The 144,179-nt window shown below is 33.3% G+C and overlaps 2 protein-coding genes and 1 long non-coding RNA gene across 12 annotated transcripts in view; 1 reads left to right on the top strand and 2 right to left on the bottom strand.

Annotated features, from left to right (window-relative positions):
- Window positions 1–24,401: 24,401 nt before the first annotated feature.
- Window positions 24,402–130,592, top strand: LOC126763138 (gamma-aminobutyric acid receptor subunit beta). Of its 9 annotated transcripts, none has more exons than XM_050480392.1 (11): window positions 24,402–24,589; window positions 33,635–36,226; window positions 60,424–60,521; window positions 61,375–61,442; window positions 80,676–80,902; window positions 87,544–87,626; window positions 92,684–92,821; window positions 99,315–99,452; window positions 108,527–108,811; window positions 118,918–119,432; window positions 119,594–130,592. In XM_050480392.1, exons 2-11 carry the CDS (start codon window positions 36,024–36,026, stop codon window positions 119,756–119,758), a joined length of 1,920 nt encoding a protein of 639 aa, XP_050336349.1. In that variant the 5' UTR covers window positions 24,402–24,589; window positions 33,635–36,023; the 3' UTR covers window positions 119,759–130,592. The 9 variants fall into 9 exon arrangements, with proteins under 9 accessions (XP_050336349.1, XP_050336343.1, XP_050336344.1 ...); XM_050480387.1 differs by lacking the exons at window positions 24,402–24,589; window positions 92,684–92,821 and adding an exon at window positions 30,779–30,880 and having other exon boundaries at window positions 33,635–34,283; window positions 34,792–36,226; XM_050480391.1 differs by lacking the exons at window positions 24,402–24,589; window positions 61,375–61,442; window positions 92,684–92,821 and adding exons at window positions 30,779–30,880; window positions 66,369–66,436 and having other exon boundaries at window positions 118,918–119,120; window positions 119,208–119,432.
- Window positions 130,593–132,247: 1,655 nt separating this feature from the next.
- Window positions 132,248–132,679, bottom strand: LOC126763140 (uncharacterized). Its single transcript, XR_007667568.1, has 2 exons — window positions 132,583–132,679; window positions 132,248–132,529 (listed from the first exon to the last, which is right to left on the bottom strand). It is a non-coding gene; the product is annotated as an uncharacterized LOC126763140 (long non-coding RNA).
- An 8,883-nt stretch (window positions 132,680–141,562) lies between these two features.
- Window positions 141,563–144,179, bottom strand: part of LOC126762724 (glutamate receptor 1) — a 149,320-nt gene continuing 146,703 nt past the window's right edge. For both annotated transcript variants that reach the window (XM_050479684.1, XM_050479686.1), the window contains exon 16: window positions 141,563–144,179. This exon is cut by the window's right edge. The gene's annotated coding sequence lies outside the window, so the exon portion shown is untranslated.

Below are 144,179 nucleotides of genomic sequence, written 5' to 3'. Positions count from 1 at the left end.
CGAGCTTTCGGAAGTTACAGCGCTTACCAAATCTGCTTTGAGCCTGCTGGTCCATTGGGTGTACCAAGCGCTTGACAGACACACTCACAACAACAAAAAAGAAAAAGTCAGCCAGAGCTGAGCGGCAATAAAACATAAACTGAAATGGGGAAATTGGCAACAATAACAATGCAAAACACGTAATGTAATGTACTTTGGCGTGTACGAAAGCGTCGAAAAAAACTTTTTATCTTTTTAGGTCAAATTTGGCTAAAATTTGTGTTCGTAGCGCGTCGACCGACTCTTTTGTGATGCTGTCCTTTTCTATTACAACATTATACTAAAGTACTTGTGCTGAAGCTGTGCATCGCTATGTACAAGTTAACACATAAATACATATGTACAAAATTGTTTTATATATAACTTTACAACTCTGCTCGGTAGTTAAAATAGTTGCTGCTATTTTTGTATTTGTAAGAGTCTCTTTTTGTTGCGCTCCTAGTTCACAATGACCACTTAATTTGTCCTTCGCTGCCGCACATCTACATAAAGACCCACAAAACACACACACACTTAGATAAGCTGTGTGTGCAACGCTAAATACTGTTGGAAAATTGCACACTTTTGCAAGAGAAAATTATTCAGTTGTGAATCAGCGAGGCGCTGCTGTGAAGACATTGGTGGCAGCTGCCAGCGAACAATACTATTCTTTTTGGCGTGTGTATGTATGTGTTATGGTATGTAGCAAGTAGTTTGGTTGAGTTTATGTTGTGCGATGCCAACAAAAAGTAATTAATAAACTTTGTTTGCATAATTGAACCGCAGCTTTTTGAGCGCCTCGCGGTTCGTTTTGGTTCCATTGGCAAGCGGTTGGCGAAAACAGAGCAGTGAATTTGTGGAGGTGCTCCCTATTAACACTAGGAGTACACAAATAAAAAGTAAACTCAATTTTCAACGAAATGATGCACCGTTTGTAAATTTTAAAGAATTGAAATGAGGGGTTTATATATAGATAAGACAAAGAAATGGATACACATACCTATTTGTGACTTAAAAAAAAATGGCAACCAACTAAAAACTTTTTATAAAAATTTGAAGGGAACGTTATAAATTGAAAATCTTTTCGCTTGACTTTGACCCACACAAACGTCATTATACAAGATTTGTAATAAACATACAATGAGCATTCCAATGTAAACAGGACTGAAAAACAAAAAACAGATCAAATGTTTTTTTGGCAAAATCAATTTACTTTATTGAAGATAGTCTCCTTCTGCTTGAATACAGCTTTTTACACCTGCCAAAAGCATGTCGAACGAGTGTTTTAGCTCTTTGGCCGGTATGGCCGCCAATATGCCGGTGCTAGCCTTTTGAATGGCCTCTCCGTCTGCATAACGCTTCCTTTCATGGGCAAATGCATTTTTCCGAAAAGAAAGAAGTCGCCCGGTGCCATATCAGGTGAATATGGGGAGTGGTTAATGGTTAAAATGTGAGTTTTGGTCACATAATCGTCCTTCGAATGTTGGATTCTGAGCAATTTTTGGTCTTCAGTCAATTTGTGCTGAACAAACCGTGCACACACTTTTCGCAAGCCCAAATGTTCGGTCAAATTGCGATAAATCGATGTTCTGGAGATGTTCAATTCCATTTTCATGAGTTTCAATGATGATTTCGGCTTTTTTTTAGATGAATTCAGGCAGTTTCTATGGAATTTCCGTTGATCACGGATTTTGATTGGGCCACATGTTGATCGTTATTTATATCTTCACGACCACTTTGAAAACGTAAAACGTAAAAGTTTTACCAATTTTAAAACAAAATTTATTGTTGGCTCTTTGTTCGAAGCTCATTTTCGCACCGATAACACAAACATACTGACACTTAAAACGCAATAACTTCACTTCCAATCAATGAAATGCCATGAAATTCTCACTGGACTATCGATAAAAATAGCAGATTCTAACGCACCAGTCGACATATAGATGGCTCCACCAGGCGGTCCTGTTTACTTTGGAACCCACCTTGTAATATGTACAAAATATATTTTCAATAATTTTTTTTTTAAATTTTTCTATAAATGCGGGTTGAGAGGGGCTGTCTTTCTTGGCTTCTCTATACTCCAACTTAAAAAATTCTGAAATTATTAGAATCATAAAAGAACTTAATCCAAAAAGGCGCCAGTGCATGATAATATTACCCCAAAAATGCTAATTGAGTTACCAAATGTTGCTATAGACGTGCTCTCTTTGCTCTTCAATGCAATACTGAGTTTCGGATACTGTACAATTTTATGGAAAAAGTCGCAGATTAACTTGATAGATAAACTCGGGAAAGACATAACACAGCCGTGTTCGTACAGACCAATAAGTCTTCTACCCTGCATTTCCAAAATATTTGAAAAAGTGTTACTACCAAAATGTCTCCTTTCCTCCACGAAAATAATATAATACCTACGCACCAATTCGGATTTCATGAAAAACATAGTTCGATAGAGCAAGTAAATAGAATTACTAACGAAACAAGAAAAGCATTTGAGAACAGAGAGTACTGTGCAGCTATATTTCTGGCGGAGCATTTAAGTTCTATCGAAGAATGGCTAGCGAACTGGCCTAAATATGAATGAACAGAAGTGTAAGCATATTACATTTTCGTTAAGACCAAAAATGTGCCGGCAGTAAAAATGAACAATATTTTAGTACCCCAAGCGAACGAAGTAACTTATCTTGGTATTCACCTAGATAGGAGACTTACGTGGAGAGAACATTTATCTAGTAAAATAACTTGCATGAAAATAAGAGCTGCAAATTTAAATTGGCCTTCAAATAAAAACATTAAACTAAGCATAGACAACAAAGTGCTTTTATATAATGCGGTCATAAAACCGATGATGTATGACATGATGTGTGGCATATAACTGTGGGGTATGACCTGTGCAACTAATATTGATATTATAAAAAGGTTCCAATCGAAAATGTTAGGAACAATCACGTGTACTCCATGGTACATGCATAATGAAAATATCCATATCCTTGGTATTCCTATGCTAGAGAAATAAGTAGAGGATAGTATAATGAAATATATAGCTAATGCTTTAGTACATTCCTATGTATGATCAAAAACACCTTCAAAGAAGAGATATGTATGCCTGCGTACTAAATAGCAATTTATAACTAAAACAGTTCAATCACTTGCTTGAGCTTCTCCAGCTTTTAAATATATTTAACATACTACATTATAGCTTATTGTTAGGCTTTAAAAAAACAAAAAGCAGGTTCAATAAATAAAGAAATATTGCAAAAGAAAACTTAAAAGATGTTAGGTAGTTAGGATGGAATAAGGCATTTTGTAATCCACTGAGTTTCTGAACACGGCTAACTTGTTACAACTTGGGATCACAATAGGTCTAATGTGGACTGTCCTAAATTCGGGCGTTCAAGCAACCAACCAATGAATGTTGATGGGATATGATTTGAAATGAAGTTTCGCAATTTTTGCTATGCATTTTGCATTGTTAGATGTAATAAAGTAAGTTCTGTCGATCTCAGGATTTCGTTTTCTAAGCTCCAGCTCCACCAATTATATTCGATGTGTTAGTTAATCGTAGTTAAGGTTTCCGGACGGCTGTAGACTAAAAAAAAATATATATAAATGCCGTTTTGTTGAAGAATGCAAGTTATGTGATATCTAGTAATCTGGTAACCTTCCAGAGTTTAACTCCTAGTAATAATAGTAGAAGAAAATAATATAATTAACAATTCTTTTAGAGAGGACTTTGTAAGCGGAATGAACTTCTACCATCTTTGTTGCAAAAAAAAACAAAAAATACAATAAAATTGGACTAACAACCATAAAAGTTACAAGAACACAGTTCACAGAATTTCAAAATGTATTTGGATTCAAAACCATATTTCTGCTGAACTCGCAGCAAAGTAATGTTTGCGTTAGCTAAGTGAATGCGTGCCAAAGTCAGTCAGCAGTGAATGAATGACGATTATTCCGTTAGTTTCGAGGAAGCCACCACAAACCAGACGGCGCCAGTGTAATTCAACTTGTTTGCAGTGATCATTTTGCGTGTTGCTTTAAAAAAATGTTTTTTTTTTATTAAAGTATTGTAATAAAGTTATAGTTACATTTCATTCATATAGCAACTAGTGAAAAATGTAAATTAACAAGCAATATTTTTTTAAAAAGTAAACTTTGTTTTAAAAATTAAAGATTATAATATTTGTTATTTGCTTAGAAGGTCATGAAACGTTGTTTTTTTGAGTATGTGTTGATTGTGGAATGTTGAGATATAAATCCAAATTTATTAATTGGTATAAGGTATTTTTCTTCAATTATGTTCTGAAGTCTTCTTATAGTTACAGATCCAGGTAGCTTGGAGAAAACAGGCAACAGTGAGATTGGAAGATATGACGAGGACTCATGTGGGATTTTGCCATGTTTTTGTACCATAATGATTTCAGATACCTTCCATGATAATGGACGCATCTGAGATTTAAGCAAGCATTTATTGTCAATGTAATCTTCGTTAATGATATTTTTACTTTTTCTTTATTTGTACTTCTTTATTTGTTGCTGGTTGGATTTCATCTACGTATTTCGATCCATTCAGCTGCGGTAAAGTGCCATAGAACACAAAAAACTAAAGGTTTTAGTTAGTTTCTATGAACGGAGTTTAGAAGAAGTAAGACTTTCGCTTTTTCTTCTTCGCTTTTGGTCCAGGATCTCTTTGGCTTTCTGAGGGGTGTATTCGACAATATTAGTTTTCTTACATTTCTTACAGCTTTCCAAAGGGAAAAACTGTATTTTGTTTGGCGCTAGTTTTCTCTTTTTTTATGAGATCTGAAATGCTTGGTGGATAAAGTATAAAGTTTTTTTTTAATATGAGTACTTTTCCAGGCCGATTCTTCAATAGTTATCGTAAATATATGAACTTCATCTTCTAAAATATCTTGAGTTTATATGTATTTACTTTAAAATCAAAAGTTTTGTCGAGAATAACTTTGTAATACTCCCAAACCGTATGTCTATTAGAAAGATAAGGCGGTATGTCGATTCCTTTTTGATGGTCTTTTAGGATAAGATATACTATATATATATTTTCCATGGTAATGAAGGTCTTGGTATATATCGAGTGATAAAAAAGTCGACCACGTCAAGTAATGTTCTTACGCCGGAAGGCCAGTAAGTCAGCTTACCAGTATACATGGATTCATTCAGATTTTTTTCTATGTTTAAGCAAGCCATTTGCATACGAGGTCATAATTTGAATGGGTTTAATTTTTGTGCCTTATTTTCTATTTTCTGTTGTTCTAGTTGACGTTCGTGGGTGAGTCTATTTTGCTCGTCCAGCTTATTAAGCTTGTTGAGAATTAACGAGAAATTACCGGCAATATCACACATGTTTCGTTTACAGACATTTGTTGTTGAACTTGGTTAGTACCTTTAGTTATGCTGGCAAATGAGGGTTCTGCAGATTGCTAGCTTACATTAGTAACTTCCTTCTGAGGAGCAGTTGAAGCGGTTGTACTTAAGAGTTTTGGTAGATGGTTTTGTTCCTTATTTTTCTCGGTCATGTTTTTAATTTTCAAGTTGTTTTGCCACTTCGTGTGGCATATATACATAGTTCGCAGGGTGATTCTGAATGCAGCTACAGCACTGTGGCGTTAGTTTGGCTGGTTTTGTGCAGGTTAGAGTTGTATGATTTTCGACGCACTTCACACACCTTGGTGGCTTACAACAATAGTTTCCAGTGTGACTGAACGTATGACAGAATTTACACTGCAGCACAATATGAGTGATTAAGGTCTTTTACCATTACGCTTACTTCACTCGCTTGCTTGTCCTCGTACGAGTACCAGGAAATTTGCGATTCGTTTAATTTCCTTGTGAGTTTTCTACAGTCTGAACTATCTGCGTTTATCAGGGAACGCATCAAGATTAAAATTTTCTGATACAATTGGCCGAGTGAGCGTGGATATCGCTGCTTTAAACTATTCTAAATTTTTACTCTGGGGAACCTCCTCACTGCCTTCTCCAAATATTTTTCATTTGAAATTAAGGCGTGTTTCAAGTATACAAAATTAAGAATAATAATACCTCTGCCCTATTTTATAAACCGTTATGTGCAATGTGCGATTTAACTCCAAGTTTACATAACTTCTCTTCTGAAATATTGAAGTGATAATACTTAAAAACTCCTAATTCTACAAAAACGGCGAAATATCGTAAAGTTGTAAGTTGGAAATCAAGTTGCGCAGTCACGAGCTCTTTCCATACTTATTCTTGTTTTGCTGCCAAAAGTGGCTGACGATGTGTTCCGCATCCGAAATGACACAGTAAAGTTTGGTTAAACAAAACGCCCACACTTAACAAGTCTATGCACGCACACACTTAACTCTGCATATTTGTATGAATTTGTGTGCGATTAATATGTAAAGCAGAAGCGTAATATTGCTCTGCGTCTGGGTGTGCTTGCCACTACTTGGTCCACAACGGCCAATGTTGCTGCAGTTTCAATATAAAAGTATGTGTGTGGGTCTCAGATACGTGCTCATATATATATATTATTCATACATGTGCACATACACACACACACATTTATGTATGTCAAATGGTGTAATATGAATTTGCTGTCGTGATGTTTTCTTATCTGTCCGCTTGTTCATCGCATCACCCGCCTTGCTGTCTGGGTTTCTCTGCCACGCGTGTTCTGAGTAACAACAATAACATGGAAAATTAAAAAAAAAGTAAATATCACACTGAATATCTACAACAACATGCAAAACAGCATTAGTGACTTTTCAGCGTACAATGCGAATGAATGTCCAACACCACAGTGTCGCATCGTGCCACTGGGATCGATTGTAAGATCCGTGCGACCAAGGCAGTGTTTTTGGCCAGAAACAGCAAGTTGTACTCTGGGTAGTTAATATATTTGTGTATTAGTAGTGGCACGTCCTTCGTAAATGTTTAATATGAAACAAAGGTTAGGTTCAACGAAGCGCTACAAAACCAATCTTTGTTACCGAGTTGATGTGGGTGTTCGCTTTCTGCTCTGATGGAGACGCCTTTCATAATAAATGCTGCAAAGAGAGCTTGCTTACAACGACGGTGAAACCCACGTCCATTACTATCGATTCGGATATTGGAACACTGATTATTATAAGCTGCATCTGCGAACATGTTTGTGTTCAACTGATTTGTATATTGAAAGCTACCGTTATTTTTAAGTTGGCGAAGTTATCTCCTTAACGAATAATCTCTATTATATATCAGGTAACGTGGGTTGGGTGTCGTTACAAAACTTATTTTTCTTGTATTTTTTCAGATATATTTTTCAAATATTAAACCCAACGTACGCCCTCCATTCCAATGATACTGACCGACTGGGGGCCTTAAACATGAGAAAATAACTAGACACTGATCCATTTAGCAGTTTTATAAAGAATCAGGCATATTCAAAGAAGGCCACTGCGGAAGGAGAATTGATCGGACTCTCCTAGTTTGTTGTACTGTGGACACCTGGGCCTCGCAAGAGCTTTTGGCAGCGCTGGAATCGATCGGAAGAGATCCATTGTACTCGTCGTCTTCAGTAAGGTAATTTCTCCCTAGTTGCGGGTTTTAGTGGATACCAGCTGCAGAAGCTGTATGAAGGAACACGAGGCGGAAAATTTCAACACTCCTTCCTTCCTTTTTGTTTGTACAGCGTTTGTGAAATCAAGACTTAAATACTTGGGAGCACACACTTTTAGATATTCTATCGAGCTGATGGAAATATAAATTAAACGTCTGAGTAAATTTGTTTTGGTCATAAGACGCTTTTCTGATCTATATAATCGAATATAAGTGTTTTGTTTTTTTGTGGCTTCCCAAGCGACTTTCTCCTCTTCCTAAAGTGTGATTGTTCCTAACGTTTCGGCTTTATAGATATGCGCGTTGTCGACATTACAACACTTGAAAATCCTTTTCGCACCTTCGTAGGACTTTTTTTTCAAAAATAGTGTTGAGGAATCTTGACAATCGAGTGTAATACTTTCTGCTACCATAAATTCTGCATAGGTGGGCGTGGAAGCCAAAACACAAAAACAAGAAAAAACAAATTACAAACACAAACAAATCGAGTATTTTCTGCAATGAAAGGTATGTGTCCTTTAGCTCTTTCGTTTTTCGGTTTTCCTTCTCCCCCTGGTTTTTTGATGTTCACTACATTTAAGAATGCTCTTATACCGTTAGTTTCTTGTGAATTTTTTATGCTTCACTTGCAAAATTTAAAAGTTACTTTTGTCGATTTTGGCAAATAAACTCGGCGTGAATATGACATTGCTTGGCGTTGCCGTTTTTTCAACTTATCGCCGGCGCTGTGTGATTCGCGTTTATGGAATTTGAAATGAGCACATGCAGGTTTAATGAATTAGGACGACACCAAATTTAATATGAATGCACCACGGAAAACAAAAACAACAATAATGAACACCTGTGGTCACCGAACAGTTGGGTGTTTGTTTGGCTCTTTTGTGAATAACAAATTTGAAAATTTAAACTATAAGAGTAAATGAATGAGGTGAAATGTATAACGTATTAAAAAAAATGCTTTCTCAGCCATCGACGGTGATAAAAAGCAAAGGTCCACTATGGCTGAAGTGATTTGTTATTCCGGCTTCCTTAGTGGGGGAAGTCTAACAAATATAGAAAAAAACCGGGAAAAATATAAACTTTGGTTGTGACGAAACTATAATATTATTCACAAATATATTCCATGTAAGAATTTAATTTCGAGTCTGCTTGTATGTCCGTTATATGCTATAGTGGTCCGATTTGAACAGGACGTAAATCGTTATGAGGACTAGACCCAGTCTAGACTAATTGCAATCAACATGGAAAATCATTATAAATTAAAAAGTATATGGGTGTACGGTTGATGAAAAGATTTCATAAATTCTCGGCAACAAAGAAAATGTGCCCAACTAATTTCTTTAAAGGGCTATACCAGTGAAACCCATGAAAAATTAGCCGATTTTCGTGAATTTTTTAAAAGGAAGTACGCGATCGAATGTTCCGAAGTTATTTGAAGAAAATAAGGTATATTTTCAGCTATATTTTAAGATCTTTTTTTTAATATTGAAAATCAAGTAAGAAAGGGCTAAGTTCGGGTGCAACCAAATATTTTATACTCTCAAAGCCTGGGAAATACCTTATAATGTAAAACCTCAACCCCAGGATCGGAAACCAAGCAATTTTTATATATACATTCACCATATATGTACATATAACTTATACACTAACCTACATATATATATTCAGAATAAGATTTATTAGAAAAACCAAAATCATTATACATAGTCACTTTACAAAATCAGACGAAAAAATCAACTTTAGGCACTGGGGTCCACATATTCTGTAGCTAGGGTCTTGAACTGTTTTGCTTGGATTTGATTTTGTTTTTAGTGGCATATATAAAGGCATTATTCGTGCAAAGTTTAATCCCATTATATTAATGGCTTCTTGATTTGTGTACTGGAAAGTAAAAGAATCAAGAGGGATTTAAAAAGTGGGCGGTGCCACGCCCATCGTCCAATTTTTACCACGGCCCCTATAAAGCCTCGTCATACTATCGCGGTGGCAAATTATATGCTTCTGCCGCATTTAGTTATTGATTTTTCGCGCTTTTAGTAGTTGTGAACAGTACCGTTATTTGGGGAGTGGGCGGGGTTTTCATCCGATTTCATAAATTTTTACACTATCGGTAGGAACTCTTGTAGTATTCGTGGAGGGCAAATTTAGTTGTTGTATCATTAGTGGCTTAGGAGATATGCACGTTAAACGTATTAGGGGGCGGGGCCACGCCCACTTCCAAAACTTTTTATCCACAGGTGTCCCTTGCTACTGCGATCCTCTGTACCAAATCTTTACATTTTAAGGAAGTGCTTAGTTACGGCACCTTAAATCTTTTTGGTTAATGGTGATTTGTGGGCGTGGTAGTTATCCGATTACGCCCATCTACGAACTCGAAATATTTTTTTGTACTAAAAAACCTGCACACCAGAAGTTTCATACAGTAATCTCAATTAATACACAAGTTACAGCTTGCACGTATTTCGGACGGACAGACGGACGGACAAAAGACAGCGCATCAACCGGATTTCAACCATTAGGAAGGGGCATTCTCGTCATTCTGATTATTTATATATATATATAACCCTATATTTATCTCGTTTAGGTTTAGGTGATACATACAACCGTTAGGGGAACAAAACTATAATACTCAGTAGCAACTGGTTGTAAGAGTATAATAACGGTGTCTTCGGAAGTGCCAAAAAAATGTTCTGCAACTGCTGACACGATTCCGGCCGAATGAGTAGCTGAAACAATGAAATTCATAAAGCTTATTAAAGTTGAAGATATTTCCTATACAATGACCCACGACTTTGAAAATATCAAAAATTAATAAAATGGCGTAGTTCTGAAAATTTTTTAGGTTAAAAATGGTGTTTTTTTTGGCATTTTTCCACGAATCAAAAAGATCATAGGTTATTGTATAGTAAATGTATTTAAGTACACTAAGTTCCAATTTAAAGTCGATCGGTCAAATTTTTCATTGACTTATGATGTCAGCAATTTTGAAAAATGCCGTTTCGAGAAAAACGTGTTTAAAGTTTCAACCTCCTGCGAAATACCTGCGAGCGGTTGCTTTTTAGAACGCTGCCATTCCAAAACAATTCAAGATACGACTTGCCGATTTTAAAGGTAAGGTAAAGGTGAAAGGTAAAGTTCCTTAAAGTCTTAAATTCTTGAAGGAAACTAACCCGAATTCTTCAACCTTGCAGTGGATTGTATATTTCATTATAAGAAATATTGATTTTCTTAATTACCTGCCTCTCTTATTAAAAATATTACATTTTCATACATCAGCCCATAGATTGGTATCAGTCTGTAAATAACCTAAAGGAGTTTCAGCAATGAATCTAAAAAATCTAATTAAATATGAAAGTTTTTCTGTATCGAATATAATAATTCGGCATAATAGAGACCTGTAACAGTGTTCGCAATCTTTAAAGCGGATTCCTTGGGCCTCAACCCTTTCAGCAGAGGCATCTCCTAGTGGATCTTTCATAATCATCTACGATCACGAGACGACGCAGAGTTTCTTTCATATTGCGCTTAAATAACGCCAAGTACTACTATGAATGGATTGTTAAGAGATGAGTAAATACAGCACCATCGCGACTACAGCTTTCCCTTTTCTATTATTAAATCCTGTATTTGACCAACTCACGCTGCCTACTGGCTCAGGTATTTTTATAGCTTGAACAGAATATGTTAAGTTTGCCACTCTGTAAACGGTCAGCGTGATGAGGTAAGTCGGCTTTGCCATGCCCTAACGAACTGGTCCCTCGGTTTTTGAGATATCGATTTCAAATTCTGCACCCATCTTTTTCTCTCCAAGATGCTAATTCTTCGCCAGAATAGCCGATATCAGACCACTATAGCATATAGCTGCCATACAAACAGAATAATTGGAATAAGGGGCTTTTATGAGAGGCTTCTTCCTTTGGCCGAGATATCTACAAGAATTTTCGTTTATTGCCTGAAGTAATGGAGCAATCTCTGAAGAAATTAGTCAGATCATACCACTGTAGCTCATAGCTACCATACAAACTGAACGATCGGACTCAAGTGCTTTTGTGAAAAGCTTTTCATTTGACGAGACATATTCATCAAAATTGGCAGGTGTTATTGTCTAAAGCAAAGGGGTAACCTCAAAAAAATCATTCAGATCGAGTCAAACTGTGCTGTTAAGAATATTTTATATTTGTAAAGTGAAATCAGATCTGATCGGTAAGTCAAAAAGTACTAAGCTTATTTAACAAACTATTTTTGTATTTGCTCTATAGACGAGTGTAGATAATTTTGGAAAATAAAAAATCATAGTAAGTTTTAACCTATCCTAAACGAAAGATAAAGCAGTACATAATATAGCAAAATAGTTTGCGAGTGATCTAAAGTCGGGAAAGGGAAATGCGTGGTTGATTTTTAAGGGTTCAGAATGGTTTATCTGGATCTCCGGTAACACTACCAGCCCTAAAGAAAAAGTTGTATCGTAATGTTTTAGATAAAGAAAAGATTTATAACTTTTGTTTATAGACCTTTTCACTTAACCCCAAAATTTTTGTGAAAAATCACCAATTTTTGGGTTTTTTTTTATTTTTATGTTGTACAAAATTTTATTCCTTCATGAAATTTGGTATAATTTTAAGACAAGAAGATTATTTGCGTTATTGGTAGGTGTGTACTGCCAAAATGTGTAGTAAAGTAAAAAATGCATTACTTCTCCTGCCAAGAAAGTTCATTACCTTGGATTTAAGTACATTTACTGATTTATATTACCTCCATTTAATTTCTAGGTAAAAAAATATATCCTAAAATATAAGTACTGTTTGTGATATTGCATATTAGTAGCACTTAACTAATTAGTTTTAATTTGATAAAATCGCGAGTTTCTGAGCAGTTGCCTCCGGCCTCCACACTAGTCTACAAGCCTATGTATTATACACAGGATTTGCTTGTACAGATTTTTGTAACAGAGGAAGAGTTAATTCCACATCGTGGTCTAAAAATTCAACTTTTACGATATCTTAAAAGTTAACAGAAGAAGGAAAACCAATATAAAATAGAAATTATTCATATTGAAACAAATTTAGCTATAGTTATATAGCTATATGAATAGTTGATAATATTCGACAGCAGAAACTTTGTACATAAACATAATATACACATATATACAGTCGTACAAAATCAACAAAAAACTAAATTCAATTTTTAATGTTGCGTTTTGCATTTTATCTGACAACATTCTTCATACGTGCAGATACTATTATGGTCTCTGTTATTTATCAAATTGATTTTTTTTCCAACCACCCCTTGAATTTTCAGTTTTTTCCCAAAAGGTTTCAACGTAAACCGTCTCTTTATTTTTATTTTAAGCCGTGCCAAAATTATTTTACATTATTTTCATATTTTCCAATAAATTTTTAAGGGAATTTTTTATCTTTTGCAATAGATTTTTTTCTCCAAAGCCAACAAATCTGCAACCTTGAAAAACTGATTTTCTAATACGAAATTTCCCCTATCTTTTTCGTAAAAACATTCTTTAAATGGTTATACTCAAGTAATATTATGCATCAAATTTACCATATGGACATAGTACACCATGTCGTATGAGCAACATATTTTGTATAAATCACTTGCATGAAGGCTAAGGTTTTATATACTACTAGGTCATCCGGCCACGCGTTGCTGTGGTATAAATTTTATACTATTATTCATGTTATAAACTATTCAATATAGTGAAAATTCTATTTACGAATAAAGGCGAAAAAGTTTTTGCCGGTAGAAGAATCCAAGGGATTGAGATTTTATTTTGAATATGTTCGTAGAAATAAATTTCAATGGAAAAAATAACGAATTTAAAGCTGCTTTCTTAATGGTTACCAGCGTTTCTGTCAGTTAATAGAGTTGTCCGCTTAAAAAGGCGTCCATTTAAGAGAGCTTTCACGGAAACCTTTATTTATGAATTGTTTTAACTATCCTATCTTCTAGGTTGGTTCGATCGTTTAGGTAGATTAGGAGTCCATCGCGAACAAACAACGTGATACGTACTTTTTATATATAAAGATAACTGTGTATAACCTTTAGAAGAATTTTTTATGACAAAATCTCTGCGACCTTTTCTGTAGAGTGGAGACTTTTGCATTAAAATGGTATGATAGATAGTACCGTCAAAATTAACCAAAGCGGTCATATACCAAATTATATGTGACTCAGTTCAAAAACTATTCTAGGAGGTCATTTTATCTAATATGTTTTGTAAGATTTCCGAATTATACTCTCACGGTACATTATAGCATTACGAATGAAATTTTTTTGGATTAGAAAAAAGGTCTTAAATTTTTTATCCCAACATTCCTTTTTTAATTTCTAATGAGGATTTTGGGATTAAGAATTCAATATTTTAATGTTAATAATCACAAAAAAAATCTTAAATTTAATAATTGATCTGTTCAATGCACTAGTGAGGCCAGTGCTGGAGTATGGATGAGTAGTCTGGGATCCAATCTATAGTTGTCAAATTGATAAATTGGAGTCAGTACAAAAAAAGTTTAACAGACACTTAAAATATCGTCACAATATGAGTAAAGACTCAAGAGTTGCAATTGATGCACTAGAATCTAGTAATCCCACACTGGCCAATAGAAGAAAATATCTAACTTTCTGCACCGGAGTTAATATCATTAATGGACATTGGGATGTTCCAGAGTTGGTGGAAATATTTGAGTTCGTTGAGTACAAAGTAAACTTGCGAAAGTCAAAAGTTATTGAAGTACCAATAGTTAGATCGAGATACAACACTCGTGCACCGATCTATAGGATCGCGAATGTAATTAATGAGTATGCTGACCGTACGAATGTTTTCGACATGTCTGCAGAAAAAATTAAAAGTGAGGCTAAACGTTTAATTCTTACCTGATATTCTGATAAATAAATAAATAAAGAAGTGATATTGCTTAAGGTTTTCTGATACTGATCTTAACTAATTCTAACATTTGTTATTTTTTTCTTTTCTTCAAAGTATTGTTATTTTTCGAAAATTTCTCTCTTAATACTCAATATGTAAAAGAAAAAAAAAATCTATGTATAATTGCTGAGTGCGTTAATAAATAAATAAATAAATAAATAAATAAGAAAATGTTAATTTTGTATTAAACAGATTGAAATATTGATATGGTATAAAGTTTTTGAATGTGTAAATTAGTCGACCAAAACTCTAGAGTATTGAAGAGGATGGCTCTGTGCGAGCCCTAGTCCATAATAGTAAAACACGAAGTGCGCAATCGCGGAAATATAAAATTTCAAAACACTTTATTTTCTATAATTTTTAATTGCATTATTGTGATAGTAATCAACCCACTACTTGGGATTAAAAATTTAAATACTACACTAGCTAACAGTAATTTTGTGAATGTGACCGCTGTTTCTTGCTAATTTTGGGTTGCTAAATTCGAAAATGATAGTAAAAATTTGCTAAGACGTAGAATTTGTCAAGAGGTGTAGGTGTCAAATGAACACTATTTACTAAAATAGCAAAAACAGCTGTATGTAATTAGAAATTTTTGACTCAAATTCGTAATCAGGATACCTCAAATACATCCTTAGCATATCAGTCGCCAATGTTTTATACAAAAATAGGCGTCATAATATAAGCTTTAACTATCATATAATAAATAATAAGATCTCATTGCATTGTTCCATTTTAAATTCCATGATATTTCTTAAAGAATACAATAAAGAGGAAGACCTCCACTCCGTTGGAAGGACCAAGTGAAGAAGGACCTGGCTTCGCTTGGAATATCCAATTGGCGCCACGTAGCGAAAAGAAGAAACGACTGGCGCGCTGTTGTTAACTCGGCTATAATCGCGTAAGCGGTGTCTACGCCAATTAAGAAGAAGAAGAAGATATTTCTTAATCTTATTCGAGAGAGGTTTTGAGTTGTACACAAATATATAAATGATTAGGACGACTAGATTAGTTGAAACCCGGTTGTGTGACTCTCCGTCCGTCAGTCTTTGTAAGCTGTAACTTGAGTAAAAATTGAGATATCGTATTGAAATTTGATACAGGAATTCTTTGGCAAGAGAGCACGGGTTCGTTGATGAGCGTAATTGAAACGTTACTACGCCCGCAAATGCCACTAAAATAAAACCTATACCATTAAACCATTAAAATACCACTCCTCAGACAAGAATTATTGTAAAAATTATTAAAAGTGCGATAACTCACTGAATAAATGAGCCGGGACGACAAAGAAGAGCTGCATGAGAGCTTTTGTAAAAGTTGACCACTTTGAGCCAATATTAGTATGAAATAAACCATTCCTATCAAATACTGTAAAAATGCTCGAAAATGGACAGCAACCATGCCTCATTTCCGATAGCTTCGAACTTTTGGTTCACTTTATATCTTTACATTGACCGCATCTATCTGTCAATATTCCATAAATCTTAATAATGGTAAGAGTGAATGAAATCATAACGATACTTTTAAATTCATCTTCAACTTTTATAAATACCTGAAGGTGTTCTCCGGGCTTTGATTTTCGCAAGTCGCACGAATATGCAATGTTTGATTACACCCGAACTTAACCTTTCCTTATTTGTTGATTTTAAATTTCAGCAAAGTATAAAGCCAGCCTCATTACCATTGGTTCTGATATTTGATATGAACGCTCTTGAAAAGTGGACTAATTACGAGTTTTGCAGCCATGCAAATTTCTTTTGTGGATCCCGACCAAGAAGAATGACCCTACTGTGCGAAAATTATAATATCTTCGTAATATTGATAATGTATAATTGAAAAGTTTAGAACCAATTACTTCAGTTCTTGCAAAAGCCGTATTTTTACTCTTCCAATTTAAGATATGTACGTAAAATGAGCAAAGTCGTTCTTCAATCCGAGTTGCTGGAAACTCCGCCGAATCGGCTCTTCACGGTCTTCTTGTACAGTTTCAGCCGGCTGTTATATTGTCTTCACTGCGTGCTGATCGCGTTCTTTTTGGTCGAATAATGAATGATAGGTCTCAAGATGGGTGATGGTGTTGCGAAAAGTACGCTCATTAGGCCGAAAATGTTGACCATAAGTTGAGCGAAGCCTGTGAAACACATGCTTTACAGAACGTGAATTTTCTTAATAAAGTCGAACGATTTGTAAACGTTGTTCAGACATAAGTCTTTCCTCGATGAAATGATAAATAATATTGAACAGAAATAACATAACAGCTATGCACGACTCACGCGTGGTCAATCAAAAAGGGCTATTGAAAAAAGTATCACTCTTTATATTTATAATAATAAGTATAATTACTTGCAATTACTAATTTTGGATTGAGAAATACATTATATATATATTTGTATAACATGTGGCTTTAAGACAGCTAAACGTGCGACTGTAGTAAGCATGCGTGATTTCTAACAAAAACTGCTACAGTTCAGCTACTTAAAGAATGTATAAACGAATTAATTTAATTGAAAACGCAATCCAGTAAATTTATTTGGAATTCGCAGCTTTGCGGCTACAATTCACAGTGGAGGACATTGTGTTTGTGCAAACGTGTGCGTGAGCATTTCGCTGTCGTTGCACATTTATGCTTCAATGGCGAATTTAATTGCTGCGGAAAGCAGTTGGCAAGAACATGGTAATCCTGCCACTTTGCAGGTCACCAATGTAGTATATATGTATATATGCTATATATATTTATTAAGAGTACATGGACACATATGAATGTATATCTGCATGTCGGTATGTCCGTGGATGTAAAGTTGAAAATGCATAAAAGCGCAAATATCCATTTGTTGCTGTGGTTGAAGCTCTTTTATGGGCATTTTTGTTGTTTTTTATTCATGTCGCTAACGGTTTCTCCGCCTTACATTACATCTACACATCTTATTCAAACTGCATATACTCGTACATATACATACATATATTTATATATTAGGGTGTCCTTATTTCCATTGTGAGTAATTTTTTGAAAAATGTCCTTTAAGTATAAATTTTTACCCTAAAGTTATACATTAAGGGGCATGACGCATGAAAAATTAGGCGATTTTCGTGATTTTTTTTAAAAGAAAGTACTAGATTGAATGTTTCGACATTCTATGGACGTAATAAAGTATATTTTTAGCTATATAAGAAACATTTTTTTTACAAAAATATTGAAAAACTAGCTAACCCCGCAGCCGTTGTCCTGCGTGAAATTATGTGTTTTGAAATGGAAAAAAGTTGAAATTATATTGTGTCGAAAATGATTTATTTATGATTTTTCTACATTTTTTAATGTAGCGCAGCTTAATAAACATAATTTTTTGATTTCTGTTCTGGTGTCGGAAAACTTTCATGAATTGTAAAAGTAAATATCCTACAAAGCGCTTTATTGCGCTTTATTTGATACTGCTGATCTCATATCGTTTAAGGCCAATAACCGCTATGTTGCTTTCTTTGGTGACGTACTTGCAAACGTATTTGATCGATTTCACCAATCTGCAATATTCAACATTGACATGAGTTTTGAATGTGAATTAGACAAAAGTGGCGAATATGGTACGATCCATGCGTAGTCAACTTCGATGTGTTGTTAACGTCGATATTCACGCCTCTAAATGCTAAATGTTCTGCCATTGTCGTCTGGTGAGCGACGCCGATACAGTGAATATCCATCATTTCCCATTTCCGTTTCCGAAAGAAAAACACATCAGTAGTGTTTCGTGCATTTATTGTCAGACATACAAACCAATGTGGGATTGTAAGGTTCCCAAAGTCCATGAACCATATTGGTTTTCACCACTTCGTATAATTCTGGATCTATCTCTGAATCAGGAATTTCCGCTGAAATGATTTCATCAATTTGATCTGGTGTAATCACCATCCGCATCCAAAGAAGAATGTGTGCGTGCGGCAAACCTCTTTTTTGCTACTCAACCGAAAATATTCAGCATCTAACAGCACCATATATACCATAGGTTGCTTCAAGATAATGACCATCAAACATCGCAGCAATTGTTTAATAAGTCGTGCTGTGATATCGTTACGATCGCTAGCTGATTGACCGCGATCCATAATTCCGCACGTATGTCATCGCATTTTGGGTGTACTTCTTGCCTTTCCTTGGGCTGCCATACGTTGATGGCAAAAAGAACGCCGACCGATATTACGGCGAGCTCTTCGTGGCTTCGCAACAAATTTCAATCTGCAATTGATCACATTGTGTGAAACACACATAAAGTTTTCACTGAATAATTTTCAATAATTTTTCCTTTGGATAGCCGGAATAAAAAAGCAAGCGACCGCAATTGAACGATTCAAATAATTTACAAATCAAAATATTGAAAAACAAAACAAACAAAAATTGAAAAAAATGTGTACGGAAAATGTTACTTTTTGGAATTGTCCAATTTTCCGACTTCTCCTCATGAAAAGTATGAGGTATTTGTTTCTAAACCTTTCCCGATCCACAAAAAACAAACTTTAAAAATTTCATCACGATTGGTTCAACCGTTCTCTTAGTGTTACTAACATACAAACATTCATTTTTATATACATATGTACATACATACATACATATGTACATATGTAACGTTTGTATGGGGAAAAGAAAAGGGCTGTTTTTAGGGGTTTTCCGGAAACTATTCGAATTTTTCTCGCCGTAAAAACCATCTCTGAACTTCAACGAACATTTAAGAAAAAGAATTGGCCAAATTGGTCCAGACGTTATTGAGTTATGCGCGTACATACATTTTTGGTATTCATTTTTATTTATATAGATAACAGAGTTATGTGCTGTCTGCGGAAGTGCCGAAAAAAAAGTGCCTCAACTGCTGGCATGATTCCGGTCGATTGAGTAGCTGAAACAAAAAAATTCAAAATATTTATTAAACTTAAATATATTTTCTACACAATGATATACGATCTTTGGAAAATATCAAAAATTAACAAAATAACGTAATTTTGAAAAAAAAAAATCGTTTTTTTAGGTAAAAAATGGTCGTTTTTTTAATGCCAAATTGACAATTTTCAACCAATCAAAAACATCGTAGTCTATTGTATAGCAAATGTATTCAACTATATCCAGTTTTAATTTGAAGTCGATCGCTCAATTTCTCGCTGAGTTATAATGTCAGCAATTTTGAAAAATGTCGTTTCGAGAAAAACGCGTTTAAAGTTTCACTTATATATTCATTCAAAAACTATTTAAGATACTACCTTGCCGATTTCACAGTATAAATTTGGAAATATAAACTATCGAAAAGCAAAAAAAAAATTTTTTTTAAAAGTGTCCCACTGGTATAGCCCCTTAAATGATTTGAGTATTCATACGAGTGATTTACTCATTCTGGGTTGCTCGGTTGCTCATTCAACATGGTATACTATAAGAATACAGTAGATTTTATGTACAACTCTGACTGCGTATAACTTTTAAAGGAATGTTTATATGAAAAAAATCAATAAAATCTTTTTTGTACAGTGAAAAATTTTGCATAAGAAAATATATAAAAATCCCATATAAAATTGATCGAGAAATTAAAACGATTCAGGTCCAGTTTAAATTGAAAATAAATGGCTTTCTTAGGTAGTATCCTTATTTTTAGGGCAAAAACTGAAACATCAGAGATTGTTTGCCAAGGAACAATGAACTTGGCAAATAACGGACACCCTAATATATATGTATATACCGCTCTAGTAATAGCGCCATTGTCGTTGCCTTTGCTGTTGCCACACTTCCTGCCATTCGTTTCTTTTCATTATTTGCCTTTGTTGCTATTGTTGTAACGTGGACAATTTTTGCTGATTTATGTTAAGTGTAAGAGTTTGAGCGGAGGAAAATGGTTCCCACATGTGTACGCAGTGCACACAATGAAACCACCGTTAGTTAGTTGGTCAGTCGGGCGTGCAGTGAGTTGGTAGGTCAAACAGATGGCTCTGCACTTAGCTCAAACAAACCGAACTGACCTAACGACCGGCTGACCGAGCGTCCACACGAACCAAACAGCCGATTGGCAGCGCGACAATTGGTCCACACAAGGCAGCTTCATCGTCGCTTCCGTTATGCCTTGTCTTCTCTCAGCTCTACCGCCAACTGCCGCTATGGCAGTGGCCATCGTTTGTCGCTGTCATCGGCAGTGTGGCTGCTTTTAATATCCTTTTTCTTCGACTCCTTCGTTTGGCTAGCCACTCTTGATTGTTATCAACCCTTCGCTCGTATAATGGCGCGTATAGTGTTGCACATCGTCACGAAATATAAATATACTCGTATAAGCTCTGTATATAACGAAGCACACTTTTCTTTGGGTTCTAGTGTTGTGCACTCAGTTTTCAGTTGGCTGGTAAACGAGCGGTTCCTTGAGTGCACATAGCAAGTTGTTGTGGCCGCTCTCTTTACGTAGACCTGCGCTAACAACAAATAAATAGCGTGTCTGTAGTTTAGTTGAGATAAGATCTTGAGTAGTTGATGAGTGCGATAGATACAATAAAAGTTAACATGAAAGTGCATTTATGGAGAAAAAAGTCCTTGCTATCATATGTTTTCAAAATTCAAATTGCTGTTTTTTGTAGAACAAAGTAACACCGAAAAGAATATAGCGCCAATACAAAAAATATTGGTAATTGGTTGATACCAATTAATTAAAAGATTTTATGAAAAATTAGAAGTAGAATTTCAATTAGAACATTCCTTCGTAAGCGTTTGTCTTGTTTTTGAATAGCATTAATTCTAATGCGTTTTTAGATTGATTATTTATTATTTTGGTGCTAATTTCAATTTCATTATTTACGGTTATCATCATCGTTATCAATATATAATATTTTTATACTTCAATACCATGTTTTAGCTTCGCCTATATAAGCCTAAACAATAAGGAAAAAGTTGAGAAAAGTATATGATTAGATCATCGTGCATTAGTGGTTATATTCGCGCGTATAATAAATAAAAAATGATGATTTGCAAAAATACATGTACTTTAATAATCGGTGATTCAGTTTTAAAATTTTTGGTTCGCCTTGTCTTCTAGACGATGTACAGGAGGACCTTTGAAAAAAGATCACAGGCGGCAAATTGTCTGCTGTAAATTAACTTAAATTCAAACCAAGAAAAAAATATAATTGTCACATATTATACTATAGGTTTTGAAGGACTAGGCATAAATTTGATTCTTGACAAAATGGCGGCTTCCCTAAAAAACACGGATTTGATTCTGATCGGTTAGTTTGTATGACAGCTATATGGGATATTTATTTCTTTGGAGTATGCAAGATTGTTTTAGTTAATAATCCATGCCGTATTTCGTGGAGAAGTTTCGCCAAATGAAAAAGTTGGCCATAAAACAAGTGCTGTTGCAGCTAAGGTTTGGCTTCCTGAACGTGTACATGATATATTTTACGAATATATGCGTATGTGGAACGTGGCTGTCGCGCGAACTTTCGTTTGTACAAAAAACATCGTGGTGATGATTCGGAGCAGTGTTTGGCACAGTATTCAAGCGTAATAAACCCGACTTTTTGCGTCGATATGTGACAGTGGATTAAACATGGCTCCATCATTTCACTTCGAAGTCCAATCGACAGTCACTCAGATGAACGCGCTCTAAAGCGTGGAAAACGCAACAATCGGCTGACAAGATTATGGCGTCTGATTTTGGGATGTGCATGGAATAGTTTTTATTGACCTCCTTGAAAAGGGAACTATCATTAACAGCGAAATCGCCGAAAAAGGTTTGAAGAAAAATAAAGTACTGCAGCTAGACAATGCAATGTGTCACAAGCCAGTGAAAACGGTGGACCGAATTGGACTTCGAATTGATTTCGGGTTAATCGTGTTCTCTAGATCTGACAACCAATAACAATTTTTTGTTCTCAGATCTCAAAATAAGTTCATTGGGAAGAAATCTGGTCGAATGAAAAGGGAAATGCTGAAACTAAGGCCTATTTTCAAGCAAAGGACAAATCGTACTACAAAAAGGGTATCGAAAAGTTGGAGAGTCGCTATACTTAATTAGTGTACTATATCTACCTTGAAGGAAACTATGTTGCTTGAAAAAGAAACGAATTTTGCAAAAAAAAGTTTTACTTTGTTAGGCCGAGAACTTTCCAATTGATCTGTTATATTCTTTATACGGTCTCTGATGTTTACTTTTTGCTGGTACACATATTATCCCTCGCTCAGGGTACATAAATCCAAATAACTCTTAAAATTGTATTCCTTCGATCATTACACACAAATACACAAGGTGCATTCCAATGTGAACAGGACTTAAAAAAAACAGAACAAATGGTTTCTTTTCGGCAAAATGAATTTATTTTACTAAAAATAGTCTTCTTCTGCTTCAATACGGAAAGTCCAAAAGCATCTCGAACGAGTGTTTTAGCTCGATGGCCAGTATGGCCGCCAGTATGCCGGTGCAAGCCTTTTGAATGGCCTTTACGTCTGCATAACACTTTATTTTCATGGCAAATGCATTTTTCCGAAAAGGAAGAAGTCGCGCGGTGCCATATCAGGTGAATACGGGGGGTGGTTAATAGATAAAATGTGATTTTTGGTCAAATAATCGTCTTTCGAATGATGAATTCTGAGTAATTTTTGGTCGTCAGTCAGTTTGTACTGAACAAACCGTACACACATTTTTCGTAAGACAAAATGTTCAGTAAAAATGCGGTAAAAGTTTTACAAATTTTAAAACAAAATTGAATATTGGCTCGTTGTTCGAAGCTTATTTTCGCACCGATATGCAAACATACTGACACTTCAAACGTAATAACTTCACTTCCAAACATGAAATGTCATGAAATTCTCACTTGACAAGCGATAAAGATAGCGAATTCTAACGCATCAGTCGGCATATAGATGACGCCACCAGGGGCGCTAGATTCAAATAGTTTACTTTGGAACGGACCTTGTATATCTAAGAATATTCCTTGAAAATTCAATTTGATCGCTTCAGCGGGAGAAATTCGGGTCATTCAACCAATATTTAGGCGGAAAATCTATTTTTTTTATTATTTCCATTATTCCTTAACGATTTGCAAATAGGGGATATTTCATTGTCTTTTTGAATATAACAAATATTCTGAAATAGGGAATGGCGTTTAAAAAATTTTCCTCCCTATCTTATGATTGCAGGGCGTCTACCCGCAGGTATTTGTTGCGTTCAAAACATATTCCAGCAAAAATTTGGTTGAAGGTAAAGAGTAAGAAAGGAAACGGTTTCCGAAGCATGCTGGGAATCGATGCGGGTATTTAACTTAGATTGTAAAATTAGGTGCTTGCTAGAAAACTCATCTGTGTAAATTCAAAATTTGAGCAATGAGACGGGAACTTTCTAACAAATGAGAAAAACATGAGTTTAGAAAGGTTTAATTTAAACGTGATTTATAAAGCGTCTAAGCGGTAAAAAAGTTTTAAACTCAGTTTGAATTCAAAAATTTGAAATGGTTGGCAATTCGGTTGTTATCTCAACAACTCAGCTGGTATTTCATATGCCGAACAAAAGTCCAGGAGATAAAATCGCTGACACCAATACAAATAAAGAGTTGTATAGGCAAGCGAGAGAGCACGCTTTTTACGGTAAGGAGACTTACACATATACACACTTATGCAAACACATAACCGAGTATATTGCCGTATGGCATTTGAAATTTTGGCTCCTCTTTACTGCCTACTCTTTGTTGCTATTGTTGTAACGTAGTATATTGTGAGCCGACCAGCATACGACTAGGTACACGAATATGCTCGCCAACCATCGTTATTGCTGCTACGGCAGCAGCTGGACGCACCCTGAATTTTCTTCGTGATGTAAGTTCTGGGGCAGTCGGTCTTTGCATATTCGCTTGTATTACACACTAACGGCTGGTCGTGCGCTCGAATCAAGTGAAGAAAAAAGTTTCATGGAAAAACTTTGGATTTTACTATGAAAATTGATTTTACAATGCAAAAATATGGAAAATTCTAATTGCAATCAAAGCAACAATATACAAATTAGTTAAATTTTCTACTACGGCAATAAAAAAGTAAAGGAATTTGTGTTAAACTACCCGTTTATATAGCTACATATATGCCTACATATATGCGCTGTGCAAAACCATTGATTTGAAATTTAGTTTAAAAGTGTACTTATGATGAAAACCTGTCGAAAATTTATAATAAAATTGGTGTTATTTTGTGGAAAATGGATTAGTGAGGAGAATTAAAAAAAAAATTGAATACAAGTGACCATTCAATATATATGTATTTTGCGATTCAACAGAAATTTAGTAACTGGCGTATCGAACAAAAATTTATGCAAACCCCATATATTAACTCGCAATCGAAGCCTTGGCAGCTTTTGAGAAAAAAATTAATATGTGTTAATGCAAAATTGAAAAAAAAAAACAATTGGTGCTATTCATGGAAATTGGGCGTGTCTTATGCTGCATTGAAATTAAAAATAAGCGTTTAAATATATTTTTTTCAAGAATTTGTTTTAAAAATAGCACTTTAGCGAACTTACTTATACCTGTGTGTGCGTATGTACCAATAAAATTCTATGTATGTGTTCGTATCCAACGGCACACATACTCGTCTATTTTTGCATACGAATTTGTGTACTCCTTGTTGCCTACTCGGCCAGTCAAGCCAGATTTTTGTTGTTGATTTGATTGAAAGCGCATAACAAAGCTTCGATACTATCTTCATGTGTATATATTTATGCATATACATACATACTTTTAGGCACCCAAATGCGTGTATGTATGTGTATAAGTGATAAAGGACAAATTCGACCATATACCGTTGTAAAATGTGAATACGCTGCAGTGCATTGTCGATCGCTTAGGCAAAGCGTTCCAGATTGAGGCTATATGCACACATACATACTTGTACATACCAATACATATGTGTTCATGCATGTAGTACACGTATATGTGTGTGTAGATATTTTCCAAATCACAAAGGCAGCGTACACCTTTGCCAGACAACCATTTTGCACACACAGACAGTCTGCTGCATACGTATCCACAAGCTGTTCGTTTGGCACAAAAAACGCCTTACACTCAACGGGAGCACAAGCAAATCATAGCTCTCCAAATTCACACTCAGCAGGCACTCATTCGGGTCACAGCAGTTGCTTTTCCACTGTCTCCAGCACATTTAGCAAGTGTTTATTTTCTTGCTTATCGCCTTCTCGCCATTCTTTTGTAGTTGTTGTTGTTGTAGTTTTCGGTTGGGTTTTGTTTGCAGATTTATTGTTTTTTGTGTTTTTGTCTACATCGGCGACGACGTTAAATGCTTTCAGAGGTTCATTCAGGTTTATAGACACACGTACGGGCGCGCACTAATACCAGCGCCCATAAAAGGGAAACGTTCGTTAAACTTGTAGGCCGTATTTTATACACTACTGTGCGTGCGTATGTGCGCATTTAAGTATTTGTATTGCTTTGGTTTCCCGTATGTGTATCAAGGAGCGCTTGCTCTTTCACTTGTACGTGTCAGCAAGCAATCGGCTGCCCTAGCTGACGGCCTCTTTGCATTCGGTAGACACAATTTTGCTCCGGCGTGCAATCAAACTCTCAATTGTTTGGAAGCCAGTCAAAGTGAGAAGTAAAGGAGGAATTTTTCGTTTATTGCCTGCTTTATTTTCAACTGCATTGTTTCGTTCTTACTCAACTTGATTTACCAGTAAAGTTTTGTGGTACGCTTTGTAGCGCACAAACCAAGTTCTGTCAGAAATTGAGCTCAAAAGTTGTCAAATTCCTGGCATTAATTTTTTAAATTCTAATTACTTTTTCAATTTTCTTCAAAACTTGAATTTTTCTATATTTTTGGTATAAGAACCAGCGTTCGAAAAAATTGTAATAAAAACGCCTTTTGAGTTAGTTTGTTTTTAAAACCGGATAATTGATTTTGTTTTTTTCATCTTGGTTTTATGTAAAGCGGTTTTCCTTTTATGAATTATCAAGACCCTAATTTTTGGAATTGAGAAGCACAGTCCTCTCTCGACAAACAAAAACCAAACTCTATAAGTCACTCATAATTCCCGTCCTGCTATATGGTGCAGAGGCTTGGACGATGTCAACAACGGATGAGTCGACGTTGCGAGTTTTCGAGAGAAAAGTTCTGCGAAAGATTTATGGTCCTTTGCGCGTTAGCCACGGCGAATACCGCATTCGATGGAACGATGAGCTGTACGAAATATACGACGACATCGACATATGTAGTTCAGCGAATTAAAAGACAGCGGCTACGCTGGCTAGGTCATGTTTGTCCGGATGGACGAAAACACTCCAGCTCTGAAAGTATTCGACGCAGTACCCGCCGGGGGAAGCAGAGGAAGAGGAAGACCTCCACTCCGTTGGAAGGATCAAGTGGAGAAGGACCTGGCTTCGCTTGGAATATCCAATTGGCGCCACGTAGCGAAAAGAAGAAACGACTGGCGCGCTGTTGTTAACTCGGCTATAATCGCTTAAGCGGTGTCTAGGCCAATTAAGAAGAAGAAGAATTTTTGGAATATTGGTTCTCCGTCCTAATTACATAAATCAAGCTTGATATAATGCACCGTGTCAGAAGTCAGTAAACACGATGGCAAAAATATATGAATTGGGCTTTGAATTGCTTCCACGTACATCGTACATTTCAAATCTGCTCCCAGCGACTATTTCTTGTTCTCAAATCTCAAAATATGCTCACTGTGAAGACATTTTGGTCTAGTGACGAGCGGAGCACTGAAACTGAGATCTATCAAAACAAATTCGACGAGAGCGCTGAGGTCGACTGACATAAACAGCTGGTGTAAACACACTGGTTTGCAGATCGCGCTAATTTTTGGCATAATAGTAAAGGACAGTTGCAACAACCAAGAAAAAAATTTTCCTGTCTTCCATGAAAGCCGGAGATGAGAGGGAGAAATGAAAAATTACCGATATTTTCTGGATAGGGTGTACTTTGTAGTTAATTCCAAAGACAGGACTTAAAAAAAAGAACAAATGTTTTTTTCGGCAAAATCAATCTATTTTATTCAAAATAGTCTCCCTCTGCTTCAATACAGCTTTTTGCACGGTCCAAAAGCATGTCGAGCGAGTGTTTTAGCTCGTTGGCCGCCAGTATGCCGGTGCAAGCCTTTTGAATGCGTCTGCATAACCTTTCTACGTCAAATGTAAAACGCCTTCCTTTCATGGTCAAGTGGTTAATGGTTAAAATGTGATTTTTTGTTCAAATAATCGGCCTTCGACTATTGGATACTGAGCAATTTTTGGTCGTCAGTCAATTTTTGCGGAACAAATCGTGCACACACCTTTCGTAAGCCCAAATGTTTCATCAAAATGCGATAAATCGATGTATTGGAGATTTTCAATTCCATTTCCATGAATTTTAATGATGAATTTGGGTTATTTTTGATAAATTCACGCACAGTTTCGATGGAGTTTCCGGTGATCACGGATTTTGATTGCCCACATGTTGACCGTCATTTAAGTCCTCACGACCACTTTGAAAACGTTGAAACCACTCGTGCACTCTGCTACGGGATAGGCAATCATCGCCATAAACTTGTTTCATCAATTGAAACGTTTCGGTAAAAGTTTTACCAATTTTAAAACAAAATGTAATGTTGGCTCTTTGTTCGAAGCTCATTTTCGTACCGATAACACAAACATACTGACACTTCAAACGTAATAACTTCACTTCCAATGTCATGAAATTCTCACTTGACAAGCGATAAAGATAGCAGATTCTAACGCACCAGTCGGCATATAGATGACGCCACCAGGGACGCTAGATTCAAAAAGTCCTATTTACCTTGGAACGCAGCTTGTATACAGAGTTATGTAAAGACGACGAGTTGAATTCCGAGTGACTATTCCATCGGTTTTTGTATGCGATGACTTGTGTCTAAAATAAAATCTATTTCGCCCAGATATATGATACACATTTTTACAATTATTATGGCCTGAAACAAAGCTACATCATTATGACATCGCAGTATATAAAAGCGTTGTTTCCTGCCCCTAAATAAGTATAATGCATATGCCTCACAAGCAATTAAGACTTTCTGTTTCTCCTCCTACAATGTAAAATCGCGTTATAACCGCACCTATCTCCCCCTATAACTATGCTCAAAACTACTAAAAGTACCATAACTCTCTAAATAAATACGAGAAGCATTAAATTTCATATTTAAGATCGTTCGTAAAGGCTTAATTGGAGCGGTTCTAAACATTGATCAATGGACATGGCAGCATCTGCCTTCAGCTGAAAAGTCATCTACTAATTTCAATCAAACTTGGTGCCTAACATCACTTTAATATTCGTTTGTTATGTTGTGAAAATTGGTGATATCGGAAAACTGTGCCTGTTATATGTGTATGGGTATCACATTTGGAAGTTTCATCTGATTATTTCGCCTAACAATAAGCCACCTTACGGATCAGTGAAGTAATTGGAATGAAATTGTATGCAAATAGAGGCGCGAAGGTATGCCGCCTCGCGTCTTAAAATGATCGGAATTGGACGATAACTTGTCAGTCTCTTTCATAAAAATTATATTAATTTTAGTACTTCTGACTGAAATTTTTCCAAAATTATGGTACAGTCTTTGCGACAGATTTTTCCAATTCATATACAATGCTTCCCGATAATAATGTATTGATGTTTAAAATTGGGGCAATACTTACCCGAGCCACCTCATAACAAGAAAACAATTTTTAAAACCGCCGGTTTGCCTTATACAGGAATTTTATACCTTATATGTAAGATGTCTTATAAAAATTAAGCAAACTTAAAAATAATAGGCTATATTATAGTTTATTGCCAAGAATGTTTGCAGTTGATCCTCGAATCACCCTAGCTCCCATATTACATATCGTCATCTGAAATGCAAAATAAAGTAGCATCACTTTTCATAATATGACAAACGAAGGAAAAACGATATAATTGAAACCACTCATATTGAAACTAAATTTGAGTTGTTGATGATATGTTGTTTCGCATTTTAGATGACGATATAATGATATATATGCCGAACATATCAATTTGCGTACATGCACCTAAAATTGTTTTAAATATTTTGTATTGATCATTTTAGTTATTTTGATTTCTTCTGCTTTGATCCTTGAACGTTGCGAGGGTATAAAATATTCGGTGGCTCTGGAACTTAGCATTTTTTTATTTTCTGTCATATGTATAAGCTCGATCGAAAATGTTATACACCATTAAAATAAAGGGAAAGCATGTTACTTAGACCTGACTGTCAGGGGAACGGAAAGTCCTCATTATTTTCACAAGAGTAAAGACTAAATTAAGTGCAGTACCTGCAAATGCTATTGTTTAATTCTTGAAACAGAAAACTAAAAGCATTTCTGGTCGACACAGCCTTTGGGCGACTTTAATTAATCATTCTTCTTCTTCTTTAATGGCGTAGATACCGCTTACGCGGTTATAGTTGAAAATTAATCATTATAATCATAATTACAATAAGACTTATGCACAAGCTTTACTATTTAACTACTTATATAATATATGTGAACATCTGTTCCTTATAAGTAATATATATATATATATATGTATATATATATTATATATATTTATATGCGCATATATGCAATGAGAATTGCTTAAAGAAGACAGTATATATATGCATACACATGATGATATCAATACAACTATTTGACGCTTTCATGCCGTGCACATCTGTTCGACATAGTAAATAGTTCTTCCAATGCCTCAAAGTATGCTACACTTGATGGTCATGCAACGCTATGATGTTGCCATATTTTCAAATGCTCACTTGCATAATTCACTGCGTCATACCTGTCTTCGTTTCGCCTCTTTAACTTCCGAAATCCGTTTTGTGTTAATATATTTGTTTGACACACTAAAGGTGTGCTTGCAAAAGAGATTTACTCACACCTTACAACTGAGTTAACAACAAACACAACAACGCTGAGCAAAACACTGAGCAATTGCAGAGTATTGTAAGAGAGGACAAAAATACTTGTAAATGTGTATGAGAAATTGAGCAAAGAGTATTAAAAGGATATATTAGTAAATGAAACTTTTGCCGCTTACTCAATTTCTCTTGAATAACTGCAGGGCTCTCTTCATCTTCGCGTAAAATACGTGTGAGTACTCACCGTTACCATTGTACTGCCCCAAGTTGTTTTGCACTAGAGTCGATCACACTGGTTGACGATGACGGCGACGACCTCGCCAAGCATATTGTTATAGTGCGCGCTGCTGAGTGTACTACTTGCTGTACGTTACGGTGGAAATCCTGCGCGCAAAAGTATACTTCCAAATTGTGCTGCATTTTTATTAGGGCCTGTGCAAAGGTGGGGGTATTTTTAATACACAACATAAAGATTATATGCAAAAATTTAATATAGGTTTAAAATAATTTAGAAAAAATAAATTGAAAAGTGGTAAAACTGTGGCATATTAAAGTTCCATTTATAAAATAAAAATACAAATTGTTATTTGCTGCTATAAGGCGCGCCCAGATTAATTGGTGTAGAAAACAACAAAAAATCGAGAAAATAAACCGTACTTTCTTGGTATAGCTTTTCAATAGCAAAGATTTTAAATTGTGAAAATAAAATACTACCAATGTGTTGTTGAAAATAAATGTGTGCATAAAATACACGCAAAACCTGAATTTATAAAATAAAATATAATTCGTGGTAATACAAAAAAATGTCGTAAATAAATGTTATTGAAATTAAAGTATTTTGAAGAGAAATAAAGTAAATTTCAAAAAAAAAAAGAAAAAATTTTGTTCAAACGAAAAATTACTAACCTAAAAACTGAGCATTCGGGGAAAATGTTTTAAATAAGAAAAAAACCAAAAAAAGAAAACAATTAGGAAAAATTATATTTAAATAATATTAACTGATAAACTGAGGATTACGAAAAAATTTGTACAATAAGTAAAAGCAAAATTGTGCAAAATTATTATATTCAGAACGAAAACAAACTGATAAAAAAAATCATGAAGTTATACAAAAATTTAAATTTAAAACTGAAAATCAGTGCAAAGAAAAATTATGAAACTATTTTACCGACATCTGTGCTGTTCAATTTTCAATTAAAAACATTAATATCGTTTCGAATTTTAAACTATCTTCAAATAGTTAATTATATTTATATAGAAGGATCAGAAATTGAATATTGTTGTATAGACTTACTAGTTTCTAAAAACAATCTAAAGAGTTAGGAAAAGCAGAAAAACAATGTTGAGAATTCAAGCAGAGATGACAGGCAGATAAAAGGAGCTAGTGGAAAGGATTAACATATTAGCGCTTTTTACTCTTCTTGAATCCATAATATTTATGACACAGATCTCATTTTTAGCTGTGTTTAAATCTGTTTTTGTAGAAACAATATTGTTTTTACAAAATATATTTTTTAATAGAATATTGACCAAAGCAGAACTGATACATATTTCATTGTTTCTTATCAGGGTTGCGAATTATTTTAAGCTAAAAATGTTGTATTGAAACTTAAATTTTTTAATAAAAAATTATTGAAAATTCAAAATAAATAAATTAAATTAAAATGGAAATTAAAGTTTTCAAAGAAAGTCTATGGAAAATTAAACTTTAGAATTTTAAAAATTAAAATTTTATAGTTAGAATGCAATAATAATAAAATAATTCAAAATTGAAAAATTACTAAAAAATTTAAAATTTACTAAAGATTTAATATTTAATTAATTTTTACTAACAAAACTGCTAAAGAATATAGAATCTGATAAACACATGGCGAGCAAATAATTTTTGCAAATTAAATATTATATATATATATTTTAAATATTATTTCAATAATATTTTAAATAGTACTCTATTGTAGTGCCAAACTTCTTTATATACTTACACTAATTTCCTTGTTAATTTTGGGTTGTTAAAGCCGAAAGTGATAGTAAAATTTTCCTAACACGAAGGATTCTTTGGGTTGTAGTCAATGATTGGAGGGGTCAAACCTCAACCAAAATGATAAAAATAGTTATACGTGACGAAAAGTTTTGGAGCTCAAGTTCGTAATCAGGACAACTCAAATTAGTGAAGAGTCATATCCATTGATGATTTTGATGACACATAGCTTAATTTTGTTGCATCGAATGCAGCATGATGGATGATATTTTCTATGCATTGATGTTTTTTTAGATGCAACCATATTTTTATTGGATTATATTACTTATTTTATGCAATGGTTGGCTAAATAATTGTCGTACTAACAACATATTGCTGGTAATAGACTAAAATTTTGGTGATTTGACAGCTCAGTTTTCAATTCTACAAAAAAATTGGAGCGGCAACATGTACAATGTTTTAGTCCCATAGTCCCAGTGTCTGGTTTTTATAAAACTGAAAAGACATTTAGTATTAGGACATATCATCATAAGTTATTCCAAAAAAAAATGGAAGTTAAACAGGAACAATTTGTTGGACATGTCACATAAGCTATCCATATATATATGCATTATAATTGGAAGGCTAGCAGAATTTCTGTAGGTACTACGGAAGGGTTTACAAACACAATAACTTTGTTTATATAAAATGCTTTTCAAATACTTCAGTTCCATCCTAACGTTAAGTTTGGAAAGCTAGTCAGACAGTGAGCAAAGAAAAATAGAATACAAAAACTTAATGAAACGAAAATAATTTAATACCAAATCCGTGCACAGATTTCTAATACAAATTATTTCCGGAAATTTAAGAAAAATTGTAAATTATTCTAAAAAATATTTTAATTCAAGCCTCTCGAACGCTTTGTTTTCATGTAAAGCAATAGTTTTAATATTGAAAACACCGCCTACTCAGAGGTATGGTAGATAGGTACATGCAAGGAAAAAAAATTATAATATCGACAGTCAGATTTTATATATAATTGCTAAACGCTGAGTATAATTATGATCAACTTTATGTTATACTAAAGGTATGGAAATGGAAATTTAGTGATTTTTTCAGTAAAATAACTCTACGAACTAATACTTATATAATAATCAATATGATTTTCTTCTTAAAAACAAATAAGAAAAATACGAAGATTTAACCTAACCAATTTTTTAACATCAAATTTTTTTCTAGCATCTCAAAATGATATTTAGATAACAAAATTACGAAATATTTAAATTCATAAACATGTCATCAATTAGCAAAAATAAGAAAAAGACTGTAGTGAGAAATAAAAAATGTGGACTTCAACAAAAATGTGAAACTTGAAGTGCGCTAAAAATCAAGAGACACCGTGTACCGTGGCGAATGTAGAACTTTTATAAGTACCGAAAAAGAGAAGTAGCAAACAAGCAAATCGAAAGTTGAGTGGTGCAGAGAAGCGGCGCAAGTGAAATAGATATTGAAAATAAATCTGAAATTATAGGAAAATAAAAAACCCAAATAAAAAATAAACAAAAAATAACTACAAATAATATGAGAAAAGTGTAAAATTGTGCAGTTGAATAAAACATAACTGCCACTAAAAAACACATAATTGGACTCAAAATTAGCAGCTCGGTCGAACGAGTTCACAGGCAAATAACTGAAGATGAAATTAACCTGAAAGCACTGCACGCACACGCAACACCTGCAATTATAATAAAACTAAGCGACACCGTTAAGGCGTGGAGTAGCCAAGAAATTTCAGTCCAACAATGCGCAACAACATACAGAAAAGTCTGCGAAAAGAGTAATTAAATGGAAATGAAGCAGGAAAAGTAAACTGGAACTGTGAACCGAGGTATTTGATAAAAATCTGTAGCAAATGCGAAAAGGTGGTCAAACAGAAAGCCAAAAACAAAAACAAAAATAAAACAACTGCAGTCTTTACGCAAAATTGTCGTTGGCGCTTGCGTATACGCAACAACAAACGAATTGTGCGGCGCTAGCCAGCGGGCTGCTAATGTCAAGCCACGCCAGCAAACTTGTGTAACACAAACAACAATTAAAATTCGAAAACAAAGCCTGACTGCGTGTAGTTGCGTTTGTGCTTGTTGCTGTTGTGTTATTAATTTTATTGCTGTACCCTAAAAACGTTTTGACTTAGCACGCACACATTCCGCTGACTGCGCGCAGCGAAGACAATTGGCAGTCGCACGTCTGTGGTGGTCGGAAGACTTGCACACGCGAGTTGTGACTGAAAGCAAAACGAACGTTTAGTTTTGTTTCAGTTTCAGACAACTTTTTCTTTTATATTATTTTTATATTATTTCGTTCTTCTGTAATCTTTTCATGCGACGCGTGGTTAGAAGCGTAAAGCATAACGCACGCCGGCAAAGCACGAATAACAGTAGATAAAAAACACATAGAACAATATGCCAATAAGCACGCACTTAGTAACGAAAATAATACCGTAACAAAATAAAAAATAATAAGTTACAGTGGAAGAAATAGTTGTGGATATATGCGACGAAGGACGCGCTCCAAGAAGCAGCGAATGCATGTGTGTGACATATTTGTAGCTAGCTAGTCAAATAGTTGAACTGTAGCGTTAGAACCTGAACCTTTAGGGAGGACACCAACGCTTGCAGTGACAAACGGAAAGCAAGATAATATTTTACCGAGCACTATTTGCTAGCGAGTACCAAGCGAAGCAATCAGTTATCCTGCCATTAAAATAAATCACGTGCAACAAACATAACAACAGCGGAAGAAGAAGCACCAATATTACTGCTAATACAACGGCCGCAGATTGGCAAATATTTCCTATTTTTGCTGTGTCGCAATCACAAATAGGCAAGCGTTATAGCGTTGGCAAAATACTTTTCCTTTAGTATGCAATATCTTGACGCTGACGACAGTATCGTGAGGGTCTTGCGGCATAATAGAAAAGTAATATAATACGATCGTATCCCCACAGAAATGAACAGATAAAATTGTGCTAAATATTCATAAGCACAGCAGAGCGAGTGCATAAAGCAGACAGCGTCAGGGCGCCAAAAGGAAAGCGATAAAAATAGTAAACGGAAGCTGCCAGCGTCACTGCAGCAAAATAGACCAAATAAAATATATATATATACATACGAGACAACAACAAGACTTGCACATCGACATCATCAATAAAGCTAACTAATACTTGAGCAACAAAGAAACAAACACAAAAGGCCAGAGCACAGCAAGTGGAGCAGCAAAAAATATTATAAAAATTCATAATCAAAGTTATAAAATACAAAACGCCCACAGCAGCAGCAGCAACAAACGTCAACAACAACAAACAATAGCAACAAACGCCAATCACAACAACTCATCCATCATCGGCCAGCGTGTGCGCGTACATGTGTGTGTGTGAGTAATATGCTGTAACAAGTAAGCTCCTCCTCCCTCCACCCCGACATCACAAGCAAACGTCGTCAACATCCACAGCTTTAACTTTATTAATACAAGCAATTGCCATTTCATTCCGTTAGAACGGCAATATCGGGCCCCTCGTTATTGGTTATATTGGTAAATATAGCGTCGTAATACTTCGATTCGCATCAATATGGCCTTTAGCAGCAGTAGTAGTAGTAGTCGGTACGGTATCAGTAGTGGCGGCGCTTACGGCAGTGGCAGCATATCAACGTGGGATAGATGCACAACAGCGTTGCTATTGCCGCGAGCACGTCTCATCACCCTCTGGCTGGCATTCAATTTAGCGCTGATCGTACAGGAGCCAATGAAGAAAATCGCCTCAGTCGATGCAGCGTAAGTACTCACATAAATTTATAACCGTACATACATATGTAAGTATTCACCAACATTTATGTAGTTACGAGTCATATACTGTTATATGTGCGCGCTAAAATAGTTTAATAAGCGTTTATGGGTTAACTACTACTGAGCATTTATAGCATAATTAAGTCCCCGCTGCATACATGCTTTATTAAGTTATGCAATTTTCTAGGAGAAAAGTGTGGACTTAATAATGATTTAAGGGGTCAATAGGGTAATCTGACCTGTTTTTTCACACTTCTTTTCATAGACATTTTTATTCTATAATAGAATTTTTTCACATATAATGAGGTATGTATGTATATCGTGGAGTGTATAAACAAATGTTTTCGGAATTTTTTAATGACATCTGTCGGAGAAATGGATGGGTGAATGAGATGCGTTTTTTCATTGGCGGACGCGATTTCTCATGTTTGGCTCATCTGAAACACAAAAACCCAATTCTTAAAAAGTACGTGAATGGTTATCGTCCCTACTAAATGATACTCATGAGAAAATGTTGATAAATAAAAAAGTAATTAACGTTTTTTTTTTTGTAATTTTTCCCCATATTTTTGCACAAATTTTGTCAATAAATTACAAAAAATTATGAATCTAGTAGCGGCATTGAAAAAAAAATTTAGCAAACAGTTGAGTAGTTCGACCCGAATCATGTCCGACAGTTTAAAAAAGTGTGTGTTTGAGAAAAACGCGTTTAAAGCGCCAGGGGAGCGCTCCGAGCGCTCCACACGACGAGCGGTATTATTACTTTTGGGCATTTTTGAAACTTTCCAATGGTAAAGTGGGTTTCTACATTAATTCTAAGGGTATAAGGGAACAGAAAATGCAAATTTTTGAAAAGAGATTACTCTACTGACCCCTTAATAATAAAAAAGTTAACCATGCTCTGAACAAATGCAGATTTTGAAATCATTAGCAGTATAAGATGAGCTATAATATCGCCACAATTTGATAGCGGCTTAAAAATATAATACCTTGTTTAGTGTTTAAAATAATCAATATTTTGAAAAACCTGTGAAAAAAGTCTAACTAATTAAGATAGAGTTATATCTTCTACGAAACTCTTCCAAGAGCAGTTTACACAGCCGTAATAGTTTTGCGAACTACTTCCTGGACGGGCAATGGAACGTCTGCTCTTCGTAATCGATTGGGGAAGCGGTTTTACCATCTCCAGGTGTTATGCTTTCACTGCCTTTTCTGCTGGAGATGTGATCCCTCCATAATAGCATTATATTCTGGGCATCAATCACCAGATCAGCTCCGAGGGCTCTACAAAAGTATGCTCAGGTCTTGAAACCTTCTGTTAGTCGCCGCATGTTTTCGTAGAATTTTCGAGCATTACTCCTGGTCAGCTTGCCAAACTCTTCGTACTTATGCATTTCGGCCTCTCTTTTTTTGTCTGCAAATGCGTCTCGCTTCCCTCTTCAACTCTTGGTATCTATGCTATCCCGCATCTGTTGTGGTCGATTGTAATGGCAGTCTGTTTTCTATCTCCTGCGATACAGCACTCCTTATCGTACTAGATGTTCTGTTGGCTTTTCCGAAAACCAATGGTTTCGGTTGCAGCTGTACCTTTATGCAGAGTTGCTGATGAGTGCTCTCTGAGAACAGGAGTGCAAGTCGAGCAGAAAATCATTCGGCTGTCTGTTAGGATTGCAGCTTCTCGATGTCGAACCTTGTCCTTGTATTTGTTGACGTGCGTGTTTTGATGCACAGAGGCGGGTGCGTATCTTGGTCTAAGTCAATGTTAGGACCTCGGAGTGTACGCACGTACAAAACACTGGAGGCGAGTCTTCCGTCTATTATAGCATGATCGATGTGGTTGTTGGCTTTTCAATCCGGTGACATGTAGGTAGCTTGATGTATTTTTCAATACTGGAATCTACTACTACAAATAACTATATGTGGTATACCGGAGAAGTCGATCAGCCTCAACCCATTTGGGGACGTTTCATCATGGAGGCTGAATTTAATGACTGTCAGAACAAATATACCTTATTTGCCCACCTTGGTGTTAAAGTCGCCAAGCACGATTTGGACATGGCTCTCATATGTGAGCTCTAAGCACTCATAGAAGGCATCTTTGGTCACATCGTCCTTCTCTTCCGTCGTGGCGTGGGCGCAAATCAACGATATGTTCAAGAACTTCGCTTTGATGCGAATTGTGGCTAGACGTTCATCCACCGGAGCGAATGAGATACTCGGCGACGAAGTCTCTCTCTCACCATGCATCCCACACCGAATTTGCGCTCCTTTATGAGGCCACCCTAGTAAATGCCACCACGTTCTACTCGTTTCAGTACTAGTCCATCCACTTCCTGCACGGCGTTGATGTCAACCATTACTCTTACGAATGCATCTATCAGCTGTGCAGCGGTACCTTCCCAATTAAAGGACCGGACATTCCAAGTGCAAGCCCTTATATCGTAATCTTTAACATGTTTGCAGTGGTTGTCATCAAATGGGGGTGTCTCATCCAAGGCTGTTTTAATACATTCAGTTGGAGTATTTTTTATGTGGCTGGTCACAAACCGAGCGCACAACCCGGGGGAAGGATGATTCGCCTTCTCACTTTGGTTCTCCTTCAAACGTTTTTTGGCGACCCAGAGGATAGTTGAACTAAGACCATAAGTCGTGAGCTGTTTGTGCCATATGTAAAATAATCGTTTCTGGCCACTTCAAAGTAAATGACAATCAGAAAACTTTCCTCATTTGCGTGAATTTTTACACATGGTTCAGTCCTTATTGAAGTAAAGTATCTGCAATATTGAGTTCGTTTCGTAGTGTTAGGGAGATACTTAAGCTTAACGTATCGTCTCTGGCCGTACATTAAAGAAAAAAACGCATTTGTCAGGATTATTAAGCTGTATATTCTCTAATAATGTTTGTTTCAGTGTATGATTGTTAAATTAAAGTTAATACATATTTCATTTTATTATAAATTGATTTAAAAGAAACGGAAAAATCTTAGATTATATCGTGGTATACGTGTCGCGGCGTCGGTTGTTGATTGCTCACCACCCTTTTTCTCGTTGACGTTCTGTACATTCGGTTACAGAACTCACTGCTCTTCTTCTTACTGATGTTTCTAACATTCATTTACAGTAGATATATCAAAACTTTGTGATGTGAATATGAATATATTCCATGCTGATACATAATGCCACATACTGCCGACATAATGCCGGCATGGTGGCAGTCAGTGCCAGCGCTAAAAGCATTTCTAACGCAGTTATTTTTATTATAGTCGCGTTTCATTATAGCTATGGCATTCCTTTGCTTTTGTTCTTGGGTTGTGACTATTTATTTGTTGTTGGTAATAAACAAGTACTGCAGCAGTTGTCATATTAGAACACTTTTACAACTATCAATTAAGCTAACAACTTTATAAAGTGTTAGTAAGAAATAAAAAGTGCACAGTAAATGATGACGTCATTAAAAGCGATAATGGTAGTCTTGATATGATATTTATTATGCGGAATTGTAAATGAAATGTGGATAAATAGATTAATATAATTTGGATTATCGCTATCGAATATAATGATTAGAGAATCAGTAGACCGCCTTTTGAAGGATTTGGTTTCTTTTTGAATGTTTAAATCTTACATGCTTATTTATCGGATGAGAGTACTCAAATTGGCGGAAAATTTTAAAGCACATTTTTCAAATACTTTAAATTTAACTGTAAATATAAGTTTGCAACATTTTCAATACAAATTTAATTCTAATGAAAATTGCTAACCATAAATTTTACGCAAGTTTTTGGAAATTAATTACTTTCTCTGTTTCTTATCCTCCCCACTAGCAAACATTTAGCAAAACATGTGCCATATAACCGCATAAATCTGCTATGTATTTATTATAAAAGTGTCACCTTAAATAATACAAAATGGCGGAAAAGTCACGCTGTTAACAATGAAATAAATTTTTGTTTCTAGTGCTTAATTGTTATTGCTCTTTCTGATGTTTTGACATTTCGCATACAGTTTTTGTATAATAATTTGTATTAATTAATGATTCGCAATGGTGAAATACACATATAGTGATTATGTAAATAAAGGCTTCTAATTAACTTGACAATGGTTTGTGTTTTACATCATTAACATTGTAAATGTGTCCATTAATTTATATTTTTTAGCCTCACTGCTGAATTTATGTACATAAAACACGCGCTTCAGACTTATTTAACTATTTGCGTAATTAAGTTTGAAATCAACGCTCCAAAATACCTCTGCTACAGTAGTTCTTGATTGGATTGTTTATTTTCTGTCCAGCTGTTTTAAGACATTTTATCATTAGTAGGCCGCGTGAATCCACTCAATCGGTTTTTCTCAGCTGCCTCTGGATTGTTTTTGAATTTTCGGCTTGCGTAAAATTTTTTTGGAAATTGCTACCCTTGTGGGAAAGCCAGTATTCGTAATACATAATTGACACGTATCATCGTATTAACAAGAAAATAACGGTTTCTAATGAAATGCATTTTTATCCTTCCATTTCGTGTAGACTAAAAGGAATTCATTTGTTGAAACAGTTGTTTAATATTTCGATGAGTGAAATGCCTATAAAACAGGCATCTGGCGAACATTGTGAGTGGGGAACTAGCTCATAACGTCATTCCTTCAATCTAGCGGTCATACCACGAAATGTATGATTGTCGGCTGCAAATGGTGCATAAAGTTGTCACATTGTAAAGGCGTGGTCTGGCCTTTATTCGCGGTGACAATAGGTTGTCTTCCGAAAATGATTTTGTTCTGTTACATCGTATTGGAATAGTCAAGTACTAATGGACTAGTGTTTTGAAAATATCGAAACATTTCCCACACTCTTTATTCTTGAAATAGTCTTAAGGGATCGTATCAGTCTGAAACTCTCGAGAAATCAATTTTTACATTATCGGATAGTCTCTTATCATCCTCTCAAATCGAAAACCAAATTATTGCGGTTGCTACAGTGTTTCTTGCGGAAAGGAAACAAAATAGAGTGGGGAACACTGCAACTCCAATCTTTAAACGTTTTTTTCTCAGAATGATTAAAAATGGTTTCCATCTCAACGAAAGAGTTTTGAAGATATCTAAATCTAATTTTAATAGAACACTTTTAACGTCACTCGCTATCGCGCTATGGAAGCTTTAATTTTTGTTTTTCAAATCTTTCTATTTTTTTCTACGATAAATTGTCGAAAAGAAGGTCAGAATTCGATACTTTTTTTTTAAACCGCCGCCATTTTGTCAAATTTAAAAAAAAAAAAAACAAACAAACGCTTCCATAGTGCGAAAGCGACTTTCCTACGTATTGATAATCTGTTTGAAACTTTTATTTTAGACCAAAATACGGAAAATTTTTTTACATGTCATTTCAACAATTTATGTAGCTATGATGCACCCAATAAATAAATGTAAAAAAAAATAATTTTATATTCGTCGGGAATGTATATATTTATAAAACAAATTAGACTGATTAGTTTATTTCACACTGAGACGATTTGAAGAAAATAGTTTTAGCTAGGTATTATTTTTCATTTTTTGGGTATTTCGGTGTTGATATTCAAATGCTGCTTCAAAAAAATATTTTAACTTGCCACTAATTTGAAATGAATTAAAATTGTTTAAGGCACACACAAAGCGTGAAAACTGAAACAAAATCTATTATTGTTTTTCATAAATATTTTGAGAGTCTATATCGTTTGAAATACCAAAATACAAATTTTAAAGGATTTCTAAATATTTTGTTAGCTTCAGGATTATAAACTGTAACAGTTTTGTTCGATCAGCTTCAACGGTTTAGTTTTAAAGACGTTTTTCCCCGAAATAGCATTTTTCAAATTTGCTGCAGTGATTAGAGGTTTGTTAAAAAGGTATCGCGTTTTGTATTTCTTAAGAAAGTGTTTATATGTTCATGAATATCTAAGTTGTCCCCCCAAATAGCGTTAGCGTTTTTTCAATCCCCAAAGTACTTAAAAAGTCATTCTTGTGATCTTGTCGGTTCCTCCTTTGATGCAGTTTTCATTTTCTCAATCATAGCGTAGCCTCTTGGGCCTCTTAAATTTTGGGAACAAGAAAAGTCACAGGCTGCTAGGTCTAGGGAATACGGCAGTTGCAGCACCAGTAATCTGTTGTGCATATATTCGCGTGTAAGTAACGAACTGGTGCAAAAGCAAAAGAAAAGAACACGTTTATTCGACCCTCTGAGAACAATTTTTACCACCGACAAACGTGGCTTTTGTCTAAGGTAGTTTCACCAATGTCACAGTCAACAATTGTTTTTCACACAAACTATTATAAGGACTCTTTATTAAATTTTTTGCAATTTATAATAGTCTGTATATAATTAAATTTTGGGTGGGCGAAAAAATATTTTAGGTTCTGTTCAACTTTTTGTTTAAACATCGCCACTTCATGAACTTTTGATTTTTTTCGACCGTAGTTTATTGTAGGGACAGTATCGTCGTCAGCCATAGAGAAGGCAGGAATCACTGCAGAAGTAGAGGACCCTGTTGTGTTTTAGTTCCGCTTAAGACCGCGTGTAAATCGAAAAATATTTAATCTGTTTCCTCAACAATTTTACTGTGTAGTTTTAAGTTAAGAATATACACTTATAATTTTAATATTGTTACAGTTTGTTTGCCATGAAACTGAGTCGTTTGTCTATATATACGTGACCTGGTGCCTCAGGTTTTGAAATTGACCTATCGAAAGTAAGGTCTTGTAAGAAATTGGTTGTATATGTGAAGTGTATTATAACCTCGGATTTTTTAGTTGACACTTTCAAAAATTTCTTTAAGTTAATTTTCTTGGTTCCATGTATTAGAAATTCGAATAATATTATTAGAAAAAGTTGTAATTACTAGTAATTGTATGGTTCAGATTTACAAAAGAACATGTGTATCCATTGATTTCAGTGTTTTCATCAGGGTTATATATATTATAATTTGAATGGAGTGCACTATTGCGTGAACACTTAGTACCAAATTTGACATTAAAATTGTCGAGTGCCCATTAATCAACACTAACCATGAATTAGCGTAGCACGAAAATTTATTAGCATACTTTGTGTCAAAACTGAGTGAGTTTCCAAGAATTTTTTTGCCTCTAAAAACTGAATTGCCAAGAGTGACGTTGCAATTACGGTCACGCACACAGCCACACATATTTATTTGGTATAAATGCTTACATTGTTAATAACTGGCTTTGTGTCTTGCACTGCAATCAGCATTTTAATACTGATTTATTTTTTATTTTTATTGTTTATTTTATTTATGCTCATTTTGCCCCCCACCGAACTCAGCAATCCTTTGAGTGAAGTTAATGCGTTTTCAGTTTAGCTCTTTTGACCTGGCTTTTGTCGCATTATTAGCGCATACACCGTGGCAAGGGACGTGCGTGTGTAAAAGTCACATGACCCAAAGTGGACTCATACATACATATATGTATAGGTATGTGTGTGTGTTGGGACATGCGGCTAGCTTGCGTTTGCAGTTGCTTGGCTGGTCCTGCAGAGCAATTTATGAAATATAAATACGGTTTTATATGTATGTGTACGCATGTAGTCTTATAAATACTTTTCTGCAATGGTCGGCAATTTCATGCTTGAATGAGTTACGGTATGAACCTTATTAAGCCGTTAGCTGGCAAAGCGAGAGACGGAATCAAGCGGCGGCACATTGGACGATATTGAACGATAAAACTGCGAGAATTGCTTGCGGCTGAAATTGTGGTTCGCGAAAGTAATAAATTTTCATATTTAAATTTTTTTGTCTCCTTTCGATACTAAAAATAAATATTTAAATGCCTGAAAATTTATGAGGGCTGCAGCAGAGCAGAGGTGAGATTTTATGGTGGGGATTTTGATTATTTATATTTTATAGACACGAGTACGCTTATTTGCTATTTCGAAATATGGTTGAAGAAGCTTTTTAAAATATTAATGTTTGTATAATGATTTATTAATGAAATCATAATTAAAAAAAATTATTTTACTCAATCATACACGAAAATTATATAACCAGTGCTGCTCAGTAGATTTAAGAAAGTGCCGCTGAGCTTCAGCGGTAGTGGCAATGAGCACAAAAAAAAACAAGAAGTAGCTCTACTGCAGTGGAAGTACACGCAATTAAATCATACATTTGCATGTTTGCACGACAACACAGCCTTTTTTCTTTACTTCTCTTTCTTATTATATATTTTTGTGTTGACCTGTGTATCTGGCGTTCTTCTTGAGTGCCAAAAAAGGAAATACTTGTAAAATGTGTCACATGCTGTTGCCCTGTTGTTTGCTCTTTGCTTCCTTTGGCAGGGCAGTAATTGTCAGTGACACTGCCAATGCAGGCCTCTTAAAGGCCTCATCGTAATCAAAATAAGGCCTATAAAAGCGATGTGGCGGCCATACGGAGAAAAATAAAGTAGCACAAATTTACCATTACTGGATTACGCGATCGCGTGCTACAAAAGGACATCCGCAATGCCCTTACATATTCATTTCTCTATACATGCGCACCACATACTTGCACGAAAAGACCTCAGACTACTTCCGCACATTGTAGAGGAATGTGTCATGCTAAAGAAACATCTCTCATATATAAAAGGTTGTAGTAGATATATTCAAATAATACTATATAATATAACTGAATTGTTGAAACCTACGATATGTTTCCTTAAGTTCTCATTAAAATCTTAAAGGTGCTGGTTTGATTCTGATTTTGTTCAATAATTTATTGTAAATTTGAAGCGCACTTCAAAATACCATATTTACTTTACTGTTTTGCATTTTTTGTTATTTGTCACAAATCACCAGAAGTAGGCTTCTTAATTAAATTTTTTCAATTCTTTTGAAGATCTGGTGAACTTAGGGATATAGTGCAATGTTCATTCTTGCGTAGTTATAAAATGTATCTGAATATTGGCCTAGTTCTAAATATAATATGCTTAATATGCTAAATTCTCTGTTTACATTCCTTTGCTCTTTAATTGGATATATGTATTCCAGATCACAACTTTCGCAATTTAGAACACTTCATCTCAAAAAATCAATGCAGCAGTTCGCCTCGCTTGTTCGCTTTCCCTCTGACAGCCTATAGCATCGCTTCTCCCATGAGCGAGTATCGCTTCAAACTTCGTACCGCTTTTCTCGTCTATTGTAACATCAACGTTCGTGGCATCCATAAATCGAACTTCTTTTGTATGCAGCCTTATTTAAATGGTTCCATGGTTTTTTGTACAATGGTTGATCCATGGGTAATTAAAACAACGCTTACATGACGGTTGGACTCGATGAGTTTCATTGTTTTCTTGATAATTTCGACAATTGATTATTCAGAGTGTGGCTCATCTTTGACTTTATAATTACCGGAATAAAATCGAGGAGCCCAAATTTTGTCATTTAACTATAGTATATCCAATTCAACCCATATTAGACATACATACATACTGCTAAAAGGAAAGGATTTCCTCTGAGTTTCAATTATATATCTCACACATTGAACGATATTTTCTGTTAAAATTTAACTATAGGTACTGGGGTCTATAACTAGATAATGCTAATTTAGAGACGTGTACACAATTTGAATTAAATCGGCTTAAACATTTTCTAGAAATCGTGTCCACCGATTTCAAAGATGGAGTTTTGAGAAAAAAGGAGTTTAAAATTGGTGCGCTAAACCGACGTGACCTGATGGGCGGAGCTTCCGAAGGGTGTATATTTTAGAATTTTACTCGGATCGATTTAAAATTTTAGGAGAATATTTTAAACATATTGCACTATTTAATAGGACAAAAAAAATTGATTTTTTGAAATTTTCCAACCCAATTAACCCCTTAAGTAGTTCAAATCTACCAATGCTTCCGCTTTCGAATTTAAATAGACGTCTTTAAGCTGTGCTTATCAAAAGAGTAAACTTGTTATCGGTATTTTCTCGTATACGGAGGTTAGTACACATAGTCATTACTACATCCTGTTACAATAATCCAAGAACTATAACTCAGGCGCTTTACACCATATACGAAATAGCAGACATACTATACTTCGAAAAAATAAAAAATCAGTTATATTTTTTAGTTTCTCTTCAGTTCTGATCATAACTGCAAAGTCCAATAATTTGACTTTCTAATGCTTGCCATTTGAAATAGCCATCTTAATACTGTTCAGATATCATTCCCCTGTTAATCATATTTTAGTATTTCACCCCATTTCCACTTCCACCTCAGTTTTCTGCGCTCAACTTGTGCGCAACCATAAACTATGTCGCAATTCAGCTTTAATCTACGGCAATATCGATAATGTCAATTGCCTGCTTGCTAATGTACCTTAACCCCATGCGATTTACCACCACAGCTACGGTCATGCTCTTGTAGTTGCGCCTCACATCTTCGCCAGAGCTGAGTGTCTTTGAGCACAAATTGTTATTCCATTTCAAGTATGATTGAAAAATTGAAGTTGCAACTTGACGGCTGCTGCGAACTGTCATCGAGAATCAAGTGTGCTATTTATGTCGATAGCAATATTTCTTTGAGCGGAAGAGGCAGCAACTTGTGTACCATTTTCTTATATTCTTTAGTACGAACTAGCTATATTGCCAAATGCAATATTTAGAAGCATTCAGGTCAAGGATTTAGAAGACTTTTGGTAACTGTAACCTATTGGTGCAGCACATATTTTTGGATACTCTTAATTGTTGATACATATATGGAATAAGTAGCTCTGATACCGAAGTGTCAAGGTGGAAAATTATCATTCAATTCATCAATGAAATATGTTGTATGTTGGTCAAAGGTTTCGGAAGCTAAGTTGAGAAGTTGTTATGCATTCACCTTAAAGTTGGAGCCAACACCAGTAGTCTTAAACTTGTCTATGATGAAAGATTTGTATGGTAAAAATTTCGATTCCAGAAAAGTTTTAGATTTCTTATGAGGTGGTATATTTTATCTAAATAGTCATATCTATATAAAAGTTGCTATATAATTAGATTTCTTACTGACTGATTTGTCAATTATATAGACTGCGTATATATATATAGTATATCGACTCAGTTCGTCACGTTTATAACTTATAAAGGGTATGGATATATACCTACGTTTATTTCTGGTTGTTACGAATTTCGTGGCAAACTTAATACATTGTGGCAAAAAAGCACCAGGAAATTGTTAATTGCATCTTCAACTGATGAAAATCTGAAAAAAGTTAAGAATATAGTGAATGATTTTGGTGGATATTTTGGGTATGAAACGCGTTTGACTCGTCCCGATAAAGTTTAATTTTTTCAAAAAGGGTATGATTGTGACCGAATTTAAAGCCGAAACGCAATGAATACCATCGATAAACCGCCGTATTCATCAGATTTGTCTCCGTGTGAATTTTTCTTCTTCCCCAAACGGAAATTGCCACTCCATGGGACCCGGTTTTATTCGAAGGATAGCATAGAGGATATAAAACAAAATTCGTCGAAGGAGCCCATCCCAAAAAGTGCTTATAAAAAGTGTTTCGAGGCGAGGACTGGAAAAATTGTTGGTATAAATGTATTACATCTGGTGGGGATTACTTTGAAGGCGTCAAAATAAATATTGTCGAATAATTAAATATTTTTCATTCTAGATTATATTGCGTTTAGAAATAAATTAAATAAAAACATATCCCTATTTGTGAAAACTGAACGTTTCTTGTACACGTTTTTATATAATTTCAATAAGTAGTAATACTATTATTATTTTTAAATTTTAAGGAGAGTATTATAGTTTTAATAACGGTTGTTTGTAAGTCCTAAAATAAAAGAGTCAGATATAGGGTTATATATACCAAAGTGATCAGGGTGACGAGTAGAGTTGGGGATTTACTGTTGCAAGCTGTAACTTGAGTAAAAATAAATATTGATGAAACCAATAACGTATTTTTTAAGTTCGAAGATTCGGCCGACTGCCACGCCCACAAAATGGCGGAAACCGAAAACATATAAAGTGTCATAACTAAGCCATAAATAAAGATATTAAAGTGAAATTTGGTACAAAGGATCGCATTAGGGAGGGGCATATTTGGACGTATTTTTTTGGAAAAGTGGGCGTGACCCCGCCCCTACTAAGTTTTTTGTACATATCTCGGAAACTACTATAGCTATGCCAACCAAACTCTACATAGTCGTTTCCTTTAGGCATTTCCATATACAGTTCAAAAATGGAAGAAATCGGATAATAACCACGCCCACCTCCCATACAAAGGTTATGTTGAAAATCAATAAAAATGCGTTAACCGACTAACAAAAAACGTCAGAAATACTAAAACGGAAGGAATTGCAGAAGGAAGTTCATCCATTAGGTATATAATAGCCTTATTTCCAAGTAATTAGGAACCAATGATGATAGCGGAATAAAACTTTAAAAAAATACGGTATTTGAAAAATATGTAAATGACGTATAATGAAATCTCGATTGTCACTTTATCATGCGAGAGTATAAAATGTTCGGTGACACCCGAACTTTTCTAATAAATTTACCAATTAGTTAGTGCATAAACTCTTTAAAACTTACATAATTCTCATTGCTTCCGAACAAATGCAAAGTGCCAATAAGTATCTTCCAAGCTAAACTGTTCATTTCATTGTGCTTTTTGCTATGTAAAAAAATCACTCATACGTCACGGAGCACCTATTGGCTTTGCTTTTACTTACTCACGTACGTGGATACTAGAGTGGGTCGATTTTTTTCTATAGAATAGCATATGCGGGAAATCTTCTATGACTCATTCTGAACAACTTTGGATAAGAGACTACCGGTCTGAAACCGCGATTTTTAAGGCGAAGCTTAAAAAATCTGTATAAATGGTTGTATGGGAGGTATGTGATATAGTTGTACGATCTGATCGACGATTAAATTACATATGGATATCTCAAGAGCTGGCAAACAAATTTTTCCCTAAAAATCTTCAGCTTGAAAATCGCTGGCTCGTAACCGGTTTTAGACCTTTAGTCTCTTAATCAAAGTTGTGCAGCATGATCCGTAAAACTTTTCCCGCATACGTGATTTTTCCATTTTTTTTTTGGCTCCCTGTAAATCAACCCGCTCTAGTGCACACACACACAAAGTCGCTTGACGTAAACAATAAAACAAAACAGCCGTGCAAGTAATTTATAAAGCAAAATCTGGTATCATGCAAACGGAGAGACGGAGAGGGGAAGAGAGAATGGGGTTAAATTGACGTCGAAGATTGTTTGTTCGATTGAAAATCTTTACTGTTTGCCCCACACATGCATTAGTTGGGGCAACAGAGTTAAAATGTGAGAAAGCACGTTTTCTTTTGTGTGTATATATATACACACTACATATTTATTTATACATATATGTCTGTAATATATGTGCATATTTGGTATAGTATGTATAGTTGGGTTGGTGAGCACGAGCTGGGATCGAAACTGAAATCACTTCACTGCGTGACATATGCACAAAATTATAAGTGCGGATGTGTGTATGTTAGCAAGAATAAGTTTTGTTTTGCATGTTTTGATAGTACCCATACTTAAGTGCACTTACACAACGTACTTATTGTATGTATGTGCAAGCACTCGCTTTGTACATATTCACATTACTTGCATGGTAGATAAATACGTACAGAAGTGTGTACTGAAGTGTACTTTATGCAAATGAACGCGCGCGTACTTCCATTCAATCTGATTTTGACTACCATAGTCCATACAAGTGAACATATCTGCATATAACTATATATGTACATGTGCGTATGTATATTGAGTGCTGCAGTTGTGGTGTTGGACCTGAGTTGAGGTCGCGATTGAGTGAAACAGGAATTATGCGAATACTATAATTTATGCAGCACAAGCGCAAACAAGTATGCCTTCATCTGCCACATGTACCTATATAATTTGAAGACTGAACAGCTATAAAGTTTGTTATTCTAAATATAATAGAAGTTATGCACACACACATATATGTATATAACCTTATAATAAGTGCATATGATTTCAGGCAAATCGTTCAACGCTTAGAGGAGAACTTTCTTATTGCGCGAGTGAGTATCGCTGTTGTTCCTTGCTGGCACACCATTTTTCCGAAATTCAAATTCCCATATTCACTTACTTCTTAGAGCTTAGAGCTTAAGGTGCTTCAGTGCTTATTTGACTACTTCCATGTTTGGATACTTTTGAAATTTGGATCGTTGAATCAGAACCAGTTATCAAAATTTTCATGACTGTACCAAACGCGGGCGGTCCGGGAAATACTTTGTTTAGAAAAGACAAAAACAAAAAATTTGGAAGAAGGGCGTTTAATTCGATAACCATTGATGCTACTTTAACCCTTCCTGAAGATCTGCAGAGTAAACCTATTGGACTACTTTAACTGGCTTGTTGTTGTTGTAACGGTTACCTGGTCTCCGTTAGGACGGTAAGGATTAGATAAGTTGTCATCGAGCTTATCCAACGGTAGGCCCAGGAAACTTGCTGTTTCGATGGGGTCGGACTATAGAGAGAGAGGTGTCAGATGTGTAGGGTTAGCAGCGCATGCAAAGAGGTGGTTAGTGTTATGCGGAGACTCGTTGCACGCTGTAAATATGTTTGATATGTCAAGGTCGATTCTAGATAAGTAGGAGTTCAACCAGAACGAAGCTGCGCAAGTGTCTTTCAATTCCCACAATAGCCGGTTTTGCGTTACCGGAATTTACCCGGATTTTATCCGGCCAAGGGCTGTACTTTCGGAGATCTAACCTCATTTATATTGCGTTTAAATGACGTCAAAAACTCCGAGGCAGTAGTCATATGGTAGCACTTATTGTTCGAGGTAAAAAACGAGTCACCATCGTGCCGTCATCTTTATCATATCCCAATATTTCATGCAGCTTACGTTTCATGTATTTTTTTACCTACTAAGAACCATACCACCAAATCTCATGCGCTTTTGATAGACGCTATGGTAAGAATTCACAAAATTGATCCAAGCTACAGGAGACACTTCCTATTTCATACTCTTTTACTTATGTCACGTTATCTTTCATAGTAGCCGATTTCGGAACATCTTGGAAATCGGCAAGCTATCACTTTGAAATTCCTTATAGTAAGTTTTCCGGTCACCACAAGAAGAAAGAGAGTCACCACAAACAATATTCAAGTGCTCATCGATTTGACTGCATAATATCCTTTTCGAAAACAAGTTTCGAATAAGCAACCGAAATCTGATTTTCTAAAATCCGCATGCACGCCCGTTTCCACATTCGGTAAACAAAACTAGGAATTCGTTCGCTCTTCCGTTCTTGACAACGTCAAGTTGTGAGGCCTGAGTGTTTATTGAACACATCTCGTATATACTCTCTGCTATATTTATAAATAGATTTATGGAATTAAACTGTGGCTGGATGCTTAAGCTTATTTGCTTATATATGTATATACGTGCGAAATATGTATATACTTGTATATCAGTCATAGGCAAGCCATTAGTAGGTTTACGTATCGTGAAATACAGATCTACACTAAAGTGATATATTTCAACATCTTTGTTTTGAGTGTATGTGTATATATGTAGGAATTTGTGTATCTATGGCTTTATGTATTTGAGTTGATGTGTTTGCGTTTGCTTTCAACGCTGTCTTTGCCGAATGTCAAGTGGGCGTTGTGGTTCTGCATAATGCGATTGCTCCTTCCAGTGCTACGGAGAGCATTTATATACATCGTTGCTGATATTACTGACAAATATTTACATATTCTGTGAATTTGTCGAAACCGTCAAAGTGAATTATTGTCAATGTTAATGAAAACATTTCGCTTACCATATAATTTGGCCATTAATGTTTGTGTCAGGGAAAGCGTTTAGGTCGGATTTTCCCGCTGTAACTGCATTACATTAAAATAAGTCCACATAAATACATATATTTCTAATATAAGTACGCAAAAGTTTCATTAAATCCGCATACAACATATAGGTTAATGGTTTCATTAAGTTAAGCAATATTTTGCTTCAAGCATAAATTAAATTGGGTCAGAAAAAGTTTTGGCCAATGGATGGCATAGGTCCAGTGGCTATCAAATACATTGCTTGCCAAAAATAGCAGCCATACATTTAGCACAGCTTAACACTTATCAAAACGTAAAAAAGTTGGCTACGACTGCTAGTGCAAGCGATAACATGTGACCAAAAAATTTTATTACACGGAAAAATTTGGCACAAACTCCAGATATGTTTTGCACTTGGTCAAGTTGGTATTGTTTTTCTTGTTTTTATTACCACTGCCGCAAGAAAAGCTGAATTCTTTTTCTGCTAAATTTATATGGAAAATTTTCTTACACAGAAATCATGAAAAATGTTTTGTTGTGAGAACATATTTTATAAATAGCGCCTATGCTTTTAATATAAAAGCAACCACATAAATGGGCAGGTGACACTTTTAAAAAAGTGCCGTATTAAACCCTTTGAAAAAATACAATGGTTTGAATGATGAGGACTACGGGCGCAATGAACAGTACTTCGATTAAGGCTCTGGATTTTGTTATACTTGACATCCGACCAATACACATTCACATCACATTCAAATGAGTTTTGAGGCAAAGCTTACGGCCAGCCAGGTTATGATTTTTGGCCACTGGAGCCTCGACCTAGTTAATGAACTCGGATTAAGCTGGCAGCAGTAGGGAATATTCGGCCAGTGGTTCTGTGATCGACAGTTCCAACGGCTAGGTCAACATATTCACTGATCAAAGATGGAAACACGAAGAGGAGCGGGCTTTTTCTGTAGTAATCCTGACACGGGATGCAGCTTCAACCTAAACGAATACAATTTGGTCTTTCATGCCGTAAGTTACTTTGGGGTAGTATTGATGGCAGAAAAACCAAAACGCTCCTATTTTTAAGCAAAAGGGAGCTTAGCAACATTGTAGGGGTCATAAAATGGCACCTATCCTTAAGGTCCCACATTCAAAATTGGAAAAAATGGATTCAGCGAAATGCAGGGCATGCGCAGAGGATGATGAAACGCTGGAACATTATCTATGCGAACATCCAGCCTTTAGGCCCTCTTCAATACGATTCGATGTACCAAATAAAAGTTTTGTATTTGTATTTTTAGCCTTATTATGGTGCTTTATAGGTCTTGCTTAGTGGCGTTTTATGTGCGTGGCAGTAGTCCGGCTCCCTCATCTACAAACCAAACTTTTTATGGTGCGATGGAATATTTGAGTAGTCCAAAAAGATTTATATGTTGCCTAAAGTAATTATTTTTTATATGAAAAACTAAATATTTAATTGGGCTTTCCTCTATATGTCAAATAAACTAAAATCGTTCAGAATATATATATCGCAATATATGTACCACATTTACTTTGCTTCGCCCATTAATAATAACGCACACGCACACTACTATGGAGTCAGCGAAGCACAAGTTATAAGAACGCTTCACCATTATCTTGATTGTTGATGGTGTTGCCACTTGTCAGCTTCTTGAGCGTCAGCACCAAAGCACAGCTAACATAAGCCGGCAGTGATGTGAGTGTTACCACTTGCAGTTCCCGTTTCGCCTCCATGCTCACATACTACATTACCAATCAAAACAAATCAAGCACTTGCCTGCTGTGCATTGGACGCCCACCCATGGATTTCACGTGGCGCTCGGGCAGGCTGATAGTCAAGCAGCCTGGCGGGTAACTCAAGTGACACTTTTCTGCTGTTTGTCAGTTGTGTGTCAACGCCAAACGTGTTCTGGGCAGTAACAAAAAGGAAACTGTCATCAAAATGTAGTTTGCGCTACAAAACAGAGATACAACATTTTATGCAAGTACAGTAACAACAATGGACAACACTTTCGCAATTGTCCAAGCAATTTTCGAGCAACTGTCGTGTAACTGTCATTTGCCCCCGCCACTCTTGCACCGTTTTTAATAAAACATGTCCGAATTTACAAGTAGCACGAGTTGTGTTGGTCATTTGAGAGCCTTGAAGTGCATAACTGAATTTCGTACGAATACAATTTTTTCCTTTCAAAATTTCCAGCTTGTAGTAGCCATTAACGTCAGCCCAATTTTCATTCAATTTACAATGCTTTTTGCTGCAGTCTGGTGAAGACTACAGAAAATTTGTTCCAAATAGTTCTCAATTGTATAATAAAAGCTGTAGCAAACCTATGAAAATTTTATTGTCCAAGTGCGTGAGTATTAATGTATACGTAATCGGGTGAATCCGAGGAATGATTACTGTATAGTTTCATGTTGACTTTAGGTTAGTGAAAGCATAATATTTTGGAAAGGGATAATGAAAATTTTATTGATAAGGTGCCATCAAAAACATGTCCATATGTTTCCAAAATACGATTTTTTCGTGAGGTATCGTGATCTTTTTTAATGATGCAAGTTGGTATTTTGAAAAAAGGTTATGAGGTCGATCATAACTGTGATCTCAATTGGACACCTTAGAGCATTGGTTCTTTGTGGTATCAAAACCACCTACATAATTGAACATAAAACCCAAATCGTCCTACAAATTTGTTGAAATGGCTAATATTAGTGTCATCTATACCTTATGGTCGCACAGGAGCGAGTCGTTGACCAGCGCCAGTTAAGCGCACATGAGAACCACTAGTCCAGTGGTAGAACGCAAGATGCCAATAACTCGGTGCCATTCTGATGAGAGTGCGGCAAAAGTTCCTCCTCTCGCTAGCTTGCCGGCTTTGTATTTGTTAGCCTTTCCGCTATGACCAGGTACCCCAAAGTGTCTGATGATGAAGTTCTTCTTCTTCTTTACTGGCGTAGACACCGCTTACGCGATTATAGCCGAGTTAACAACATCGCGCCCAATCGTTTCTTCTTTTCGCCTGGTGGTGATGCCCAGTCGCGAGTGCGACGACTGTTTGTTTGATGACAGGAGATATTCTGTCTTACCCTCGTTGACTGCCGGACCCAATTGCTTTTCTTCCTTGTCCAGTCTGGAGAAAGCAGAACTAACGGCGCGGGTGTTGAGGCCAATGATATCAATATCATGGGCATACGCCAGTAGCTGTACACTCTTGTAAAAGATTGTACCTGCTCGATTAAGTTTTATAGCTTGAATTATTTTCTCCAGCAGCAGATGGAAGAAGTCGCACGATAGGCAGTCGCCTTGTCTGAAACCTCGTTTGGTATCGAACGGTTCGGAGAGGTCCTTCCCGATCCTGACGGAGCTTTTGGTATTGCTCAACGTCAGCTTACACAGCCGTATTAGTTTTTTCACCTTATTAACAGGTTGAAGATGTAAGCCTGCAAATGAGGGGAGAGGCCTGTCGATAATCGTTTACCTCTTGTTAAAGAAAACCATTTCAATTTAACTTAAGTTGACGTCTATGCCCCTCAATTCGATTAGCTCCACCACGACCGCTCTGTTGCAAATAAGACTAAATATGAGGTGTGGGATGATATAGTATTACTTCATACTATTAATAGAAAACTATGCTCTTTGAATTAAACTGGAATGGTAATATCAATATATGCGAAAGAAAAACAGCCGGCTGCTTTAAAATCCTGATATTAGTTTTATGGTGGCGGACAAGTGTTCATCCGATTTAAGCCATTTCAAGTGCAGAGAAGCACTTTTAGGGAAAAACACGTTCACATGGAGCGCCAGGTCACACAGTCATTGATGATAATAGTATAAAGCACGAGATTGTCAAGAGTGGTATACGGCAGTCATTCAAAAACGTGACCAAAACTGATAAAGCCGTGCATTGTTTTTACAAGGAATGTAAAAACTCGATGAAATTATCTATCGGGTTGCATAGCAGCAAAACTCGTGAACAAGGCAGTATGTTAGAACTGTACGATTTGAATAATCACTGGTCGCAGTTTGGTGGCTGACAGATCGAGATGACTGCAGGAAAAATCAAGAGTAAGGTACTTGAAAAACAATAGAGCATCTCTTGTGAACTTGTCTCGCTCTAGCAAGGCAACGCTTCAAACAGTTAGGGTGCCAAGTGTGAAACGTTGAACTCGGACCTATTAAAATTCAAGTCAAGCGCAGACATCCTGAAGGATATTTCTACTCATGAACTACGAAACGGCACATCGTCAGGCATCACTAACTGTCCAACGCGGCTATTTGGCTCTTGATAAGCCAATATTTCTTCAGCAAAACAATGATTTCGTTCATAATTCAGGCAAACACATTCAGGTTTACCAAGTTTTCAAATCAATTTTCTACCTCTAAATTCACTCTTTTATTTCTATCGTTTAATATTGTATTTAATGCACATCAATATATGTATGTACAAAGTTGACGCAATAAATTTTATTTAGCGCATGCCTTACTGTATTACTTAAAAAATTAGATATTAAAGGTGAAAAAAGTAAACAAAGAAAAAATAGTTGTTCTCATTCAAAGTAAGATTGAACTCGGTTGAACCAAGTGAACTGGGCGTGTATTCGTGTACAAACACTTAAGGTGAGAGAACAAACTGTTTTCGCATCATACTTAATCTACCTGTAGTCAGCAGCTTTGTGAGAATTGTGAGAATCATAGTTGCTCCTTTGTTTTTCTTACTGACACGATATATCGGGTGTGAGCTTGATAACTTTTTTTAAAAAAAAACGCATAAAATTTGCAAAATCTCATCGGTTCTTTATTTGAAACGTTAGATTGGTTCATGACACTGAACTTGGTTGACTCATGTGGTTTCAACAAGATGGCGCTACATGCCACACAGCTCGCGATTCTATGGCCATTTTGAGGGAAAACTTCGGAGAACAATTCATCTCAAGAAATGGACCCGTAAGTTGGCCACCAAGATCATGCGATTTAACGCCTTTAGATTATTTTTTGTGGGGCTACGTCAAGTCTAAAGTCTACAGAAATAAGCCAGCAACTATTCCAGCTTTGGAGGACAACATTTCCGAAGAAATTCGGGCTATTCCGGCCGAAACATTTAAATGAAATTATCTTCAAAAAGTAAATGTCATGAACCAATCTAACGTTTCAAATAAAGAACCGATGAGATTTTGCAAATTTTATGCGTTAATAAAAAACGAAGAGATACATGTACCACGATGCAAGAAGTTAATACGAAGAGATATACGAGTGCTATGCACCATCGGCACTCTCCGTTGTATTACACGCTCTCTTCTCTTCGTATTTTACGCTTGCTGCTCTAAATGTCTGTTTTAGTATGTATAGGTATGATACATGCGCTCTACTGGTGGAAAAGCTACAATTTTCTGGGAAAAGCTTTTACCATTCGCTTACATCGTCAGCCGAACACAGGCGGCTGGCAGAGAGGTTCCTTTACGCCCAACTTTCCAACACTCTGGCGATTGTGCATGTCTAACATTGTTATCCTTTGAAGTATTTAACAAACGAAAAAGCGACAAGCATAATGAAGGCGTCGGTGGTAGGTGCGCAGAGACGGTGTTAGGGAGTTCCTGACACGAAATTTCTTTGCTGGCGCTACACCGAGAAATATTGCTCAGTTGCAGCTGTTAATTTAGTATTCTTTTTTTACGCTCGTTCTTTGGCATTTATTTACGCCTTGCCAACTACGTCGTTTTTGCTTTACTGCAAAAATTTTCGGCGCTTTTATTCGGTCTATTTTTGCCTAGTTTTGCATTTGTCTTTGTTTTTGGTTTTTCTTTCTCGTCTGTTTTGTCCTTTGCATTGGCATTTAACCTCGTGCACGAACACAGTGCGCGCATAATGCTGGCCGCCTGGCTTGGCCTCAATTTAATCAAGGCTTTTTGTTGCCACTAACTTTAGCGAGCCTCTCCACCGCAATCTCTCTGCCGCTCTCTAATTTCGGATTCTAAATTGTGACACCGTTCTTCGGTCATACATTGTATGCCTGGACAGGTCTACAGCACTGCATGCGCATACCAGCATTTAGTGGTACTTATGTATATACATACACACATACATATGTTTGCTATTCAGACGTCATAGCTGTGTGCGTTTGCTTTGAAAGTCCTTGTGAAATATTCTTCTTTTGTTTTTCAAACAAAATTTCATTTAAAAGTTTTTATCTGCGTTTGCATTTTACTTTCAGTTTTGCACAATTCCAGTGCGCAGCTTCTCATGTGTCTTCTATCGTTGTAGCCGGATTTCGTTCTTTGTTATTGTTGTCACTTTTTTGGTTTTCGACATTCTTGCCACTTTGTTGCCAATTGTGAATTTTTTGTACTTTGTTAAAGGCTATGCGTTGGTTGGTTTTTGGTTTTGTTGTTGGCTTGTTACAATTTGTTGGCGTTTAAAGTGTAAAACTTTTGTGCTTTCAAGTATGCGCTGCAAAGTCTTTTTGCGTACCACACTGCGTATGAGTAATGCGCTAATGAACTTTTTATTTGCTATTGAAGTTTTGTCTATCCACATTCTACTTACTTGTGTTTGAAGATACCAACACATAAGCGTGTAGGTGAGCGCGTGTCTGTATGTGTGCATATTTGAGCGATGGCGATGAAAGGCTTGAAAGCAAAACTTTTTAATTGGAAAAAATGCAATAAATGAAATGAGTGTTTGAACTGATAAGCACTAATGAGTTAGATGCTTTTGCGTAAGCACTTTTGTGGTAAAGAACTTTTAAATATGCCACTTTGTGGTTTAGTGCTCAGTACACATTAGAGGAATGAAATTCAAATTGAAAGTCTAACAAGTGAATTTACCGGCATACATACGAAAAAAATTGACTCGGACTGCTCATTTGAGCTGCGCGGGCAAACCTGATCGTTAAAAAATGTTTTTCTAGATTGATGAAACCCTTTGTATTTGCGTGAAATTTTATTTCCATATGCCAATTAGTGTGCGTTTGCAAAAAAAAATTAAATTAAATGAAAAAAAATTATTCATTAATGGAATCGCAAAGGGAGGTCGTGATCTGTTCAAGTGCGCCTGTAATTGTAATCCCCAACTATTTTGTGTCTGTGTTTGTTGGTGACAACCGAGCATATAAAGTCGCTTGAGCAAAATTTTTGGGCGATTTTAACTGTAGAAAAAATTTGTGAACAAGTTTCTTTGAAATTTTTTTATTTCCATTGAAATCACGACTACAAAGGTGTTTTGGGAAGCCAAGTTTATAGCGAACATAAGAGCACCAATTATTCAGTGCAGATCGTGAAGTCATCGGAAACTTGGATTTTGTGATTTTTCCTTTCTGTTAATGAGAATAACATCGAGAAAATTAAAAGAGCAATGCCTGAAAATCGTCTTGATTGTGGTTAGTGTTGAGGGTACGAAGTATGTCAATGATAAACTCGTGCCAAAAGACTTTAATCTTTTATAAAACTGACACAAAATAGAAAGTAATACTTATCAAGTTTTGGGTTTAAGAATATGACTTTGAAACTATCCAACAGTCTAACGAATGGCCCTTCAAAAAATGTCGAAACACCAACTTTAGTATTCCTGCGAGGCTTATAGTATAAAAAGTGTAAGGAGATTGGCTGAGAGGTCAAAGCGTGAAGCTAATAATAGAGAGTCGTATTAAAATTTGTGAACTTTTCGTTTTTCTCTGGTCAAATTTGATTAGCTATGTAACCCATGGGTTTCCGCGAGTAAAATCTTTTTTCAACAATTTGTTCTCTCATTAAAAATTAAATATTTAATTGGAATTTTCTATTGTTTAAAACAAACACTATTAACAATGAAATTCTGAAATTTTGGAAATTAATATTTTATTAATCGAAAGAAAGATGCGCCCATGTTGGCAGGATAACTCATATTTTAGGTAACTCATTACCATAGAACTTGGAGGAGGGAAAAAAACTGAAAATTGGATTTTTGGCAGACATTTTTATAAAAAAAAAATGAAAAAATCGCAATATTTTTTTTCAAATAGTTGTAATCGAAAAAATCTATATTCCAAATCTTTAAGAATTGTATTTTAAGGACCTGTGTAAAATTTATCTAAGATCGGTGAAGTAACTCTCGAGAAATCTTACCAACGTACTTCAAAAGCACAGTTTCCAGAAAAACGCGTTTACAGACGGCGCACTAAGCCTAGGTAGCCTCAATGGCATAAATTCTCAAGGCTGTATCTCTGAAACTATTACTCAGATCAACTTTAAAATTTAAGAAAATATTCTAGTGGTGTTGTAGAATTTAAAGAGATAAAAAAACATTTTTGGAAACGCGTAAACCCATGTAACTCCTTAATTCGCTCTCTGATCAAAAATAGCAAAACTGTTTTTTTATGTTTTGAAGCTGACGAAATTTTGGCCTATTGTTATTAAAAAATTTTGTTTCTTCTTACAGGACTGGTGGCGGCAGCATGTTGGGTGATGTTAATATATCCGCTATTCTCGATTCATTTAGTGTTAGTTACGACAAAAGAGTAAGACCTAACTATGGAGGTGAGTTCCACGATTTCAAATTTTATAAAAGACAAAGCTAAAAGAATCAAAATTTTAAACAACAATATAGTATATGATAAAGTGCGTCGTTAGTGTCTTATATGAAAGGATAAATACAATTAAGGTTAGCCATATGCTGAACTTTAGATACCAGATCCAAAGGTGCGGTGATGCACCAATATATTTGCCGCCTTTCGCTATACTACAAAAGAAATATAAGAATTGCCATAACCGTTTGTTTTACGGTCATACTATATCTACACACACATAAACAAACGCAGTGTTTTAAATACACTCACTTTCTAAGTACTCATACAATACATAATCTCTGCCTAAATATATCATATCTTATAGCAGTAAAATTAATGATTTTCTTAAGGAATGCGTAACTTTTCTGCTCTCAAAAATCAAATACTTAATCAATTTAATTTTAGTTTACTACTCATTTACTCTTTTCATGCATTTTCATATAATAAAATTTTGAAAATCTTTAGCTAAAATACATGTGCAAATAAATTTTATTACACATACACTATTACACAGACACAATAATTTAAAAAAAAAAACGAGGAATACAATTAATTATGATTACATCAGTGCACACTAAAAGCTCTCATAAGTATAAGACTAAAAGATTTTTAAAAAATATTTTTTTTTAATAAACCATGTTAAAATAAAAATAAAAAATTAACTTTAATGCGGATTTGTTTTTGTAAAAATTCGTAATATTGTAAGAAAATGTTATTTTGTTAACTTCTTCAACTATTTTGTTCACCTTTGGTAGCGCTCTGAGTTTTACTTTTTCTAATTTAATTTGCCTTCTTTAAATTGATGCAACATATTGCTGTTTCAGGACCTCCTGTTGAAGTCGGAGTCACCATGTATGTGCTATCGATCAGCTCGCTGTCAGAAGTTAAAATGGTACACAATACGCCCAAAATGTACCTTTTACTAAGAACACAAAAAGTTGTCTCTTTTCTTGTTTTTACAATTAGTTGATTTTAGTTTCATAGTAATGTTAGCATTTAGTTTTGAACGTACTGTCTTCTAACTATTTGCGTCTGCATTTTTTACACTTTACTTTTACATACTTTCTCTTAATTTGTTACATTGAATAATATTGCTAATAGTTGTTACAAATTTTGAACATTTAATATATTTTCTACTTATCTTCAGTTCTTCGTTTGTTGTGGGAGTTTTATCTATTTTGTTAGTTCGCCTATTGAAAAACATACATTTGTGCGCTGTACCTTTGCATATAAACATATTCCTTTTTCATATCTTGTTTTTTATTAATTTTGGTTGACTATCGTTCTCTTTTGCCGAGTCTATCTAGTTTTGTTGTGCTAGCATTTGCTCTATTCATAAAATGTTTCCTATTATTGCTGCGTTTTCATTTTAATATTAATAATTCTTAGAGGTCTTTCTATATTGTGATCCTAGAACTACTTAATTGTTATTGCAAACTGGTGTTTTGAAAAATTATACATAAATAGTATGTCCACGATAAAGAAAACTGAGTTAAACCTTAGGTGCTCCAGGAAAAAAGTTTTTGGAATAAATATTGCTGATTTATATGCGTATGTATTATATTTTATGCATCTTTAGATTTTTTATAACCACGTACTATACATTAACTCTGATTTCTTCCGACCATGGTTGACTAATACTTACACTAAAAGGTGATCCATTTAAATGTTCTCAGCTGTTGTAAAGAAATGCACAGAAACTTAAAATCTAATGGGGAATATTTATTATTATTCGAACGAATATTATTATTTTTAATTATCTCATATGTTCCATCCATTAAGTCCAATTTTCGATGAATATTTCTATCATTTCGACAGGTAACTGACTAACGAATAAGCGGAATTGTACGCATAGACTTTATACTTTACATATCCCGACGGCAAAAAGTCTAATTGTGTGACATCACACGATCTTGGTAGCCAATCGACCGGCACAAAAAATGAAATTAACTGCTCATCGAAATGTTCTCTCAATAAATCCATTGATTGATGCGAGATGTGGGAAGTGGCGCCGTCTTGTGGAAACCAAATGTAGCCGAGCTCATGAGCTTCAATTTCAGTTATCAAATAGTGGGTTATCAAAGCGCGATAACGGTCGCCAATGACGGTTATGTTCTCACCGGCATCATTTTTGAAGAAATATGAACCGATAATTCCATCGGCCCATAAACCACAACAAACCGTTGTTTTTTCCGAATGAAAGGACAGCTCTTAAATTTCTTCAGGTTGCTCTTCGTCCAAAATGCGGCAATTTTACTTGTTTTCCTACCCATTAAGCCAAAAATGGGCCTCATCGCTGAACAAAATTTTACTTGTAAACGTCGGATCTTCTTGGAACTTTTCAAGAGCCCATAGAGCGAAGCGATGTTGCTTGGGAAGTTCGAACGGCTTTCGTTCTTGCACAAGCTTTATTTCAATTTAAGGTCTCGTAAAATATCTTCATGTATACTCTCAGTTAAGGCTGTCATATTTTCTCTACTGCGTGCTGGACGTGGTTTATTCAGTCAGTACTTTCAATTTTGTGTTTAAACTGATATTAAAAGATTTCAAAGATTTCAAAGTTCAGGAAATAAATTTTTTATGAATTCTTCCAAATAAATTTCATCTGCTTTACATTAATATTCGTTCGCTTAAACGCACTTTTGCCAACGCTTTTTCCAGTCCTCGTATCTCCACTATCGTGTCAAAACGGTATACATGAATTTCGCTGAATAGTTAGAAGTAACACTTAAGAAAATCAGGTGAATACTGTGGTTGCGGAATTACATGGTGTATTAGCGTGATTATGGAACCAGTCGATACTTGACGCATATGATATATAAAACATTTTTCAAAATGGTGTGAGCTGAGCGAAATGAGCACCAAATCTTTGACGGGGCCCTCGTCGGCCGAGGACGATCTTCGTCCAAAACGCAGTTAGTCATTTACGAGTTCTCGGCTCGCTTTGAACTCATTGCACCACTCATACACATAATTTTGCTACATAGTTTGATCACCAAAGGCTTTCAGCAACATAGTTAACATGTTCGCACAAAAAATTTCCGTCTCGATGAGAATATTAAATGTAAACACTTTGCTCGACAAAATTCGCTTTTGCTTGTTTACAAGAAACAAAACGTGTAACTCGGAGATAATCTTTTGACAAACAGATATTTGGAAAATATTATAGACATGTCTAACAACAAAGGAAAAACATTTACGTGCCTTTCTGTTAAATGAAGTTTCTTCTTACTTTTTGATCAGATATTGTCATCGACCATGCCTCTGCACCATATAGTAGGACGGGGATGTTGAGTGACTTGTAGAGTTTTGTGTTTGCTAGTCGAGAGGACTTTCTATTGGGGGTGTTTTATACGTGGTGGGTCTCAAACCCAGCGCACAACTCTGTGGAGGGATGTTTTGTCATCTTACTTTAGCTGGCCCTCAAACTGGTTTTGTTTGGGCGCTCAAAGGACTTTCCTCACTTGCTTGAGCTTCTACACCTGACTCCATCTTCCAACTTTTTAATAATAGTAAACCACATTTATTACTAAGAAATTGATTAATTCAAATCCCGATTTATATTCTTACATGTGTCGACACTCCTCGATTCACTGAGTATACATATAATCAGACCTGATTAAAAGTCAAATGCGTTTTTGACCGTCATTTACATTTACGCACAAACAATTGATCTTTATATCTTGATAATATTTTCTACAAATCTTCAGGTTAATACATAAACTTGTAGTGTTTAGAACTGATTATTTCTTACGAAAATTTCTTCTTCAACATCTGGTTTTTATTCCCCATTCTATTGTCAGTTATTAAGAGTGTATAAAACCATAATATTGTGCAAAGAAAATGTTTTAAAAGGTTTGACTTTGAATTGTAAATTTTATATAATTTTTTTTTAACAAAAAAAAAAATTAGTTACGTATGTAGGAACACAAATAAGGTTTAACCTAGTTTTCGTATCAGTGAAAAACATTTGGGTGATTTAAATAATGTTATGTGCTTTGGAAAATTTATAAGATTATATGAGGTTAAAATTCAATTAAAAGGGCACTTTTTAGATTAAAATTAATTGAGAACTGTTGCTGTATCTACTGGTTTTAGAAAGGGAGCTAGTTTTTAAAATCCAAATTATTATCTTTACAATTTTTGACAAAGAGTGAAAGGCAATTAAAGAAATCTCAGTTATTATTAGGTTTGCTCAATCAGATTGCTTCAAAGCTTTTAAAGTGATGTTGTTACTTTAATTTAAGTATAATACTTATTTCTTAAAGAATTTCCACAAATGCAGGCATTCCATATAATAATCGTTAACAATTACGGATCACAGTTAATTCGGTAAAGTTATATTAATATATTTTATAGAGCACGAATGTCGGTCGAAATATAAATAAATTTATTGTATTTCAGAAATAATCACGATCACGTCATTAACCATTTGTAAACGCACATCCAAGTTTTCTCGATAACTACCTATTTTTATGCAGTCATTATTGCATTACACAAATTAAAATTCACGGCCTAAAAAACTCTGAAGTATATACATAGACTAATTGTTCCTACATGGATTCACCAAAATTAAAAGCATTCAATATATTGGCACGAAAAATTTTAATACACTTACACTACGTACCTCATGACATATATATATTATATACGTATAAACTTTTATTTAGTGTACACACCTTTTGCCATTTAATTTAATATTAATCTAAATTGTCTTCTACTTATTTTCGAAGTATGTTTGAACATTAAAATTTCACGTCATATTTTTCTTTCTTCGAACTCTATGATTACGTACAAACATTTTTATATAATTATCTGCAAAATCGACACATTTACAAGTTACAAAGGGTATATACAAAAAGCAAGAAATGTATAAAGATATGAACTGCCAAATATTTGCCAAAAAATAATATTTTTTTCTTAAAGTAAGAAGAGAATTTAGATTGATTTGGTTTTCATTCGACACTTTGCCATTCATATGACACGTTGATAGGTGAACATATGTTAAAAAATCTGCAGCTGTGAGCAGCAGATGTAATGTGTGTCAAATATAAATAGTTAAGGTTGAATATTGCTAGTGAAAGCGGCGTACAGTGCGTATGAGTAACATTTGCCTACTAGTGTATGGGAAGGTGTGCTTTTGAGGCATAGAGTGTAAGGTAAAAAATCTTAATAATTGCATATACATGTATGCATTATATACATTTTATACAACAACTTTCAAGAAGAACATGTAGTTGTTGCAATATGATTTATCTCTTTCTATACAAATCAATTCAGTTGAATATATGTATTTATATTACAGTGCTTTGAACGTACTTCCGTCTACCGCTTTCATTAACAGTATTTTGTGTATGCTGATAACGGTTAATTTTTATTTATTTGTACTACTCTACTCGTCTCGACATAGTCTTCGTCTTCGCTGCTTTCAAATAGTAACAAGAGATTATGCTTATAAAATAATACAATATGCGTTTGATAAATTAACGGCTTATGCAAATATCTACTTTTTTTGGATTTTTGGTTTTTACATATAAAATGCCCCGACATCCTTGAACGTCAAATACACATCCATACCCCAATTCACTACCACTAGCCACGGCAGAAAACTAAAAGCAACGAAGAATGCAAATTTTGTCCAACAATGCAAAAGGAAATTAAATGTTTTTCCCCCCAAACACAATTCACTAATGTAACGTACTATAATAACAAAAACTTGTAATAACAACTATAAGAAAAACAAGCAACTATACAATTTTATAACTTTATATGTATATGTGCTGCAATTACAACAAAAACGTGTGTGTGTATGTTCCAGGTCCCCCTGTGGAGGTTGGCGTCACAATGTATGTCCTCAGTATCAGTTCGGTTTCGGAAGTTCTCATGGTACATATCGCAAAATAAACTAAATACTCGTACATACATACAAAGTACATGCATACTTGTGTAACCAAATACACTTTTGTACGCAATTATAACAAACTTAAACCGTACTACAAACACAGCTACAGATATATACATAAAACCCATACAAAACAGGTCAAAAGTGGTGCTTTGTGTTTATTGTTTTGTTTGCCATTTGGTTGAATTTTGTAATTTCCGTTTTACTATGATTTTGATTACGTACAATAAAAATAAAGTAATATTGCAATTAAACAGAAAGTAAATACTAAATTAGCGGTGATCAACTAAATACAGTGGGGATAAAAAACACGAGAGTTAAATTTCCTGCGAAAAAAAATGTTTAATTTTATCTCGATATCATTGAACTATACATATAATTTTTTGAAAAATGGGGAGAATTATGTTTTCATGCATATTAAATATGCTGAGATAGTTTCCGTTTCCACCCGTAATAACAATCGCACTAGCACGGGTTTATATTTCATGTACCTAAAATACATAGCTCTTTCCTCTAAAATAACTGAAATTTTTACACATCCTAGCGTTTTTGTTTTGTGATGCTCATGAATTATTTCCACACAAGTGATCGAAAATAAAAATAAAAATAGCGTTGAAGAAAAAAAAAATAGAATGCCACACCAACTCAAAGTAAATACTACTATGAGCAAAAAGCAGTAAGGCTTTCTGCATAATTTTAAAGTTCTTAATTTATTCTCCAATATCTATGCCAACGTTTTTTCCAATCCTCGAAACAGTCAATTTCCCGAATTGCCTTCAATGCGAGTAGCGATTTACCTCTCAAAACGGTTTTCCCGGAACGAACCTTTGAGTTTGATGAATAGCCAAAAGTCACACGGCGCTAAATCAGGCGAATACGGTGGTTGCGGCACGATATTGAAATAAAATTTGACGAAAAACTCATTTAGAATCAATACACAATGGGGCGATACATTATCGTGGTGCAAAAACGGAGAGCTGTCGGGCCATAATTCCTACCACTCTCTATGAATAGCTTCGCGCAAACGACTCACAACGCTCCAATAGTATCCTTGTTGACAGCTCAGCCGGCCGGAAGATATTCGGTGCTCACCACACCTCGATAATCGAAGAAAACTGTCGGCCTTAGTTTTTGACCAGCAACGTCAAGTTTTTTCGGCTTCTGCTCACCTTTGCCACGATATTCGGCCGATTCTTAGTCTGTGTTCAGGTTGTAATCAAATATCCCGGACCCATAGTCAGTGATAATACTTTTCATGACATCGTGTATTGTTTCATAGACGTTAACACGACACTGTTTTCGAAAAAATTTAGTGATTTTGGAACCACTTTACATAAGCAAAAAACTATCTTTCAAAATGGTTTTCACTGATCCTTCCGACATTCCATCGATGCCAGTAAGAACTCTGCCTCTTAATCGCCGATACTAAAGCACCAATTTCTTTAATTTTTTTATGTGTAGATCATCAGATGACGCTGATGGCAGTCTTGGACGTGATTGGTCATTTTTGAATTATTTGTACCAATCAAAAACACTTGCACGCGACAAACAGTTATCACCACTTTTTCCAACATTGTGAACGTTTCCACATCAGAAATTTAATAATAATTTTTAATTCAAGAAAAAAATATTTCGAAGAATGGGTTATCGCGCGAAATTTAAATTAAAAAGCCTTACTGTGTTTTGCTCACAGTAATATGTTTTCTGCAAATAAATTAAGTGACAACAAACAAACTTTTCACTTTTCTCCCGAAGAGAGGATTACGAATCTGCTGAGATCAGCGTAAAGATAAATGCCTTCCATATCATTGCATAAATTTGAATAACATGATTTATGAGTAACGAAACTAGCGTTTAGTGCTTCCATCAATCCAAACTCAAATCTGATAACCATATTTTATTAAGATTCTTGTAGCTTTATTGCCACAAAACCTGGAAGAGGTGCAAACATGAAGGTTTAAAATTCCATTTTTTATTGTTAGGGAGCAAATAAAAAATCATCAAATTTAACTAATTAAAGAGAGAAATAAATTAATTCTCAAAAACGAAATAATAATTTTGTATGGACATTTCTGTAAACTTAACTTAACTTAACACACTCACTTTTATACAAAAATTTATATTTTTTAAATTTAATTTTTTTTATATAGTTTTATTCAAGTACTTATTTTGCTCACTTCTCGCTCTTAACTTGCATTTTCTTTAAAAAGCAATCGAGTCCTTTGCGACTTATTGCATTTTACACTGTTGTAATTTACATTTAATATATTCTAATTTTAATTAGCTGCTTTATTTGGAGTTTAATTAATTGATGTATATTTACGTGTATAAATATATAAATCTATATACATAGTTTTTTCACTACCGCTTTGCGAGCAAGCGCAAGTTTAAATAAATAAATATATAAAACATAACTACATACATTAAATCACTAAGCCAATGTTGATAATGGAAAATTTAACACACGTACTCGCTGTGAGTTTGTAAACAACTACAAATAAGTTGAACATTTTTGCATATGAGAACTTGTTTTTTTTTTGGAATATTTGCAATGAAAGCGTAATAGTTGTTGTTGCCTAAATAACTGAGTTTTGTTTAAACAAACATACAAATATTCATCTGTGTCACTTATAATTCTATCCTTTTAACTAACGCTGTTACTATTGGCCTTCTCTAACTATGACTTTCTATGAGCTCTCTTTCTTCTATTCCAACTCTAACTGAATCACCTATCCAACTTTCCTACTTTTATGCCAGCTCCAGCTCTCTTTCTACAAGTATACATACTAACATATAAGATTGTCTATATAAAAATATTTTACTCACATTTTATTCAAAATTTTCTAATTCATGTGTAATTGAATTTCTGTCATCTCTCTTCCTTATTGTTTTTTAAATGAAATGTTTTGTGCAACCGCATTACTTGTTTTACTTTATAATTTCTTATTGCGTATACACGTTTTTTTGATATCAGCGTAATCATTCATTTTATATACTGTCAATACATAACGACATAAAATATCATACTCGCATTTGATAATATTTTTTAATAGTTTTCGTTTATTTTTCAGCAAAATTGTCGCATACTCTATATACATATTTTTGATCAAATGAAGATGTGATCAACAAATACTTTCATTTATCAAATTTATTTAAAAAAATAAAAAAAAAACTTATTTATTAACTAATGCTTGTTTAAAGAGAATAAGATACTTATCTCTAAAAAAACTACACTCATACAAAAGCATAAATATTTAAAAAAATTGAAAAGCAACGAAAAACACTTGCAACATGCATAAACACCCCTTATTGTCTTATTTACTTTTTCATTACAACAAAAAACATAAATATCTCACACATTATTTAAACAAATACACTACATCAAATAAGTTACAGTTACTTTTATTATTTTTACATATATTCTTCATTAATAAGTGTTTCAATATTTAATACCACAAACAGCATAACAATGGCTAGTTTACATATATATTTGTGTGTGTTTGTGAATACTGATTTATGAAAAAAATACATATTTTATTTATTTGAAAATTGTGTATTTTAAATGTTTTCAATATTTGTATATGTATGTGCGTCTGTTAAATGCCGTATATAAATCACAACACATATACATAATTATGTGCTAACTACAAACATTCTTCAACAAAGAATTAAAAAAGAAATTTCCTAATTTGCGCATGATCAAGTCATACACATTTATTGTATAATGCATCAGTCAAATATTTACTTAGTTCATACAAAATTTGGTGAATACTAGACTGACCTAAACATGAGTCAAATAATTGAGGGTTACATGCAGGAAATAACCAATTTAAATATTTTTCCATTAATTTTGAAATCTATAACTTCATATTTTTTTTAACATATGCATTTTGTTATGTTTTTCTTTTTATAATTTTTCTTGCACAAATTTTCATAAACTTTGTTTAATTTTACTTTCCCTCCGATTAACTTGAAGTTATAAATTATAGACCGGTGCCGAAGCCTTTGAAAAAAGTGGAAGATAAAAATAAAATAAAGTTTTAACTTTTTCTCATCTACTTTGAGGTTATGTGAAATAGGTGTAAACACAAAATATGTAGTTTTTTTTTATTTTCTGCAACTTGTCAATACAATATTTGTCTATGGGGTTAGTAAATCTGCTGGAAATTGAGATAAACCGTTTTTAACCCTTGAGAATTTAACAAAGCCCCTCCCCTTCCTCTTCCCAACTTCAGACCGCTCGTAAATTATTTTTCCCTTTATTTTTCGCTTCAAATGGATTTCATCCAACTATAATTTTTTTTTTACTTTTAAAAGTTATCTATTATACTTTGGTCTATTAGGAAAATTGCATACAATATCGTGTAAGATTTTTTTTTTTTAACGAACTTGATATGTAGGCTAACACTCAGCAGTTCCCTGGTTCGAACTGAATGTTCCAAATATCATTAAAATGCATTTTCTTATGAAAATTAACTTTCATTGATTAATCACAGCTCATTACAGACTTTGTGAAAGATTTCTTAAGGACCAGAATTACTTCTCTTTTTAAACATAACATTAGAGTCGCGCTAAATACATTTATTCAATGGAACCTGCCTTTATGACACAAAACTCTACAACTAATCCATAGTTTTTAAAAAAATGGCTACTTCAATTTAAATGTAAGTATCTTGCTGTGTGTGTGGGACTTTCTGGCCTATTCAAGTGAGTTAGAATGCTGCTCATACACCTGGTCAGCATGTTTGACAATGTAGCGCTCCACGATTTTGGCTGCTAAGCGGCGACCTGCCTTCTGCTTCCTGGCTACCCTTGTCCACTGTAGAGCATATCATGAGTCTAGCAGATGTTCCCTTGCTACGGCCAACAAATCCGCCGCGTATATCGTTTAAGTTTCTATCTATTTCCACCGACCTTCTGTTAACGCCGAACTACTTGCGACTGGGGTAGCAGACTCCCTAGGAGCAGCACTCCCCCAGGACAGATGTGGACTTCGGGCTCCACATACTTTCACTTTTAATTGTCACCTGTTCGCCATCGTTCTTTTTATTTTTTTGCTTCTCCATGCTGAATGTATCCCCATTAAGAGGCCAAGGCGATGGTTGTTGCATGCCCTTAGGAGGCAATGAGTTCAGAGTCGACCAGTGCCATATTAATAACGAGGGAAGAGAACCTGCGGACTGCAAGGGTTTTAACAGGACGGGGAGTTGCGACATTAGTCCGTCAGCCTTCTCTCATGGGTGTGACTCCATCATAGTCAGGTGGCACTATGCCGCAACCACTAGCCCAGAGTTCTACCAAAGCACTGAAAGATATAATTCTACTCATAGTCAAGTTCAAAGCTGATATAGAGGCTAGAAATAGAAAGCCCGAGAATGCCGCTGGTCATTTAGCTTTACCTAAATGCAGAAATAGCATTTAATAAACTACAAGAAATCGTGAAAAAATTGCAATAAGTTAGGGATGAGTTCACGTTTAGTGGTTAGTTAGTAATACCATTTTTTATCGTTTTATATTTAACAGACATTTCCGTTTTGTTCTGTGAAGGGGTTGTATCCACTTGTGCAATTCAAGGAATATGTTTTTTGCATTTTGTCTTATATAAGGATATCTTTGAGAATACTCTCTGTCATTTTTGGGTTGATCTGGGAAATATTTTCATTATTTTGTGAGCGTATAAGTTAACAGAACTTTTTCAAAAAGTTGGTGAGGAAAATTTTGCTAAAACTTATTGACCGATTAACTCAAAATTTTTACACGACTTTCTTAGATGTATTTGTCGTATAATAACTGAAGAAATAAGACTTTTGATAATAATTTCTGTTTTTGAGCCAATAGCTTAAACTTCTGAAAAAATTACTTCTTTTACTAGCAATTTAGACTTGTTTGCTTTGATCATCCTGTTAACCGCCTTCGGTATCAAGGGAATACACAAATTTTTCAAAATGAATTGGCGCTTGTTTTGAGGATATTACAGTAGTATCTATATAAACTAACCAAAAATAATGATTAAAGAGTGAAAAGAGAGTGAGAGAGCATGAGCTCTGCACTTTTCAATTCAGTTATGCCGAGTGATCTCCAAAAATTTTTCTATGCCTGAAATAAATCAACATTTTGATTGCCATTTATACTCAAACGTACACGTACGTAGAAAGATGTCTAGCTCAAATCAAATTGGCCGTGTAAAACATTTTATTCCATTAGTTCATATAAACTCACTCAACTAGTGGCTCACACCCTGTAAAGGCTTCTAACATACTGTCAGTCATTTTTGCCTTAATGCAAATTTATGATTATGCTGTACATTTTGCTTGGCCTTGAGTTGTTATTTAAGTTTTGCTTTTATTTGTTTGCATTTTTCGTGTAATGACGAGTAAAAGGCGCCGCTAGCCGTGTAAGACAACATGAACGCACGAATACGCACACACGTTCACATATCGACATTCATATATTTTTATCAATATGTTGTCAAGCGTGCAAGCTTTTACATACAAAAATATTGACATACATAAATATTAACATAAACACGTGTAGTCGTTTCGCTGCCAGGCAAGCACAGGCACAGGAACTGTTTAATATTTAATTTATGCATTCTTAGTTAGACATTAAATCATAAACTACAAGCTGGAACAAGTATTTACTACATTCAGCTGTATGGTACGTTTGTAAGCAAGGTTATTGTGTAGGTTAGAGCACAATCTAATACATACATATTTACATAGAATAATTCATAGCTGTATAAGTGAAAAAGTTGTGGAAAATATTTACATAAAAGACACGAAGATTAGCGCCATCATTAACCCTTACACCACTTGCTTTAGCTTTCATGTCCTAATGTAATTCATTTGCGTAAGTCTTTGCATCTCATGCATTGCTTAATATTAGCATAACTTATGCATTCAACCTACGTAGCTCATGCATACGATCATTTACATGCAAGTGGCATTTTTTTAAATGTATATGCAAAACCAAACGCACATATAAATCAAAAGTGCACAACGTTTACTTGCAATTTTTCTGCACAAATTCTCGCTTGGGGTGTTAAGGTAAACGAGGTAACAAGAAACGCACTCCTCCTTACATAACGTAATTTTAATTATTATAATAGTTAGTCAGGTTCAATTTATATGCTAATTTTTTTAAGTCTAAATCGATTTAAAAGCTAAAGCCCCACCAAGAACGGCATAAGTTTACAAATTTTTTACTGTGAAAACTGGTCAACTGGTTCTGTCAAGAAGTGAAAATAGCTAAAGTTAAGTATTATTAATACTAGATATAAGTATTATCAATTAAAATTTGAAACTTCAATTTATAGGCAAACTATTTCTTGATAATTTGTACTTCCAAATACTACTCCAATTACCACCACCATTACCATTCTAGTTACAGTGCTGTTACCAAAATATTTAAATATCTGTACATACTTCAATCACAATTTTAGGTTTTATTATCATTACTCCATAATATTAATTTTCGAATGCAGTTGCATTTGAAATTATAAGTAATTCAATGTCATTACCTCACTAATCCGTTTCCAATATTATTTTTCTTAATTGATATAAAAATGCAAATACTGCTCACTAACACGGTATTATCTTAAGCAATTTTCACATGAATTACCTTCTGAACACTACCATTACTCAAAGCATTACTTCATTTTTTCTACATGATTAGCATTATTTAAATAAATTTGATTTAGATATCCGTTTAAATACGCTAAACTTACCCATTGCCGGTACAATTTCGATAACTCTTTATCATTACTATTGTTACTAAAAAATGTTAATCGTTTTGTTTTTTTTTTAGAATACCATTAAGTACTACTATGAGCAAAAAATACTAAGACTTTGTTTATTAATTTAAAATTCTTCATTTATTCTTAAAAATCTATGTTGTCAATCTCAAAGTCTAATTTATCCCCAATACACTTGTACTAACGTTTTTTCCAATCTTCGAATGTGTTGTTGAAGTCAATTTCCGGAAGAGCCTCCAATGCGTTTAGCGAATCACTTTATTCTCCTCAATGGACACAAATCGGTCTCTGAAAATTTCGTTTGAGTTTGCTGAATAGCCAGAAGTCACAAGGAGCTAAATCAAGCAAGTACGGTGTTTGCGGTTCGCTATTCGTTGAAGACTCGGCGATAAACTAACGAAGAATCAAAGCAGTATGCGACGGCCCATAATTCCGGCCTTTTTTTTAACGATAGTCACCGTGTTTTGTAGAATATCGGCAATAATTATGTATACTCTGCCCGGCCTTAGCTGCACAGAACATGCGGCATTACATTCTGAATAGTTCGAAATGAAATAATTCTTAAAATAAAATAAAAATGAAAAAGTTCTTAAAATGCGAAAAGGGTGAAGATTTGTAGTCGGGTGGTTAATTTTATAAAAAAATACTTTTCTTGGTATCCGTATATGGAAATATTTAGAGGTATTTTTCAAGCGTTGAAAAATTTTTAATAAACAAATTTTTCATGTTGTGTCTACATAAAAATATCCGTGTGTAATATTTTGCCTTAAAACACAAGCTAACAAAAAATATTTTACACAAAAAAAAATGTATTTGTAAATTTTGGATGGAAAAAAGTAAATGATCTGGGTGATTAGCTAATTCGACTTCTTTCTGTCTGACTGTCCGTCTGTACATATGCGAAGTAATCCCCCAGTATTTAATATACTAATTTGAAAACTTTCAAACGCTGTTTTCACCTAAAGAGGCTCCACATTTTTTGGAATCGATACCGGTCTACTAAAGGATGTAGCTGTCATACATAATACACGATCAAAATCATGATTTGTGGTTGCAAACTTTTTTATTTGATGAGGTATTATACCAAAATTTGGTACTGATTATTGTCTAAGACAACAGTTTGATGAGGAAAAAATTGCATAGCTCAGATAAATATAGCATATAACTTATTAATATCAGGCTCTTGAAGGGAAACTTTTGCGAAGAGTATTAAAATATTTTTTATTATTGTTCTTTAATTTGCATTTATTTTTTGTATATATATACAAGTAGTTATGTACACATATATACTCATCTCATTGTATGTAAAATATTATTTCTTCCTATGAGCTTTCATTCAACCATATCCCAATGCAACTTTTACTAAGTTTATATTAACGCTATCTTATTTATAAAACATTTGACCCTATAAATTCAATTTACGGATGTTCTATTTAGAAAACTAATGTGAGAACACCATAAGGATGTGTGTGCGTAATATTCATTGAAAATACATACATGCAGACATTAATGGTTACAGGTTCCATTTCACCCCAGCTTGTTTTGCGCAATTGCAATATCTACATATGGTATATAAATAATAATAAATATATAAATATATACAAATATATTTTATATTATAAGCGCGCAAAAATATTATAAATACACACAGTGCTGAGTTTTACGGTATTTATACTACACATATATATAAACAGACTGAATTTCAAATAAACGCACCAGTATATCTTTACGTTTAAGACACATGCAAACAAAATACGCAAAGCACACACACACATTAATTCCAAAAATAAAACGATATCACTTTTTATTTCATGGTATACCTTAGAAGTATGTTTTTATTATAATTTCACCCAGATAAACATAAATATATGTAAATACATACTTACATGCGGACATTCTTGTACATTAGTAGGCAGGAAGTTAAACTGTGCCAAAAAATTGCAAAATTCCTTTCTACTCGACTCATAAATAATCCCCTTAATTCACCACAAAACCCAGAATTGTATATTCATTTAACTAGTAGCAATAATTTAGTTATGCCATATAGTGCGTACACTGCTTATTTTATTCCTTATATGCCTTAATTTGTTAGGAAATAGTTTATTATTAGAAAGCGATTGAGTTTTCCTTTCATTTGATTTTGCCTACATTTCGCTATTGTTAAGGAACTCGAGTGGAAACCAAATCAATTTCTTGTATTAACTATTTACCATATACATACTATAGTGTATATTGTGTAATAATTCGTTTAATGTATATTATGTACATATATACATATCTGTAAACAATGAGAATAAAGTGTAATAAACGTTAATAATGTGCATTTATGCCAAATAAAGATGTATAAAACGTATACAAATACATTTACATAATGTAATATAAATAAGAATACACAAGTTAAACAAATAAAATAACATTTGCTAATTGAATACATTTATTAATAAAGTTGCATAAATTGCCTTTAGTACATATAATTTTTTAAACATCAACGTTGAGCTTTATAAGACAAATATTCTCATATTTAGTTAAATCATCAAATTTTACAAGCATATTACACAATTTACCCATCTACCAAATATCAATGAGATATTCACCATAAAGTTATTGTATATATACGCAGTGACCAACAACTAGTTGCATATTGCGTATACGCAACATTTGCTTGAGATCAATGCAATCAGAAGGTAGACATAACACGAGCTGCGTAAAAAGCACGTAGTTGCAGACATGCTTACACTCATAAAATATTCACTTCCTGGTAGATGACGAACGGCAAAACTTTGAATAATTCGATATTTGTTTATTTATATTTCTTTTTTTTTATTTGTTTTTGTAAAATACATATGAAATAAACCTTTCTATTGGACGAAATTGCTTACTGATAGCGTTTATTTTTGATGGGAAATTATACTTTACTACTGTATATATTATGTATTTACTAGACACCTACACCAACTCAACTAACAGAAATTCGAATACTCGTCATATTAGTGCTGGGACAAGGCCGATATTTTGATCTCCCATTACGCTAGTCGAATTTACCGCTTAATATTTAAGGAACAATACTTAAAAATAATAATAGAAACGAAATTCAATATGTAGTATGTTATGAATCATCACCTGAAATGCAAGATTTCGTATCACCAAAAAAGTCGCAATTGAGTTCTTATTGCTTACGATTTACTACTTTACATTACATACATATATGTATGTATCATACAATTTTAACCTGCTGCTGACAGGTATAGGCATATGACAGGTGTCTATTTTTGTTAGAAAATTGCCTTATACCAAAACCACTAAGAGGAATTAGAATACTTGTCATATTAGTGCTGGAACAAGGCGGATACCATTTTTTGTTCTCACATTACGGTAGCGGAATTTTCCGCTTAATATTTTAGGAATACTCGTTATACATGAAAATAATAATACTACATATAATCAAGAAACTACAGGTATACACACTTAATTCTAATGAAATATTTACCGATAACAACACAGAGAAGGTATGGAATCATTATAGCGGATATATTTGGGGTTTGAACAATTTTTGACACCAGTTTTGTTCACTGATTTAAAACTTGATCAGAGTAACATTATCAAAACATTTTTTTATAATTCTCTCTTGCTAACAAATATCAAGTAAACCAACATTTCTATAATATTACAATGAATGTACGTAGGCTAGGAGAACGTGTCGCGTGCTTTTACTACCATGTTCACTATTTTCAAATTTATTTAACTTAATTTTATTAAGATATCATACATAAATAAATTAAAAATAAATGGCAACATAAAGTTCACCAGAAAGATGATAAACATAGAACTTGGTAAATCGGTATCCAGTTTTTGGTCTCTAGCAACAAGCCACTTCCCTAACCACTAAGAAAGACTCAAGTTTAATTTCTTAATTTCAGTAAGGTTGCTCATATATTAAGAGATATGTATGTTTATGATCTTTAGCTACATGAAACGTCAGAAACTAATTTAATAGGAATTTGTGTATTTCCCATTAATGTAAACACTCTATTGCGTAAGGACTTTCTGTCTATTGAACGATAGGTTGGGTTAGGTTAGGCGAATCTGGTAGGCCAGTAAGCCACGCATAGATGCGATACCGGATGGAGAGTTCAGTTGCTACGTCCAAGAGGAGTAGCCATTCTTTAAGATACCTGCGCTTGCTGCGTATTTTAGCACACTCTTTGACTTCACTATCGATACCTCCTCCAGTGTATCATACAGCGGGGACCCCAAATTCTTAAAGCGTAGTCTTGCCAATGCGAGACAAGTGCGCAACAGATGCTCCATTATTTCCCTAGTGACTTGCTCAAGACATTCACTGCAGTTTTCTCAATCTGTGACCAGTTAGTATTTCCATCATGTTCCTCTCTCTATCGAGTGCTAATATGAATTTTGTGTCTTTCCGATCTTACAGTTGGTGACTTTTGCCAACGCGTTTTGATTTTCTTTACCATGCTTTTGTTAAGATCGTCGTATAGACAATGCATGGGTTTCCCAATGTTGATCACGTTTTCGGATGTTAGCCATACATCATTCTTGGACATCTCGTCCACTATTCCATTACTCTCGATGCCTTTGTGGCCTGGCACCCAGTAGAAGTGAAGTTGCTTACTTCTGAAAACACTTTTCACTGGTGCTCTGCTTCCCAAGACACTCTGGCTGATATACGATACAAGGATAATCGATATGAGTGGAATAAAGTGGACTGGAAACACTAAGATTCCCATATTCCGGTATTCCGTTCGTGCCGTGCTGAAAGTGTGACTGGATTTTAAATGAAGCTGTTGATAACTGATATGCTAAAATTTCTATTTTGAATGCTGTTTATTGTGATAGCCATACCTAAAAAGGAAGCTTGGAGGTATAAAGTTTAGTTTTTCAATGCTAACTATATAACAAATAAGTCATACTACGAAAGAGTGTACAGAGGACAGTTCATGTAAACATTTTACTGAAAGCTATTGGCTTCTATAGGTGTTAAATTATGAAAATAATGCAAACAAAACTAAAAAAATAAAAATAAAAAAGGTATAAGGTAAACTATTTAAAATATTGTAATAAAATAGTTATTATAGACTCTTTAGAAAATCGCCAGGGTTAGTAACTTAACCCTCCTAATGACAAACTTGCATGTGTACTTATCCTCGCAAAGTCTGAGGGAATTGAAGTATACACAAAAACTAAAAACGTTGTTTATTGTTTAAGTAGATTTAGAAAATTTTGATAATTTTGTGAGAGTGATGATATCAGATCAAGTTATAGATCTGTATCAGGTTGTAGATCTAATATCATTCCTCTCACTTTCTAACTGAGATTGCTGAAGTACTTGTATTTCGTACCGGTTGCATACACTTATCTACGTATTAATTAATTATAATTTTATACATTCACTAAAACAAGATACATTTTTTCCACAACTATGAATAACATAATATATTTAAAATATATAAAAAAATTAAATTTAAATACAAAAGAGGTACTTTTTAAAGCCGATTGCTCTACTTGAAACCTTGAAAGATTAAAGGAAAAGAAGTCATTATAAACGTGTAATTTAAATCAATGAAGATTAGCTAGCCCATAGATAATTTCATTTTTTGCGTTTTTACGCAGCATACGATCACAAAGTGTAAATATATCATAACAGTTAACCATTTCTAATTAGAAAGTTTTAGTTTTTTCATAAATATAATAAATTTACGTTCATTAGCTAATTCAGGAATAATGCTTGCTTGCTTTTTTGAGCTTTTCTATAATGTTCTCTTTCATGCTTATGGGATATCACGCATGTACCGTTGCACGGAATTTCGTTAATTGTTTCATGCTCATAAAAAAATATAAAAAAGTACTTTAAAAATGTTTTAAAAGATATAAAATGTTCTTCATTTTATAAAATACTCGTTTAAATTTTAAATGTAGGCATATAAAATAGTTCGAGAATAAAGGCATGTTTTCACGGTTCGTTTTCAATTTCTATGGTTACGCTGGATTTAGATTGAAATTATTATTTACTTTGCTTGAAAATTTTTTCAATTTTTGTCACGTGTAGCCTTTATATGTATGATTTATAATTCTTATTCTGTTTTGTTCGATATTAAACACAATTTTGATTAGAACAGTTATGCTTTTACTACTCTTGATACAGAAACAAACTTGTTTATATTTTGGCTTTATGCATAACATACTAATAAAAGTTTTCTTTGTTCATATTTTTGCAAAATTTGCAAAAACTTTTTCCTCTTTCAAATCGAACTGGCTCTACGCACAATCGGCACGTTAACTACTACCGCTATGTCTACTCGGCCCCACGCCCATGTAAACCACCAACAACAACTGTCGTATTATTTACTGTATCTGAAATGGCAAACAAAATCACTTAAAAACCAACCAAAAACGCTCGAAATTGCAAATTGGATATGCGCGAAACAAAAATCTATAAAATATTTTATCAGGACTTTACATTGGATTTTTACTTTCGTCAATTTTGGACCGATCCTCGTTTAGCGTATAGAAAACGGCCTGGTGTAGAAACACTATCGGTTGGATCTGAGTTCATAAAAAATATTTGGGTACCTGACACCTTTTTTGTAAATGAAAAACAATCATATTTTCATATTGCAACAACAAGTAATGAATTCATACGTGTTCATCATTCTGGATCAATAACACGAAGTATTAGGTAACAAAACAAATTAAATTTCTAACTATTTCTTACAGAAAACGAATTTTTATGATTCATCTTTCTAAAACAAAAGTTTAAAAAATATCAATATTTTTTCATTTAAAATAAATGTCGTGTGATTTTCTTGAAACCAACTGAAACAAAAAAGCAAACCAAACAATAAAAATATTAAATTATTTATTGCTGTCTTGTTCGGTGTACAAATTTTGGTTTTTCTTTGTATATATACATACATATATATGTATTAATACTTACTAAATGTCGTTCTATGTGTTTAATTATAATTTCACTTTATTTATTATTTTATATGATCAAAATGGGCACATAATTTCATTTAAAGTGAGTTCAATTGGCAAAAGTGAATCATTTTATATACATATATGTATTTATACTAACTAAGGTATAGATATTACCAACATTATTATAGCTGATCAATATGATTAAAATTTGAAAACAATGGTAATTACTGTCTTCATGCGCTGTGTCTTGAAAGCGATTTTAAGGCAACCATTAAAATAACAGACCAAGTTAGTAAGGAAACTTCAATACATATATACTAAAATAAAATAACTTTACTAGCCTAAGTTTGCTAAAATATTCTTAAAAATATTTTTGCTCTTCATTCATATATTTATTTGATTTAAATTTTGAGGGAAACTATTACAAGCTAAAGTTAGGTCGATGGAATTGCATTTTCTATATTAATCATTCGAGAAACATTTCTTTTTTCTTTATCCAGTGATTCTCTATACAGTTCATGCCTAAAGCCTTCTAAATTTTTAGGGAATGAGGCATTTAGTATAACCAGAAAATTATCATTGATTGTCTATCTGAAGAAGTAAAGTATAATCCATGTCGAGGCTACCTACTTTTTTTTAAGAAAAAAAAATGCAAAAACTTCTAATTTATTGCGAAACTTCTAATTTATCATCAGTCGAAAGATTATTATTTGGCATTTATGTTTTGAAAATTATCTCTTTCAAATGTTGGGCGCTACGTTTCAGATGGTCTATTCGTTGAGTTAAATTTTCGATGACTCGTTCCAGCAATTCGTCTGGTAACTTGCAAATTACACGCGAGATGTTTTCCTCCCAGCCCTGAATCGAAACGGGATTGTCTGCAGAGGCCTTAAACTTTACATATCCCTACAAGAAAAAGTCTAAAGGTGTGATATCACGCGATCTTGGTGGCCAATAGATCGGCTCAAAACATGAAATTATCTGCTCACCGAAGTGTCCACTCAATAAATCCATTGACTGATGAGATGTGTGGAAAGTGGCGTCGTCTTGTGGAAACCAAATGTTGCCGATATCACAAGCTTCAATTTCAAGCATCAAATAGTCAGTTATCATGGCGCGATAACGGTCGCATTTGGCGGTTACATTCTCATCGGCATTATTTTTGAAGAAATATGGACAGATGATTCCACCGTAATTTTTCTGATGAAATGGCAGCTCTTGAATATCTTCATGTTGCTTTTCGTCCCAAATGCGGCAGCTTGGCTTGTTTACATACCCATTTGACTCTAAAACCTCGGATCTTCTTTGGCTTCAGTTCTTGCACACGTTGTCGTTTCGACACTTTCAAGTTAATGCGCCAAATTGTTCCATACGTCAGTCCGAGTTACTGCGAACGTAGCCGAATCGACTCTTCACGGTCTTCGTGTACATTCTCAGCTACGGCTGCTATATTTTCTTCACTGTGTGCTGAACATAGTCCATTCGGTCTAATATTATCCAATAATGAATGCTGGGTCTCCAGATGGCTGATGGTATCGCGAATAGTGCGCTCAGTAGACCATAAGTTGAGCGAAGCACGCGAAACATTCTTTACAGAAAGTGAATTTTTGTAATAAAGTTGAACGATTTGTAAAGTTGTTCAGGCGTAAGTATTTTCATGCTGAAATGGCTAACAATACTAAAAAAAAATTACGTAAGAGATTGACACGACTCACGCGTGATATGTGTAGCCCAGATAAAAAAGTACCTCTACTTGGATCACCCGTTATAACCCATAGTTAGCTATCATAGTATCTGTATTCTTTTGTGGCAAGCACTTTATAGATGGTTGGCTTAACTTCAAGATTGTAGGTTAAACAGAATAATTATAGTACAGATGGCTGCAGCAAATGAAATCCTAAAATACATGCTGTTACACAAAAAATCAAAACTGATCTTATAGGTAGGTACAGAAGGGATTGCATAAACGGACAAGTTTTTTCTAGTACAAGGCCGCTCAGGAACTCATTCATCGTTCAGCTACATCGAAGGCTTCTAAAGTCTTCTTTACGGCGCCTTTGAAATAGTTGAAAGAATTATATATGGTAGGCAGATCAAAAAATGATGGAAAACTAAGTAGCATAGGAGATATCACCATAAGACACCATTATATCTTGGGTACCCTACGTTCTTACAAACCAATTAAGATTTTAATTTTTATACAAAACCCAATCTCATAGTTTCGGAAAGTTCAACTTATATGTGAGTTGAAAGCACTGAGCATATGAGAATTTCAGGTACCGAAGTAAATATATAAAGTTTACGGCTTATCTAGTGTTTGGAACAATCTCAAAGACCGTGAGAATAATTTCCGGTCTGTCTAGTTCATTAAAATCAATTATCGAAATCAGCTGTTTAGCGGCGGTGTTCTCTCAAGTCAACTGACTAAAATTCAGATAAAAGCATTTTTTGACAGCTAAGTGAACAGCAGAAAAGCTGAAACAGTCGTCGGTAGAGACATAGCGCATGAAGTACTTAGCTTGAACTTCTCACACATTACACTTACTCATTACAAAAATTGAATATGCACTAATACTTTGTACAACAAAAAATATACAATAAAGAAGAGAAAGGTTGAATTAAAGCTGGAAGGAAAAAAACCACAGTGTGCAGTGTATTTTACACCGTAAAAAGGTTTGCACTCTCTGGAGAAATATTTTCTACTACCTTTAAACAAGAATCTGTCCAAAAACAAGAAAAAAAAGAAAATAATTAAAATGAAATAATTGAAATGCACAAAGGCAAGGAGCAAAATGCAAATTTGAAGGAATTCGCCACAACAAAGGATATGCACATGAAGTTGCATGGTTTGGCAAATGCAAAGAGGACATGCAGTGCGCATGTAGTGAGCGTGAGCAAGTGTTATAAAGCAAAGAGGTGATGGCGTGTAAGTAAGTCGTTCGTTAATAAATGCTTGGCACATATTCCATGCTCATACAATAATCTTATGTAAATATACATACCCAACCAAAATGAACCAACAAAGAAAGACGAAGCAGAAAGCAAGGTATTGTCAATGCAATATGAATACGTGCATACACTTGTGTGTGTGCCTTTGAAACGTAGGTGTAATTATGCATTATTTAGTTTCATTTGCATATAAAACCATTAGCTATAATATATATTAATATATAATATATATATATATATATATATATATATATATATATAAATATAAAGGCATATAAACACTTACATTTCATATATTGAAGTATGTGAAAATAAGCACGCAAAAAATATTATTTAAAAATTAAATACTCCAAAAAACTAGAGCAGATTGTATTATTTTATAAAAAGTAGTTAAATATTTGCGAAACTTAATTTATATTTTCATTTAAACTCATACTTAGCTTAGTGCAGCTTGCCAGCATAACTCACAAATATATCACAAACTATTCAAATATGTAATTAGTTACGAATTAGTGCCCATTAGATTATTAATACATTACTTATATGCCGCAACATATCAAAGATGTGAAAAACACATTTTTATAAACATATTGTAAACAGTAAAATACTCTTTTAACAATCCAATTGAACTCGCTGACTTTACAATTTCACCTTTATGTTTTTATAGGGAAGCATTTATTGATACTAATGAGCTCAAAAAGAAAATGTATATGCTTTAGATAAGAAAAGGATATTCAGAATATGTTATTTGTGGATTTCGAAAACCTTATGGAACATACATTATAAAGCAATAGAAAATTATTTATGCTTTTATTTTTTTTACTAAGATGCACTTAAACTTCAAAATTTTTTAACGATGTTTGCATCGTTGTACCTTGAACAGTGTACATACAGCTGCGGTCAAAATAATAGTAGTGCCCACACATTGAAAAAGAAATGAAGAAGAAGTAGAATGTTTTCATTTAAATACTTTCGTTGTTTTTATTTTAAGGAACAACCACTCTTAACAATAAAATCGTAAAACAAAACTTAGAAAAAATTCATTACAACGTTATAAAACGCGTTTGAAATCATTGTCGGTGAACAGCCGATAATTTCTTCAACTTCTTTGTAAGTTTTCCCGTTTGAAATTAGTTTTTTGATAAGGTTGCGCTGTTCAGCGGTGCAGTGCTTTCCTCGTCCCATAGCTGAACGATCTTTATCAGATTATCACAAAAATTTATGAAAATATATCAAAAAATGCATTACTTACCTTTTTGTAATCTTGGACACAAATAAATATTTTTTATGAATTTTTCGGAAGCTTACTCCTTGCACTACTATTATTTTGACCCACTCAATAGCCAACACATTTGAAAGTAAATGAAATAACGACTCCACGTGCTAACGTATACAGTTATAACGGCACTTTTTTAATTGAACTCTGTCTATAAAACATTATATTAAGGAGAATAAAGGGCAAAGAAGAAAACGCGAAAAAATAGAAACATTTAACTATGTGCAGTAGTAGCACTACTATTATTTTGACCGCAACTGTATATTACGTTATCCATGCAGTTTGTAACACCCTGAAGGAAATGTCAGAAACTATATGCAAGCGGCTCATTCAAAAGCGTTTTGTCAACGGTAATCAAATTATCCTTTTTAAAAATGAACAAGTTGTCACTGTTAAGAATTTTAAAATAATTAGAACAATATACGGAGGTATTCTGTCTAAACGCCTAATTTTAAGCAATTTTATACTCTTGCAACATGTTGCTACAGTGCATAATAGCTTTCACCTAAAACTAATCGAAATCCTTGGAGAAAAAAGTACGAGTTCGTAGATGCGCTTAATCGGACAACTGCCACTCCCACAAAACGCCATGAACCGAAAAACGTATAAAGTACCATAACTAAGCACTAAATTAACAAATTAAATTCTAATTTAGCACAGAGTATCGCAGTGGCAAGGGGCACCTGTGGACAAACAATTTTGAAAAATAAGTTTAATGTACATATCTCCTAAACTACTAACCAAACACTATAAGCATAATACTATAAAAACTCTTACCTACAGTGTTAAAATGGATGAAATCGGAAGATAACCCCACTCATTCCCCATCTAACGCAAAAAATCAATAACTAAATATCCGGCTGACTTTTACTCTGATGATTTTACGTGGGTTATCTTAATAAAACCCACGTCGATACTACCGCAACTCCCATATACTATATATAATGATAAGTATATGTATTTAAAATTGCTTGTACTCCGATCCTCTGGTTGACCTTTTACACCTTAAAATATTTTCCTGTCTTTAATTCCTGCTAGTTGCGAGAATAACAAGTGTTCGGTTGCAGACGGACTTGGACTTTATATATTCTTACATTCTACATTATTCTTTGTATGGATATTATTATACCCTGAACAGGGTATATTAAGTTTGTCACAAAGTTTGTAACACCCTGAAGGAAGCGTCTGAGACCCTATAAAGTATATATATAAATGATCAGTGTGTTGAGCTGAGTCGATTTAGCCATGTCCGTCTGTCTGCATATATACGAATTAGTCCCTCAGTTTTTAAGATTTCGCCTTGAAATTTTGCAAACGTCATTGTCCCCTCAAGAAGCTGCTCATTTGTCGGAAGTGCCGATATCGGATCACTATAACATACAGCTGCCATAGAAACTGAACGATCGGAATCAAGTTCTTGTATGGAAAACTTTCACATTTGACAATGTATCTTCATAAAAGTTGGCAAAGGTTATTTTCTAAGGCAACAATGTAATCTCCGAGGAAATTGTTCAGATCGGTTAACTATAGCATAATGCTTGCATGAGAAACTTCTTCATTTGACGATATATCTTCACGAAATTTGGTATGAGTTGTTGTTTATAGAAATAATGTTATATCGAAAGAAATTGTTCAGATCAGATTACTATAGCATATAGCTTCCATACAAACTTGACACATAGTTACTAAAAGAAATGCACCTGTGAAGCTTAAATTAGCTTCGGTGCATTTGGAGTTAACGTTTTTTCTTGTTTTGAATAACTAAGCTATGGAGTTATGAATATCTGATTCTACAGGGATTTTGTTTTTCAAGCTCTCATTAATTAGTTTCCCTGCTTATATATTTTTTTTAATTTTTAACGCTTGTTTACAATTAAGTGTGAGGCAAATAACTAATTGTCATTGAGAAACGTATACTTAAATAAATAGCAAAATTATTGAAGCGAAACTTAAAGTAAGAAATCAAACACATCGAACATGTCTGAATATCCTTTTAGTAGTTTGTTTGTACGTTACAAAGCTTAAAAATAACTGTGCTTTATATTCTTATTTTAATATTTACGTAACATTTAAGTTACAACAATAAATAATTTGATTTATAAAAACACTTGTTTACGCCATTTTCTAATACTTTGATTTTTTGGAAAATTTTCTTGCCGGATATATACTTACAGATTAACAATTACCGCATCGTGTCCAATGAATCTACAATACTTTCCTATGGATCGACAGTTGTGTCACATAGAAATCGAAAGCTGTAAGTAATTATTCAATTATTATTCACATACATATGTATGTTTATTAATGCATAAGGCTTATTCCAATAAGGTTTTTGCTTATTTATAAGAGTACGTGATTAATGGTGGTAGTATTATAATATATACGTAGATTATGTAGATTAAAATTGAACGAAATTCTATTATAGTGAAGCCAAAGTGAAGTTAAATTTTACTTTACTTAAGATTGTTTGAAAGATGGGTCCTTATTAAAATAAACTCAATCCATAGGTTCAAAGAAGTATGCAGGCAGTTTATTTTATATAGACTTGAAATTTCCGTTAGTTCAGATTATGTGCACGAATAAGGATCTTTTTAAAAAAGAATGCACAATAAATATATATAAGCAAAGAGGAATATATAAAAACTTATATTTAGACAAGCTTTTAGTGAAAGCTTATGCGCTTTATATTCAGATGTATTAAAACTTATTTCATTAACAGCACACTAAACGTATTCCACGAAACCGTTACGCAATTTGTAATTAAGTATTTCTATATATAACTAAGTGTTTATTTATTATTATAAAAAGAAATTTGTAAAATTTGCAAACTTATCAAATAATTTGGTATGTGAAAAACGGTGGCATTGAGGTACTCCAGAAGCCACAGTAAGGGTTAATATTGAAATTACTTTAGTTAACCTTCGACTAAATAAAAATGTCAACTTTAAACAAGATAAAGTTATGCCATCTCCAAATTTCGCGAAGAAATTTTGCACAAGCTATATGAAAGCTCTTTGTCGATTGTTATGTTGTTTTTAAAGGCTTGCATAAGCTCTACAGAAGTACATATACTTTTGTATGGTAGTTGTTTTTGTTTTTAAATTGCCTATATTATACTTAAACGAATCCATTTGATTTATAAAAAGAGTATTTCGTAATGACAATATTTTCTAAAAACAACATTAAAAACCAACAAAAAAATAAACTAAGTGATGTTTCATAAAGCTTTTTGTGAAAGTTAGATCATAACATATACTTATATATATACTTCATATATACTATAGATGAAGGGGAAATTCTTTAAGACATACCTACATAAAAGTCAAAGTGTTTCTTGATATACTGACGCCCCAGACTTACTTACTAACAAAAAACTGCTTTATACACGAGCTAAAAGCAAACATATACCACCTCAAAAACAATAAAAAATATTTTTGGAAACCCAAAACATTTCTGAAATAAACTACCTAGTGTATTGAAACGCCGACAAATACAATCACCGCTGGTTTAGGTACATCTATGCCATAGTCAAAGGATTATCTCTTTATACAAAAATATACTATATATTTCTTTCACTTAAACTATTTCGAAATTTCAGAACTAACTATTTACCTACTATGTGATGAACAATATTAATTTTAAATTTATTTGATAATGAACGCTTAGTAATAACAAAATAGCAACAATGAAGTTGAAAATGCGTGTTATGGTCTGTCAATATCGGACTCAAAAGAAAACGGCACAACTTGTGTTTGATTTACGACAGGCTTATGTTGGAAAAAATATGAATTATTTATTATTTTGAGGCAAAATACGTATTTTTTTCTAATTATACTTTTTTCAATTAATTATTATTATTTTTTATTTTTTCAACTACCCAAACCTAAATCATCAGCGTTAAATTGAGTTAGTACAAATATTCCTCACTTGAAACAGTTTAATTACAAATACATTCAAAATCAGCGTTCTTTATGAAACTACCATCTTCACTTTAGCAACTATCCAACAACCAATCGTAGTCTTCAAATTCATTACAAAGCTCTTTTAGCCAATTTTTGCATTTTATTTGTATTATTTTAGCAAAAAATACATATTCTTGGAACTTGCAGTCACAAGAAAGTAACTTACAGTATTTAGCAGAGATAGTAAATAAATGAAATCAATAAGATAAGAAAGAAACGTGTTGCAATTGGTTGGTTTTCGGTCGCCTTCTTTTCTTCAATTGTAATGATAGAAGGAGATTCGCTCGGGCACAGTCAGGTGCATTATCTGTAGTTTTGGGAATATTTTGTGATTTTGCTAGTATCTAAAATGATAGAGAAGAATACGTATAAATATAAAAAAGGAAACTACATAGCACCAACAAAGTCTTAGTAAAGGCATTTCCGTAATATGAATACATAACAGTAAAATAATGTATATCGAATCATAAACTTTCTTGTTTATTTCCTTAAACATACCTGTAGCGTTAGAATAAGTAACAAATAACACAGGCATCTCTTAGAAAATTTAATCATCATTGCGATCATTTATTGTTTATTGAGTCTTCATTTCGAATTTGTGTATGTTACGATTTAAAAATGTGAATTGTTAAGTAGGCAGACCTGTATCATTAAAATAACAATATATTTTTATTTTTAATACACTTGGAAAGCCCTAAGAAAGAAAAGAAAGTTAGATTCTTCTCTTCTTTACTGGCGTAGACACCATTTATGCGATTATTGATAAGTTAATAACAGCGCGACAGTCGTTTATTCTTTTCGGTATTTGGCGTCAATTCGAGATACCAAGTGCAGCCAGGTCTTTCTCCACTTGATCTCTGTAATGGTGTGGAGGTTTTTATCTGCTTCCACCGACGGGTACTGAATCAAAAACCTTCAAAGCTGGAGTTTTCTATTCCATCCGGCAACTGGAGCTTGCCAACGCTGCCGCTGATTTTTGATTCACTGAACTATGTCAATGTCGTCGTATATCTCGTACAGCTCATCGTTCCATTGCATAAATCTACTCGCATAAATCTATCGCTAAACCTTTCCCTGGAACACTTTTATCACTCCGCACTTTTATGCCTCCGCACCATATAGCAGGACGGGAACAATGGGGGACTTGCAGAGTTTCGTCCTTGTACGTCGAGAGATAACTTTACTTTTCAATTGCCTACTAAATTCAAAGTAGCACCTGTTGGTAAGAATTATTCTGCGGTGGATGTCAAGGTTGATATTGTTTTTGGTTTTAATACTGGTTCTTAGAGAGGCGAAATTATCTACCACATCGAAGTTAGGACTGTCAACATTGACGTGGAAGCCAAGTTTGATGACAGTAGACATTTCGTCTTGCCCTCGTTCACAACCAGACCCATACGCTTGGCTTGGCGTGCGCCAGCAGATGCACGAACTTATCGATGATCGTACCTTTTTTATTTACCTCTTCAGCTCGTATTATTTTCTACATCAATTTATTGAAGAAGTCACTCTATAGGGAGTCATTTCCGTTCCTGACGGAGCTTTTGGTGTTGTTCAACCCTATCATCTTTGCGGCTATGTCAAGTTCAGAGATAGCGGCATAGGGACAGTTACTTTTCGTACTGTCAAAAGTAGCTTTAAAATCGACGAAGAGGCGGTGTGTGTCTATCTTCATTTAAAGGGTCTTTCCAAGATTTGGCGCATGGTGAAAACCTGGTCGATAGTAAATTTGCTAGATCTAAAATCATACTGATAAAGCCCAATCAGTTTGTTGACAGTGGTTTCTAATCTTTGACACAGTACGCTCGATAGAACCTTATACGCGATGTTAAGGAGGTTTATCCCGCGGTAATGGGCGCAGATAGATTGTGTAGAGAACACTTAGGTTCCAATCGTCGGGCATGTTTTCATCCGACCATATCTTGAAAAGAAGTTGATGCATGCAAATTAGCAAATACGGAGTGTCAAGTAGACACACCTGTGTGATCTCAGTGGTAGTCCCTCCTTCTTTTGAATACACTTCAGAAATGTTAAGAATACTGAGATCCTCCCTGATTATTATTTTTAGGAATAAAAAAGCTGTACCGAAGCAATCTTCTTTTTTTATTGCAACTGTATGTATCAGGCACATGGTTTGCATTCGACGGAAACATTTCACAGTTGGACTAGTTCGTTTAAGCCGTTGTTTGATATAAAAAAACCTTAGTAATGAAAAAAGAAATTACAGTAGCCATTACAAGAACTTTCAAATTGGTAATAACTTTTCTGGTAGTTGCGGCATAGGGCGGTGAATCGTACGCCTGATTATTCGTATATTGAAAAATTATTTTCCTAACTTTGTTTGCTGGATAAAGGATTGTTACGAAAGGTACAATCTATTAAAAGTGCTAGTAAAGTCAAAGATCCAGTTTTAAGCCAGTGTTTTCAGAATAATTTAAATCAAAGAAGAAGAGATTAGCTTCAATGCAAACGCGTTTAAAGGTCGCAGGATTTTAAATATAATTTTGTGTGTCGCTTAGTAATAATATTATAATTTTTTAGAAACATGGTTCCATTTAAGAGTAGGGGTGCCTTATTATATAATATTTACTATCAATTAATATAATTTATTTAGAGGATTATTGAGTAGGGATTTGAAGCATAAACAGATGAAGGACTGAAAAGAATTGTGCTGTGAACGAGTTTTAACCGTAATATGAAATTGCTTATGAAATTAATCAGAAAATAGAAAACGATTCAGACTAGTAAAGAAGGAAGTTACGAATAAATATACTATGCATAGGTCTACCGTATAGTTTAATAAAGGAGCATATATCCATGCAATGTGTTATACACGTTACCTAATTCACAGTCCAATGAAAGTTGAGTGTCTGAACGTTTCCAAAGCATGTAAGTGCACTTCATCAGATAATATATATTTTCATTCGTTGTGCTTTTATTTACATTTTTCTATAATTTTGTGCTTCGAATGTTAAATACGAAATTCTAATCAAGCATTTTTAAAACTTCACTACTTGATACATACCAATGTTTGATTAACGCTTAAGTTGAGTTTGTCATATTTTATTACTTTTCCCACTTTCAATTCGAACATTATTCAAATATCACAATCAAACGTTCAATCATTATATTCGTAATCAGTACTTAAGCCATATAAAAAATATAGATAAGTTTTATTTTTGCCAAACGAAATCATAAAAAATATTTAAACAAATTTTCATATTATAACCACAAAGCTAAAGTTAAATCGTTATAAACAAATACACTTAAAAAAAATTTTGAATTGACCAAAACAAATTGGGAAATGACGTCTTTTTGTATATATATATGTATATTATTTTGTAATATGAAGTCGGTTACACGATGCGAGATATCCGGTACTTCTGGAGAGATGGACTGAGTAGTGTTGGCATGAGCAGTGAGGTCGAACTACCGCAGTTCCGCGTTTTGGGACACAGGCAGAGGGCGACCGAAATAAACCTAACCACAGGTACCCCAAACAAAACAACAAATATTAAACTAACTATAAAAAAAATAAAAATCAAAAACAATCAAATGAAACATACCAACTCAAATATTCAAGCATTCAATTTAATGTATGAATTTCATTTTGTTCGTAACAAAATTTTTTTCCAAATAAACAATGCAAACATTTGACAATTGCGTTTTTTGTACAATTACGTCACAACACACACACATCCACGGCAACATCAGAAATCTTTGATTCATTTTTAAGCGTATTCAGTTGATACATTGTTAAAAAACATATATATATATGTACATTTTCACCGCAAATCACTCACCGCTCACAATCGCAAACTCATAACATCACTTTCATGCAAACAAATATAATTTTTTACAATTTTTTACATATGTCACACACGCGCATACACACCCATACACATTTTTGCATCTTCATGTCACGTGTTATTTCTATGCATCAACCTGTTCGAGCCCATATGTCATACACCCCACTCATACATACATGCAGCATATGTATTTACGTTCACAAGTTAAGCAAAAAAAATACTAATTTAAGAACATTTACATTTTTAACGAAATCTTTGTTAAGCATATTCAATCAAACATTTTTGAAATTGTATATTTTTCATTATTGTCAAGCGCTCTTTCATTGGTTTCGACGTACACCCACATGTACACATCCCTTTTGTGCCATTTTTATGTAAACCTTTTCGTTGCTCTCACTTCAACTTCTATATATATATACCTTCATACTATGAATATTGCATATAGCATTACATATATCTGCATTTATCTGTGTTACTCATTTCACATACATTCATAAGCTGTTTTAATATATACGTGAATACATACATACATATATGGCGCTCTGTGCAAAATTGTTGTGCGGAATCGGAAGGATCGGTGCTGTCTTTTTTTCTAGAAACGGCATTTTGATAAACAATATGTGTATTAAATACTGCTGTTTTATAAAATAACGTGTTATTGAGTAAAGCGTAATATAAAATATATTTTTTTAAACCAATTTTTTTATAAAAACCCTGCTGTTCTAAGTGCCAATTATATATATAATGATATATAATCTTTTTCATTACTTGTCGGAAAATCTAATTTTTTCGTGGCGACCCTTTTATCAAACTTGCTGAATGAAAAAAAAATGCTCAAAACAGGCTCAGCTCTTTGAATTGTACTGAGTAACTGATATACGTACTGGAAACTGGAATAGTAATCGCGAAAATGCTCCCTAAATAATGCAATTTTTTTACAGGCCTTTTATTACCAGTTCTAGGACTGCTTTTCTTAGGAGTTTTTATATTAGAGTAAAAGCCAAGTTCTTTCTATGATTTGTACATGGCACTTAACAAAATTAAGTTAATATCAAACAATTGAAAATATTTCCCTGTTTATGCAAATAATTCAGCTGTTCCAGAAATCCTGAACGCAAAACTACAAAAAAGAGTATTATTTTGAAATCATTCTTTATTTCTGTGTCTGAAATCTTCGCAAGTTCTCTTCGTTTTGTTTGAAAATAAATTTGAAGCAGATCAGTACGAATATAGTATATCCAAGAGGAATGCCCAGCACACTTTCTCTTTGCCACCCTTTTGAAAGACAGAGATCTTCAATATGAAGGTTAAGAGTACTGTGACAGTTGTCGTAAAGTCAAGAAGATTTTTCTTGAATAAGAATGTCATTAAGGATATAAAAAATATTGTGGCTTGCGCGTTCGGAGTAAGATTAAAGTTTTATACTCAAGTTTAGGTTAAATTACGTTAGATAGCTGATGTAGAGAGCTCGCACATAATAAATTATAAATTAGCTAAAGGGTTAGTACCCAATACAAGTTTGCAGAGGCGTTGACACTCTCGCCAATTCGGTGGGATGTCTGAAGGTATGCGTTCTCAAGTGTTCAAGCCTTGATCTCCCAAACGCGGAATAGTCAAGAAGGAAGTGTTGAGTTGTTTCCACCTCCTTTTTTCCATGCAGCTTCTGCAAATGGCGCCTGGTAAGATTATCAACCTTAAAAGCCGCACAATTAAGGAGAGGCTAGTCTTACTGAAGGCAAAGCGATCATAATGGCTGCAACCGCGGCTTCAAAGATAATGCAATTGTGAGGAAGTCTGAAGCTGGAGTTCATATAGAGCTTTTGACAGTAAATCCCTCTACCAATCTTCCCCCTACGCTTTCACCATACCGTAAAGAAGCTCACTGTCCCTCTCCTCCAATGGCTTCTTCCCACCCACAGCTCCCTTCGCCGGTAAATGGGCAGAAAAGGAGCCGCCAGAGTTCGGTATGGCGACTCAATGATCTAAGTGGTCCGGTATGAAGTCAAAATGTGTCAGGATATCCGAATGTTCACATACGTGTTCATTATAATATGTTTTGAAAATAAAAAACTTAGGACATAATTATTTTTATTTATTAAATAAAGTAATTTATACTATGTTTATAAGGAAAGCAAATAGTATGGAACCAATGATCAGATACAAAAAAAAAATATATGCAAAAATAATGAATATTATTTCTAAAATAGCAATATACTAAACATAAAAAAACGCAATGTCTTAGTATTACAGCCGTTACGCGTTTAGTCACATTAACATGATGCGCCTACTGATTCTACATAATCAATTTTGTCATTCACCAATTTTGTGTTTACTCGCAATGCAACTCTACTCTCACACTATTTACTTCGTTCTCCAAATTCTATCTCTCGCTCTCTTACTGTCTCTCTATCTCTCTTACTCTAAATATAAATTCTTTAAAATTCCTTAATGTGATTAAGTTTTGTATCAAATTTTTAATTTCGTATTACTAACCAAATTTGAATAAACCGTGTGTTGTCCCATTTATTATATTTCTTTAAAATTTATTTTCAAAAAAAAATTATAAATTGTTGTCGATAATTTTATTTAGTGTAATTTAAGAATTCGTAACTGATTTTTTGTCGGTATTGCACTGGTTTTTTCTTTGTTCGTATACTTTTGTATTTAATTTGTTCGGAGTAGGTGCAAATCGCAGCAGGACAAAATTGACCAATAACAACAAGTAAAGCAATTAATGAAGTTAGGCTGTACTCTTTTATTTTCACAATAAGCTCAAGTCTACAAAACGTTAAATTTCCTACGCCGAAATAAAAGTGTTTTAGCTTTGTGTTTCAAAACCCACAATTAGTGTCAAAAATTTAATAGTTAGTATATAAATACAACTATGGATTCGCAATTGCTTGGGCAGGCTTGATATATTTTTTCTTTGGTTTGTAAATATATAAGCGTAAAAACCAAACTGTGAATATACCATCTACAAAAAGGAAGAAAACTATTTGCAAAAATTCAAAAATGTAAAAAGCAAGTAGTGCTGCCGCTCGCCAATTTATTTTTAATAATTGCAACCGCTAAAATACAAATAAAATAATAAATATATAAATATATTGTATATGAGTAATTAAGAACCGAAAAATAACACCAACGAAAAATTGCTTACAAATTTAACCTCTTGAAGCTAACGCCCCCATCCAGTGCACAAATACACACACACACTAAGCATAGGCACACACACTAATTACCACGCTCACAATCAGGTTAAACTTGTACTAAAATACACAGCTGGATTTTGAAATTATGAAATTTGCGAACACCTACTTATATATATATATAGTAGTACCAACCTATGCGCTACAACAAAAAACTTTCTGCGTAATCTATCGCCTCTACTATCGCCTCTACAAAATATTCGTTGAAGTATATATTTTTTGCTGAATACTTTCGACCGCCTTACAACTCAATGCAATTGAACTTTTCGCTGCGAATATTTGTACATATAAATCTATCTAATTGCTAATTAATTACAGGCAAGGTATAAGAAATAATAAGTACGTTATTTATAAATATGTTTGTAAAAAGTGAACCGACCTTTAGCATTTGCGTATAGCGCACGGATTAAAAAAAAATATATCTATATATCTTATATATAAATAATATATAAATTAATGTAGACGTGAGGGTTATTATATAGGTATTTGTCAACTAGAAGTTGAAATTTTTTATTAATAATTTTTTAAAAATATTGTAGATTCATTTACTGAACAAGGCCTAATCACCCATCTATTATGGCAATTCTGGGTCGCTTAAATCTACTTATTCAAAATAACTCAACTAATTCTTATTTTTATATAACCTTTATTTTTATTAACACTAAGCAACAATATATTTCTTCCCGATGTTTATTGATTTTTTTTAAATATGTTAATTTATTTGAGACAGCTGTGACCCAAACAACAATATTTGATTCCTTAACTTACATATCGTCACCTGAAATGCAAAATAACGTATCATCAAAAAATTCGAAATTGAATGTCTTATAGATTACGCTTCACTACTTCAAATTACATACATAATATTACATATGTTCAACATTTTCCGGTTCTCCGATCAAATATAAACTAGTTTTAACCAATATTAAAATTTTGTTTCACTCATGTTCCATTTTATTTCGTGTTTCATTCATACCACTGTAAATTTCCGAAAATGTTGTTACGTTATTTTGCATTTTAGGTGACGATATATACAATATATGAAACTTAGAGAAAACAACCCCTAGTACAGTCAAACTTAGCTGGTAACTCTGTAGCGATCAGCTTGAAGTAATAGGCTAAAATTTGTTTGACAGTTAAACGATGCTCAGAAATAACTTATCCACCGCACTATACCGTAAGCTGATGAATCGTTTTGAGAACTAGACCTATGGAAAATCGTATATAATATCTTAATGTTTCCCAAGCGGGACAAAATTAGTTGCTTGCGCATTTGGAAGCATATTTTAAAGTAGAAAAAAATTAAAATTTCAGTGGAAATTTCGCGCTTTTTTTATAAATATTTGTAATCTGAAAAAAATCCATCATTCAAGTCTTTTAGAATTGTATTTCAAAGACCTGTGTAAAATTTCATGAAGATCGGTGGAGTAGTTCTCAAGAAATTTCGTCAACGGACTTCAAAACCACATTTAGTCTAGCAAGCCTCGAGCTCACAAGTTCTCAAGGCTGTATCTCCGAAACTATTACTCGGATCCACTTGAATTTAGAACAATATTCTAGAGGCATTGTAGCATTTATTAAGATAATAAAAGAAATCGATTGTTTTGAAACCCGTAAACTCATGTAACCTCTTAATAGGCGACCACCGTCAAAAAAAGATGTTTCCGTCCTGCTATCTCAGAATAGAATGCAGTTTCAAGATAACTAAAAAATGTAAATAAAATTACACATCACTATCCACATCTTCCTGTTAAGAAAGTGCAAAGGCGTTATTTGTCGTGCTTTGTTAAAAAAATATATGGTTCGTGACAACCTAAGCATTGGAAATTGAAAATTGGAGCAGTGATAATATTTCAGATTAACGCGTAAGCTGTTAGTAAAGAATACTATATACATATATACATATGTCTAGAGTGCTTTAGGAAAGAAGATATCACTTACTGGAAGTTTTAGGGTGCCTTCGAGCTATATGAGAAACTTTTTTTCATTTCAAAATTACACACAATGACTAGCCGGTTTTTTCTTTGTAATTTTCAGTTTGTTGCTTAGTGTATTTCGAAAATCTGAAATCAATGTAGTTTTGATTTGAATTGCGCGTTAACCAATAGTTGATTATATATATGTAAGAAATTTAAGAGCCAAAAGCGTGTATATATATATTATATCATAAAACTGTGTATATAAATATATTTTAGTTAATTAAGCCTATCTGAAGGCGTGAACGAATTACTACTTACATTGGTAATAATTTTTTAAGCGAATGGAATAAGACATACGAATTTCTCTTAGGTGCGAGTATAACTATTAGTGATATATACAACTTTAGTACGCATACAGCAAGGCTTTTTTGTTTCAATATATAATATATATATATAAATATACATAGTATGAAAACATGCTATGAACTTGTTAATAGTCTCACCAATTTATTCTTTGTTTGTGCATATTTTTTCAATCTTTATCAAATAACAACGACCACTGAACGAACCAACTAAACTCAAACCCGAAAACATGTTGACCACATTATCAATGGTACCATGACTTAACGACCAATATGAAAATCATGCGTATATATACCTCCAAACTACATTATACATTACAATATTGTTTTATTAATATTAATTTTTATATAAATATTCTAAATATTCATTTGGTACTCGATGTGTGAAATAATGTAATATTTACAATTCACTTTATACTTAAATTCACTCTAATGTTTAAATAATGAAATATATGTAATTTTTAACGTCACAAATCATATAAATGTATGCCCCTCTCATCATCGCAATGCTAATGTACATACACACAAATTATTGGACGATTTCGCACAAAATACAAATCTCATAAAACAATCGTGCTATGCTTTCATTCTTACGACGACGTGACACACGACTTACTCGTTTGACATAAACCATAAACAAAACACAAAAAAAAAAAAAAAAATACACAAAAATAAATAAACAAACAGTCGGCTATACAATGCGTGACATTCGTTATAAATGGAATGAAGGTCCAAACTCGGTTGGTGTTTCGAGTGAGGTATCTCTGCCCCAATTTAAGGTCTTGGGTCATCGTCAGAGGGCTATGGAAATCAGTCTTACAACAGGTACCTGTAGACGGATACCGATTTTTCCTTTATTCCAGCTATATTTTTATTTCAAATCCAATTTTACTTTCAATTCATACATTTCTTTTATTACATACTACTATTTTTTTACAGTTAGATTCCATGACTTAAAGCATACAGTTATATTTTAGTTGTGATTTCGATTCGATTGTCATAATTTCTTATTAAAATTTATACATGTGATTGTAAAAAAGCCGAAAAAATGTAAAATGAAAAGTATAAGAAGCAAATCGAGTATAAAAAATACAATTGATAACAATTAGAGAATAAAAAAATTTAAAAAGTATATTTTTTTGGTTATTCAAAATTTTTGCTAAAAATAAAAAACAAAATCATTAAACAACAAAATTTCAATTTAATATGTATGCATATATAGTTCCACTTCATCTGCGAGTGTAAACAAGCAATAGTCAACAGCATCTTGGCAGAGGAAAGACATACCACCATCTGTCATCTATGAAATTTATTTCGTCCACGCTAATACATTTACCATATTTTACCACAAATTAAGTAGTAGTAATTGAAACAGAGTGAAAAACTAAATTATGCATCTGAAATTTGTTATAATCCCCGCTACATTCGTAATGCTTACGGAGTTATTCGAAACATTTTTTTAATTTTTGATTATTTGATACGTCACAGTTTTCATGTACGTTCGTTTCGCTGGCATTTCAATATAAAATTCCAGTTAGCTATTTCAGAGAAAACCTCAACTACTTGTCAAGAATAATGTACATATATACGTACTATATGCATCCACAACTTAACGAGTTTTGTAAACGGCACACGAGGCTTAAACCAATTAATTCGCGTGAAGAGAATTATGGCTGTTCAATAACAAACAAAAGTTTTACTAAATCTTTCATGTTAGCCTCCTTTTTTCAAAATTTTCCCTCTAAAATCAATGTTTGGTTCGTGGTAATGTCAAATTACTTGAGCCTACTTACTCACTTAGCCAAATTTTTAACGAAATTTTTTTAGTTTTTCACAAGTCCAACAAGGAAACATAGTGCTAATTTTTATTCAATTCTAAATAAAATTATATATACTAAATTTTCGTGGCAATTACTTACAAATTACAATTGGCTAATTTGAAAACATAATTTTACCAAAAATTATAAGAAATAATACATACCAGTTAACTAAGGTATATTGGCTAATAGAATTTACATATATTGAAACACTGCCATTGAAATCGAATTCAACCTGTAGTTACATATTTAATTCATGAACAAATTGTGCTTTAAAACTGCTTTCAAATAATGCTTTGCTTACCGAAAAGTAAGACACAAACAAAAATGCTCCAAATGCATACCTTCATATCATACATCGTTGTACAATTGTTAGTCACTCATCCAAAAAAATAAAAAAAAAAACAACACAGGGTTTCATAGCAACCCTGAAGCGTTTTACCCGATCCGACAAGGTGCCCTCAAGAAGGCTTCTTCTCACAGTTAATGGCGTGACCCAGAGCTCCTCATGGCTATGGCTGGGTTACCGCAACTCACTCATGCCTCGTTGCACAAACGACATGAGCGTAGGAAATGAGTGTGGTAGCCCAGCTAAAACTGGAAACCAACCGTAATTCTACAAGACAATATATTGGATATACCGTGGCATACAAATTCAATAACATCTGCGTGTAAAACAAAATGAAACTTTTAGGCTTAGAGTCACAAATTGATGACAAATTTAATATATTTGTTGTGAGAGTATCAAATAGGTTATATTTTGCTCTTGCGACTTTTGAAATACATACACAACTTAGGCCCGGCGTTGGTTCGTTGGAATGAAGCGTAAAACTTGTAAGTAAGTATATGAACTTCATACAGTTGAGAGAGGTTTCGTGTTTCAATTTACAGTTGAGGAACAGCTGAAGTTTAAGTATAAATTTATGAAGTATATTGTTTTATAAATAGTTTTTTGTTATGTTTTTATAAATAACTAATAACATTTAAGCAATTTTAGCGTTTTCGGGTTGCTTGCTTACCAACGTCGGGTTATAAGTGATTCTAGAAAACCTTTCATGAAATCAATGGTTTTGTGAATTGTTTCATTATATTTTTTAAGAAAAAATCGAAAGACCAAGCTCAACCTTAAACCATTTTTGTGGCACTTGCACAGAAAGTAAAGCTTTTGAGATCATTTTTATTAATTCGCGAATTGAACGAATCCACTGGACAAACTTAAAATTCTACTTTTAAAAATATTTAGTTCAACCGCTAAGGTGTTTCATTGTTGACATTCGTTTCGAAATAATAAGCTTGAAATAACTGAGAATTTAAATTTATTTTACTTTGTTTAGGGTATTTTATATACTATTTCATATTTTTTTTTAAATTACTCTGTAATTTGTAAATCTGATCGATGTATTAAGTGGATATATATAGTTAGAAAGCCAAAAACAGCGAATTTTCCAGAATTATTTCTGAGAAAACTTTTAAATTTATTAAACCGAATTTGGTAAACATATTATGATAGCTTTTAACTGTATGTTAGGACTTACTATAAGTATAAATATTTATTTCGAAAGGCACTACAGCTGATCTCCGTTAGCTCCTCTCAAAGAAGACGTTTTTTGGCGACCACGATATCTCTAAACTGGTTTCTCTGAAATTAAAAAACCAAACAGATTTCGTTAAAGTAATGTTAAATCTAGTAACTAATCGAAAGAATAAGCAAAAAAAGTTTCACAAAACGGCGGTTTCTCAAAAGAAAAAATCGATTTTTGACCAAAATTTCGGTCTTAAATTGTAAAAAAATATTTATCCGTGAGAAAAAAATTTTCTAAAAAATATATTTAAGAAGCTCGTGTTAAAATTTGAGGCTATGGGCTTAGCCGCTTTCGAATAATGTTGGTCACCGGCATTGAAAATACCATTTTTAGAAAAACATAAATGTATGTACATTAAGAAAATAAAAAAAAAATGATTTTTTGAAAATTCTAACTGTATATAACTCTTTAACACAATCCGACCATCTAGAGTAATATACAGTTAGAAAGCCAAATTTCAAAAATGCTTTTGCTCTATGTCTCATTGACATAAATTTTCCGACTTCTATTGATCCACCGTTTAGACAACGCAGCATTATAGCAAATTTCTCAAATTAAAGCTATTTGAAGCTGCTAAAAACACTTTTTGTGTTGGAATACGGCCACCAATGATTTCATGAAAGGTTTTCAAACTATGGCATAGCCAAAACTATTAAATTTTTAATTTATATATTTTTATTTTATAATATGTAAACCAAGTCAATATGACGCTATATATACTTGTAATACTGCTAATATATTTTTAGTTTCTTATGTAATATTTTTATAATGACTGAATATAAAGTTGTTTACATTCGCAGCTTGAAAGCAATTAGATGTCGATTGATACCTATTGATACATGCAGAAGTATTACAAATTACAAAAACAAAAAGAAAATAAATTAAATTGCCTACTAAAAAATTAAACCTTTGCTGACAATGCAACATTTATTATATAAAATATGTAAATATTTGCGCAAAAAAAATAATAACTTGGAGAGAATAATTGCATTTTTCCTCATAAAACTACTTAACTTTAACGTGCAGTTGTATTTATACCCAACTTATGGCATGTTTTTTTCCTTACAAATAATCATACTCGTACTCTTATGCAATTACTGGTTCGATTTGACAATATGATATACAAGTGCAATCATTTAGATAATTAATAAATATTTGAAAATCAAGCAAATATAAAATAAAAAATAAAAATAAGAAAATAAAAAAATTAAAAATTAAAAATTACGATAAAACGTATTAATTTTGCATCTCTATTTCTCACAACATACATACATACTATGTACTACTTATATGTACCTAAAGCTTTAAATAACATGCATAAATATGTAACTTACCAGCGATTTCTAATTTGAAAACAATCAAAAAAATAATAATTAGAGATTTTTAATTTTAATTAATATTTATTTGCGACTTAACTTAAATTGAATTGGTTTTCATTTTGAGTTTTGTTGTACTTATGTATTGGAAATACGTTTGTATTTGCTTAATGTGTTCAACTTAAATTCGTAATGCAAAAAATTTTAAATTCTACGCATACAAAATGTGAACAACACGTGCTCCTTGCTTTACTAAAATGTTAAAAATATTTTTGTTGTTAATTTTTTCATAATCTGACATTCGAAATACACAACTAAAATACAGTTACTGAAAAGCGTTCAATGCGTTCTTCCTCAAACTCAAACTCTAACAAAATAAAAAAGAAATATTTTGAACTAGTGAACATATTAATATATCCAATGCATGTTTCGCTAGCATAATTTCACAAATAGTTATAACAATGTATTTCTATTTTTGTCATCATTTTTTAATATATTAACATTTTTTTATATTTTGTACTTTCATTTCATTTTATGTACTTCGATTGATTTGAAGATAAGTTTTTCTTCTAATTTTTCATTTTAAATTTTCATGCATTTTTTTTAGTTTTTACTTTCATTTTTGTGTTTCGATTTTTTCAAATATAATTCAGTACGTTGCGACTGTAAAAATATAATACATTTAGATTAGTAACCATTCGCCACCTACATATATACATATATATATAACTATATACTAACTGTATGTAGGAACTCCAGCATCACAGCCGTCTCCAATACCATTAAGCATACTAACAAATTTAATTAAATTAGCGAGCAGTTAATAAAATTAGAGAACCCATAATTACAATTAACTGAAGTAAAAACCTCAACATGCATATACATACCGACATATATATATATATATATATATATACACATATTAGTGAACAACCGTGCTAAATATGAAGTCAGCAAATCAGAGAACTAAATCGCAAATTATATCATAGCCAAAAATTAAACGTTACTAACCAAAACTATAACTAATTCATAAAATATATACATATTTCTCACACTTTCTTTGTGCACTCACTATTAAAGCAAATATTAGCTATAACCGAAAGCCCGCTATATATATACTTATATATAAATGGTAGTTATATATTAACTTCTCCTCTCACACATGCTCACACACTATGAAAATTAGTTAGGCTATATTTCACGCTAAAACAACAAAGCGCTGCCGTTGTAGTTCACCAAATCCTATCACGCAAACGAATCGATTTATACTCAAATCACTTTGATTCGAATCCAAACGTATCGCATTGCATCAGACAAAGTTATGTGATTTTATTTATGTTTTTATTTCAATGTTAGCGTAAAGAAATATTTAAATTGAAAACCACTGAAATAATGCAAATTATTTGAAATTTTTTAATAAGCCAAAAAATATGCAATTAAAAAAGGCATAAAACGAAAACACTAATCGAAAATTCAGAAAAATTAAAAATATTGCAAGTTTTTATAATAAAATAATCGCATAAACATAAAAATTACTACGAAAACTATTAGTATGAAAACGCCCTCCCAAGCATGCTCTCTCTCTTACGCTCTAATTCGAAGTACGTACGCAAAAGCGTTACTAAACGTAAAAATAAAATTTAATAAAGTTAACACAACAGCAAACTATTAACATAAAACTAAATAGTATAATTGAAGCAACTTGCAAGTTTCTTCTACTACTACTCGTACTACAACTTACAACAATCATTAACCCTTAGGTTTTACTTTTAGTTTTAGCTCCTTACAGTTTTCTCACATTCACTATAATATTTTGTTTACATTTTTGATAACTAAATAATGATGCGTACTTTTTACAGCAATTCTACATTTAGCGTTACCTAAGTGCTTTTTTGCCAATGTCAGTTAGTAAATAACAATCAAATTTAAACAAACAGCAAACAAATATGTTTTTGCAATTTTTGGCGTTGTTGTCATGATAAATAGATATTTTGTTACTTTATACCATCAATATAATTTTGTATTCTCTCAGCATTAACCACTCATTTATAAGCGTTAAGAATTTTTGCCCTAAACTACTAATTTTTTACCCTTAGGCAGCAGAGTTTCACAGTGTTAAAATTGTTTATAATATTTATTTATGAATTATTTAACTTTTGATTTGTTTACTTAATATATTTCACCATCACCGTTTTGATTCGTTTTTATTTATCCGTATGAGTTAATTTATTCTATATATTTACCTATATGCAAGCTTTATTCGTTTTTTGTATGCTTGATATATATTTGTAGAAAAACGCTTTTCGAATGGCAAACATTTTAATATATACTTATAAACTTAATTGATAAACTTACTTAAAAAAAACATAAAATTAAGAAAACAATAAAAAAAGGAAGCTTAAAAGCAATATTAAGCATTAATATTAAGCTGCAGCACGTTTGTAATAAATTAATCTTGACAAGGAATGAATTGTTTAAGCCACATTCTGTAACTTGTTTTTCAGCAGTTACGAAATCGACTTCGGTTTTAAGAGATATGCGCAACTCGCTTTGCCTTCTCCAAACTCTAAACTTAAATCTTTTTTCCAAAACATGTTATTCCATATGAAGCGTGTTAATCAAACCTTTGCAACTAATAAATACCTCATTATACATATGTTCTTAAGGGTAATAAATCACTCTAATTCGATCAAAGAAATTTCAAATTTATTCTTAATTTTCATTAGAACCTACAAAAATAATATACTACTGTGATCAAATTCAAAGGTGAATTTTTAATTTATACTTCGCGTGTTTTTCGAATCGTTAAGTTGGTAGTACTGTTAGTGACATCTATGCTCAATTTCACGCCAAAATATTCATTAGTATTTGAGATACGCGTCGTTTTGTGAGGCTCTAGAAGTGAATTCTTCGATTTTTACTATGTCTGATTTTACTGATTTACCTTCGTGTAACACATGATCACTCCGTGGACACCGTTTTGACTCAATTGAGGATATAAAAGCTGAATCGAAGGTGGCTCTGATGGCCTCTGAGGATTTTTCCAAGTGCTAAGAACTCTGGAAAATTCATTGGCATAAGTGTATTGCAGCGGGAGGGGGTTACTTTAAAGAAGATGAAATGGACAAAAGTCACCTTTTAATTTGAGCACCGTTACAAATTACAAATTTTACTTAACTTTAAGTAAATGAAATTTATTCCAAAGATTTTCAAAAATGAGACGTTTTTCTTGCTTTGTAAACCTTTCATTCAGAATTGAAACTTAATACGTGTCATGTATTCAATTATTATTGGTTTGACGTTCGACAGAAACAGAAACCGAAATTGAATCGGCTATGGAAGTCACGGAAGAAAATCTTGTCGTTTTTGTTAATCGAACCTTTCCGAGAGCATTTCAATCAGGGGTGTTGTAGAACCGGATTCAGAATAGAAACTTGTATTTAGGTATTAATGGTTTACCGTTCAACAGAAACAGAAATTGAATCGGTTTTGAATGTCACGGAAGCACATTTTATCGTTTTTATTAATCGGACCTCTCCGAGCGCATTTCAATCAGGGGTGTCATGAATTCAGGAATTAAGTATTGATTTGAGGTTCGCTAGAAACAGAAACAGAAATTTTATCGATTTTGGGTGAAACGGAAGCCAATTTTATAGGTTTTGATATCAGACAGAAAGAAAGTAGATGGTCGCTAGCAGATTTGAAAAGTAAGTTAAAATGTCAGTTTATTGAATAGTTACGAATTAATTTTTGTATAAATGGCATAAGATATCAACCATCATTGTTTTATACAATTCTAAAGGTAGAATGTTTTTAATCGTTTATAAAAGGTCTTCATGACACATTTTATCCAACGCCTGTGCTACGTCTAGAAATATAGCTGAACAGTACCCTCTGTGCTCAAATGCTTTTCTTATTTCGTTAGTAATTCTATTTACTAGCTCTATCGAGCCATGTTTTGCACGATACCGGAATTAGTGCGTTGATATTATATTATTTTTGTGTAGGCAAGGAGACATATTTGAAAGTAAAACTTTTTCAAATATTTTAGAAAGACAGGGTAGAAGAGTGATTGGTCAGTATGAAGAAGGCTGTGTTAAGTCCTTCCCAGGTTTATCTATCAGGATCATCTGCAACTTTTGCCATGAAACTGAATAGAATTGCATTGAAGAGCAAAGTTAGCACTTCTATAGCAATATTTGGTAACTCAATTAGCATTTTTGGGGAAATATTGTCATGTCCTGACGCCTTTTTGGGTTAAGTTCTTTTATGATTGTAATAATTTCAGAAGGTGGTGTGTTAAAAGACTCTTGCGTCTCGTTAGCTGTGACATTGAAAATCGGAATTTGTTTGCAATTCTGACAACTACTAAAATCTGTATTGGATTCCACAACATCCTTGAATATATATATATATATATATTAGGAGTACATTTATTATGTTGTAACGACAGATATTAAACAATGAATTTTAGCTGGGTTAAGTTAAAGTTTAAGCTATATACAAGATTTCATACTCATATAAGCAAAATAATTTATTAATATATAGAAAAATATATAAATAACAATTAAAAGTTAAACAAAATTTTATGTAGTTAATTTAGTGCTTGCGAATGATACAATATTTCTAGTATAATGTGACTTATTAAGAGAAAAGAAATATTATATATTTTTTAAACAACAAATACAAATATAAATTGCCATATTATCAAAATAGTACGCATGCAAATATGGGTGAGATACAAATTTCCTATAATGCTATTAAAATATTTGCCAACGAAAAGTGATTCAGCTGCTTTATTCCAAATTATACTTTCATATATATTAGTGCCAAAGAAATTTTTTGTTAATTAATTCTCTATGCAAGTAAAAATACATACATAAAATAAAAGTTTTTTTAATTTCAATAAATCACACAGAATTTTTCTTAGTTTCCTGAAATGTTATTTGCTATAATTTATTTAAATATTTTTAACTACTAACCATGTGATATGCAATATTTCCAGTAAATTAATCATTTTTTGTTACTCTCAATAAAACTTTCTTAGATTTTACAAAACTACAAAAGAAAACATAAAAAAAAATTACCAATACTAGTTTACTAATATATTTTTCTTTCTCTTCATGCGCGCCTGCTGTGCTCAACGTTGCTAATGCCGCTATCATCAACACGTTCATTAACAGGAAATTACTCGCGACTCGCATGTGAGATACAATTCGTGCGTTCGATGGGTTACTATCTCATTCAAATATATATACCCTCTGGACTGATCGTTATTATATCATGGGTATCATTTTGGCTAAATCGTAATGCCACCCCAGCTCGTGTGGCGCTCGGTGTTACCACCGTGTTGACAATGACCACACTGATGTCGTCAACAAATGCAGCATTGCCAAAGATTTCTTATGTCAAATCGATTGACGTATATCTAGGAACATGCTTCGTTATGGTCTTTGCCAGTCTTTTGGGTAAACTAATATAACGATAAAAACATCAAAACCAACTATGTCACTTACAACTCTTACAATGTTCTCAGTGTGTACATTACTTTTCTGTTTCGTTATACTCGTACTTGCATATGTACATACATTCTTTTACAATACATACATGGCTTTAGTTTATATTTTCAGTTGTTACCACATTCTATAAAATTTACAGACTAGCACTGTACTATAATCTGATACAGTTGTCATTAATAATACTATTTCAATATTTATATATTTTTGGTACGACAAGTTAATCAATGTGAAATTATCAAAATGTGCTCAGAACTTTAGGTTCTTCCGTCAATAAACAAATGATTACAGACTCTGCCGAGGGATGACTAAAGATATTATGATAAGATACTTAATATTTCGAGAGAGAGGTTCTCAATCAAAAAGTTTATTTATTTAGATTTCAGCCGAAAAAATTTATTTCTGCCAATTCTTCAATGTTTACAGAAATATTTAAAAAAATATAATAAAAAAATGCAAATTTTGGCTGCAGCGCAGCTATTAGACCTTTCACAATTGCCTTTTTAGAGCATAAAAGATAATTTTCTTGATTTTAAGTGAACAGTTTAAATGGTAGCTTTATGCCATAATATCCGATATCGGTTTCGAAAAGTGAGCAGCTTTTTGAGGAGAAAATGACGTGAGCAGAATTTAAGATCGATTTCTTAAAAACCGAGAGATTAGTTCGCATATACACAGACATACAAGCAGATGGGCATAATATATATATTTTTATAGGGTTTCCGACGTTTGTTCTTGGATGTTACAAACATCGTGACAAACTTATTCTGTTCAGTTTATAATAATAAATTACTACTTGTAGTAAGGCCCTTAGCTTAGACTTAATTATGTAACTTATATATATTGGGTGCTACACAAAATTGATTGTTATCCAATCATTGTGGCTTTTGGCTTAGATTTCTGGTAGCAAAGCTTTCTTGGTGACGGCTCCTAGCTCGAGAGAGTAATACGGGTGTCGTTTATCATGTTATCCCTAGGATGATATTAGTGTACTATGGTGGAGACTAGATAGACCAATATTAGATGAGAGAATAAAGAAATTCAATATATTTTAGACTCTCCAACGGAACTACATTGGAAGCAACTGATCTGATAAAAAGCTATGCTGGTTCAAAACTTTGTAAACATGGCGCTATTACAACTTCTAATTACTACTAAAATTTTAAACGTTGGGACAGTTTGCGCTACGTCGAAAGCATACTTTCAGCATTAGTTAAACTACTACATCGAAATATTTTCACTAACTCTCTATCAAGACCTTTAAACTTCGAAGGCGTAAATTAACAAATCCTGTGTGCTCGTATATCACCTACAAGTTTCCTTCTGTCGCACCAAAAACATATAAATATATGTCTGTTTGTTCAAATTGAGTTATTAAATTCCAAAATACAAAGTTTTATTTCCTTCTTCATTATTTATGCTAAATCGATATTATTGAAAACAAATATTAAAAACGCAAAAAAAAAATCGTTACGTAAATTACAGAAAATATTTTTATATGATTTTTTAAAATTATAAGTGCTGTATATGCAAAATATTTTTACAAAACTTATAAAATTTTACAAAAAATGCTTTTCGCTTTTGTCAGTTTTAAAATTTCTAATCACCGACTTTTCAACTTTTTCACACAAGTTAATTTATTATATGAATATTTTAATAACTTTGAAAATTTCTCCTTACTTATTTACCGTTATAAGATATTTTTTACTATACAGATTAACAAACATGCATATTTCTTAAGCTCAAACCTAACAGAAATATTAACAAATAAAAAATACTTTATTATCAACTATTGAAACACCTCCAAAAATATTACTGAAACAAAAGAAAACAAAACAGTTCAAACAAAATTAAACAAACAAAACCCAATCCAAACAAAAATCTCTTTTTTCGTATTTGTTAGTTATTGTTAATTTTCAATGCAAATTATACATTGAATGGCTAATATTATCATTTTGAAAGAAAATAAATGCAGGTTTATTGATACGCGCTTCCCAACGTAAGGTCAACGTAAAGCATTCATAAACCCTGCCATTTCATCACTTCCTTAAGCATCTATGTATATATTATATATACCTTATTTAAAAATACATAACCTACATATTTGTAAATACACCGAAACCCCGAAACCTACTATACATATATATTTTGTGTTGTTGCATTTTTCACATATATCGCATATTTTACTCATACTCACTTCAAATATATGCTATTATTGTACACATCAATCTGCAATAATAACGGTGTTAAAAGTGCCCGGCGCATAGACGGCAATAACTTCAATGCACATTAGCACTCTCCAATCGCAAAGACCACTACTACAAATGTAATAAAAATAATAATAGACCAACGGCACCGCTAATAACATATATATATCTGCATATATATTTAATGACACCAGCAAACACCTTAATGGTACCCAGATATTAATATACGCCCAGCTTCAGTTTAACAACAGTTGTACAGCATAGCAAACAATATGGAGCACTACGTCACACACATGGCACAATGTGTCGTAAATACATAATATATGAAGTAAAGGGACATCCACGTATGTCCCTTAGAAAAATACGCAAACTTGCTACTGTACTTTTGCAAGCTTTTCTGTGTTAAGAACTGATTATGCCTCAAAGCACAAATCAATTCATGACACAAGAAAAGCTTTGAATATACCAATCATATACTAGAAGTTTAAGCTTTCATTAGACGAAAGCTGATGGTTTATGGTATTGATTGATAAATTTAGTTTTTTCCAGATTCCTTTGATCCAGTTGACACGAAATAGCAGGTAAGTATAGATATATTTCTTTACCTAAGGCACTCCGCTACTAATTAATATCAGACTGTTGATATAACAATGAAGAGCTTAACATTTCTCAAACTTACCTGAGAATAACAAAGACAATTTCAAAAAACTCGGATTGCCTTTCAAACGAACTACAACATCAGCTTCATAATTTAAATGTCATACCTAATGCAGTATTATTATTTATTTCATCAACAAGCTAACTGACAATTTAAGCAACATTTTGAGTCCAATAATTCACTTGCAGTTTGGAAAAGCCATAACATAGCCTCTCAATTTATGGCAATTTGTCTAAAATATCCCTCCTGTCATGTGTGATACTACATAGCTTTCTACCGTTCTTATGGTGTTTAAGCTGGTTCGGTGTTACGAAATTGTTTGCAAAGCATACATATCTGATAACAGTGCTTCAAGATATTTCGTCTCGCCTTCGCTCATCACCAGATTCAATTTTCATTAATTGTAGAAAATCATTTGGTATCATAATATATAGCAAACTGTATATAACGTTGCTTCTAGGTTGAGGCATACTCGCAATTAAATAGTTGCTTACGTAACTAATAACTTTAGCAATCAAATTGTGATCCGGGCATAATTGCTTACATTTGGGTCGAGTCTTCATTTTAGGGGGGGCACCTATGGGGAAATTTTTTTGAAATATTGTTCATTACCCTGCCCTCTAATAAGTTTAATATACATGTCTCCAGAATCACTTAAGCAACAACAAATAAGTTTACCTAGGGCAAATATTATAAGAACTCTTGTGAACTCAGTGTGAAAATGAATGAATGGATGAAGATCCCACTTTGATGGGAGCCGTGGCCAAATTGGACGATATGCTCTCTTTTAGGTGAAAAAACTTTCCGAACAAAATTTGGTTTTGACAAATTAAAAATTGTTCAAGCCCCTAGGTACCGATAACTTGGACCCCATTTCCTATAGTTAACTTTTTACCGAAAATATTGGTCAATGTATCATATTTTTAATTTAAGTTTAGAGAGTCATTTCCTGACAGTATTATATCAATGTCTCAAGAATTGGTTAAATCGGGTCAATACCTCCCTTATCCCCATATACCTAGTATAAAGATTTTCAAACTTTCAGGTTACTTTATCCCTCATATATCGGCGAATATGTGAGTATTCTTAATAAAATTATAAGTATTTGTCTTATAATAGTGCATATTTGTGCTCAGAATCAATAAAATTGGGTGAAAATTTACCCTAGACCACATACAGAAAACAGGTCTGAAGGTACTTCTCTGGTTTTAATGCTTGCAAGTTGAAATAGTTAAGTTAAGATTATCTTGAAAATAATTTCGAACATATTGTCACTAGGATCGCAGATGCGAATTTTGAAAACCATTCCTCCGACACAAGCTTGACACATATGTATTGTCTTTATATATCCGAGGGTCTTGTATGATCAAGCTTAGGTTTCGCACGGATGCTTTTCTCACAAGAACCTGTTCATTTGGTTAAATCGATTTTGGAGCAGCACTATAGCATATAGTTGCCATATAAGTTGATCGATCCAAAAATAATTTGAATGGAAATATTTTTTATTTAATTAGATACTACTGGGGTTATATTGAAAGGTGAATTATATAATTCGCGCGTTTTCCGAATCGGTAAATTTTTGTTTCTGTAAGTTCGTAATACTGTTAGTGACATCTACGCTAAATTTCACGTTAAAATATTTATTAGCATTTGAGATACGCATCGCTTTGTGAGGCTCTAAAAGTGAATTCTTCGATTTTTACTAAGTCTGAATTTATTGAACAAAGAAGTACGATAATGCACCATCTCATACCACATTGATTATTCATGATCGTTTCCCCACATTTTCAACTAATATCGTGCCGCAAACACCGCATTTGCCTGATTTACCTTCGTTTAACTTCTGGCTATTCAGCAAAATCACATGATCATTCCGAGGACACCGTTCTGACTCAATTGAGAATATAAAAGATGAATCGAAGAAGGCTCTGATGGCCAACACGACGGAGCATTATTTCAAGTGCTATGATGACTGGAAAATTCGTTGGCATAAGTGTATTGCAGCGGAAGGGGATTACTTTGAAGGAGATGAAATGAACAAAATTCACCTTACAATTTGATCACAGTAGTATCTTCAAAAAATTTCGCATGGAATATTAGGTAAAGCATATTGTAGTATCTGAATATTTCTTTAATCTGGTGACTATAGCATCCTGCTAACATACAAGCTGAACGTCCGAAACCAAGTTTTTGTTTGGAAAACATTTTTATCTGGCAAGATAATGGCATGGATTATTACCTAAATTTTTACAAAGACAATATCTGAATAATTCTTTTTTAATCGGACGACTTTTTCATATAACTAGCATACAAATTGAACCATCCGAATAAAGCTCTTTTATGGAAAACTTTTTTAATTGTAAAGATATTCTAGTTTCTGTGCAACGAAAGTTTGCGTTTTTTCTGGGTTTTAACTAAGTTTCGACAGGTAAGTTATACTCTAAGTTATATCTGATAATATTTTGTTATAAAAAATGTTCAATAAATCAAATATACTTGTATATAAATTTTGTTGACGGTGTTGATATATTCAACCCAAATAAAGGATGATTCACATATGAAGTGCATTCATAAACTGTTTATAACCTCACTAAACATTAATATATTATTAACATAATCACTTATTTCCTCGGTTTTGCAATGACATATTTCAGGACATACTATCTTATCTACTACTAAATCGCTTTATGCATTTCGTTCCCTTACGCAAGTGCCTGTTCGATAAAAATGCATTTAGATTGTAATGTAAGCTGAACATACTGCAGTAAAGTGCAGCTCAGCAAACATAACAATGCATTTTCTTAAAATGATAATATTGAAAAGAGAAGAATTAAGCTGAAATTCACCCACAGTAAAAGTTTAAAACTAAAAACTACATAAATTTTGCATCATATTTTTGACAAAACAATTCTCATATTTAATTATTAAATATTTTTATGATTATTTTAAATAGTTTTTGGCTTCCAATTATATTTTAATAACACAAACACAACTCTTTATTAATTGTTTTATATAAATTACACTCTTTACTGCCTTATCTACCTTTGTAGAAAATTTGTATATACAAAAAATGTTTATTGCTTAATTTATGCCTTTATTGTTGTGAATAGAATACTAGTAGCTTTAAAATTCCAATAGAACTCTGCACCATTTTAAATATGTGAATGATGAGATAAGTTTTGCTATTGCTGAATTGCATACTTTGGATTTTTCGAATATTAATTTTCTCTCGGATAGATTGGAATAAATTAAACTGAAATAAGTATAGTATTCTCGTTTACGTTGAGCATAATGATAGTAAATATCTAAAAGTATAAACATTGTGTATATTAGATTTCTGTTCACACCGTAAAATTCTTGACCTTAGTGCTAACATTAAATTATTTATTTCTGATATTTGCTATACAAAGAGCTTTCTGAAGGACAAAGCGAAAAATAATCAGTCCGATTACAAATATCGCTCGCACAGTTTTTTGTCATACGAAACATAAGAATGTACGGGTACTCAATTAAAGCACTACGTTATATCACCTATCATTAATGACAATTTGTTTTATATAACTTAGTTTCAAATCAAGTGGTAATACGCGAAGTAGCATATCTGGCTTTTAACTTCTTTGGGTCTTTCTTTCGTATTAAAGCAAAGATAACTCTGTCCGTTTATTTCTAACAGATTACGTAGTTTAACTTTTTATCTAATACTTGTACGATATTTCCTAAATTTACGCATGATTGCTAGAAAAAAATTACCGGCCAATATAAAACGTATTCCATTGCATCTTTGTAGATACCTCCAATAAGTGGAGGCTTTCTACAAGAGCTAACACATGTTGCCACTGTCCTTCTGAAACTTTCTTACTGCGTAAATGTAGCATTCAGACTAAACACCCTTTCTTGTTCTTGAGTTATTTTTGGCGGTAAAGACTAACAGTTTCGTTGTCAAATTGAAACCGGAAAACATAAAGAAATTACTTTCATTCTTGCATTTCCTAATGGTTGAATAGTGTGACATATAAACATTTTTGTTAATAAAACTTTGAGCTAAATATACATATTCGTTAATTTAACGAATCCCGTTTATCAAATATGAACTTCAGAAAGTAGAACATTTAGAAGAAAAATTAAGGTGTACAAATTTTTTGGAAGAAATTTGCAAGGTTTTCGCTTAATCTTCGAAAGAAGACATTTTGTCGTGTTGTGCCAACGTAAGCGCTCGACTTAGTCCAGTAGTTAGGTAGCGGTACTAGTGACACGTTTGTTAGCGGTTTTTAGATTTTACGTTTCCGCTATCTTAGTTAAAGCCACTAATATAGGTTATATGGATCCATCACTTGTAATTGTTGCATTAATGTTTCAATTCGATTTCATTTCGATTAAGAATTAATGTAGTAAAATTAGCATTTCAATCGAGCAAAGGTTCAATTAACTCCTGGGCGAAAAGGATGAAGATGTTTTGTTGGAACATTTTTCCTTGCTCATCGCAAACCGCTCCCAAATTTTCGGAAAAAGTTTAAATGTGAGTGGAGGTGGTGGATATTAAGGAACATGCGATAACCCACTTTGAAGTAGTGCTCGATGAATTCTTCCACAAGTTTTTTCGCGTCAATTCGAGCGATTCGATGTAATAGAGGTGATGCATCTTTTTTGGTGTCAATGAGAGCTATGTTTTTCACGTAAACGATCTCTATAAATTCACTTTTTTACACTTATGTATAATGACTTGCAATAACTCCATTGTCCCAAAGACACATAAAACAGGAATTCTTAGTAAATACGCCAGGAAGTCTTTGTAACAATCTTATGACATTTAGGTCACCACATATTGGCCACTTGTGAGCATCATTGTTTATAGAATTTAGAATCTGTCACATACTTTCGTATGTTTCTTTCATATCAACTACATGCGCAAGAGTAATAGAAAGCCTTCTTTTGCCGTTATGAAGGAAAGCCGCCTTCAAACTTATTTTTGAGACGTCTACGAAAAAACGGCACTAGTCCGGATTAGGCGCACCCCCAATATTTCCTTAACACCATCATAAACACAAATTTTGTCGTACATGATGAAAAACGAGGATATCTCCTCTGGTTCGGCTTCAAAACTGTTTACTTGCGTTCCTGATGCCAGTAAATCCCACTGTTGTAGTCTTGAACCCCACAGTTCAGCATCATCCGAGAAGAAGTAAAGGTCTCTTACTAGGTCTTTAAATTCACCTTTTGCGATTAAATCGTCCTTTCTTTCTTGGTTTTGGTTAATTGGTTTTAACCAAATCATTGGAACCGCAAAAGGAATAAAAGATCGTTTACCATCTAACCAGTTACTTAGATTTGCAGCAAGAGTTTGACAACACATAAAAGGAGCCTGCTTCCGATCTTGATCGCCAACAACACAGCCAAATTATTTGCGATAAGCTATTTTTCTCATTTTAGTAATTGTCCTCTTTACTGATTTAAGGATAAACTGACCACATACATATTTTGCAAAACAAATCCGCGTGAGAGAAAGAGGAAGCCTTCTTCTTCTTTATTGGCGTAGACATCGCTTAAGCGGTTTAAGCCGAGTTTACAACAATACGCCAGTCGTTTCTTCTTTTCGCAATGTGACGCCAATTCAAGATGCGAAGTGCAGTCACGCCCTTCTCTACCTGGCACTATTACCAACGGAGCGGCGGTCTTCCTCTTACCCCGACTACGTCAAATACTTTCAGAGTTGGAGTGTTTTCATCCATTCGGACGACGTGACCTAGTCACCGTAGCCACTGTCTCTTAATTCGCTGAACTATATCAATGTCGTCGTAAAACTCGTACAGCTCATCATCCATTGATCATTCATCCACCGGGGTGAATGCCACGACTCGGCCACGGATACTTGTCTAAGACCGGAAGTCGAGATCTGCTTCAGCCATATGTAAAAGAATCGTTTCTGGCCACTCCAATGTATGCCGCTCAGAGAACTTTCCTCACTTGCGTGAACTTGTCCACATGGCTCCATCCCCCTCCTATCAGGCAATAAGATTAATAAATATTTGAAAATTTTTCTGAATATTACTTCTTATTATACCTTTTGTGCGTATTATTGCCTTTATGAGATGAACTTTATGGAATAATGCTCCCAATTTATGGAACGGCTGTTTACCAAATTCATAACTACATTTGCCCCAAAATAAAATATTCCTGTTGGTATACTTCTAAATATTTCGAAAAACTCATAATTCAGCCATGTACGTTTGTTATGTTCACTCTGTTTGACTGTTGATAGTTCTAAGTGGGTTGAAATTCCTTTTTAATTTACATATATTAAATGCAGCTACAAAATTTCATATATGTATATTAAAAAGGCTTAGACAATTGAAAGGCGTATAGAAGGTTTTTAGAAAGCGCAGGGTCAGATTATTTAAAGATGTAGATAAAGAAAAAAATGTAGACGTAGTATTTAGCAATAAAATTATTTGTTTTTTATAAAATTCCGTATCCTCTAAGAATTAAATAAAAATTAATTTAAAATTAACAAATATTTTTCCAAAAATATAGTTTTTAATTTCCGCTGTAAGAACATTTGATTCGCCAAAACTAATCTCATCATTTAATATTTATTTATATGCAAGAATTAGCTTTTACTTACACAAATCAAGTAGTATCCAAACCGAAAAAATACGGTACATAGAAATCGTCCAGTCCTTTAACAAAGTTTCTTTCCACTATTGTAAATTGTATATACTATAATTAAACACGAATACTTTAGTGCGCCCTTTTTTCATTTTGCATAATTAGCTAAAATAAATTTGCAAGATTATTTGCTGTATTATTTAATTTTCTATTCTTCTATTTTTCCATTTTATGCTCCTGCTCCCCGCACAATCCGAAAAACACAATTCGAATTTTACAAAATGAATAAATTGTATTTTTCTTTAATTGATATCAAAAATTCAAACGCCCAACAAATTGAAATTGAATCGAAATGAATTAATCGAAAACCGAATCGCTAACGAAATCTGCTCAAAATTACCAACCAATTTCAAATGCTTGCTTATCTACCAACCATCTCATTGATCAATTGATATTTATTACAAATTAATTGTTTTCAAATACCTATTGATGTCATAAACTATAATTGAATATACTATTTGATGATCGAACAAATTTCAAATGAAAAAACAAATTTGAAAATTAAAACGAAAAAAATACAAAATCTATAGAATACGCCACCGTCGGCTATATGGCAAAACGAATTCAAATGCGAAAACAAAGATTTATGGCGATCCAAAAGATAGCTGAACAAAAAAAGCAGCAACTGGATGGGGTGCAACCACCGCCCAATCCGAATCCGAGTGCGGGCGATCATGGACATGGGCATGGTCATGGCCATAGCCATGGTCATCCTCATGCGCCAAAACAAACAGTGAGTAACCGACCAATTGGCTTTACAAATATACAACAAAACGTTGGCTCGCGCGGTTGCTCGATAGTGGGACCCTTGTTCCAGGAGGTGAGATTCAAGGTGCACGACCCCAAGGCACACTCCAAGGGCGGTACACTGGAGAATACTGTGAATGGCGGACGTGGCGGACCGCCGGTTGGACCACCCGGACCCGGACCTCAAGGCGGTGGCGGTGGAGGCGGCGGTGGCGGCGGCGGAGGTGGAGCGCCCGAAGGTGGGGACGCCGAAGCGGCAGTACCATCCCATTTATTACACCCGGGCAAGGTAAAAAAAGTAATTTCCAACCCAAACATGTACACATTAAGAATTGTGTGATCATACTAATCGCTTATTTTTCTCTCTTCCCCCCACTTTGCTCTGTTCATTCATCATATATCCTCAAATGTAATTAAAATTTTTTGTATATGAAAAAAAAATTAAATAAAATCGCATAGGATATCAACAAGTTGCTGGGCATCACGCCATCAGACATTGACAAATATTCGCGTATAGTGTTCCCCGTGTGCTTCGTTTGCTTCAATCTGATGTACTGGATCATCTATTTGCATGTGAGCGATGTAGTCGCCGATGATCTCGTGTTGCTCGGCGAGGAGAAGTAAAACAACCAACAGTTAGCATACAAGCTTACTATTAAGCATTGGCTGTATGTAGCAGTGGCAGCTTGTAGACACGCTAGGCGTGTGGCAGCGTCGCAAAGAGACGGAAGCAAGCGCACCGTAAACAGGGAGTATAGCAGAAGGCGATTCGCAATAGTTTAGTTAAGTTTATATTTTAAGTGAACACAGCATAGCAAAACAGAAAAAATTAGCATAATTATTGAAAAAATAATACACGCACGTGAAGTTAGATTAATCATGTATTAGCAAAAGCAGTCAAGAGACGACGAAGGTATTAGTTAAACAATTAATAATAATTTATACTGTGCAAAAACAAAAAATATATATTGTTATAATTAAAAATCATGAAAAAATAGGAAAATAGTAAAGGGGAAACACGGAAAGAAAATCAAAATTAAAATCAGTTAAATTCTAAACGAAAGCATGTCAACGTTCGAACACAGTAAAATCATACACATACACTGGAAAAAAATTAAATACTTTATAGACATATAACAGTTCACTAACGAGTAAATAAACAGCGCAACGCTGAAGCTCATTAATAGCGAAGAAGTTGAATGGAACAATTTAAGCATAAAATACATGACATTGTAAGCGGTAAAAGCTCAAATTACTTACAATAAATATAAAAATGAAACAGCGGTGCACATAATAATGGAAGCATTATAAGTAGTTAACGAAATGCCAGTGAAATGCGTAAAAAATTACAACTAAATAGTTAATAGTTAAAAATGTGAGGAAAGATAAAAAAATCAAGCACACTTTCATATGTATTACAACTAAAATAAACACCCACACACTTACATAAACTATCATACATAAATTATTGTCGCAGGGATACATTAAAATTTCCGTTGTAATCATTTTTTTGTTTCGAATTTTTCAACTTACAAATTTTAATCCCGAAAATAGTTTTCGACCTAATCTCGAATGATAATTCACGTATTTTAATATTTTCTAAAAACAGTAAAGGAAAAATATAAACTTACTAGTGGATCCGGCCACGCGTTGCTGTGGTATACATTTTATATAATTATTCCAATAATAAACTATTCAATACAGTGAAAATTTTATTTACGAATAAAGGCGAACACGTTTTTGTCGGTGTAAGAATCCAAGGGATTGTACTTGAGATTTAATTTTGAATATGTTCATACATATAAATTTAGTTGGAAAAAATAACGAATTTATGGCAGCTTTCTCAATGTCTGGTTAACAGCCTTTCGGTCCACTTTATAGAGTTGTTCGCTTAATAGAGCTTTCACTGTACTTTTTATTTATGAATGTTTTTTACTATCCTATCTTCGAAGTTGGTTCGAACCGGACACAGTGTGCTAAATTTTACTAAAATCGGTTCAGTAGTTTAGGAGTCTATCGCGGACGAACAACGTGACACGTGATTTTTATAGTATATAAAGATAAATTCTTTAAAGTTAATAAACCATCTACATGACTAACCCTTTTTATAAATTGCGCCGAGATGTATGCTATGGATATTTTAAAATTCAACTTAGGTTTATTTATTTAAATAAATTATAACTGATCTGCGTTTGGGCAAAGTTTTTTTTCATGTCCTCACTTAAATAACGTGCATATTGTTACTTGAAATGTTGAAGCCATCACTCCTGTTTATGGTTTCAAAATGCCGTCACTCTTTATACATCTAATTCCCCATAAAGAAGTTACCATTTCAGTTTCGTTCGGAGTTGCTGAAGTGTTTAGTTGAAGAGCAAGGTTATTTCGATTTTCGACTACTTTCAAAGAAAAATAATTAATCGAGATCATAGACACAAGCATGTTGATGATCTTGATAAATGAGCGAATCCCTCTTCCTAAGTTTTTCTGCGGGTATTTGTCAAATTTGTAAAATTTTAAGTATATGAGCAGATTCTGTCCAAGAAATGTGCTTTGATTTTTCCATCTGAAACACTTGGAAAATCGTAAACTGATAATACATAGCATGTGCTCAGGAAAACGAAGGGTACCTAAAAGAAATTTATGAAGCTGACGTAAGTTTGGATTGTTAAAATTTAACAAAATTATCGATTTTCCGATAAAAGCAATGAGCCAAATGTTGGAGAGACATTTTTTCGACCTCTTCTTTCAAACCAACTGACCAAGCGTTTGTAAACATTTGCATGAAATTTCAAAATTTTTCTTTTTAATATTACTTAGTTGACAACTAACAATAATTAGTTTCAAGCAAAATTCGGTAAATTATCACATAGTTATTTACATACAGACTCATTAAAAAACTAGCAAATATTTGCACTCGAGAATAAGCTCAATTATTTAGTATAAAATTATTTAATATAAAATTCGTTAGCACACACAAACACAAGTTCGAAAACACTTTCGTCACACGATTAAAATGAATATCTGAATTATTAAAAAAAATTTATTTATACACTGTTGCTGCAAACTGTTAGGTTTTTACGTTGTTTTTTGTTAGCGTTATTAACAAATTTTGAAACAATTAGCTAAATAGTTTAAAATACTATTAAAAACGTATGTACATACAAACTTATAAATTTCTACACTTTAGCGCTTCCAAAACTATTTGCCAAATTTTTTAAAATTGCAAAGAAAGAAATTCCTTAAATTAGCACAAATCGTATAGACGTCACGGCGGAAGACGCACACACACACACACACATACACATGGATGAAAGTATGCGTGTGCGTAGTTAAACTCAAAGGTGTATATGCAATATATTTAAGTTAGTGTAACTTACGGTTATCTCAATGCATAGCTAATAAATTAAAACAAAATTATTGATTTGTTTGAGTATTATAAATATTTTTTTTTATTATTTATTTATTGATTGTTCATTGAAAACACAAGCTAACATTCGCACCCTTAAACCACGAATTAATGAAAATTAAAAATACGAAAAGTTCAAAATCGGCAAAATTATGAAGCGTGCAACCGTTAGAAATAAATGAGCGCTGTTAAATAATAATTGTATTTTAGTAAATTGCAACGTAATAAACAGCACCACTGTTAGATTAGTTAAAATGAAACTTGACATAACCCCTCCCCCAACCTATATATGTATGTATTTGTATGTATACCCCAACGCAAATGAACAATACCCCAATATACTCGTAATATTTACGTGTTGAACAATTAGAAAAAACAAAATAAAACATTATATAAATATATATATACATAAATTTGCAAACATTGCAAGTGACAGTACTAAACCAATTACTTTAAAAAAACCAACTGACAATGAGTATGTATAGGTTTTTGTGTAAACACCATATATCTACTAACTAGATATGCCAGTATGTATATATATGAACCAAACAATACTAGAATTAAATATAAAACTCGCTAACTAAAACTTTTATTTTTTCAACACTTTTACACGTAAACACCCAAGCGATTGCAGTACGTAAAAATATTGACGGTTTTTTGCTGTAATTGCGCATGGTTTTATGTGAAACAATATCTCTGCACACACATTAGTTATACATATGTATAGTATAAATGAATAATTTCACTCACTTTTATAGCACCAAACACGGCTTGAATGTATGTACATATACTATTTTATATAAAGAAAAAACAAAAAATTATAAAAGTACACACAAAAACAAAACCGAAATTGCTGTTAGCAACATGAAGTAGTGAACTGTTAAACAAACTACTAATTTGTAATGTAGTAAACAGCAAAATAGCAGAAAAAAGTTTAAAATTTAGCATCCAAATGCACGCGGCATTGCGAGGTGCATGAAGAAAGTTGCGTAATATGAACAAAATGGTCCGCTAAACAGACATACTGGACTAAATAAAACTGCCTACATATATATTTACCAAAAAAAGCAAATAAAATAAAATAAGAAAACAAAATAGAAACATATATGTATATAAAATGAAATAAAAAACTGCAAGTAAACTTAAAAAAACACTTTAAAAAATTTAAACGAAAAGCAAAATATACTCAAAACCAATTATATTTAATTATAATTAATTAAAAAAGAAAAATAATAGTGTGTGTATGTACAAATAACCGAACTGGTAAGAGAAAAAACAAAATAAAAACTTACAGCTACACACACAAATAATGTAATAACTATCAACAATAGCAACAATAAGTACTAGAGCGGCTTTGGGTGCAATAAATCTGGCTTTAAAAATCTCCAAAACTGCAAACAGAAAAACACAGCACTAAGCACAGCGCATGTATTGCATTACAAATCAATGCCGGCGCTTTCACAACTAGTTCCAGCAATACCATTAATGATTATTGCAATTACAGCGCATCATACTTGAAGCGGACACCAACTGGCACAACTCGAACTTGAACCAATTAAACATAAAGACAAAGTAATAAATATAAATACAGACAAAACTTGAGTAGGAGCAAAACTTCGCAACTAAATACTACATGTGTAATTTAAAGTAAAACTATAAGTTTTACTTTAAAATAGTTATAGTGCATATAATTACTGATTAACAGCAAATAGTTGCTTTTGTAATTTATTATAGAGATTTTGGTTTTATTAGCAGCAATTTAGGCTATTTTGTTTGATTTAAAATATGCATCTTTTCAATACCGGAGGTTAGGGAGTAACCCTGTATTGGAAAATCATGACCCTAACCGATGGCGAACTTATACAATTCAGTAAGCAATTATTATTACGCCCTTCTACAATTTCGTAACAGATTTTAACAGCTTTTCTAGGTGTGGCAAATCATTCTTACTAATTTCTGAATATAAATTTCGTGGGAAAAGTCAATACTACAATAATAATTGTTTTTTTTTTTTAAAGAAAGAAAATTCAAAAATTTTCGAATCTGCTAAAAAGCATATAGTAGTTGAGAATAAAAACAAAGCTTTAGTTTTTCCAAATAATTATTCCGAAAATGTTCCAAATTGCTAATAATAATATAAGCTTAAAATATATATTCTATTGACAAGAAACCACACAGTTTCCAACTTCTCATAATTTCGTTGCCAATCGTTCACATTTGATGTAAGTATTTTCTTACTTTCATAGTAAAAACTTCGCTGGAAAATCTTTTTCCCAAACATTTTAAACTTTTTAACACATAACATTATATTTGCCATCAGCATAGGTTTCAATTCGAGCATTCCATAAACTAGCACGAAATTTCATATAAAATTTTTTTAACGGTCGCAATAGATTCATGGACTTTTCCTCGTAGCTGAAGCTTCCGATTTAGAAACTGCCAAAAAATATGAAGTGAAATTCTTTATCCTTTGAAAGTACATTCGATGCCATTATATATGAAACTCAATTTTAATTTCTTTTGCAAGGCTACCTCGAGCACATTTGCAGAAGTCCAGACGCCATTTCGTGAGATAATATGTTTACCAAACCTGGTTTTCGGCTTCAGTTCTTGCGTCAATTTGATCTCGTTTGCTGTCCCTAACGGTCTATTTTTTAACTTTTTAGCGTCCCCATTGAAAAATCCTATATTTACTGAAACTGTGCTTATTAAATGTTTCTACGGATATAGGACATTTGCATTCTACAAAAGACTTTTCCAATATTTTCGAACGAATTTCAACCGCTTATTGGAAAAGTGCCACTTTTGTAACAACTTTTCATCGCATACACTCTAGGATGCTTACCATATGTTGAGGTCAAATTTTTGTCTACTGTTAAAAGTTCATACTCTCAGCAGCTAATAGGTAAAATTTTCGAATGAATAATGCTTATATGATGTTCTAGTACCCTAAATATTGCGAACTAATGTGCAGTGAAGTTTATTTTCAACAGTGAATTTGAAAGTAGCTGTTAATGTATTCCCTTGGTGTTTTCAACCCTGTTTTTGATTTTCATAATTCGTGAAAGTTGGAGTATATATACACAAATGACGTCGTCTGTTCAGATTTTAGCTTTATACCATGTACGTTATATACCCGAAAATCAGTTTTCGCTTGTGGCCTATAAAAAAAGAAAGTTTATTGCCTGTTCAAAGTAGCTCTTGTTGCAAAAACTATATTCTCTAACAACTTAATTTTGCATTCATGTTTCACAATTCTCTCATTTTATATTCTCTTATGTTATTTTCTTTCTTCTGTAAGTACATAACCAAAAATTGTTGTTCGTGCATATTACAGATAGTATGTAGTCATAAGTAAGTTGTAAATAAACTGTTTTTATATATGCTTAGTCAGAAGTAGTGTTAACGCCCACAAAAGCATTAAACGCGAAGCAGAAATTATGTAAAAAATAAAAAAATTATGAATAAGTGCATACAATAGAAATAATATGTTTTAAAGTAGTAGTTAATTAACTAACTATTTTTTGTTTGTAAATATAATATATACTACATATATATATACATATATATATGCGTACACTTTTAAGGTAGTTGTATAATAATTTCAGAAGGTTTACTAATTTGATATTTATAGCGGTCGGTTTGCACAAATACATATGGTTACATATAATAATTTATGCATTATATGCAACGATGATATTATATAAGCACAAGACATTGAATAAAAACCAGTATCGGTGTATATAGATTTATTTTTTGAAAGACATTTAAATTTTTAAAATATTTGGGTAATTTTTTTTTAAAGACTGTACTTTTTGTTTTATAACCACATTTTGTTTTGATTTATCGAAATTTCTTATATTGCATTTTGCAATTTATTTTATATGCTGAAATTCTAAAATACTTATAAATACATTTTAGTTGTATTGTAATTCTAATTTTATATCTGTAAGATATTTTATCAAAGTGGAGAATAGAAAGCAATATTTTTATTTATATTAAGTAACGATAGACTTGACTATATTTTATGAGGAAAATATTTGATTTATATTTTTGCATTTTAATAAACGCCTTCGATTCGCCCAACGTCGGAGTGTGGAAAATGGAACAATATATAAAGGGTGATTCACAGAAAGTCCAAATTTAATGAATAACGTTTATTACCATTCGAAAGGGCATTCTTCAACATTTATTATCTGAAGATTATCTCTTTCAAATGTTGGTAGGGGTTACGTCTCAGATGGTCCATCTGAAGAAATGGCGAATCGAAGACACGTATTATAAATCTGAGCATGCGAAGATGAGAATGATTTCAATATTTGCTTTGCCAAAATTTAATAAGTTATAAGCACCTGTTACTAGATTCTAAATGGAAGAGCAAATAAAATTATTTTCACATTATTATTATGCAAATGAAAATAACATATTCCTTAAGTTAGCAATGATCATAACTGCACAACGGAAATAAACATTCTTAAGTATTTTAATTACGCGAAGATAAAATTGTATAACCACCATTGGCTATAAACCTAACAACGCAAAGAACCGAGCGAAAACGTTAAATAAATTTATACTGCAGAAAAGCTCTTGCAATCGGAACCTCATAAGAAAATGTCGAAAAAATTCCATTTTACCACACCGTAAAGAACAAACCAAAATGCGGAGTTGAAAACACTTTAGCTACCAGTAATTGAATGGCTGGTGCGTTACTAAACACACACACACACACACCTGCAACCCTAGCACATACGTACCCATGTAATTAAAGCCACTAAATAAAACAAAGCAAAATATAAGGTACACCATAGCACGCGTGATGTTTCACAATGTAACCAATATTATTGAAAAGGGAATACAGTTGTTAAAACAAAAACAAAAAACTTACATATAAATAATAACAAAACAAATAAAAAGTCATTACTAAAATAAATTATTATGAAAATGAAAAAAATGGTGATAAAAATTGTTTATAAAATAGTAGTTAAGTCTAAGTTAATATAGCAAACGGTAATTAAAACTCAATTAAATAAATATAAAAATAAATATTTTTAGTTGCAGTAAAGTTGAAAAAATATGAAACAATTAAGCGCTTAGAAATTTTGACCAAAAACAAAATTGTGAGTAAAATTTTTAGTAAACAAAAAAATGTGAAAAATTTACAAAAAAAATTGATACAAGAACAAAATAAGCAGCTCATCGGTTTCGGAGCCCTGTTTCTAAAGCATTTTTCATATTTTTTAGACGCACTTTTTTTAGGGAAATAAAATTAATTTCGTTAAACGTTATAAAAATAAAACAGAAACTTTTTTAATTAGTCTTATTCGAGTACTTTATTAAGAACAGTCATTTTTTAAATTTATTATCTATTATATTTTTCTACATTAATACAAGTATGTGCCGTTCTTTTGAAGCATTTTTTTTCCTCAAAACAAACCAGTATTCTACATTCAAAAAGTTAGGTAAAAATATTTTGATTTTCTTGACGACCATGTCGAAGCTGTTTGGGAGACATTTATGCCACGTTTGCAAAAAATCCGTTTTCTGTTCCAGAGAAAACGAGATAAAGTGAAAAGTAATTTCATTAAATGGAATTTTTAGTTACATAAAAATGAGACTCTAATCGATTAAATATAGACCATAGAACTTTAAACAAAGAAATAAAATGAGGTTTACTCTGTCTTCTAACATTTTTTCCGAACACTTCCCTGTAGTTGAGCCCTTTAATATACATATCTAAACTAAGTATGACATTATTTTATTTATTTCGTGGAATAAAGTAATTTATCGCTCTGCATAATGAATTTAAAAAGCTAAAATCTTAAATAAGTAACGGGTTTACCAATAAGAGTGATATAGTTTCTTTACAAAAAACAAACAAAAAAACAATAATTGTTGACGAAATTCAAATCGATACAATTAAGCTCTGAATATAACATCATTCAAATGGCTTCCACGAATTTTTTTGCAGGAAAGAGTTCAATGAAACCAATTTTAAAGTACTTATTCCACCAAATCCAGTCGTATTTCATCAATAGCACGTTCATTTCGTTGATGCCATTCATATATCAATTTCTTGAAATAATTTGATCTCCAAATTTTGTTGTTGCATGTGGTGTGTGGCACGTAGCCCCGTCTTGTTGGAACCATATGTTGTCAAGATCAACTTCTTCCAATTGCGTCCTTACTATATTAGATCTATACTAATCTCCAGTGATAGCAACGGCGTCACCAGCTTCATTTCGAAAGAGGTACAGACCGATGATTCCACCAGACCAAAAATCACAACAAACTGTCCATTGAGGTGAGTGTAATTGTTATTCACGAATAATTTGTGGATGTTGTTCTTCGCACCAGAATTGACAGTTTTGTTTATTTACCACACCACTAAGATGAAACTGAGCTTCATCAGAGAAGATGATTTTTTTAAATTGTTATCGTTTTCAAGTGTTCCAAGGCGAAATCAGCAAATTTATGATGTTTGGCTTCAGTTCTTGAGTGAGAATAAATTTATACGGATATAAGTAAAAATCCTTTCTTAAAATCCGTCAAGTTGTGGTTTGAAACAGTCCCAAAATGAAATCGGCAAGCTCCGGTCTTCAGCAACACTTGCCTGAACGGCAGCAATATTATACGTCGAGCGGTTTTTTGCCTTATTGGTACTTGAACATTATGTAAAGAAAACATAGGTACGTCCGAAATTTTCAATAATTCGACGAATATTGAGCACAGGTGGACGATTATTATGACCATAAAATGACAAATGCACACGAAAAGTTGTAATTGGATAATAGTTGTCTTGATAATAAAACAAAAATTTGTAATCGGCTGTCCTTGCGCATGTGCTTCCACGATCAAATTTTAAATGTTATTGAATAGAATGAAATATAATATGAAAAGTGGCCGAAACGATACTTACAAATCATATTGTCCCTATTGGAAAACCCGGTACTTCACTTAAAGCTCATGAGCATCTGTAAGGCTTGAGTGCAATGTATTTTCAACATTTTTGAAAATGTGATAAAAACTGTGGGAATGAATGTTTCTTGCCTAGTTTTTGCAGAACCGGTTCGAGTTTCAACGTCTGGATTCAAGCGAGTAGATTACTCTGATATGACTGTTGGGTTATTTCACTAAAGAAATAACTATTTCAAATTCAATATTTAAATGCATGGTTCTCGGCTTTTGAGTTTAGCTTATGACGGGTTGACTTGTGTTATAAATACTATTAATTAAAATTTTATTAATTTTTAATACTTTGTATTTGAAATTTCAAGTTTTGTTTGATTGTAGGTAAAATTAAAATACTTGTTTAGAAAAATAGCTGTGGTTTTTATAAGTTTTTTGAATGTCAATAATACTAGTTAAAATATATTGACTTATTTACTAGCTTTTGTTTAGTTGTATAAGAATTTTATTAAGTTTGTGTTTCAGTTTATTTAATTTACTATTATTTAATTTTATATTACTTAAATAAAAAAATAAGGAAGTTACTTTAACAAACTTACATTAGTTTTAAATTAAAATACTGTAATAATTTTCATGGCTCATTTTCTAATATAGTTTTTTCTTCCACAAGTTTACAAAAAATTAATGTAAAGAAAAAAAGGATATTAAAGCATTTCTGGAGACTTGTTTTAGACAAAAGCTCCAACGGTTTTACAAACAAATCTATATATACATACATATATATAAATAAGTTATAAATAATTATGCTAGTATATCGTCAAGTATATAAGAGACACACACATCTATACGTGCATATGTACATATATATGTATATTGTGTGCGTTTACAAAAAAAAGAAATAAATACTAAAACCACATAATTAGTTATATGTTATATTAGAATTAATGATTATTATTAATATTATTACAGACACAATGAAATTCTAAAGAACCTAGAGGTTTAAGTTAGCTGCTAAGTAAAACCTATGTGAGAGTAAAACTAAGCATTAACCAAAATGGCAAACAAAAATATGAATAAATATAATTAATGTTAAATGTTTTAAAATGCACGAATGTTTTAATAAAACTACAAAAAAAAAACAAAAAACACGAAAAGAAAATCAAATTAAATGCAATTACATAATTAGATGAGAAAACACGTTAACTCAGCATGAAATAGCTGCAATTTATACTTGCAGCTGCTATGTGGAGTGAAAGCTGAGTTTGGGCACAGTGTGTAGGTACATTTGTTAAAGTTGAGTAAGTGAGAATAGTAGTTGAGGTGATGATATGAGCGGCATAGCAAAATAACGAATTAAAAAAAATATGCAAAAGAATTAAGAAAAGCAAAATACACTTTCAAATGAATTTAATAAATGCAGAAAATAGTAAACAGTAAGTGAACATGATCTAATTGCTTAACTAATACAACTAAACATACACACATACAAATAGGCAAGTTTAGGTCAGCAAACAAATAAACATTATGGTTGTACGTTATTTACATGTAATTTATTTCTTTTTATATGCATATTACAACAAAGAAAGTAAATAAGAATACATAACGCCCACACACTAAAGTCAGCTTGTACGAATATTCATTTAATTGAGTAAAAATTAAGCAAATAACTGAGTTTCAACCAAAACTAAATAAAAAATATTTGAATTGATTAGCATTAAACAATAGACTATGGTTAATATAATTAAAACATAACAAGCGTGTGTGTAAATATTAAACAAAAAGGCAATAAAACTACACAAAAGCAAGCCAGGTGAATAAATTAAGTTAATTTGCAGCATTTGCTTTAAACTGATTATAAATTAATTGTAAAATATCAGTTTTTAAGAAATTATATTCCAAGCACTTTATTGCAAATTCAAATCTTTAAAATAATGAGCTCCTTTACCTATATCAAAATTATTTATTCTAACAAGTGTGCTCAAACAAGGACATGTCGGGCAATATACACATTTATATATCACTTCATTTCTTCTAAGTCTTCATAAAATTTCATTTTTTGCCTTAACGACGCTAATTTCTATGGCAACTTAATGAAAAACAGCCAAAAGTTAGTTGACCTTTGCAGAACAGTATTACTTTTCATAGCAATATCGCTACATTTCAAACCTGTAGTTGCTTTGCTTGTAAAAAAAGATACGTTGCACGATAGGCTTATCTCAAATTGGTTGCCATTTCAGAACTGTGTCATTTCAGTCCAATATGAATCAAGGCATCGGTTTGATGTTTCCAAGTTGTAGTGTCGAAATATTTCCTATTTTTCTGTTAAACTAGAAATGCACCGCGACCTTAGGTCTATTGTGCCCTCTCCTAACTCACAAAGACTCTCCTAGCCCTAGCATATTGATAAAGTCTAATATACTGCTGGGTGATAGCGAGGCGATGTGATCCTTATTTGGAAACATGGATCCAAGGGCAAGCCGTTCTCTACACTCCTGCACCAGGAGAGTTTGGTCAGTGGTCCTGCGACTCATTGAAATCATTCCATTCAGCTTTGCTGCTAAGGGTAACCTTCAACTTCCTGTAATAGATATTTTATATGGGAGATTAAAAGAAAGGCAGCGATGATATTCTAGATGGAGCACCATACTCCAAAATCGAACTCTTGAGTTTGCCGATCAATATAATGGGTTAGCTTTTCTTACTGCAGTTAAGAAAACAGTGTCTAGAACTGGCTAACTAGTATATTGCATTATATTTATAATTAATTTGACTTAAGACTTTCACTTACGAAATCGGTCGTAACAATGCAGTTCATATTGCTGACAAGATTCCGCCGCCTTAAAGTCCAAAAAATCGCTTGTGATTCAACTACAAAAAGAATACGATTAGCAAGGCATATATATGTATCCTTAAAACATCGTTCTGCCTCAAAACTTACATTATCGACACGACGAGTACTCAATTAACCGATAGTACTCAACTTGACCCACTTTCTGTTCAGATTTTGCATTAGATTGCATTTTTTGAATAATAATCTTATTATTTTTTCTTTAAACACAAAAAGACATATAAAAGGCACCCAACTGGTTAAAATATTGGTAATACTAAAACCCAGAACTAACTGACATATGTATACACGTACATATGTAAAAGTACATTAGTTACATGTGCTTGTTAGCAAATATTTGATCATGGATCACAATTTTCGACTGTGTTAATTTCGTAACAAATTTAAAACAAATTAGCAAAATGTTTAAGAAAATTACTCTAAAAGAATGCACCAAATACTTTAGTGCATGCAATTACTTTGGCAAATGCATATATATACATATACTCGTGCATATATAATACATAGTTATATATGTATGTTAACAAAAAATATTGCAAAGTTTGCAAGGCATTGAGAATATACTTAATACAATTGAATTGAGTAAATAACAAATTACTGCAAAATTAATATAACTGTTCATTTGTCGATTGTGCATTAATGAATGCAGTTAACTAACAACATACATATTATATACATACATACAATATAAGTTGATAACGGGAAATATATAATTTATGCAAAATTGTGAGATATGAATTAATAAGACAAATGCATAAAATAAGAATTAAAAGCAGAAAATTAATTAAATTAACGTAAATGAGTCACACAAAAGCTCACATACACTGCAAAAAAATAATGGAACAAAAATAAACCGTAATATTCGTATTTCTAATGAGAACAGCAGAAAACTTTATGTCAAAACGAAAATAAAAGAAAACGTAAATTATTTCGTAAGTCAAGTGACATGAGTATGAAATGAAATAAAACTTATGTAAAAATTCAAAAGCTCTTGATGTTTTAATCCCAGAAGAAAGTGCTTACTCTAAGCTGATGGATCGTAAGTATACAGTGATTTTCAATGACGAAATTTTTCGGAGTTGGTTTTATACAGTTGTTACTTAATCTCTACTCAGTTTGCAAATTTCGTAAATTTATTGCTAAAATAATGACATAATATCCAAGCAGAATACGTAATTTGAGTAACCAAGGATCGGTTTCGCATCAGTTTACTACAGAATATAAGGCGCTTCCTCAGGGTAGACAACCTCTAAGCACCGAAAAGCCGAACAATTTGTTGCTCAGGAGCAGAGTATCGAAGAAGACCCGAATGAGCTCATCTGCCATTATGCGCCACAATTGGAGGAGTTCCCATTCACTGTATGGAAGATCCTCTTTTGATGTGTTTTAAAATTTATCTCGTGCAAAAATTGAAGCCGGTTTGGTTTAATCTATATGAAGAGGGAATCAATGGTCCACATTTCTTTAGAAATTAAGCCAGCCAGGCATTGGGGAACGCTATAGAGCCATGATTAAAGGCTTTTTCGTGCCAGAATTTGAGGGTGTTGACGTGGACGATTCCGTAAGGTCAACAAAATAAACAATTTATTGAAGAAAACTTTCGATGAGCGGATTATTACTCCAAGGTCGTGCGATTTAACAGGCTGTGCTATTTATTGTGTGAAAGCGCTTGACGCATTTTTTTTTTTTTTTTTTTTTGCGGGCGAGGGGGTGGAAAATGCCTTTCGCATCGTCGGTGCTATCGTCACAGCAGCGGTATGTGCCACTTGCAGGTCACTAAAACCCCCCCTCTAACGAACCATCGCCCACCCTGGGACCGCGTTTGCATTACTTCAGGGTGGCGTTCCATTTTTTTTCTCATTTACATCTGCGGACCTGCGTCCAGGTCCCGCTTTTTGCTGCGTAGCAAGAGTGCAGCGAATTTCTTGATGATGCCCCAGATTTCTTCACTTTCCAACATAACGCTGACTAAATTGTCCGCGTTTATTGGGCCAACCAGGTCCTCTACAGCGGTGCGTTCTCCTTGCCAGGACGCACATTCGAAGAATGTATGTTCAGCGTCGTCTTCTGTCGCGTCGTTATATAGGCATGACGGCTTTTCGACTTTTCCCATTCTGTGGAGGTACTTTTTGAAGTACCCGTGACCGGATAACAGCTGGGTTGTGTAGAAATCTATCTCTCCGAATTTTCGGCCTGTCCATGAGTCTAGATCTTTAATGTGCTTATTTGTTAGCAGCAGTAGCTCTGTTTTTTCCGTAGCTAGCTGGAGGCTGTGTGAGTCGAGCCATGCTTGGGTCCGTATCATGACCTGGTTCAGCTTTCTTCGCGCTTCTTCTGTGTCCCTTGCTGTGATTACTTGCTGTGATTACTGCGCTTGACGCATTGGAAGAGAATATTCGGCACGTTATTGCTGATAACGGGTTTCCCAATGGGGATGATATAATTTCTAAGTGTCGTTTCGGCCATTTTTAATATGTCAAAACCTGTAATTTTTATACTCTTGCAACCAGTTTCTACAAAGTATAATAGTTTTGTTCACCTAACGGTTGTACGCATTACCTAAAAATAATCGAGATAAACATTTATATGCGGTCCAAAGTCACCCGTAAGTTCGATTATCTTTATATTAGGTATATGGGGGCTAAAGGTAGTATTTATTCGATTCAACCCATTTTTGACGTACAGACAAAACATTGTCAGAGAAGTACTATCTTTGAATTTCAATTATTTATATCAGAAATTGACCGACATTTTCGAACAAAAACATATTATAGGTACTGGGGTTCAAACATTCGATACCTAAAGGCTTGAACAGTTTTAGTTGGATTGGAAAAAATTTTGGTCATAAGGTGGCATATACTAAAGGAAAGATTCGTGCGAAGTTTAATCTCGTTGTATTAATTGTTCTTGATTTATGTACTGGAAAGTAAAATAATCAAGTTGATGGTTATTGTCCGATTTCTCTCATTTTTACAACGTTATGTAGGAATATGAAAATAGTTCCCCCCACCAAATTTTGTCGAAATCAGTCAGTCGAGTCCGATAGATGGGATGTCAGCAAAAGTGGGCGGTCCCACGCCCATCGTCGAACTTTTACACCTATAAAGCCTTGCCGTACCATCCCAGCGGCAAATTTTTACGTTTCTGATGCATTTAGTTATTGATTTATCGCTTTTAATAGTTTTTAACAATACAATTATATGGTGAGTGGACGGAGTTTTCATCCGATTTCATTCATTTTCTGTCGGTAGGATATAATATATCTTATAATATTCATGCTGGCTGAATTTGATTGTTGTAACTTAAGTGGTTTAGGAGATACATATGTACATATATACATTAAAGTTATTAGAGGGCGGGGCCACGCCCAATTTTTAAAAAAATTTTGTCCACAACTGTCCTTTGCTTTGCAATCCCCTGTGCCAAATTATAGTTTATATCTTAATTCGGTGTTTAGTTATGGCACTTTATAAGTTTTCGGTTAATGGCGATTTGTGGGCGTGGCAGTAGTCCGATTAGGCCCATCTACGAGTTCGAAATTTTTTTGTACTAAGGAACCCAGATTCTAAGTTTCTTCTGTGTTATTACTCAAAAGCGAAGAAATAAAGGATGTGTGCTGATGAAGTTTTTATGGCCTTATTTTAGAATTGTTGAAATTTGTTAAAAGGTCCAGCAAACGGTTTTGTCCAGCAAAACATTTTGTTGTAAAATGTTCTGATAGGAACATTCGTAGATAACTAATCGATTTGGAGAATTTATTCTGAGTGTCTGTTAGAATAAGCAATAACTTGAGTAAAACCCGAAATATTTTAAGAAACCTGTGAACATTATTTCTCAGCACTCTTACGGGGTACTGATTACACAGTACAACAGCTAATCTGGGGGGTGATGGTACTAGGTCAGTATAGTAAAATCCTCAAAGGGTTTGGCGTTCGTATGTGTCAGTTTTTTTTTATGACCTGAAAAAAAAACAAAAAAAGGTCAACCAACCAAGGTCGGCCAAACCCTTTGAGGGTTTTACTATACTGACCTAGTACCATCTCCCTGACTTGGAATTTCTCACCCCCAGACAATAATCCCAAAAATGTTCCATAGTGTTATCGATATGCCATATTGTATCGCTTACAAGCGAATTTTATGTGATAAGCCCTAATGTGCTACAAATCAAGCACAAGTAAGCTTCAATTAAACTAAACAATATTATCGAAACCGCTATACTAAATATTTTTACGTTCTTTTTTATTCAAGAAAATTCACTTCTACGTATTTTATAAATATATTATATATTATATATTAATATATGTATATGGTAATGTAGTACATATATACCTAAAGCCAGTGTGTGGATAAATCCCATATCTCAGGGACCCAATACTCGAATTTGGTACTTATGTCATCTTCCTATGTCATAGCGAACGGACGAAATTAGGCAATAACTACGCTTACTGTTCATATATGTATGTAGCACAATTTTAAATTCCACTTGAATTTTCAATTTCCAATATACAAATCAAAAAGCAATTAGTATAACGAGATATAACTTGGCGCGAAGAATGCCTTTAGTGTATGACCGAAAATTGTTCAAATCCAACTAAAGATGTTCAAGCCCCTTGATACCGAAAATTTGGAACCCAGTACCTATATTTGACTCTTGATCGGAAATATTGGTCAATGTATAATATGGTAAATATCTGAATATGTGAGTTATCTCAATGGAAATGAGAGATTCAGGGAACATTTTTTAGTTTTTGAACATGCCCCATATGATTGGTAATGAATTCAGGGAACATTTTTTTAGTATGTGGCATGGTAACAGCCCAAAATGATCAGCGTGATAAGCAGAGTCGATTTAGCCATGTCTGACTGTATGTCTGTATATGGGCGAAGATATCGATCTGACGTTCGGAATAAAGTGTTTGTTTGGAATACTTTTTCATTTGACGAGATATCTTCATACAATTTGACTAGGGTTATTGCCTGAGGAGATAATATAAACTCCAAAAAAATTTTTCATATCGGATCACTATAGCAAACAGCTGCAATAAAAACTTTACGATTGGAATAAATTTCTTGTAAAGAAACTTTTTATTTTTGAAATTTGTTATAGTTTCGGTGCAACCGAAGTTAACGATTTTCTTGTTTCAACTAATTATGCTCGATAATTTCAGCATTAAGAAACACTTTCCTGACATGAACCCTATTTTATTAAATGAAAGATGATTTTTTTTCCAAATAAAAATTCTTTTGTGCTTTACTGCAACCACAACTTAACACAAACTTGCAATATTTTTACCCACTCTGGTCTTCATTTCCTTCTTTAAGTTTAATGAGCTTTCTAATAACTAATGAATTGAAATAAATTATGTACAAGTGCAAGCTTCTGTAATTTGTTGTTAAAACTTAGCATAACTGTTTTCTGTCCATGCCACTGAGCTTTTATGTAATTGTGTGCTTTTAAAGTGACGAGTAAAGTTCACCTTGGTCAACGTATATAACAATCGTTAAGTGTACAAAGCTTTATAACTCATGAACGTAGCGTAAATAACAAGCAAGAAGAAGCAGATTATTGTATATACCACAAAGCTTAATAGCGAGCTTTAAATTAGTATAACAGTTTCTTTGCAAAATGCATGAACTTTTCTTGTTATTTATTTTATTTGGTGAAGGATGTTTTTAATGTTGTAAATAAAGCTTTTGGTATATTGACGTGAATATTTCTTTTTATGAATGCCTTGCTAGGCTTCATGTTACTATACTTTTCTCGATGTAATCAGAATATATTCGGAAAAATTATCTGTTGTACAAAGTTGCCGTTCCTTTGTTCGTCTGGTAGGGGCTGCCATGCGCTTTTGACCAAAATTCGTTATCATACCCTGAACAGGGTTTATTAAGCTACCACAAAGCTTGTAACACCTAAAAGAAAATGTCAAAGACCCTTTAAAATATATATATAAATGATCAGTCTTTCAACCTTAATCAATTTAGCCATGTCCTTCTATCCCTCTGTATATACCCGAACTATTCTATACCGATATATTCTATTCTTTCGATCTACCGGCCTGAAATTTTCCACACGTTCCTTAAGATGCTGCTTTGTCGAAACTGGCGATCTCGGATCTCTATAGCTTATAGCTTCCACATCAATATCCGAAAAAATTGTTTTGATCGGACCACTATAGCTTATAGTTTCCTTACAAACTGACCGATCAAAGACAAGTGAATATCTCTCTGTACCCTTTATGTCCTTTTATGCTATAAAAAAGCACCTGTGAATATTATTAGAGCTACAGTGAAGCCGTTAGGTTTCTTCTTGTTATTATTCGCATATAAAAGAACGTTAATAATACTAGTTAGGCATAAGCAAGATCCCATATTGTAATTTTTTTTTTGGCGAAGATTATCATAATTAACTAGAATACGAATGTGGTTTACAATTGAGTAACAACTGCTCGAGGGCTATAAATAAATAATCTAGATCAATGAATATGTTAGGTAGATAGAAATTAATTGAGGGTTTGTACTGCGACCTATGGTCTATTGTACCCTCTCCTATATCACATATGATAACAAAGGTCCAGCACTCTGCACAATTCCAGTAGCTTGCTGAGCGGAGGTGATGTGATTGCTATCCATGTAAATTTATAACAACAAATGTATCAACAAATTGCTGGGCTATTGATAATCAAGTCTTCTAGTTTCCGGTTCAAAGTCACAAAACCAACAGTTTGCACAAGAGGCCATCCCCATGTTGAACAAGTATTTCTTGAGCCTGCAGCACACAGTATAGAACGCGACAAGAAGGCGCAATTTGTCTCGGTGGAAGTGGATCATACCTCTAAACCTTATTAGGTTGTAACCTCCCAGTAGTAGCATGGCATGGCGCATTCGCTGGTTGCGACAGTTGCATTGGAGATTGATTTCTGCTTGAAAGATGCTCGGAAAACCTCCTATCGGTATGGATAGCTTGGTGTGCGGTCAGGCAATGCCGACTCCAATCCCTTCCGGTGTTTTCGAACTGTCAGTGTACCTTTGGATAGTGCTGTCTTAGTAGTAAAATCAATTTATTTTATTCAAAATAGTCTCTGATTTCAATACAGCTTTTTGCACGGTCCAAAAGCATGTCGAACGAGTGGTTTAGCTCGTTGGCCGGTGTGGACGCCAGTATGCCGGTGCAAGCCTTTTGAATGGCCTCTACGCATAACGCTTTCCTTTCCTGAGCAAATGCATTTTTCCGAAAAGGAAGAAGTCGCACGGTGCCATAGCAGGTGAATACGGGGAAAGGTTAATGGTTAAACGTGATTTTTGGTCAAATAATCTGTCACAAGCGTCGATTCAAATGTTGGATTCTGAACTATTTTTGATCGTCAGTCAACTTGTGCGGATCAAACCGTGCACACACCTTACGTAAGCCCAAATGTTTGGTCAAAATCTGATAAATCGATGTTTTGGATATGTTCAATTCCATTTTCATGAATTTCAATTATGGTTTCGGCTGATTTTTGATGAATTCACACACAGTTTTGATGGAATTTCCGGTGATCACGGATTTCGATTGGCCCACATGTTGATCGCCATTTATGTCCTCACGACCACGTTGGAAACGTTGGAACCACTCGTGCTCACTGCTACGGGATAGGCAATCATCGCCATAAACTTGTGTCATTAATTGACATATTTCGGAAGAAGTTTTACCAATTTTAAAACAAAATTAATTTTAGCTCTTTGTTCGAAGCTCATTTTCGCACCAATAACACATATCTACTGACACATAAAAGCGCAATTACTTCACTTCCAATATATGAAATGTCAGGAAATTCTCACTGGACAATCAATAAAGATAGCAGATTCTAACGCATTAGTCGACATTTAGATGGCGTCACCAGGGGGCGCTAGATTCAAAAAGTTCCTGTTTACTTTGGAACTCACTTTGTAGTACGAGGTACAGCCTCTATCCGCATACTGGATTCCTTTTCTCCAGTGCCTTGATGTCAAGAAAGGCGCATATCTTAACCTCGACATTTCCTACCGAATTTTTAAGTTCAGACCTAAGTTGGTAAATAGCAGTGTTAGTGGATCAGTCTGCTCTATTCGCGTACTGACTGGCGAGTAGGGGTGCAATTTTCATTACCTTTTAGCATGAAGGAGGTAAGATTATTAGTCCTGAATAATTTGTCCAGAGTGTAGAAGTCCTTCCTTTCTATCTTCCTCCACTGTTTTGGGATGTACGTCATCACAAGGCTATCTCTCATCAGCTCAACAAGACATGGCAAGAGATTTTGCACACCTTGTTGCAAAACTTATAGTTCGAGAAGGAGGCTAGTACCCACTTGATTGTTACTGCGAAAATAGAAAGAATGTGAGACAACATTAAAGGTTTACAACAGGTTGTCCAATGTCGAAAATTCGATTCGCCGATACGAATCTACAGTCTATCTCGCATTGATTAATTTAGTATATGCTTTGAAATTTAGCTGAACTCGTAACATCGCAAATCAGTTAAATTATCCTTGACTACATTAACATTCTCAATTAAAATATTTATTGCGTACTGTACTATTGAAATGAACATCAACCTTTTCAAGAAATAAATCCATACTTCTAAATGTGACCGACCAAGGAAATAGAAGATCTAAGTATTAATGAAACTTCTATATGTAATAAGAATTCTTCATAGTTCTAGATACTGCATTACATTACTACAACAAGTAGTACATATGTCGCAGAAAACTGTGAGATCCAAACTGCTAGCATTAAATAAAAAAATAATTCATTATTATTTTATAAATTTAGTATTTCTGTATGTTCTTTATTCTTTATTAATTTCTCAGTTTTATAATTTTCTCTGTTGTTTATAATTATTAGCATTAGTATTGACTATTATTATATGCTTTTTTTATTATATTTAATTTAAAATTAATATATTTAAAGTTTACGATAACAATCTGCACCGACTTATCTTTATATTTGTTTTCGAAAAACTCCTTAGTATATAGTATAATTAAATCTAAATACAATATATCAAGTTTAAACTAGGTGGCAACTAAACGTTTTGTATAAATTTTAACTACTCACATATCGTAATCAAATATTTGTTTTACATTAATTTATTTATTTTATATATAAGTATTTACTATTTATAATAATTTGGTATAAAAAATAAGAACACACATTTTTACACATATATATTTATGCATAGAAGCAGACATTATGTTTGTATGTGGTAAATGCAAATATGCTTTTGTAGATATTTCAATTATTTTGACGTTTAGTGGTTGATTTTGATTATTGTTGAATTAATTTCGCTTTTGATTTGTAGGTTTTTAAACTTTTTCTTTTTTATTAGTTATTTTGAATCGAAGTCTTCATTTTGACATGTTTAACGCTGTTGTTTCGTGCATATGGTTTTTGTATTATCCGCAGTTTTGATTTACGCCATTTTTATATAAACAGAACGAATTTGCTTAGTTTTGGAGAATAAAAAGTAAAGTTTTTTTGACCACTTTTGCCAATGTTTTATTTTACATAGTGCACATTTGAAAATTTAAGTTGTATTAAATATTCAAAACAAATAAATTGAAAGTATAAAAATTTGATTACCCTTTATTTACTGTATATATTTATATACCTTTTTTAATCTGTAAATTTTGATATGACTTAAGCACTTTAACTATGTGAATAGTACCATATTATTATCTAATTAATATATACTTTTTAATTCAGTTATTATATGTGTTTTTGTTTAGTCTGCAATTTTAATACTTCTTTATTTAGATTCTTTTTTATTTATACTAGGGTACAAGGAAATATTTTTACAGCACTGTTACTCTTAAGTGTCTAGTAATATGTGTGTAATTATGTACTAATTATTCATAAATCTATAACTATAAATGCATGTTACTCATATACAACATTTATATTCTTTAACTTTCAGTTTTCTTTTTTAATTTTATTGCATTACATTTTTCACGTGGAAGATGATGGCGTAGTAGTTAATGAGTATCGTTTCCCAAAAATACTTGTTGCGAACTCATGAATTGGTAGTATGCAAAAAGAATTATTAATAATAATAGAAAATATATAAAAGAAATCATTAAATAAGTTTGCTAAGTGGCTATTTTCAGACCTTTAGTTCGACGTAGATTAGAAGAGAGAAAGCCCGCCATCTTTAATATAAAATAATATCTCATAAAACAATTTTTTAAGTCGTATAAGAGCGTGTTGAATAGTCCGACCACATATAAAAATCTCTCTCATTGTCACAGTGTAATAACGTTAACCAGAATACTCTCAAAAATTCGTGATATTTTATTAACTTGAGAACAGTTACCGATCTGAATGCGATACTTTATAAACGAAAAATGTGTAGTTTTACGTTAATTTCGTGTTTTGGTAGACCTCGTTTTGTTAATAATGACGCCTAATATGCGAAATATTATTCCATAAAGAAGTACGGATTTGCAGACTTTAAGTTCAGGCCTTGTGACATCAAACGTTAAGGAACAACAACATGTTATAAACACTTCACTCAAATGACGAGAACTAGAGATTTCCATCTTGCCGTTTTAAAGGCTTGGAAGCTTTTAACTAACAAAATGGTATCGAAATACTGAAGGACTGTTACACGTGTTCTTTTTAACGAAAATAAAAATAAAACAGAGTATTCATCACCATAATAGGCTCAAAAATTATATCTCTCACTTGATCACTATGAAACATGATAAAAATTAGTTAAAGGAGTTCAGCACTGCTACATTTCTATTATTTCATAGTTAGTAAATAGTGGAACTGTAGATAGTGGTCCATATTTTAGTTATTAAAAATTTCATGTAATTTACTAAATTTTATTTGCAATGAATAATATGATTAAATAATCAAATTTAATTTACTCATCTTACTATGTCATTTTGCTTTGAAGATAGAGTTAGAATAAGCATATGACAACTTATCGTAAACTGTCGTTGCTGAGTGCAGCACTTTAGACACTCTCAATTAAATTTTGAATAGTAAATTTCAATTTCCACGTTTCAATTCCTAAGTTCTAGTTTAATTCAGTAGGTTTTTGAATGTTGTTTTAACACTTTTAATCCAATCTGCTCTCAGAATTTTCTCTCTTTTAAAAACTCCTCAAAAATTTCCTTAAAAATCTCCTCAATGATTCTTGAAAAAAGCCTTTGAAGTCATGAAAATTTCGCTTAATATGTTGCTAAAATGACCTACTTGTATGTCTATAGTTATATGATTTGGAAAGCAGTGAATGATTAACCATAACCTGCTCCATGGTATTCTATCGGGTAATCCAAGTAGAGGTACTTTTCTCATTAGCTTTTTTTTCACAGATCCCACGAAAGTCGGTTGGTATTTCATCGTGGAAAGACTTACGCCTGAACAACGTTTAAAAATCAATGAACTTTATTACGAAAACGTAGGTTTTATAAAAAAGTGTTTAGCGCACTTCGCTCAACTTATTGTCAACATAATCGGCCTACTGAGCATTTTATTCGCAACACTATCTTGAGACCCAGCAATCTTTATTGGATGATATTCGACCGAATAGACTGCGTTTAGCAATCAGTGAAGAAAATATAGCAGGCGTAGGTGAGAGTGTACACAGCAGCAGTTCGGACTGACGTATGGAACGACTTGGCGCATTTTACGTCGAGATGTTAGATTGAAAGGGTACAAAATACAACTTGCACAAGAATTGCAACCACTCGAGCCAACCAAGCGACTTCTCTTCGCCCCATGGGCTTTTGAAAAGTTCCCAGGAGATCCAACGTGAGGCTCATTTCTGGCTCAATGGGTATGTAAACAACCAAAATTTCTGCATTTAGTAAGAGCAATTGGAAAAGATTTAAAGGCTACCATTTTATTCAGAAAAGATAACG

This window comes from Bactrocera neohumeralis, chromosome 6, assembly GCF_024586455.1.
Source record: "Bactrocera neohumeralis isolate Rockhampton chromosome 6, APGP_CSIRO_Bneo_wtdbg2-racon-allhic-juicebox.fasta_v2, whole genome shotgun sequence".
Classification (NCBI taxonomy): Eukaryota; Metazoa; Arthropoda; class Insecta; order Diptera; family Tephritidae; genus Bactrocera; species Bactrocera neohumeralis.
The sequence above is the reverse complement of the archived record's forward strand: the minus strand, read 5'-3'. Positions and strand labels throughout refer to the sequence as shown.

Excerpts from the sequence above, each read along its gene's own strand:
- LOC126763138 (XM_050480392.1), top strand. The coding sequence starts at position 36,024 with ATGGCCTTTAGCAGCAGTAGTAGTAGTAGTCGGTACGGTATCAGTAGT. Across the intron at positions 80,903-87,543 it reads TCAATAACACGAAGTATTAG|ATTAACAATTACCGCATCGT; the intron begins GTAACAAAACAA and ends ATATACTTACAG. Across the intron at positions 87,627-92,683 it reads TCACATAGAAATCGAAAGCT|TCGGTTACACGATGCGAGAT; the intron begins GTAAGTAATTAT and ends TGTAATATGAAG.